The sequence below is a fragment of the Oryzias latipes genome, chromosome 24, assembly GCF_002234675.1.
Source record: "Oryzias latipes chromosome 24, ASM223467v1".
Taxonomy (NCBI): domain Eukaryota; kingdom Metazoa; phylum Chordata; class Actinopteri; order Beloniformes; family Adrianichthyidae; genus Oryzias; species Oryzias latipes.
Window position 1 is genome coordinate 22,046,093 of NC_019882.2, and position 142,553 is coordinate 22,188,645.

Genomic DNA, 142,553 nt, shown 5'->3' on the forward strand with positions numbered 1-142,553 from the left:
GGTGCTTGAAAGGATGAAGAACCCAGAGAAACTTCTAAACTAGTTTCTCTGGGTTCTTCATCATTTCAACCACCCTTCATTGTACGTTTTCACTCATTTTGTCCTGTCTTCCTCCAGGGAGGTCGTCTACAGTGATGGCTGTAGACCTCTTGGTGATGTGGCTCACTGTGGACATGGGAACATAAAGATCTCTGGAGATGGACTTGTAGCCTTGAGATGATTCATATTTTCTTCTCTCTTTAAACTTCTGTCCCTTCTCCATGGTCAGTGAGACCCGACACAAAGGTGTAGTTCTCAGTTTAAATTGGTTGCAGGGGGAAAACTTTATTGTCCATACCTGCTGTCTGCCCCAGGTGGATCTGAATGCAAATGACACTTTTACCGCCAGCAGCAGGGCATTCGTCCTGAATACAGCGAAGAAAAAAGCTTTCAACACTGAACTCTGGCCCGTCTACTGAGATCCCAATGATTTCAGCTTTCCTTCAGAGACACTGAAGGCCTCTGTGGGTCAGAGGAGGAACCTCTACTCCTATCTGACTGACAACTCTTTAAATATGGAGACGGTTTTGCCAAATGTCATTTTCACTCAGCTGGCCGTGTTGGCCGTGTCACCAGAAGACCAACACTAAATTGATTCTACAGGTCATCCCACTTAAAAAAAGGTGAGTTTGGTCTGTAATGTTCAACACTTCAACTGTTTGACAGAATGTAACCAAAGAATCCAGGAAATCACTTTTGTTTTTCATTTTTAAAAATTTATTTGCATAAAGTTGCAGAAAATAAGTATTTGTAACCCTGGCTTCAGTGACAAGGGTCAAAGGTTTCCTGTAGGTCTTCAGCATGTTTGAACATAATGTTTTAGTCCCGTCTTCCATGCAGAAGCTGGGATGTCTTGAAGCTGCTGCTGGAAAACACAGACTTTCAACTCCCTGCACAGATTCTCTATTGAGGTCCAGAGACTGAATGGAACTCTCCAGAACCTTGAAATAATTTTATGTAGCAACTCCTTTGCCCAGGCAATGTGTTTGGGATTTTTGTCATGCTGGAAGATCCAGCCGTCAATGCTCTCACTGATGGAAAGAGGTTTTTGCCTAAAATCTCACCAGACATGGTCCTATCTCTCCTTTCATTGATACAGATCAGTTGTTCTTTCCCCTTTGCAGAACAGTAGCCCCAAGCCATGATGCTTCTATCCAAAGTATCGCAGTAGGTGAGGTGTTCTTGGGATGAAACTCATCATTCTTCCCCTCCAAACACAGCGAGTGGCGTTTATACCAAAGTATTCCATTTTGGTTTCATCTGACCAATTGAGCTTCTCCTAAGCCTCCTCTGGATCATCCAGATGGTTCTGAAAAACTTCAGATGTCAAAGATTCAGACGTCACCTTTGAAGCTCTGCAGGGTTTCAATCCATGACAACGTTGTGTGTTACAACATCAACATTTGTTACTATTATACCATTGCTGAAAACCAAAAAACGAAAATGCTAGTGAGAATCAAATGCTTTTATAGGCATTTCAGGGCTCGATTGTTCTTCAAAAACTCTAGGATTACTTCAATCTATATGAAAATCATTAGTGCACTGATAGCTCAAAGTCAGGACATTTCTCTGTGAACTCACCTGCAAATGAGCTAAAGAAGCTTCAACTGTAATAAATAAACACTTCAATGTGAAACTTTATGACTAAATTCTAAAAGCATCTGCAGTGTCTAGTAAGTATTCAAGTGTCTCTATGGAAACCTGTGCTTCACTCAGTGAGAGCGTGTGCAAAGACTTAGCTTTACTAAATCCTAAAACCCTGGTTTGTCCTGCTAAAGACCCTTCTGTCACCCTCAGCCACAGTGAAACGAGTGCAGCACACACACTTCAAGCTGAAAGGCTGTCCTGGAACAGCTCTGTGCTTCCCGCCTTCAGTAACAGTGGAGCAGAAGAGTAAATGTGAAGGAGCTACATGAATCCAGGATGTGCCAACGCCACGAGCAGCAGCAGGAGGAGAACGGAGGCCAGCGATGGCGGGGGGCGGTGCAGCGCAGGCTGCCTGGACCGGACCGTGAGCGGCCGGGTGTAGATGTACGGGTGTTCCTGCAGGGGCACAGCGAGACGTGGTTCATCCTGAAAATCTGTTTGTTCTGATGCACAACCCTGTCAAACACTCATGAACACAACAAATACATGAGCTCAAACAGCCCACACTGAGCATGCTCACAATAAACCTGCAACCTACAATAAACCTGAAGCCTTTCAGAGTAAACTATATCCGTGTAAATAAGAATACATTACCTTTGGCACACTAAAAGGTTACTTTCAAAGTTCATTTTGCTACTTGGAAGTAAGACAACTCGATCTCTGAAGCTCCGCCTTTCTCTCCTTGTGGGTTCCGCCCATTTCATGATGTCAACCAAGAGCCAGCCTCAGCAGTGTGTCTGCGTTTCTCCCAAGAAAACAAATGACATCCAAAGATGGATGTGCATATAGTGCTTTTAGGAAGAAAACATTTTGTGCATCCCTGTTTTCCTTGTGGAGAAAGTGGGTGTGTGTTTCAGCAAGGGGGCGGGGCTGACAGTACAGACTCTTCCTGGAAGAGGCTGTTCCTGGCTTTGTGACATCACAATGCGAGAACCCACTGGTCGTGGGTTGAGAGGGGCTGGTAATCAGAGAGCACAGGTTTTTAGAGAAAATCCTCAGAAATGTGTAAATGGAGGAAAATACCACTTTGAGGAATAAACATTATAAAACACAAGCTCAAAAAAGTTAATTCCTTTAGATCTACACACTCAGCTGCTGCAGTTTTGTGTCTTTTTACACTGGATGAACCTCTGAAAGAGTTCAGGTATTGGACAGCACAGGTTTGATAGGGGCAGTGAAACTACACGAAGAAAAACGGATTAACCTTCAAAGTCTCACAGGGGTAAAGCATGACAAAAGAAACCGAGTGGTTGAACATCTTTCTGGCATTTTGTGGTGAAACACAGAAAAAGTTACACCTACCACAGGAGGGCAGACAAGGGTGATGGGATCAGAAAAACTGCCCACCATCAGCTTTCCTCCCTCAGGCTGAAACTGTGAGCAGGAACCACATCAACATCATTTCTCCAACATTGTACAGGGCTGAGTGGACGTGCTGCGAAGCACTGCTCACCATGTTGTTCCACAGCCCTTTGGCCAGCTCCTCGTGGCCCTTGATGGTGAAGTGAAAGCAGTCATGAGTGAAGAACGTCATGTCAATCCTCCCGCTCTGCTTAGAGGCACAAAACAAGCAGCCTCAGAGGTCAAGCGTACGCTATCGTGTGCACACCACCCAGCAGCCTCAAGGTCAAAGGAACCAAGCGCTGAGTTTCCGGGTGAATCCTGCCCGACTGATAAGGTGAGTTACCGGGAGGCGGGGAGGATCTGCAAATTTCAGAAATGGTTGTAGAACGACAGCAAAGTCACTCCGGAAGAAATGATGAGAGTGCAGCAGCTCCTCCAGTCTTTTCTGGGAGAAAATCAAACACTCAATACACACAAAATCACTTCAATGGGAATGTTCAATGGGAGTCCGGTCCAAATGTCATTTACTTATTCTAATAAACCATTGTGACCTGCATAGTTACAGGAAGTTTGAAATGATAGTTTTCTATCTCCGGTTCGTAGAAGACAATCACAAAGACCACAAAGTGATCATAAAACGTTAGGCGGTGACCATGCAGATATAAAAGACTAAATTGTGTTTTTTTTTTCTTTTCTAGTTTGCTTTAAGGCCTAAAGTGCTTTACAGCCACAGTCCCATTCATGCATTGACATCATGCACAAACCTGTTCAGCATTTCATCCCCATTAACATAAATGAATACGTGTTTTCCTTAAAGGAAGTTTACAAAGGCTGCAACTAATTAAAACAACGTTTTTTGTTCAAACTGGAACTTTGTTTATTCAGCAAACTTGTGATGCCAAACATGATGTTGGTGTGTTACTAAAATCTTTGATGTTGTTAACGTTAATGACAGAACAGACAGTGAATGTATTCCACCTATCAGATATCATATCCCTGATACCCAGACGGACTGTTCACAGCAGTTAGAACCTGGAAGACTGGGAGGACAGCAGATGGAAACTTTCAAAGATGCAATTCATGTAAAGTGATGTCAAAAGCCTTAAAGGTCACCTGGAACTCCAGGTTGACCTCCATCAACTCCTGCAGTTCAGGAGATCCGGCTGCTGGTTCGGTCAGGCATGAGCAGAAAGACCTGAGGCGAAGGACACACGAGGTGGACTACTCAGAACAAAACGGGAGCACAAAGCAGGAATGGTGCCCAAAAAAAGATCCAAACAGGCACATAGAACCAGAACCAGCCTGAAAAATGATGAAGCACAAACATCCCTCTGTCTGCGAGCTCACCTCTGGAGCAGGCAGCCCGGTGTGGGCCTCTGCACCTCCCTCAAAGGGTGCATGGGCAGGATCTGGACCACGTTGACAATCATACGAGGAACCTGTCACACAGAGATACCCCCCCCCCCTGAGACATCCAGCTTTGACAGACCCACCGGACCGCACCTGTCCTGGAGCCTCACCTCGTTCATCAGCATTTCCAGAGAGGCAGTCATGTAGTGAATGAAGTTATCCACGGAGAACATCGTCTGAAGGAAAGAGTCGGCATGAGTGACAGCTGATGACATTGAGCCCACACATGGGGGAGGAATCAGACCTTGTCCTTGCAGTAATCACAGATGTCATTCATGCCCATCAGAATGGTCAGAAGCTTCCAGTCTTCCTCAAAGTTCAAGCCCTGAATGGAGAAAAGTCTCTCAGACGCCTCCATAACAGCATGACTGGTTCTCAGAGAACAGCCGCTTGTACCTCGTATCCTCTCAGCGTGTCAATCAAATGTCTGGTCTGTCCAGGCAGGTTACTGACAACAAAGGACAAGGTGGTTTAATGGGGAGACGAGACGGCGAGCAGGACTCTGCCAGGAAACGTGGCCTCACAAAGTGTTGTGTCCGGTCACAGCCAGGTTGAAGCCAGTGTCACTGATGTGAGTCTGCATGCCGTGGACCGTCTTTCCAGGAGAGGCACCCAGGAGGTTTGGGTTAAACAATTTGATGATGTCTACAAGTTGAAGACGGACGCATTTAAAACAACCACAGGCTCTGAACTCATTGGTAACACTGACTGCACAGTGGACACCTTACTTGCCAAAGTTATGACCTCTTGAAAAGTTCCATAGCCTCCAATGCTTCAATGAGAACAAAAAAGAGGTTATAACAGAGAGAGCGTCTGTTCATCCTCATGTCAGGGAGGTAGAAATGTCACATGGTGCGTCACCTCCATGAAACATGGCGAAACTCTATAGGAATTCCAAGCACCGTGGTGGCGTTCGCCCCTATAGCCGTCTGAGGAGACAGACTGCTGGTCAGTTCAGCCTCTTAACATGAAAACCCACTGAATTAACAACTGAGGAGGGAAATGAAACTCAGACATGTTGAGCTATGAATATCGTTCCCACAGACGCAGAGGAAAGAACACAAACACCTACAGTTAGAGAGTCCCCCAAAGCAGCGATGACTCGGAGGTCTGCCGCCTTCACGAACTCCACTAAAGCAAACAGAGACACACAGAAGCATCCGGTCACAACCCAGCTCCTGGATTCTGAGATTTTGGCTGACTGGATGCCATCCAGAGACCTGAGGAGGGGACAGACGGGGAGGGCTTCATGTCTGGACACTGGAAGACGGGATGCTTGAAGCTGACGGGACGAGTTTTTTCTGGAAACTCCTGAACAGGGAAGAGGATGAATCCAGCTTCATGTACCAGTTCAACCCCCCTTTGCTGCTTAGACACGAGTCAAACAACATCCACTTAAGCTCCTCCCACCCTTCCTGACACTTTCTTCAGATTATTATACGTTTATCCTGGAGGATGTGTTATAATCTGTAAATTCATACAGTCCACGTTTTCATTTCTAACAGAGTTTTCCTGCTTAAAGCTGTAAATATCACTGCATGTTTGTGTTTAAAAAAAGACAATTGATTCCAATCCAAAAGCATAAATATGCATTTCATGACATCTGGATGATCTTTAGGCGAGTTATTCAGCAGAGACGGTTTCCACTGCAGAACGTCGGCTCCATGATCTGAATCTGACGAGGCTGACGGCGTTCTAGAAGTCTGGCTTCTCAAACAAGAGAACGGGTGAAGATCCAACCTCTGGATCCTCTAGCTGTGAGCTGTACCTTACTGAGGGCCTCCTTACTGTACTGCCGGATGCCCTCCTCATACTCCAACCACCAGTCACTGCCTTTAACAGAAGGGGGGGGGGGGGGTAATCAGTAGTCAGAAAGCCTCTTGGTAAACATATGAAGCATGGCCTGCACACACTTCTCCATCAAAGCAGCAGAAATGCCCCAGGAGGAGTTTAGGGGCAAGAACAAAGGCCCAGCTGCCCTGTGTGTCCTCTGCCCCCCCGTTTGTTCCAGCACTTACCTTTGACAGAGCAGGACCCCATCAGCACACACGTTGTCACGGCGATCCAAAGCCACTCCATAGTGGTGTGTAAGCACCAGTCAATGGCTCACCATACAGACAACACAATGCCAACGGCCCCGTCATACCCCCCCTCCCCATTTAAGGCTGAGTGACAGCTGCAGGTCCAATCAGAGCGTCAAGGTTTGAAGAACATTGAACATCAGACCCCCCCACACACACACATACCACTCTGAAGCTTCACAAACAGCTGAACTGCAGGATCATTTCATTCACTCATTTATTAGAAACCCGTAACGGTGATGGTAAAAATGCAACCAGAGCAGTGTCCCACAGAATCCTGTCCTCATGCACGCATCCAGCACTCCTACAGCAACAAACTAAAAACAAACAAACGCATGGATGGAAGAGATTTAACTATCGGGACAAATTCCACATCCGTGCTGGATCCACTAGAGCATCCCGGCAGTCTGAATCCCTCTGAGCTCCAGAGGAGCAGACGGATGTCCAGCATAGTCCTCCTTCACAAATCCTCCAGTTAAGTTTAGGTGGGATCAGACTGTCCACGGCGGACGGGGGCGGGGCTTCAGCAGATCCCAGCTCTGAAAGCAACTGAACAAGGGGACCAAAAACAGAGAGGAAGCAGCTCACTCAGAAAAACACTAGAACTAAAAGTCTGAAACTGATGGAGGAGACGTGCTGAAGATGTCCAAACTCTGCAGAGCGTCAGGATGAAAGCCGGGGAATCTTCCATCGCTGTTTCCATGGTGACAAGGCCGCCATCCTGAGTCTCCCAGCCCTCCTCTGCACAGCCTGCTGGCAGTCTGGTGTCTGGCAGGGGGGGGCAGAGCGGTATTTGGGTGTGGCGTAGGCCTCCTCTCAGTGCTGCTCCTCCTCCTCCTGAACCGGGCCTTGGGCTGGCGTTTCCTCCTGAGCCCCATCCATAGCCTGCGCTGGCGGCTGGTCCTGCACTACTGCAGGGGCAGCTGGAGGAGCGGGGGCGGGGGGCCGGGGCAGCAGTATGATCTGGTGCTGCCGCTGCCGGTAGGCAATGACCGTACCCAGCAGCAGCGCGATGACAGTCATCAGGTAGAGATCCCACTCTGGGCCCAGAAGCTGGTCCAGGTCAACCTGAGTGATGACCTCCTTCACCTTTAGAGGGGGAGGGGGGGAAACAGACAGAGGGTCACTGACGGCGTGGGTTACGTCGCCGTTTGAACGTGTGCAGAAAGACGGTCTCACGTTGAGATCCTGCAGGTACTGCAGGGTGTACACAAGGCCCAGCTTGCACAGAGCCAGGAAGACCGGGACCTGGGCGTCAGGACTGGCCTCAGCAGCCATGTCATAGAAACGCTTGGCCAAGTGGATGTCCTGCAGAAGCACACAGAGCCCGTTTAAGACCACTAACAAACCGAGTCTGCCTCCATGTTCCTGCAGAGGAGCCTGGACCCACCCGTTTGATCCCCAGGCCCTTCTCATGCATGTATCCCAGGTTGAACATGGCCTGAGCGCCGTTCTGCTGCTCCGAGGCCAGTCTGTAGTGAATGACTGCCGTCTCATAGTCCACATCTGTCCCGAAGCCATAGAAGTGGTAGTCGCCCAGCTTTATCCTCGCCACAGTGTACCCTGGGAAGAGGAAGGAGGGGAGGTTTGGAACAGGAAGCTGCGGTTCTGAACAGGGACCATCAAAAACAGAAGAAGACACGTTTGTGATCTAGCGAGCATCTGCTCCTCCCCCTTTAGTTTTCAGCTCACACTGCAACCGTGTCACTTCTCCGTAAAGATCCACTCCAATGAAAATGGCGTTTTTAATGTGTTCTTGTAGAATTTTTTTGATGATGAAGGACAAATACAAAGAAAATTTAGAGTAAAAATGTGTTTGAGCATTAATGACCAAAGAAATGCTGTTGGAAAAAGCCTGTGGTTGTTATATAGAAGCTACACCCAAAGTCTCCCTGCTCTGCTCCATTCTGATCATCTACTGTCAGACAAATAGATCCATGAACGTCTTTGTTCTCCTGGTCTGAGCTGGAATCTGGATCAGAACTGGACGCCTACGATATTCATCACCATTTTTGTTCTGTTAGATTGGGATTGTGAGGGGCTGTAAGCTAGTGGGAGAGAGTGTAAACAAAGTGATGATGGGGAATGAACACAGGCTTACTTCTGCACCAAAAGTCCCTCCCACAACTCAGAGGTGGATTTCTAATGAGCTGCTCTGCAGAAACTATGTCCAAGAAAAGACCACTGGCAATGCTTTGAAAATAGATCAAAACATGCTTGTGGGACTTTTATCCAGTTTAAATAGTTTTCTACAAGCAAGTATAAATCTGATTTTTTTGTCAGATTTGAACTTGTTCTGATGGGGGGGGCCCCGGGGGCACCAGGCCTACGGTGGTCAGGCTTCTGCAGAGCAGCACAGAGATGGAGCTGAATCCAAAAAGGAGGCAGATCAGTTCTCAGCCAAAACAGGAGCATCTGCTGTTCTCCAAGCCCCTCCCCTCTCTAGAAGTGGACTGGACGACGGTTTATGGTCCAGAAAAACCAACAGCAAACGGCTGAGAAAGAGGGAGGGAGGGAGGCTCACCTTGTGCAGCAGCTCTGGTCCAGTGGAGGAGAGCTCGAGGGTACGTCTCATTCTCACTGAACATCTTTGCTCCTTCTGTTGCGATCGACAGAGAAAATGACTAAAAAGTCCTCAAACGCCGCACATGTCAACGACACAAACGTCTCTCACTTTGCTCCAGAAGGAAGGCCACGTTGCTCTGGGCCACCTCGTAGCCCTGCTCAGCCAGCAGCAGGTACTGGACCAGCGCAGACTCGGCGTCCCCCTCCTTGAAGCTGCTGTAGGCCGTCATCAAGCGCTCTGACCAGCGGCCACGTTCACACACGTTCTTAAAAAGCTGCGAGACACAAAGGCCTGCTTAGAGGGCACGGCTGCTGCCACAGCGCAGGCTTCGTGCCCGTCACTCCACTCACCTCTACTGCAGTGTGGCACGAGCGCATCACCCCAGTCCCAGTGGCGTGCATCTGCGCCAGGTTATAGAAAGCCAGGATGTGACCAGCCTGAGAGGCCAGGTTGAAGAATTTAAGGGCCTGCTTGTAATCCCGCTTGACGCCGATGCCATCTGCAGGACCAGACCGGAAACGGGATTATGTGAAGCAGAAATCCCCCAACGTTTGACACGGCATGATGCAGGAAGCAGAAGAACAGGCATCCCACAAAAACCTCTGAAACTCCAGACAGCAGATGTAGAAACCGGATTCATAAAAGGTAGAACAACGTCTAAAAAAGGGAGAATTCTGGGGTAAATATATTCAGGATAAAGTAAAAAATCCAAGAACCATGTAAAAAGTTTCAAAAACCCTTCAAATGAAGCAGAAAAGGAGAAAAATCAAAGAAATGCAGGCTGTTGGTTGTTGGCATACAAGCTCCTGACCTCTGACCTGTCAAAGAGCACAGGTCAGAGCGAGCTGAGAAACGGCACAGACAGACATCTGGACCAGGACCAAACTGTCCGTCTGCAGCAGGACTTCACTCACTGTAGTACATGGTGCCCAGCTGCAGCTGCCCGTCCACCCAGCCCTGCTCCGCCGCCTTCTGGAAGTATTTCAGAGCCAGCTCGTAGTTCTGGAGACAGAAAATCTCCAATGATCGTTTCATCCAAGAGCTGTGTGCAACTGAGAGAAGCAGTGAAGTGTCTTACCACCGGGACCCCCCTTCCATACAGGTAAGCCATGCCCAGGCCGCTCTGTCCCACCGGGTTACCCTAAAGAGACAACAGCCAATCAGACAACACCGCTTTCCACCAAACAACACAAGATGTCCATCCCACTCCTGAGGAGAGCAGAGACTGAACGCCAGTGTTCAAACAGTCCTTACCAAATCAGACGCCTTCTTGAAGTACTGCAAGGCCGTCTCGTTGTTCTGAGGGAGAAACGCGCTGCCCTCTGAATACATCTACAGCATGCAGAGACAGAAAAAGAAGGTTTTACAGACTCTCCTGTGTTTGCTTCATCCCAATTACGCCTCGCTGGGGAAAAAAAACCCCAAAAAGATCAAGAATTTCATCACCTTTAAACCCTATTAGAACCAGATGGAAGCAGCTCTCTGTGACAGAATCTGTTTACGTGTTCATAAGATCAGCAGAAACACAAATGTTCTCATCAAAAAGCCACTTTTATCTGTTCAAACGTCTTCATGTGAGCTTTTGACTTCACGGTCTGGTAAAGTGCACATCCACGTGCGCAGGAGGTCAGTATAGGAAAACAGCAGGTTTGAATTCCCTAAGAAATCTGTGGAACATGCAGGCCAAGCATCATTTGGCCCGCATTTCAATTAAAGGCATCCACCAACAGTTCCTCCTCTCCCTCTGACCCACCTTGCCCAGGAACGCCATGGCATGTGTGTTTCCTGCGTTAGCAGCCTGGGTGAAGTAGTCAAACGCCCTCTGGTGGGCAGAAACATAAAAAACACTCAGTAGAAAAGCACAGCCTAAACAAAGACAGCAGAAACCTGACAGAAAGTCTACCTGGTGATTCTGCTCCACTCCACGGCCTCCATGCAGGTGAAGCTGACCCAGACCCACCTGGACACAGAGACGGAGGAGCTCATGGAAGAATCTAAACTCATGGGGTTTTGGGAGAGTCCATTCCAAACCATTTTCCTTTTCTACTGCCTCATTTACATGTTCTTTGTTTTCCCTTCATCATACTGTTGAAGATAAAGACAACGACTCCTCTGGGCTTCCAGAAGACACCCGCCATGACAAAAGCGGGTTCTGGGCTGAACACCGCCCACCATTGTTTTACCTGGGCCTGCACGTCTCCTTTCTCAGCCAGAAACTGATAGTACTGGATGAGATCCTCCTCCAGCATCCCGCTGGTTGAGCCCGGATTCTCCACCTCATCCAGCAATCGAATCCTCTGCACTGCTGACCCCCCCGTCAGCGACACGTCGTTGGCCACTGCAGGGCACAGAGGGACAGAGTCCTGTAGGTCGTTGGATCTTCATGACAAGAACCTGAGACTGGCATCACACTGAACGCCCACCTTGGTTTGCCACCAGCCTGTAATGCGTTAGTGCCGACTCGCAGCTTTGGGGAACGCCCACGCCGGCCCAGTACCTGTATCCCTGACGAGAAATACAGACAAACCGGTGTCAAACCAAAACTTCAGAGAGGCAGAGTCACTCACCGAAAAACCAGATCCTCACCAGAATCATATGGGCCAACAGGTTTCCCCCCAGCGCACCAAACGTGTAGTAAACCAAAGCCTGAAAAACAAGCAGGACTTTACCACCTCTACCCGTCTGTGCAGCGCCAAACTTTTTCAAAACTGAGGGAGCACCTTAGCTTGACTGGAGTTCACCCCGAGTCCTGCTGCGTACAGAAAACCCAGAGCCTGAAAAACAAACAGCAACATGGGGGCTGAAGGCGTCCTCACCGTGAACAACGTTCAAGAGCAAAAGATGGGATCCAAACCATCTGAGCTTTGGGAGATCCATCAATGGCAAGTTTCTCAAACAGTTCTTTGGCTTTGGTGACATTTTGGTTGATGTAGTCTCCGAACAGCATGGCATAAGCAACCTTCTCCGTGGCTTTCTGGTGGCCTTTCTCTGTGATCTTCAGCAGCTTCTCATAAAGTCTAAGAGAGGAGAGAGAGGAGAGCCCAGCATGACGGTCTGCAGCAGATGACATGAAGGTGGAGTGTCTGTTCAAACAAGACTCCTTCATTTGTGAAGATGCTAAAGCAGGTTGACCATAAATAAAGTGAAAACAGCACAATAACAACAACAAAAAAGATATTTGTGTGAAAAAGAGCCGGGTATCGAACCAGCGAGCTTTTGCACCAAGGATTCCCCATGGATTTTAATGGAGGGTTCCCATCTTGAAAAGTTCAAGGATTTGAATGGTTAAAATAGTTGAAAAATTGTAGAAGGAGTTAAGCAGCAAAAAATGGTAGAAGATACTAAAATAAAGAAAGAAACAGGAAAAGAATGGGTTGAACTAGGTAACATGCTGCATGAAGCAGCAGCAGTAGGAACTCACTCCCTCTTCTGAGCCTTCCTGCTGGTTCCATTCAACATGCGCAGCACGCTCTGGTACTCCTCCTCCGCCTCCTCCGCCTGCAGCCTCTGCTGGACCTGCTCTTCCGCTGAGGACGGAGAGCAGAAAAAGACAAACGTTTCAGGGCGCCGACAGCTGGGAGGGAGGGAGGGAGGGGTCATAATTAACTTTAGGGAAGTGGAAACATACTCTCACAGAAACCCCACTTCTTATCGGCGTCGTAGTCGTAGGTTGTGGCGCACCACAGGCGTCCGTCCCTCCGTCCGTCAGTGGTGCAGTCAGAGTACTCCCTCCCCTGGAAGGAGAAGGGGAAGAGGCAGGGCTCCCCGTGGGCTGTCCCCCCGTTTACCACAGGAACTGAACGACAAGGAGGAGAAGCAAAAGATTAGCATGTAAGAATGAACAGAAAGAATGGAAACCAAAGGAAAAGAGTCCAGAAGCAGAGCTCTGCTGCTTTTGACCACACAGAATTAGAACCATTATGAAAGAAAGAAAGCCGACATACCAGAATGAAGCCGTAAAATTATGGGAAGGAAAAGAAAATCTATTTTTTATTAATAAAGTCGTAAAATTGTGAGACAAAAATCATACAACTGTGAACAAAACAATCAATTTACTAGAATTAAGGTGTAATTGATGCTTCCTAAGGTCGTAATTTTACAAGCTAGTCTGTTTTTTTATTTTCAATAAAATGTCACATTTAACTTTTAAGACAAAGACAATCAAACATTTCCTGTTGAATTGACGTAGCAGAACATTCACAGACATGGGATGGACGTCACCCTGCTAAATAAATGTTCACTTTATTTTCCTTAAATACCTATTTTGGAAAAAGCATGTTTGTCATCATTTTACATCTTTATTCTCACAAAACTACAACTTTTTTGGTTGGAGCTCTCTTTTCTTCTAAATTAAGGACCCACTCCACTGAAAACTGTCATCTTGTGGCATCTTTTGGACCTATCTCCAGGCTGGGGACGGGCACAGGGACCCAGACTTGCGCCCCCTTGTGGCTGCACGGTTAGGCAGTAGCATGAAGGGTCTTGCCCAAGGACCCACCCTGGATGACAGTCATCGCGCCCCCTGGGCATTGAACCCACGTGCCAGTCCTACACACAGCTAGCTTTAAATTGAGCTTCTTCTCGTAAATGTTTGACTTTTTTCTCATCATTTTCCATCTTTATTTACTTTCTTTATTTACTTTTCTTTTATGGTGGCCCTAATGCTCCTCTGTGCATTTTAACACAGAAGCAGCAAAATGCAAATGTCCCCCAAAGGAAAATGATGCAACCGACTGCAAGAGAGGACCCAGGTGCAAAGAGCTGCTGGTTTCTCAGAGGGGTGGGGGTCTGAAACCACACAAGTCTCAGGAAAAAACAAACACATTCAAGAACTCTTTTCAACCCTTAAACTGACGGCGTGTCCCGCGTCACTCCCACAGGTCACATCAGATGTTAAACGAGTAATTTAAGAAAAAGTATCATCAATTTGATCCTTTTTACAGAACATTTGACACTAAAGACACACTTTGTTGAAAGAGGTGTTTTTAAAAAGTTCTTTTTCTTACGATGGACTACATTTATGCAGAACACTAAGATTGAACACATGGTGGTGAACCAGGAGCCGACAGAACAATAATGTTTGAAAAGGCTTGAAGTTGTTACAAACTACAATCAGCAGGTCACCAGCTTCCTGCTCTGCTCCATTCTGATCATCCACTGTCAGACAAACAGATCCATGAACGTCTTTGTTTTCCTGGTCTGAGCTGGAATCTGGATCAGAACTGGATAGATACGACATTGATGTCCATTTTTGATGTACTGCTAATGTTAGCTTGGGGCTCACAGCTAGCGGGAGAACATGTAAACAGGTGGATGACGGGACGTGGGGGTGGGCTTACTCCACGCCCCAACTGTGGAGGAACTGTGAACTGCAGCTGCTCTGCAGAAACTATGTCCTAGAAAACGACCGCCTTTTTTTGGTTTTGTCTAAAAATGTGGTCATAATTCAAAGACCCCTGGGAACGCTTTGACAACAGAGAGGACCGTCTCACCCTCTTTGACTTTGTCTTTAACAGGAGCTGGGGGGTCAGGGAGGCTCTCCTCCTCCACTCCCTCCACAGACGACAGCTTGTTTTCCTCAGGGTGAGAAGGGGAGGAGCCTGTCATGGCATGGACGTCCTCCTCAGAGTCTGGATCATGGTAAGACTGTAATCAAACACAGGAGCAACAGGGCTCGACGTAAAAACACCTCAACATGACCCAAACTGAACACAAAGAAAGGATCCAGATGTCTGCTCTGCTTCTGTTGGTTCTGGCAGCAAACATCCAATAAACCATTTAATGGATGGAGAGACTGCAGAATTACAGGGAAGACAATTATATTGATCGTTCTTATTCATGTGTTGCTTTCCCTGTAATTCTCTCCAGTCTCCCCATAGATGGTACAATAAAAATTGATATTTTTTTATTTAGGCAGGGAACTTTTTTCTGCATTCATGTGTTTCTAGTCACTTTCCAACCATCCCAACACCAAATGAACACAGCGTTTCTCCAGGTTTGTGTGTTTCTCCCTGAGGAACATTGACCCATCACTTCCACTAAACCAAGAACAAACGCTGGAGTTTTTATAGCAAAACACTCCAAATGCTTCTGTTTGAATCACATATACATGTTCTAAAACCAAAGTAAACATGTTTGGTCCAGATTCCATGTCCTTCCTTTCTCCTCTGAGGTGGATTACCAAAACACTCCACACATCCGCCTCTCCTGATTCTACACGCTGCTTTCATTCATCCCTGCAAGAGGCAGGACCCGAAACTACTGCAACAAACAACGCAGGCCCTTAAACACTCAGGGGTCAAAGGTCAGCAAAGTGAACCAACTTCACAGCAGTCACTTTAAAAAGAACTGAAAAAGAGAAGAGCTCACGAGGACCTTCAGCTCCTCCTTTCCATGATCCTCCCGGTACCGATCTTCCTCTGCAAACAGACACACATGTTTGAGTTTCGCTTTGATTGACAGCAGAGGAGGCCGGCGCGTGCTGCTACCTGCTGGTCTCTACCTACCTGCAGACACCAGCTTGATGGAGATTACGAGCAGAAGGGTCAGAGCACGAAGCCTCCGGGCGGGCAGAGCCCTCCAGAGCCCCATCGCTCGCTGTTGACAGGTGAGCCGACCGTCAGCTAGCTGCCGCTGTCCCCGCCGCACATGCGGTCCCTTCCGGAGAAGAAGCAGAGGAAAGCAGCCCGCTCCTCCCGCAGCTCTGTGCGCTGACTTTGACCATCCAAGCTGCAAACAGAAATCCCTGAGCTAAGCTAGCATGCTGCTGGCTCCTCAGAAGCGACGCAAAGCTCAGAGAAGAATGCTAGTTTCACGCAGTCCTTCAGGGACCAGAGTCCTGGAAACCACGTCCCGATCCGCCGACACTGCGCCCAAACCCGCCAACTCTGCGACCGACGGCGGAAAGTCCAGCTTGTTGTTATTCTGACTCAACCTAGCTGTCCATGTTAACCCTCACTAGGAAACGGCGCTTCCTTTTCTGGCCATTGCACCAATCAGAGTGCGCGTGCTCTGACGACGAGCCAATGAGCATGGAGCAAACATCTCCCAGCCAATCAGGCACAAACACAATGTCCTTTCCAGTGAATGTGTTTGTCCACGACAGAGCGTGACGAAAGACGGAAGTGGTTTCTTGTCAAATGCGAACTTTTTCAATTTTAAGGAATAATGCAGAGAAAATCGATGTCACCAACTTAAATCTAAAAAGACATAAACAGCCGTTTTGATCAGCTATGATAAAAGCCCAGGAGAAAATTCGAGACTGTTTCCATAGACGCACCGTTTGGCCAATCACGTGCGAGGACAGACTAGGGTCCTACCATTATGTCTGATATGAACAGGGGGGCAGACGCCCCTAAGACAGTGAGTATAGTGGTAGAGTCCAGTTACACAAACGGGGAACGGCGGTGGTTTGTGGTTCTCCGACTTGATATGGAAGCATTTATGTCTCATAATTAATAAATAAATAAAAGTCAAAACCAGAAATGCTTTTTCACTTTCACAATGAAGCTGTGTTCGTTGACTCAAAATTAAAATGAAAAAGCAATCCGTCAAACGGCTTTTTTATTTTCTTTTTCTTCTTCAACACAGCTCATTCTGTCACTTAATTAAAATGATAATGAAAATGGTATTTGACATTTCATTTTCAAAAAGTTATCTGGTAAATGTGTAGCAAAATTCAATTAGAAATCTCTAATTTGACATTTGAAATGGATTAACAGAAATTATTTTTCCTTTTCACAAGGACTGCATCAATAGAATCAAAAATAAAATTAAACGTCTACCTTCCAAAGTGCTTCTTCATTTTTTATTTCAATACCGCTCATTCTGTGACATAATTCAAACGAAAATGCAAAGAGGGGATTGCATTCTCGTTTTCACATTCACAGCGCAAAAACCGTCTCATTATTCAAATTTCAGTCAGCAGTTCCTGGAGGGGAATTCCAGTATAAAATAAAAAGCAGTTGGACGCCTGGTTCAAAGCAGCTGGCTTCTTCAGTCCACTGAAATCAACTAAAGCTGTCAAGAGCATTAAGTTGGAGCTTAAAGGAAACAAAACTGACCCAGCAGAGGAATAGCCTGGATCTCCACATTGACTCAGTGGTACCCTGTACCCTGTGTAGTGTTTTCTAAGGCAGGTAACTGAGAAATCCCCTTGGAGGAAACATGCCACCAAAACGTTTGCTTCTCAGGCAAACTCACTGTGGTGTTGTTGTTGAGGAGTCACTCAGCTGTGACTGGATGAGCATACCTGCTGACTAATAGTATTTGGAGAGTAAGTTGTGTGTCAGGGGAGCGCTGCTTGATCGGAATATTGCAGGTTTTATTCCCACCCTTTATGCCCACCCATGTGTTGAAGCGTCCTTGGGCAAGACCCCACGCTGCCTCTGGTGGAAGGTTGGCACCAGTGTTCGGCAGTGGAGCCACCATCGGTGTGTGGATGGGGGAATGGGGGAATGGGTTTGGGACTATAAGGCAAGGTAGAAGGTAGAATGTGCAATACAAGTATACACATTTTACCATTTTTAATAAAAAGATGTGTTATTACAAATTATTGAACACGAAAATTAGAAAAGTGACACACAGGTTACAATTTTTCTATAGAAAAATATTACAGATACAAACTCATTTGAGCATTTACACCATCTCTTTTCTTATAAACAAATAAACAAACAAATTGAGCAAAATAAATGACAATGATTAGATGATATTTTATGTAATCAGAAAAAAACAGCATGTAAACTTGTTTCGTTCACCTGCAATGCTCTCAGAATGACTGCAGGGGTCACTGTTGAGTAAGCAGCACTGTATCAATCCTTCAAGTATCGTCGTTCCAACACTAACCAACAGGTGGTGCTAGAGCAACAGTGGACAACTCACTGACTAGTATCGACTGGAGCAGCTGACCTCCCCTCCTGACACAGGAACAAGCCCCCCTCCAGAGGAAACAGTGGCTGACCGCTCTGGCACAGCACCCTCCTGACATACGACTTCCTCTCCAAATACTCTTAGTCAGCCAGTACGCTCATCCAGTCACAGCTGAGTGACTCCTCATCACAATAGGAACAAAAACCTGTGGTTCCTCCAGGGCCATGAGCCAGGCCCCGACCGCCCCAGGCATGGGCCCCGACTTGGCCCGAGGCCCCCTGAACCTCAGTGTGGTCTAGAGGAGACTGCCATCTGTCCTTCCTGTTGTGTAGTTCTTTACCCCGTGTTGTTTAAGAAGGAACTGGGACTTGCTGCTTCTGGGTGGAAGTCTTGCATGTGGTCTTCTTTGGTTTGCTGTGTGTGTTTTGGTCAGGAGCCCTCCTCTTGTCTCAGTGTGTGTGCGTTGGTGTCTGGTCTTGAACAGACTTGTGTCTGTGATTCAATTTAATCCAGAGGAGTTTCATTACAAACCGGAGCGCCAGAGAAAACCCACACATGGGGAGAACATGCAAACTCCACACGGAAAAAATCTCAGCAAGGATTCAAACCATGGCCTTAGTCCGTAACCCTTGTGCTATCCTAGGCACTTTAACGTTGGGAGTTGGGTCATCTAGACCCACTAGACAGTGCTCTGAACCTTTTTTCTTCAATGATTTGTGATCTTCACTGGTGTCCATGGATTACATGAAATCTTTCCACCTTTATCCACCTTTGTCATGGTAGGGAGAACACGTCAATGTAAGGGGGGGGGGGTGTCATAGGATAGCAGAAGAGTTTAACCATAGTCACTGCGTCATCATGCAACCATTGTAGAAAGTATTTAATTCATGTAATAAACAAGTGACCCATTATCAAAACCAAGCAAAGATGCATTTTCCTTTCATAACAAAAAGTAATTGATAATTTTTGTAACTAGTATTTGTTAGCGCATGTTAACGACTGAAGACAGTATACATTTTTAATTAGGCTATTTTGGATTACAACAGTGCTATTCCTTGTAGTAGTCTTAACCTTTTTTTAAAATACTTTGAGGTGTTTCAACTCTCTGGAGCTTCCTGCTTTGTTTAAAGCGTTGGAAGCATTTGGTTGTGAACCCAAATTGTAGGATTTTAAGATGTGTTACAGCAGTATTTGTCTCTACCAAAGTTTTTCAAATAGGTTTTCTGTAAATTGTATTTGTTGAGTCGCTCAGTCACTCCTTTGTTGTTTTTTATGGCAGCTGAATTATGAGTCGTCTTCAATGCAACCACAAGGGGGCACATTCCTGTGGTTTCATGTCTCAAGTCCTGTGAATGCAGAGGTTTGTATTGAATCCAAAGAATCACAAACAGAACTATGGGAACTATGGTCAGGACCCAATGAGTTATATCACTAGAGGAGACACGACCGCTTTAGAAGCCTGGCCGACGGTGGCGGAGCGTGACGCCATCTTGGTGAGGTCGACGACGCCCACATGACAATGATTTCTATTGCTTTTAGTGGTGTCTAAGTAGCTTTTATATACTATATATGTTTTTACAATTTATATATATTTATACATATATGTAAATATATTATATTTATATATATAATATATATATAGATACATAATTTGTTGTTGTTAAAGAAGAGAAACAGTCCGCCTTAAAAGCTCAAACTTTAATGAAAAGGCATTTTTGCAGGACTTCTTACAAATAAAAAAATTACAAAGAATTTTAAAAAAATAATTTGTAAACATTTAGGAGTTTTAGACCTCTTTGACATGTAATTTAAATTATTTAGAAAAACCCAACAATAAGTCAATAATAATAATAATAATAATAATAATAAATCAATAGTAAGTCAATACAAACAATAAATAATAGCAATACATACATAATAAGTCAATAAATAATAAAATATAAGTCTATTAATATTATTATTATTAATAATAATAATAATAATAATAATAATAATAATAATAATAATAATTATAAAATAAATATTCAAAAGAAGTCCAAAAGTGAACAATAGATTTACCCTAAAATAACCACAACAAAGAAAAATAATAGATTTATACTGATTCATGTGAGTGATCAATTTTTGTAACACAGATGTTATGGTGTCGGGTTTCAAGCAAACAGTCTGGCCTCTCATCAAAATGTGTTTCCACAAAATGTTTTGAACAGTCAGACTGTATTACTAGTTGGTACCACAGTGATCCATCTGTGTTAGCTCTTTTTATTGCTAAGATCCACTTTTTCCTTAAGTCTGAATAGTGAAAAGTTCAGTCACTGAGTCAGAAATGTATAAATCTAGATTACTATAATAGCCTAGTATGCTGTATACAGGTTTAGCAAAATAAAATGTACATTTATGTTGACAGCAAATTCTCCGTACATCATGCAGCATGTTGATAATAACCCTGCAGCATCATGCATGTCAACATGTGTTCTATTAATAAAGCCCCTGCAGCATTAAAAGAAAAAAATTATAATACTTATCTGTGAAATGATATACTTCCTCCTTCATGGACTCAGTTCTCTGATTTTGGCAGTTGAAACACAAACAATGAACTGGTATTATGCAAAAAATGTGTTCAAATGCATTCACTGCAGCAGTAACTTGACCTCACCAAGATGGCGGTGCTCTCCTCCCATGAGGAACCACGTGATGTCTCCTCTAGTGATATAACTCATTGTCAGGACCCACCCCATTGACCTACAGGATGGAAATTGGAGGAGTGTCCTGTGCCAGCAAAAACCTCGGTCCGCCCGATTTTTGAGTCAATATTAATATCATTAATGACAAAGATAAAAAAAAAGATAATTACTAGCCTCTTCAAGCATTATTAATAGCACTTCAGTAAAAAATAAACCCGCTGTTTTAATATTATAACATCTGTTTGAAACACTCTGCTGTTCTCATTTGCTACCCTACCAAAGTCTTCTGCCCCCCTCCCCTATATAAAATGTTCCAGCTGGCCCGTCTCCTGGTAGCGCCTCCACGCTCTGGACACTACACTGACACACAGCAAACCTTCTTGCCACAGCTCACATTGATGTACCATCCTGGATGAGTTGCACTACCTTAGCCACTTGTGTGGTATGTAGACGCCGTCTCATGGTACCGCTGAAGTGTCTGCATTCAAAAGCCCCAAAAACGTTTAGAAGAACATAAACACTCACCTGAGCACAGGTGTTAGCTCACCTTTGCACTAACAGTTTGTGTGATTGAATGAAATATTTCACACTAGTTGGTTGTAATGCATAGGTATGCCTGTGTGAACATTATTTGTATTGTGTACATGTTGACATGTGGACATTTTTGGAGCCAACAGGTGTGTTTATAACAATTGAGTGTGTGTGTGGACAGGCCCCGCCCTTATAGACTTGTATCACATCTGAACCTGACTGTAATGATTATAACCATCCAGAAACTTGTTGCTTTATGCTGCTTCATGGTTTTACCCCCCCCCCCTCCTATAATCACCCTCCCACCCCCACCCCCTCTCTCTTCTTCCCTCCTTTCCTTTTCCGTCCGGTCCAACACAAAAGATTTTCAAATATGATTAAAATGAATAAAGTTTGGCCTAGATTACAAAAGGGGTTTACTCAGACATACCTCTGGTTTGTTAGAAAATTCAGAACCCCTGTTGTAAAAGTTAAATATAAAATAAAATAAAACATCAGGCAGAAAACATAAGGATGGAGTTGTCTGTGGTGACCACTTGTAGAACCACTCCTTTATTGGAGATGTCTTGCCGATCGCCTTTTGTTTCCACCTGTTGTTTACTCCTCTTGCATATAAAAGTAAAATTGAATGTCAGTCAGTGTTTTTCTTCCTAATTGGACGGTTTGATTACACAGAACTGTGATTGACTTGGAGTAAAATTGAATTATTTAGGTGTTACTTTATGTTTTTTGAGCAGTGTGTATAGATTCACATAAACAATGAAACCTCACAGTGACTGACTACTGCAAAGTAAACAATAAAAAGTGATTTCTTTTTTAAAGAAATAAATTTATTAAAAGAACATCAGTGAAATACAGTGCACATTTCTACTCATTTGCATTGTAAAATGCAAAATCTGAGTTAATTGAAATAATTGAAGTTTGAAAAATGTCATTTTAAAGCCGTGACTTTTGTTCTTGTTTTAGTGGCACAAAGATGACGTCATACTCTTGTACCCACAGATACAGCTGGTCTCTGACTGTGGTTATTCACAGGCAGTGTCAGTGGTCATTTAAGAGGCAGAATGAGAAAGAACATGTCATTTAAAGACAAACATGAGAACACACATGAGTGAAGAGCGACATTGCAGTGCAGAGGACATATGACAGGTGACTGCAAACTTAGATTTAGGTATGCAGATGTTTGAGGTCAGAAGATGTTCAACACCTGTCAAGAAGAATAACTGAAATAGGCAATTTACCATTTAAGATTGAGCACTTTACAATCAACAGCATACATTTAGTCCAAAACAGGTTATACTACAATGAGCATACTTGTTTTTTCTTTTAAACACACTCAAACAATGTTCTCATCTTGTGTTCGGAACATGAATGCACCTTTAAAAACAGTACAATGTTGTCACTGTGTGTTGAAGATGACGGCATGTTTGTGATTCATAATATAATGCTAAAATGGTTAAAAAATGAGAGACAGATTAAAAATTGTAAATGGTTTTTTCACCAGTTCACAGATGTATCAAAAAGTCTTTGGACAGGAAGTTTTCTCTTACCTGGGCACCCGTCCTTGAATTTTGACTAGTGGTTTTGACCTCTGAAATTCCACCAAGTAGCATTAGGCAGCTTGTGTCAGGTTAAAGGAAAGGAATTTGCATTTCAAGATTGTTTTAGCAGCTTTGATATCCCTGAAGCATCTGGTGGTGCTATACACCTGACCGTCAAGCTGTGCTACTCAATCTATATCTAGATTAGACGCAGTTCAATACATGCTAGAATTAGACAACTGTTTCTGTGACTATTTGTCATCTCAGAATGGGATTTCCATGTGGAATATGGGGCAGCATTGTTTAGAGTTGATCCTCTGTAATGGGTTGCTTATCTCTGTACAAGCTTGATGACCCACTCGGCTGTAGGGTTTAGATGGTGGAGGTCCTTCATGTATGTTTCTCCATCAAGGCATCTCTCCTCTGAAACGTAGAACAAAGAGTGTGTGACTAGCACAGATTCTTCCTCTTACCAGCAGGGATAAAAACTTCCCAATATAATTGATTGATTTTTTTCAGGGGTTACTCACTGATGTTTCCACCAATCTCAAAGAGACACAAATCCTCTTTTTTCGCTGTCACCAACCTGAGACGAGGACAGAACGGCTCATTTGGAAAGACAATAAAAAAACATAAACTGACCACAAAACTCTGAGCAAAGTAGCTCTGCAGTAGAGTTGAAGCCTCACCTGTCCTGGCTGAGAAAGCGTGTTAAGACGTCGACAGCCTGCAGATCCTCAGTGAGCTGCACTGCCATGGAGACTTTACTAAACTGGGGCGCTTGAACTCGAATGAATCCCTGTGAGCTCTCCTGCACATAAAGACAGAAGAGTTTGGTCAATGGCATCCCCCCCCAAAAACCCAGCCTGGCTGCAGAAGAAGAATGAAATGCTGCTACAATATTTCTTTAGAGAGGCAGGCCAGATTACTCAGACCAGAAAGAAATGGCTGAATCACTGAAAACATCAGACTGAGAGAATAGACTGGAGAGAATACTTCAACCATTGATACAGCATTATGGTATCCATGGTAACTATGGACTTGTAGCAGCATTACAGTTCAAATGGACTTGCATGTATTAAGTGAATAAAAAGGGTCACATTTCTCACATTTGCTATGTTTAATGTCCTGTCTGGAATAAAATAAAAATCAATATAATATAAACCGTTCCTGCCCATATGTCAAAGTGTCCTTGAGCAAGGCACTGAACCCCACATTTGTGTGTTTGTGTGTGTTCAAATAAATGGGCTCTGAAACTGGACAGGAGGGGAAAGCTACAGTGATGTACGTGCTGAGTCATTACAATATATTAATATTCCAGCAATTATCAGCTTTTCTTGCAAAAAGTCAACAATTGAATTCAATTTTTTTTTCTAAAAGCGACAAACTCTGTTAACTCTTACTGAGCTGCATTTGATTTGTGTATTGAGGGTCGACACTTTCCTTGAAATAAACACAAGTACAATACTTGCTGTTGTGTTGTAGGGAGAGGAGTGTGTTATGGAAAACAATGCGGCTTTAATTGCGTGTCTGTGTGTGTACGTCTTGGTAGGTCAGTGTGTGGTGTGGCTCTTTGACTCTCACAGTGAAAAACTTTGGCTCTTGGTGTCAAACTTGTTCGCCCCCCCTGCTCTAGACCTACAGTACAGACCAAAAGTTTGGACACACCTTCCCATTCAAATGAATGGGAAGGTGTGTCCAAACCTTTAGTCTGTATTGTATATATTTTGTCTATGTTTCCTTTTCTTAATTCTTCGAGATTAAAAATACCCATTGGTGGTGTAAAAGTAAAGGTTGGAAGTCTGTTCATAAAGCTACATCTTTAGTTATATTTTGATATTTGACTGCAATGAAAATACCTTAAAAAGGGGCTTATAGATTATTTAGTTTAATTAATTACTGGTCATGATTAATTAATCACACCCAGAAAATTAACCTCATGACAGCACTACACATAATTTCTCTTAGTTTCTACTTTTTCTAAAGGTTTTTTATGAGTTTAGGCTATCATTCAAAAAGCTGGATGGATTAGCAACAGCTGGAGACTGCAGCTAAATCCGAAACGCCACCTGTCCTACCTCAGGAATGGGTTTTTCGGAGGGTTTGTCTGTGGTTATCTTCTTCAGCAGCTTCCTGACAGCCCTCTGATTGTTGGGCTTCCTTTGACTTTCCATGTTGTGCTGTCTCACCTGGTCTAAAATAAACTTGGGGATCTAAATGAAGCAAAAGATACAAATCAGGACAAAACACTAATCCAGCCATCCAAACCAGATTTCCAGGCAGGACTCATTTGAGGATGGAGGAATCGTCTTGGTCTTACTGTCCACAGAAGATTCTGATATCTGATCAGCAGCCTGACAATGTTGGCGGTACTGGTTGCCATGGAGATCTCCTTATGTTCTGAGACTTTAGACCTGAATCCTTTAAACATGAAGATGTTGGGCGCCATAACAACAGAAACATTGTTCAGAGTCATTTTATTCTGCGCCTGATGGTCGATCACTTGTTGAAAAAACTCCACCAATGCCTGCAAACAAAAACCGCAAGAGTTCAAGTACACAGCACCAAGTCCTTTTCAGTACCAGCTGACATGAGGATGTGATGCCTCTAAAGAAAGCTACCTTCAGTGCGTTGTGATTGGCTTCAGGTAACAGCAGGACCAGCAGGTTCAGAGCCTGTAACTGCTGCTTCTTCGTGGGGAGCTCTGTCACAGAACACACCAACTCATCATGACACAGCATTACAGCCCCCACTTCCACGCAGAGAATACGTACTGTTGACTGCTATGAAAGCATTGAGGTACTCCACAGTCAGTAGAGGATGCGGCAGCTCCCTGATGAAGAGCTTCAAAATGCTCGCGGCATCGTGTTGTTTCACCTGTTGCCATGGAAATGTCCCCTCACAGAAAGAAGAGTCAAGCTCCTGGCACAGAGCCTGGATGCAGATGGATGAACAAAGACAGGTGTGTACTGTGAGTTTACTGAGGGTGAAGATGTCTGCATTCTGCTCCCCGGAGGAGAACTACCTTGACTCTGGTGGCTGCTCCAGGAATCCGTAACAGCCCCTCAGTGTCCAAGCCCTCCTCCTTAATGTGACTGATGAGCTAATAAGAAGAGAAAATCTCTGCGGTTGGATGAGGGTACAGAAACGGAGACCCTGATGATATGATCCAGTGTACTCTGGATCCTTTAGGATGCTTTAATAAAACATGGCTCTCCTGTTTAGGCCAACATTAGAAGCACTTCTATTATCAGTGTTGGAAGTCTTCTGTTCACAGTGACACCAGGCCATTTACCTTCTGCAGAATTAAAGGCACTTTGGTTCCGGGGACCCGTCTCTGGTCCTGATCCAATAGAGTGTTGAGAGGGACGCCAAACAAACCGCTATCTACGAACATAGATGAGTTCAAAAGTGTTAAAACTAGTTAAAACATTTGACTCAATAGTAAGGCATATGTAAGGTAAATGCACCAAATGACTTATTGCCCAAAAATCCACATCTTTGTGTTTTTCCTCCAAACAAAAGCGCTTCACTACCTCTGGTCTTGAGTTTGACGGGTTTGTGTGTCTTCAGGTCAATCCCGGCCGTGTCAAACAGAGCCGTCATTTCCACTAGCAACAGCCTGCGCACCTGAAACACCATCCAACCGTGTCAGAATGCACAAGAAACCACCTGCTCAACCACGTCAGAATAGGGTATCAGGTGGTGGTGGTGGGGTAAGCCACTTAGCTGCTGTTTACCTGCCTTACCTCACATCTGATATGTCTGGACATTATTACAATGAAAGCAGTAAGACGTTTGTAGAAAGCTGGTGATAAACTTCTGTTTTTTTAAAATCAGGTTCTCAGGTTCAACACTGGGACATTTTCCATGTGAGTCAGTTTAGAGGGAATCAGAACAGGACAGTGTTGTACTTAGTTGACATGTGTGTTGGTCAGAGTGTATCATTTTCCTCTCAATTCTTTTGTGTGTTTTCCTTTTTTGAAGAATTTGAGTTCATTATCTTTGTAGTGCAGTTTCTTTCTTTTGCATGCTGGTAGCTGAGATTTTGCTTTTGTGGTTTTGTTGATGTGCTGAGACGGGATAGAAAGGTGGACGGATCTCCAGCTGAGGACGGAGAAGTGAGGTGTGGAAAAAGGGCGACATGCAGTCAGCAAACAAGGGCTGCGGGGAAGACTTTCAGTGACTTATGCACACATTGTTACAGTGGAGAAATACGTATTTGATCTCTTGCAGATTTTGTCCGTCTGTCCACTTAAAACGATATTGTCAGCCTGTCATCCTGATGGTAGATTCATTTGAACAGTGAGAGAAAATCATGAAGAAGATCAAGAAATCCACTTCCAAATAAACGTTTTAGCTTTTTATGAGACTCTAAAGTATTTGATCCCCCAGTAACCATTATTGTACATGTTTTCTAGTTAACCTGCAATGGAAACTCCTTATTGGCTGAACACACCTGAGGCCAGGTGATCAGCTGCAGATGAGGCGGGAAAAACAGCAGGAGGCCTGTAGATACGCATTTCCCTCAATGAAATGCAAATAAATCTATACACACTCTTTAAAGTTCATTTCTTAATTTTCTATAGCTTAAAGTTCAAATAAATCTACCATTAGAATGACAGACTGTCAATTTCTTTTTAAGACCAGTAGGGGATCAAATACGCATTTCCAGCATTGAATAGTAAAATGTCTGTGTGCTCCACTTCTTGGTATAAGAACCCTGTCATGTATGTATGAGTTCTGTTACCTTAATCATATCCAAAGGAGATAGATCTTCAGCTCTGGTCTGACCTGTTTTAACTCGAAGCACCTTGAAGTTCTAAAAAAAAGTTTTAAAATGGATTAAAGTAATAGCTAAAGTAAGTTTTATTTTTTACCAACGACATTTCAAGAGGATCCTGATGCATTTCAGTTGTCTTGATTACATGTTTTTTTTTATTCTAAAATCAATGGATTGATGAGAACATCAGTTTCCATGTAACTACAGGTAGTTAAATGAGTAGCTGGGGACTGATTCCCAAAGTTTTAGCAAAGATATTTTTTTTTAAAGGTTTCACAAATTAATGTTCCATTTTGTAAGAGTAGATCAGTTTGAATCAGACAAATTACTTTTCAAAATGTATCATACAGTCGATTATCTTCATTGTTTGCCTAAATGATTTCCAACATCTGAGAACAGTAGGTGATAAACTGATGCTATAAATATCCGACCTTCACTTCTGCTGAAACGGCATTTCTTCTCAATAACAAAAGCTACAGAGAAGCTCCAATTCATCATTCGTCTCACAGGAAACAACAAAATAAAGTTCAACTAAAGTTAACAGAAAAACTGTCACAAGCTGCACCAGAAACTCTAAAACTCAAAAGCAAACTTTCTAATTTACCAAATTTCTTAACTTAAATCAGGCGAACCCGTAGTATTTCTTGTAATGATTATAAAACTCAAAAACTGAAAATATTTTAGCAAGAGTGATGACCTTCACACAACTGTTACTCTCAGCACCTGTGCACAGGTACAAGCGAGGGACTCACCGGGAGTTTGTCGTCAGGGGGGTTCAGGTTGTTGGTAACCTTTGCTTTCTGCTGATTGTCCCAGTAAGAGAGGGCCTGCTCAGAAAAGGCCACTTCAACGTCAAGCTCCGTCTCTGTTTCTATGGAGACGCACACACCCACACCAGTTATCACAGGCAGCTGATCTACAGCAGGAGAAAAAACCTCATCCCCAAACATTCAGAACAATCAACTGCTCTAAGAAAATCGCTGGATTATACGTTTTTACAAACACTTCCTCCTTGTGGGGCTGAGTCATGTTGTGTCATACAAACCAGCTGCTGAAGCATCTTTTGGTCCATTCTCACTTCTCCTTTGCAATTGGTGACACTCCTCATCCTGGAACAGGGAAACATCAGCCTTCAGGTTAGTGGATTTCTGTTGCATGGTATAATATATGATGTGACACATCCATCTGTCAGGCAGTTGGTTGAAGGCATCAGTGTCTGAGTGAGATGCTGACAAGACGGCACTAAAGTTTTCTTTCAGAAAAATCACTGGTGGTGATTTAGTAGTGTTGTTGTGGAGTTTGAGAGGAACAAACTGGATCCTGATAAAAGACACTTTCAAAGGAAATGAAAAGACCACATGGAGACATTTTTAAATACAAGCCTAAAGAACAGTTCACATGGTTGTCAGCAGTGGTCTCCAACCTTTTACAGGCCACAGACGGTCCGGCATGTCCAAGCCTGAAGTGGGTTTAAAATGTCTTATTTTTATGATTAGTCTCAAGTTCCCCTTAACTTTTGAGGGTAAAATTTATCTTAATCTTCAGCCTCGTCTGACTTTTAAGCTGCAACATACTCCTGTTTTTGTCTGTTGAATTCAGATTGATTACAGTTGTACCCGTCCTTGGCCCTGGAGTTAGGGAGCACTGGTTGTCGATACACCATTTTCATAAATAAACCTTTATGGTCATTTAACACTGCATGTTCTGACTGATTTTATAAAGCCTAATGAACTCATTTGATGCCATCCACCTGGACTGTGTGGTCATAAATGGCCCGTCAACAATCTTTCATTAAAGGCTGCTGTGGCTGAGCAAAGAGATGCAAATCCAACATAAAAAGTCAGCCTGCTGAGTTTAGTCTGATAACGCATCAGCATCATGGAGGGGTCTGTGCCCCAGCGGGACCTCAGTCCATCCTAGGAGGTTCTGGTGATGGTTTTTGAGGGTCCAGTGTGAGGGAGCAGTGTTTACATGAGTGTTCATGTCGTGCTCATTTGTGCATCCTAATCTCAGCACCTTCTCTGGAGGCTTGAATATGTCGCGAACATCCGGGAGGTGCTGCCGGTTGCGTCGGCGTAACAGCGTCTGCTGCACACGGCGCTCCACAGCTGCAGCCTGTGTTCTGGTCAGTGTGGACAGGAAGACTGCACTGTCTTCTTCCTGTCAAGTATTCAGAATCTCACATGAGTCTGCACCTTTGCTTCCAGCATGTTTTCCCATGCAGCTATCACTTTACAGCAGACAGAACACGCCATCGTAGAGAAGGAAGTGGTTGAAATGATCACCCAAGACACAAAAGATTGATACCTGATCCTGGTCATCAGCTGCCAGCGAATCATCAAACAGTCGTGCTAGCCCCGCCTCTGTAAGCCACGCCTCCTCCTGCTCTCCTTCTGGAACAAGATGACACAGCTGACATGACAGACTCATGGGAGGAGGGGTGGGGGTTTGGGCTAGAACCAGCAGATTGCAGAAAGGGGGAGGCACAGTTGGTCACAAATATGCATGAAGGGAAAGCTCCGTCCATGGAACCACAATCCTCTCAAACACGCAAAAATCTGCTGGATCAAACAAAACTCCTGATGTGTGAAAGGATGAAGGAAGTCTCCACAGAACTGAACAGGCATGGATGTTTTTCAGGTTTTTTTTCATGTCCGATTTCTTCTGCTCCAAAGCACACAACGCTACATTTATTTTTAACATCAAGAAAAGCAAAGCTGTAAATTGTGAATCTCCTTTGTTTCTGCGTCTAAACTAAAACCAACAAAAAACGTTCTTTGAATCTATTCTGTCAACCCAAACTTCAAATGTCGTCCTATGCAGCTGCAACCACATCACCACCATTCATGGTTCCATTCACTTCCATTTACCTCTCAGGTTTTTATATGCAGGTTTTTCGTACCTTCAGGATTTTTCTGATGTTCCTCTTCTTGAGGTTCTCCTTCTCCTTTGCCACCTCCTCCTCCGGAGCAAGAGATGTTCTCCACTTCCTTCCAGTAATCATCCATCTGCAGCTCATCTAAAGAGTCCTGCAGCACAATCCCAAAGTGTTTGTGGCATTAACGCACCTCTTTCTCATGCCATCACTCTCATCTGACCTGCAGTCTCTGCAAGCAGGTTTTCATCAGAGGAATGCATGCAGTAACTAAAAGAAATGTCTTCCCAGCCTGTAGGAACACGTCTAAACCTCAACAACATACATTTTTCTGCCACTGCTTTTTACACAACATGTTCCTCCATTTCAATTAATCTTCTAAAACCTCAAAAGTGTCCAGCCTACCTGAGAGCTGCTGCGCTGACACGTGGGCCGCGGTCGAGTGTTGGGACTGTGTCGAGGGCTGATGGTTGACTTGGGGCTGGACGAGAGCTGAGACTTGGTGCTGGGGGCAGAGTTTGGCTTTGGGAGCAGTGATGAGTCAGCGCTGATGGCGGTCTCGTGTTTGTCTCTGTGCTGTGGATCGTGGTTCTGCTGCAGAGTGTAGTGTCCCATTTTGCGGCTGCAGAAGAAAACACAGACATGAGTCTAAACCTGCAGCGTTTGTGCAGATGACTCGCGTTACAGTAAGTGTAAAAGTTAGAAAATTTGCTTTTTGTCTGGGAAGCTTGCGTCATGGACAGCACAGTGGTGGATAGCACTATTGTTTCACAGCAAGAAAAGGTTCCTGGTTCCAACCCCAGTGGATCCATTCTCTGTGGGGTGGGCATGTTGTGTCTGTGTGGGTTTTGGGGTTTCTTCCACAGTCCAAATATATGTTTCATGGGTCAAATGGTGAGTGGAGCAATGAGTTTCTGTTTCTGTGATACTGTGCCCTGCCTTCACTGAAAAGACAGCTGAGGTCCCAAAATGGTACTCATGTTGGCACAGCTGTGGAATGGATGGACATTTGGTTCATGGCAGCTGAAACTGGACTGACTTAGCTCAGATCAGAACTGTGTCAGACCAATGACCTTTGGGAAAGGTTCAGCCCACCCTTACCAGTGTCATAGCTGAGAACAAAAGAAACCATTTGAACAAAAACAGGAAATGTACTGTGGACCACCAGGGGTCATTTTCTGAAAAATGTATTGTGCTTTACCTGTTATGATCTCACCATCAAAGTTTAGGAATATCATTATAAAACATGAAATATTTGTATTCTAGCAGCGCCCCCTGTCTGCCTTTAAGTCCATGAGTCAAATAGACATGATAATAATGATGAATTGGATTTTTCTGCGCTTTTCAAGAAGCTCAAAGTTCTTCCAATGTGTCCATTATTCATTCATTCTTGGTGATGGTTACTACTAATGTACCCACAGCTGCCCTGGGGCAGACTGACAGAGGCGTGGCTGCCAGTTTGCGGCTATAGTCCCTCTGACCATCACCGGGACATTCATACACATTCACACACCAGTGGAGCCACACTGGAGGCAGGGAGGGTAAGGTGTCTTGACCAAGGACACGACAGTTGACTGGGGGAGCGCCGACCCATCAGTCATCGCCGACCTGCTTGGCCACCTGAACCCCTGCCGCCCTGAGGCAAGACCACATGAATTTCCAGTCAGCTGTCTAATGAGGTCAACATCCAGCTGAACTAAGAATAGCAAATGTGTGAACTTTGAACGCCCCTCTGCAAGATAAAAACAAAAAAAAACAGCTCACAATCAGCTTTTGCCAAAAGTGTCAACCAGAAATGATAACCGAGAGCAGTTTTTAGTGTTACAAAGACTTATTTTCTCTCCATGATGTAAGAAATCCAGGCTTTTTAAACAGGCAAAACAGTGTAAAACCACACATCCAGTTAGGGTTAAGCAATATGTGCTAAACTGTAAAAGTTTGACAAGTTTCCGAATGATTTACCAGAATTTTATAAGCTGCCAGAAACTCCACTAGAGCCAGGGACAAGCACAGTACTGTAGTATCAATAACTGGTTTGTTTCATTTTCTGTGATAGTTAAAAAAGCCCTGATCCATCGTCTGATAAGCTTCTGCAATCAAGCTGTAAAAATGACTAATCAGTTAGAAAAAGATGGACGCTTAGGGGCACTTTGACACCAGGAAACATGCCTGTACCGTAACCGTCTGACCAAAGCTCGACTTCTGTCCCACAGCTACCCCATGTTGACAGCATGTTGTTCCTGTTGTGTGTTTCTTTGAATTAGGATTAGCCTATAAAACAAGTTAACACTTTAACAAAAATCCACTATGTAGTATTGTCAGAAAATATTTCATTAAATCAGTATTGAAAAGGCTATCATTCAGGAGCTGTATGAAATGAAGAGAATCAGTCTTCTTATAGGTATTAAAAATCGTTTTAAAATGATACCTAGCTTTACTCTTCAACAAATATGTATTCAAGTATTTAAAAACTGTTTGCCAAAAATGCTTCTGATCCCGGTGAGCCGGACAGCATTTCTGTGGAGCTCCAGGTAGAAGTTTTTCTCAAGTGAATCAAAAACACAAACTAAGTCTAACAGTATTTCCATTCCTTATATCTCAGGCCTGTCTGAAAAACTTAAAAGGATTTTCAGACAACATAACATCCCAGTTCATCTCAAACCAGTTAATACTCTCAGACAAAAACTGGTTCATCCAAAGGACATAATTCCCAGCTACAAACAGAGTAATGTTGTGTACTCTATCCACAGCAAAGAGAACTGCAATGAACAATACAAGGAGAAACCAAACAACCTCTACACAAGCGGCTTTACCAACATCGCAGAGCCAACTCAAGTGGACCAGAGTCTGCAGTGCATCTCCACCTGAAGGCCACAAACCACTCGTTTGAGGACAGTGAAGTCTGAATTCTAGCCAGAGAGAAAGGATGGTTTGAGCGAGAAGTGAAAGAAGCCAGCTTTGTCAAGAAGGATAAACCCTCTCTTAATAAGAATGGTGGTCTCAAGGCCCGTACACACCGGGACGAATATTCGCCAGGCGTTATTCGCCAGCGTTTTTTGCCACGTTTTTTGTGTTCACACCCAGGCGATTTTCGCTGACGATGAGCCGAGCGAACATGCAATTTCATTCCCTGACATTAGATGGCGCTTAATGTAAAACAGAAATACTCCTGTACACAAGGTGGCGCTGCGCAATTTTACGCTTCTTAAAGTCGCTTTTCACTCAGAAGAAGAGAGCAAGTATTTATGCGCTTGTCAGAATCATACAAAGAAAACATGAATATTTCAAGCACCAGTTGCTCCAACTAGTGCTTGGTAAGGGGATATTTTAGAATGTCCGTCATTATTTCTTTGCGGCAGTGTAGACGCTACTTGGCGTCTATCTTCTTCGCTGGTATGTGTGCTCAGCAAGGCAGTTTTGTGTTTGAGCGCCCCCAAGTTGTGTTTTACTGTAACTTCAGAGGCTCCAGACACGTGTGCAAAAGCGCCATTCTCATTGGTCGTCTAGTTTTCGACGCGACGCGTCAAACCAAAAAAAACGAACCAGAGGCGTTTTTTAAAAAGTGACGCTTTGACGCCTGCCGTTTCTTCGCGTCGGTGTGCACACTCACATTGGTGCCCTTTGTTTAGTCACGAGGCATTAAACGTCGGCGAATATCGCGGGTGAAATTCGTCTCGGTGTGTACGGGCTTTCAGGTTTATTCTTCCATCCATCTACGGCAGTGTTCTGAAACTTAAACAAACCAAACCAGTTCCACCTGTGTCGTTAACAGCTGAAAGAGATGACCAGGCTGGGGATGGAGTCACTGGCTCCCCAACCCCCAGCTGAGGACAAAGGACTCTTAACGACCTGAAACCATGTAGGCTAAGTTGACAATACCATCCAGTTTCAGGTCTGACTACTCCCCCATGAGCACATACAGTGAGGTCAATAAGTATTTGATCACCCTGTGATTTAGCAAGTTCTCCCACTTAGAAAACATGGACGGGTCTAAAATTTTCATCATAGGTGCATTTCCACAGAGAGAGACAGAATCTGAAGAAACATTCAGAAATCACGTTGTATGATTTTTTTAAACAACTTTAATATTTGGTACAGAAGCCTTTGTTAATAATTCCAGAGGTCAAACGGTTCCTGTAGTTCTTCACTAGGTTTCTACACATTGCTGCAGGGATTTTGGCCCACTCCTCCATAAAGATCTTCTCTAGATCTGTCAGGGTTCGGGGCTGTCGCTGAGCAACACGGAGTTTCAGCTCCCTCCAAAGATTCTCTATTGGATTTAGGTCTGGAGACTGGCTAAGCCACTAAAGAACCTTGATATGTTTCTTACGGAGCCACTCCTTGGTTTTCTTGGCTGCGTGCTTCGGGTCATTGTCCTGCTGACAGACCCACCACGACCCATCTTCAACGCTCTGACGAGGTAAGGAGGTTTTTTCCCAATATCTCACAATACAGAGCCTCGTTCATCCTCTCCTTCATACAGTGCAGTCGTCCTGTCCCCTGTGCAGAAAAACCCCCCCAGAGCATGATGCTTCCACCCCTGTGCTTCATTGTAGGTATAGTGTTCTTGGGATGATGCTCCTCCTTCTTCCTCCTCCAAACACGCCGAATGGAGTTAAGACCTAAAAGTTCTATTTTGGTCTCATCTGACCAAAAGAGTTTCTCCCATGACTCCTCTGGATCATCAAGATGGTCATTGGCAAACTTCAGACGGGCCTTGACATGGGCTGACTTCAGCAGGGGAACCTTCGGTACGATGCATGATTTTAAACCATGACGTTTTAATGTTTTACTCATAGTAGCCTTGGAAACGGTGGTCCCAGCTCTCTTCAGGTCATTGACCAGCTCCTCCTGTGTAGTCCTGGGCTGATGCTTCACCTTCCTTAGCATCATCGATGCCCCACCAGGTGAGATCTTGCGAGGGGCCCCAGTCCGAGGGGCATTGACAGTTGTTCCTTTCTCACCAAGCTGCTTGGTAATTGCCCCGTAGCCACTTCCAGCTTTGTGAAGGTCTACAATGTTGTCTCTTTTGTCTTTTGACAGCTCTTTGGTTTTGCCCATGTTGGTAGTTAGACTTCTGACTGATTGTGGGGGGGCACAGGTGCCTTTATGCAAGCTAACCACCTCAAACAGGTGCCACTCATTTAGAATCATGAGCAGAGTGGAGTTGGACTATTTAAAAGCAGAACAGCAAGTCTTTGCTGGTCAGAAATCTATCTCATAATCAAGTGATCAAATACTTATTTGTCACAGTAATATACAAATAAATTGTTTAAAAAAATCATACGTGTTTTCTGAATGTTTCTTCAGATTCTGTCTCTCTCTGTGGAAATGCACCTATGATGAAAATTTTAGACCCGTCCATGTTTTCTAAGTGGGAGAACTCGCTAAATCACAGGGTGATCAAATACTTATTGACCTCACTGTATATACCAGCTCTTTTACCAGCTAATTCAGAATTGACAAAGCCTTTTGGATAAGAGGCGAAATGTCTTCAACTTTAAAAACCAAGTCCAGATGACAACCTTTAAACCTACTACTATGATGGAATCTACCAGGATGAATGAGAGTCTTCATAGAAATAAGTCTAATGAAGCAAAGGAAACATCTGAAAGGATATGCTGTTTGAGTAACCATCTGAACAGAACTGATGCTGAGATTACCAAGAAAACACAGATTTTAAAGAAACAGCAAAAATTTCTAAACACCTGGGATTAGAAACTGATAAATATGCATTAAACCACACGGACCACTGGACCGGTCCAAGGTTCTGTCAACAGCATGGAAGACTTTGATCACGGAAATCTGAGCAAGAAAAAGTAAGGAAGAACTTCAGCTGTGATCCAGGACTCTCTGGAACACTGGTGTGGATGTTTCCAGATGTACAATGAGGAAGCACTTGGAGAAGAATGGGCTGCATGGTCGAGTTGCCAGAAGAAAGCCTTTTTGTGCCACAAAATAGTTCGCTTACAGTACACCAAATAGCACAAAGACACACCTCGAAACTTCTGGACCAAAGTCATTTGGAGTGATGAGACCGAGACTGAACCTTTTGGCCATAACCATAAATGCTACATTTGGAGAGGAGTCAACAAGGCCTGTGATGAAAAGAACAATATTCCTACTGTGAAACACGGAGGCGGATGGCTGATGGTTTGGGATGTGTGAGCTACAAAGGCACAGGAAACTTGGTCAGAATGATGGCCAGATGAATGTAGCTCGTTAGCAATAAATACTGGAGGAAAACTGTCACTCTTCAGCTTGGAGGCTACACGTGGGACGCACTTGGACATTTAGATTTATTTTATTTCTTTTTAACTTGTCCTGTCCAACAGCTAAGCAAACGGATGAGAGCTGAAAGCCTTTTGTGTTGGACATATTTTACTTTTACAACAGGGTTTATAAATCTTCTGATACACCAGATGTATATTTAAATAAACCCCTTTTGTAATTTCAGCTAAACTTTATTCATGTTAATTATATTTGTAAATATTTTTGGTTGGACCGGACGGACAAGAAAAGGAAGAAAAATTGGGGGGGGGGGGGGGTAGAGGGGTGATTATAGTAGCGAGGGTAAGATCATGAAGCGTCAGAAAGCAACAAGTTCTGGAACTTTATGATCACAACTGATAGGTTAAGATGCATGAAAAATCTAAAATGGGCGGGGCCTGTCCACAAACACACACACACAAAAGTTACAAACACACCGGTTGGCTCCAAAAGTGTTCACCCTCAAACAAGTCTACGTGGACATACTACCACTAACATTCACACACGCATACTCAGACATTCAGACTAACGTGAAACATTTCATTCAGTCACGAAAACTGTTTGTGCAAAGGTGAGATAGCACCTGTGCTCCAGTGAGTGTTCATGTTCTTCTGGGGTGGATGATGGAATGTAAAAAAGAAGGAGAGAACCCAGCCCCCCCCCCCCACCCCCGCCACCACCACCACCACCACCACCAAGGCCTCCACCGCAGCAGCAGCGGCAGCCAGGACCCCCCCTCAACACCCGCACAGTACAGCAGATAATCCGCCTGCCGGGCAACCACATCCACTACACCGGGCAGGGCCAGCGGGTCCGCCACAGCGGCCCCCAATGCCAGAGAGCAGGGGGCGCAGGGGGTAGAGAGTGCAAGCCCCAGTCCGACCCGTATAGCAGCCTCCCCACCGCGCCCAACGAGGGGCTCCTGGCCATTTCGGCCAGGGGCCCAGATCTTGGACATTTCAACATTACAACAGTCCCAAACACAAGGCCACGTCCCCCTGTCATTGGTTCCAACAAAATAATATGAAGGTTCTGGAGTGACGGTCCGAGTCTCCTGACCTGCATACAGGGGTGCAAAAAGTGGCTATGCAGCATATGCGTAGCATAGGGGCGCTGGCCTACAGGGGGCGCCAAACCGAAGTTGGGAAAATCATTAATGTTTTGTTTTTTTTAATTTCACAGCTGTTTGTGCACATATAAATGATATGATCAGTAACAAAAGCACATCGTCATTTCAGGCACTTTAAACTTTTTTTCTGTTTTAAGGCCCGTACACACCGGGACGAATATTCGCCAGGCGTTATTCGCCAGCGTTTTTCGCCACGTTTTTTGTGTTCACACCCAGGCGATTTTCGCTGACGATGAGCCGAGCGAACATGCAATTTCATTCCCTGACATTAGATGGCATTAATGTAAAACAGAAATACTCCTGTACACAAGGTGGCGCTGCGCAACTTTACGCTTCTTAAAGTCGCTTTTTACTATGAAGAAGAGAGCAAGTATTTACACGCTTGTCAGAATCAAACAAAGAAAACATGAATATTTCAAGCACCAGTAGCTCCAACTGGTGCTTGGTTCGGGGATATTTTAGAATGTCCGTCATTATTTCTTCGCGGCAGTGTAGACGCTACTTGGCGTCTATCTTCTTCGCTGGTATGTGTGCTCAGCAAGGCAGTTTTGTGTTTGAGCGCCCCCAAGTTGTGTTTTACTGTAACTTCAGGAGCTCCAGACACGTGTGCAAAAGCGCCATTCTCATTGGGCGAATAGAAAAAAAGTTAAAAAAAATAAAAATAAAAATAAAAAAAATAGAACCCGAGGCGTTTGTTTTTTTTGACGCTTTGGCGCGTGGCGTTTTTTCACGTCGGTGTGCACACTCACATTGGTGCCCTTTGTTTAGTCACGAGGCGTTAAACGTCGGCGAAAATCGCCGGCGAAATTCGTCCCGGTGTGAACAGGCCTTTAGACTATAAAAGGGTTTCTGTGGCTAAATAAGGTTAATATTTGTTTAAAGTGGATTTATATTGACTTTTTTCCTTTTTATGTTAAAAGATACAATTTTAGGTATAATTACACAATTTTTATAGATCATGATCTTATTTATAGTCACCATGGCGAGTGGGGGGGCACGAAACCTTTTCTTTGGGGGGGGGGGGGGGGGCCTTTGCAAAAATAATTGAGAAGCACTGATTTCAAGGAATGAAGAAAAGTTTCTCTCATGGTTGAGAGACAGCAGGCATGTTAACAGTAGATTGTAATGAGATAAATAAAGGAATTCGTTGGGCTGATTTTGTTTCAGACAGATATTAATAATTTCTTTAACTGAAAAGGTTTTTATCCTTTGACTGAAACAGCACAAAATGATGATAAAAGTTGCTCCTATTTGAAGAAGTAGGGAGAAGTATGTGTGATGGTGGGTTAGATGGTGTTTTTGTTTCTTTTTATGTTAAAAGTTTGGATAATTATTTTTTGTGAGTGACTATTTAGTTTATCCTGTTGCTTTTAATATCACTTTGGCTGAACGACATTTTGGATTTTAGTTGAACATTTGGAGATTTTTAAAACAATAAAGAAATCTATTCTATTCTGTCACAACACTAAGTGATGTCCAACACAAATATAATTTACAATTAAAAATGTTTCTATTTTTACATATAGTTTATTCTCTGTATTCTTTGAAAATCTTCTCAACACAAAGTTTGTATCAGACAACTGTGAGGATGGAGAGAAGGACAAGAAAAGAGAGAAAGAATCAGGACAGATGGAGGAAAGAAACAGGCTGGTCTGATGGTGGACATTCAGGGCAAAGCCAGTTCAGATCAAGTCAGTCATTTTTAAATAGTATTCTTAGTTTTAAAAAAAACATGCATTAGCAAGATGTTTAATTTATTTTAAACATGAAATAATTGTTGCTTGACCGTATGATTTAGTGGATAAAAACACAGAAAAGGTGAAGGAGACAGACATAAAGTTGGTGATGCATCTGATAGAAAAGAGAGCAGAGATGAGGGAGGAATCATTAAACTATTAAAGTCACAAAAACCGAGATGCTCACTCTGGTTTAAACTTCTGCTGAACACCTGTTCACCTATTCTGGGAAAACAAGTGCAGACATACATGACAATCAGTCCCAACAGAGAAGAATGAGGAGAGAGGTTCAGATGAAGATAATGATGATAGAGAGAAAGAGAGACGACCAGCTGATGATGAAGAGGGAGAAGAACAGAGATGTACAGAGGAGAGGGCATTACTCAGAAGATTCTTCTGAATGGCCTTTAACACACAAATCTGGGGAATCATTGAGGCAAAACATGTTTGAAAATGGCTAAAAAAAAAATTCTGTTTATTTTAGATCTATACATTTAAACCCAAAACACGTGTTGTGTGGATATTTAGTTAGTTTGATGAGGGGTGGGTGGGGCATTTTATAATGTGCGTGTATGTGTGTGGGCGGGGGGGGGGGGGGTTAGGTGGCCGCATACCCCTATGAAACTGGGTAGTTGCACTCCTGCCTGCACATTATTGAGCCCCTCTGGGGAGATCTCAAATGGCCAGTCCAAGCAAGACAGCACAAGAATTTAAAGGAACTTGGGTTTTTTTGCCAAGAAGAATGTGGGGGTGGGGGTGGGGGGGCTTTACATTTGTAAGAGACAAAAAAAAATCTGATCAGTAGTTGGCAAATAGAATTTGTTTGTAAATCTGCCTCACCAGACACAAATATCACTGCAGAATACTGCAACAGAGTCCAGAATGACTTGATTAAACCTCATCAAATTAGTGTGAAAACTCCTCAACAATCATAATGAAGGGCACTTTTTTAGTCTGCATTTAGTTGGTTTGTGCTACACAAACTATATACATGCGAACATTAAAAAACAGATGCTAAACTGTTAAAAATGCAGTTTATTGAACTGCTCAATCATACTTTTAATTAACGTCAAATGAGAAAAAACTTTATTTGTGATCTAACAAGGACACAAAGATTCATTGGACACCTAATGACTTTGGCTGGAGCAAAATGTCAACACTAAGAACACACTGACACACACATCTTGATGTAAAATGTCTTCCACCAATCATGTCGAATTGTTGGACTTGAAGAAGAAAAATGGGCTTGGTGATTGGTTGACAGGTATAGTGTTTGCAGGAACCATGATGAGACTGCAGACTCTACTGACAGGAAGAGAAACTTCTATTGTTATTTGTTGAACTGCATTCCTGTGATGCAACCAATTATCTCTACGACCACGTTAAAAATTAAACTTTGTTTCATGTGTTTTGATGAAAGGTTGAACACACTTGAAGGTGGGTGGAAAAAAACACGGAGCCAAATCTATAAACACAGACAAAATAGGTTCAAACCTTATCCATTAAAATGTACTGCAGTGTTCTGAAGCCTCACATAGAAAGGCACAAAAGCTTCATGAACCAGGGGGAAATGTCCACTCAAAGTAGAACACAAACATCAGTGCAGAGTTCCCACGCTTATTCGTCTGTCAAGAGTCGCAGTTTCACGTGTTTTTCAGTCATGTGACTCCTCCAGTTCATCACAAAAACGCTTGTAGGAGACTCTTGAGTCCGAGGAAAGCGCTGCGGGAATTTCTGAGGAAGGGGAGCGGAGATGAAGAGCAGGCCGGCTCCCCCTCTAGCGGCTACAGGATATTTAACAGCGAGCAACAGCTGGTCCCAGCAGTTCCTGAACCGCTATAACCGATGTTTGCGCCCCTGCATGGAGAAACGGCATCAGCCGGCTCAGAAACGGCGGGAAAATATCCTGATACGCTGAGAAAGATAATCGGGGAGGAAATTAATGATCCAGATGAATGAAAGATGGATGAAAACGTTTTCTTCAGGAAGAAGATGACTTCTCACTTAGTTGATGAAGGAGGAAACACGGCTCCTAGTTTTAAGGCACACAGAGACCCTCCTAATGCGTTATACAGTCCTCTACAGTACAGTCTATTGCTCTGAATGAAACAAACTCTTTATGTTGAGCAATATTCCATTGTTCTCTAATAAATGTTTGACTAAGCATGTTTCAGAAGGGTTTTTGACGAGTAAGGATCACTGACGGACATTCCTCTGCTGTGTGTGTGTGTGGGGGGGGGGGGGGGTCTCTGTATTCGCGGGTGTCTCTGGTCCCTGACCCCCCTGAATACGGGGGAATACTGTATTTATTCAAGAAAAATAAAATGAAGCAACACATACATGTATTTAAACAGATAGATATGACACTTATGTGATGGAACGGGATTTACTAAAGACAATATTTGAAATTACTCTGAGCTCATGTTGCATCAGGAATTGAAGCGGCAGAAGGAGTGGAAGACACAGCACAGAGCCGCTGTGAAGTATGAGTTTGTATGGGAGTTTACAGCAAATGTAATGCTTGAACCTCTTCAAAGTTTCTGCAACTTTGACTTTGCAGTCTCTGATCTCTTTCAGATTGCAATGTTTGCACAAGATGTAATCAACTGGTGTGCCCCTCCCACAACTCTTGTATGTCTCCCTGTGCTCCTCTCTTTCTGTGGAAAACAGTCTTCACCATTTTCATTCTTTCAGCACTATTCTTCTGTATTCCTGTCCTCATCACTTCCTCATCATCATGTCAGTCAAAGTCTGCTCCAAACACCTCTCTCTCCCCTGGAGATCCCCCCTCGATCTCCTCCTCCACGTCACATCCTACCTGGGGGGCATAACCACTGACAACATTCAACACCACACCTTCAGCTTCATCCTTCTATCTGACCCTCTCTTCACCTCCAGATGATTCTTTTAAAACTCCTCCTTCAGGATCTCCCCCTCCGTTCCTCCCTCCATCCATACGATGATCAAACAACTTGAAGCAGTCATCAAAATCTATCAGAATGCTCTCTTTCCATCTGGCCTCCTGAACCCACAGAACCCCCTTTCTTAATTCCATCATGGTGACCAAATGTCTAGTTGGTCCATCTCACATTTTTCCATAATGTGTGTCTGTTTCTTTTTTACTCAACTGCTTTCAACTCTTTTATTCTAAAAACGTTTTAAATCTCGCAGCATTAGGAGGTGCAAACAACTCCTTAGGCCAGATCTCCTTTTCTGGTGTGAGGCCGGTTCCTTCTTCTGTCTTGCTTCCTGACAGGGAAACACTCACGACTCTAAGGTCAACCAGACACACATGCTGAAGGAGGCCAGACAAAGGAAGACTGAAATGTGACACTGGGTTGTTTGTTTTCCACAGTAGGACAACCATCTGGACCTGACACATTCATTTACACACACACAATTGTGTGTCTGCACATCCAGGACAGCAGCAGTTGTGGCACAGACTTCACTTCCTGCCCCAGTGTTTTGAGATAGAAGCATGCAGGTACACTTGTTTCCAGCTGATCCCGCTTCCTGTTTCCTCCTCAAACAGACCTTCTCTGTGAACACAGACTGACGGGAGCGCCCAGCCTTAAAAAAAAAAAAATCATCCCAGCACTTGATACAAGAACACTGAATGGAAAAAAGCAACAGAGTTTGAACTCTGACTTTTTGGGGGTATTTTGGGTATGTCTGAAAGAAGAAGAGTGAACGTGCAGACATGAGGAGGAGAACCAGACTAGGAGCTGATAAACATCTCAACGTGTGAGATGCTCCACCAGGTTTCAGTCCAAAGTCTGTACTTCCCTCTAAACAACATCTGTCAAATGAGTGGATTACTGTCAAATGAGTGGATTACTGTCAAATGAGTGGATTACTGTCAAATGAGTGGATTACTGCAGCTTTATTCCTATTTTTGAGTTACTTCATTCTCTTCTGCCATGTACGCCATGATCTACAGGCAGGACACCCGCACCGTTTTGTTGCGATTTCCCAGAAACCTCCCGGGTGTTTTGAATTGCAGACGCTCAGATTTGACGCAGAACTTCTATTACTTATTAACTTATATGAGGCCCGGGGGAACGGGCCCCCGGGGAACGGGGCCCAGACGTCTTGCTTGCGCACAGATCAAGATAACGTGGAAGTGCAAGGATCAGGGCTGTCCACGCCACGGCAGGGGTTGGAGTTACAACCGAACTTCTTCCAGCACAGCATGCGAGCGGCGCGACCCTGACCACCCTCTCAAGAATCCAGCCTCACGCGCCATTGCGCACAACCAGGATGACGCACAGACAGACACCCACCTGGACGCAGCGAGCTGGGGGTCCGGGCCCGGTCCAGTCTGCGGCTCGTCCCGCGCGCTGCTGTGGTAAGCCGTCAGAACCACTCCCTGGTGGTGGCGGCTCATGTTTCACTGCTTCTCCTCTTTCCTGCTGGTCTTCATCCGCTCGGCGGCTCACACACCTGCGACCCGTGCGCCTGGCTACACGCGCTGCATGGGCTGCTGCGGGCAACTAGTCCGCGGTCCTCAAACTGGACTCCAGGGACTGCGTCCGTCTGAGCTGTGAACTGCAGCAGGACGGGGCGGGGGGCAGTTCTAGACCTGCCCAGAGCAAAGTTTACCAGCAAACAGCGCCCCCTGCATGCTGGAAAAAGTACCGGTTCACTTCCAGCTCTGCAGATTGTGTTCAGAACTTTACAAGAACCAGGAAGATCAACAGTTCACCTGTAAGCCCTCATACAGTCAGTGAAACAGAAGGAGGACTTTTCTTTGTTATCTAACTCTATCACCACTTAGTTTCAATCCCCCGTTGTTACATAAAAGTTAACAAAGAGCTGGTTGAGCTGGTTTACTTGGTGAAGTTATTGTAAGTCCAGTTTGTGGTCAGGTTATCCTCAGGACATTGGGTCCACTTTGGTATCTGGAGGCATGCTTGAAGGTCTTCTCCAGTCAAGCTAACACTAAGCTTTCTGTGTTTGGTATAAAACATTTTTACTCAGGTTCTGCATTTGTCAAAATCTTCCTACAGCAATGACACCCCCTATCATGACACTAACACCTCCGTTTTGGTCTAATATGGAGCAAATTGCTTCACTCTGCTCATGGCAGATTTTCAGTAGCATCTTAGACTTTTTTCTGTCTTTACATTTTGTTTCTCACCTAAATTTTATCTGTAGACATAGAATCCATCATCTTCTTTTTTTGCTGAACAATTCTCCAAATGAAAATATCCACAGATATAGAAAAGATAAATATAAAGAAAGAAGAATCTTTATGAATGAAAGTCATGATGGACTAAAAACACACAAAAAAGTTCTAAAATGTTTCTCAAGAGCTTCATGCAAACTTTAGGTTCCAGCTGTTTTAAATCCTATTGGTCCTGCAGGATCCTCACTATGGCAGACAACAACCAGTCCACGGTTTCTGCAAAGGCTGAATTTAAAAGTCAACTCAAATTCACACATGGCAATTCATCCAATATTTAGATTGGATTTTTACTACTAAGCTACTTCCCATGTTTTCATCAGGCAATGAGTCCGTTTTTGTCAGTTTTCATAGTTAAAAATGTGTTATTTTTCTTTAGATTCCATCTTAAATGGTAAAATGTGTCTCTACTTAAGAAGCGCTTTTCTACCTTCCTTGAAAGCCCAAAGTGCTTTACAGTCACAAACCCATTCACACGCTGATGGCGGCTCCACCGGCGCCAACCTTTCCTCCAGATGTCTCGCCCACTTCGACACATGGGCGGGAATCAAACCTGCAGTCTACCGATCAGAGGTTGACCGCTCTACTGCTGCACCACGTAACTAAACCTAAACCTTAGTTTAGTTTAAATCCCTACATATGTGAAGGGTTTTTCATTCTCAAACAAGAATCTTTTTCAAATGTGAAAAATGCATCCATGTTGATTTGAGTTGAAGCTATTGGACGGGTGAGGAGGCAGGAGCCCCCCCTCATGTCTGCGGGTCAACCCTTTGCTGGCAGGAAGACATCAAAATCTGGCAGCAGTTTCTAATCCATTTGACATTGCAGCGCTGAACCTTTCCCCTCCAAAGTGTTAAATGTGAACAAAGTCCTCACAAAAACAGATGCAGCCGCCCGACCTGAGAGAAAGTTCTCTGAACTCCTGGACACCATCATGTCACGTGTCAGCTGCTGGAAAAACACAGCAAGCAGAAGATTCCTCCCAGCCGTCCCTCCGTCCTCCTTTCAGCTTCCACTCCACACCTGGACCTCAGAACAGAGGATGCACTCCATGGATCCAAGCTTTGCGGTTTCCAAAGAACCTGAGAACTCTGCCACACTTTCATGGAGGAAACATTCGTGTTTGTCTATTTTCAAGGGTGTTGATGGGATTAGTGACACGATTTATTTAGATTGTCATGCAACACTTTTTCCCAAGAATCCGTCCAGATGACAAGAGAACAGGTTGTTGGGTTTTGAAGATTAAATCTAAAGAAATCTCTGACTCCCACACGTCTTCTCACATTTTTCCTGGAAAGATTAGCACAAAAGCTACGATGAAGCTGCAGTCAAACAATCTTTAGAGTCTTTCTGACTCTAGCTTCAAATCAACAATTACTGAAGTGAATCACAAAGCGGCTCAAAACTCTTCACACAAATGAAAAAGTCAGACTGTGCTTTGAAAGGAGTTTAATGCTCAGCTTTCCTCCCAAATGAACAGAAAACTGAACTGTGAACAGACTGTTGCTGGAATAACGGTTGTTCCTTTTATAACTTAGAGCAAGCAGCAAAAACACGCTGCTGAATCCAGAAACCTGCAGAAAAGAAAACGCATTTCATTTGTAAAGCAGCTTTAAAGACAGCCAAAAGATTGCTGCAATCAAAAACAAGAAGGCAGTAATGCAAGGCGCTAAAGCAAATACAGTCCAGATGAAAGGATTGAAAAAGAAAAGCTGATGAGATTTAGATTTGAAACAGGACATGAATCTGATGGAAGGATGGATGCTCTGTTCTGACAGGACCAGACCAAAGAGAAGACGGGTCCAGACGAGGATGCAGGAGCTGAAGAGAGGAGCGAAAGACAAAAAGACATGAAGCCTGAAGGTTTCTGAGCAAATTCATCAGGAAACTGCATTTTGTGTCTGTGTAGCTTCTTTTTATGCCACATTCCTGTGACTGATGAGCCAAACATGATGAAACAGTTCAGTTTAGTTCTGTAAATGCCTGTGTCCAACAGGAAGTGACCTCAAACAAGAAAAGTGAGCATCAACCAGAGAAAAGAACTCACTACGTTTCTTTTTTACCTCACTTTGAAAAGTCAGAGTGCAGGACTCCGCCCTTTCTTATCCCGCCTCCATGGATGACATCATCTTTAAACCTTCAACAGTTCTAAGTCGGTAGAACTTCAGCTGCTTTCAACTCATTTTCAGTCCAGTCCAATCATCTCCTCCATTTTTTCTGCTTTCTTCATTTACATCAAAGTGTCAATCAGCAGAACAAACCAAACAGAAAGGACTGACTGCTGAAGGAAAGTGTCTGACTCGCTACTTCAGACCATTTCAACAGATCCTAGCAGAGTCTGAACATTATGGGAGCATTGATCTGCTCTGTGAGAGGCAGCGAACACAGGTGAGTCGACCTTTTTTACCTCTCAGAACAGAAACAGAGCTGAACATTCAGTCAGCAGGTTCCTCACATCTTCTCTGGGCTCCTGAACATCTTTGAGCAGAAGTCTTTCTCTTTGTCCAAGCTGTCTTTATATCGTCTGGAACCCAAAAGTGACACACATCCATGACTTCTGGAAAAACCCTTCCCTTCACTTGCTGCCACAGATGTTCAACTTCAAACAGCAAATCTTACATTGCCACTTTCTTCAGCAGATTGTTGATGTCGGTGTCATAGGGTTTTTTGGCCTGAGCAGCTTTCAGGAACTTCAGAGCATTCTCAAAGTCCCCCAGTTCCAGGTAAGCCTTAAGACAGATCATTTTATCTGAATGAAAGCGGGACACATCCAGAACAGTTCCAAATCCTTTCAAAATAAAGTTCTTTGCCACTGGAAGAACCTCCACTGCTCTAAAACTAAGGGAGAACATTAACTCAGCAGCTGACGAAGCCTCTTCTGACTGACCTGTCCACAGCGGAAGAGAGCCTTTGTGTTCAAAGAGTCCATCTCCAAGGCTTTGGTGGTGTACTTCAGGGCTTTGTGCCAGTTTTCCAGACGGAGCTCTGTGAGGGAAAGGTTCAGGTAGAGAGGCAGCAGTGCAGGCTGGATCTTTTCCTTCACCGGCTCGCTCTGGACCTCCCTGTTCTCCAGCACCATTACAGCCTGGCAGGAAAAGGATCACAAAATAAATACATCTCCATCAAAAACTCTATTTTACAGTAACTTTTGTGTTTGGAGCTGAGAGGAGGAAAGCTCTTCCATCCTCTGTTAGAAATGACACTCATCGACACACAATTAGGAAGTTGGAGGTGGGACTCAGCCAATTCATAAAGGTGGTAGGCCCCGCCCTAAGGAGTCTGACAGTTTGCGTTTCAAAGGCATTACACCAGGGGGCGCTGTTTTACAATTTCATTTGAATGTTGACACAAAAAGCCTTTTACAATGCAATAGTAACTTTAAAATGAATTGAAAGCAAACCATGCATTGAAATGTCATTTTTTAATATTGTATAATGAATAAATAAAAATGCATTTTCAAAATGAATGGTGTATAATTGTACACACTGGTTAGGTCAGAACTTTAGTCTGGAAAGGTTAGAATCTGCTTTCCTTGAAACGCCAGTTGGACTTTTTGTCTGGGATGATGCTGTATGCGCTCCTTCTCCTGATGGTGATTAATCCAAACGATAGTGGGACATGGTCGCCGTTAGGCCTGCAGCTCCAGTACCTACAGAAGCCGCTGGTCCTGGACCGCTGGTCCAGGACCAGCGGCTTCTCCAAACCACCAGGACCACCATGTACTTCATGTAGTAAGCCAGAGACAAAATTGGTTAGGTTTTCCTGTTCAATTTCCTAAAGGAACACCCAAAATGCAGATATTGCACCGCCTTACTCTGTTTTCCAAGTCATCAGTTCTTAAGAGCAATTTCTTATATTGATGACTTAGCTCTGCGTACGCCCGTTTCCATAGCATTTAAGCGAGTGTTCACGTCGTTCAAGCCCTCTTCGTGATCAAGTAGCTTGACAGTGACACTGTGCATTTCAACAGGCAAAATAGTCAGTTTAATTTCATCCATTCTTCTTTAACAATGTCGCAGAAAGCTTGGGGTGTGCTAGCATCAATGGCAGATTTGGTAGTAGCCTCCAGGATGTTACATTAGACTCCTTTACCTGATGGCTTGGGGGGTGTTTTCAGTGAAAGAGAGAAGCTAGCGGGAGAGTGTTTAAACAAAGGGATCATGGGAAATTTGGGCAGACTTACTCCATACCAACAACTCAGAGGTGAAATTCTGATGAGCTTCTGCTGCTCTGCAGAAACTATGTCTTAGAAAATGACAGTTTTTTTATTTGGGCTAAAAACAGCATCATTCTAATCAAAAGACAGCTGGGGACGATTTTACAAAAGATCAAAGTGTATTCACGTTTCAATATTTGCGGTTTCACGCATTCGCTGATTTTTTTTCAGTCTTGTGACTCCTCTGGTTCTTCCCTAAAACTCAGCTCTGGAAGAAAATGACCTCTCACACTTTACTGATGAAGGAGGAAACACGACTCCTGGTTTTAAGACTCAGAGAGACACTCCTAATGCGTTATACAGTACTCTACAGCAGTGTTTTTCAACCTTTTCAGAGCAAAGGCACATTTTATGGAGAGAAATTAGACTCAGTCGGATTTGTGCGTGCGTAATTCTTGATTTGTGCGTAAATTAGGATTTGTGTATGCATATTCTTGCTTTGTGCGTGCGTTAATTAGGATTTGTGCATAAATTTGGATTTGTGCGTGATTTGTTACTCACATAGTTCGTTTAGTGTATAAGTTAAAAAATTATAAAAGGAAAAAAATACAAAATGCAAATTACGTATGCACAAATTAAGATTACAACAGCTTGAAACTACTTACACACACACATCTTTAAAAAACACGCACGAATCCCTTGTTATGCACACACGAAGCCAAAGTTACGCACGGATCTACCGTGAGACTGTTTTCACGTCTCACAAATTCGTCCGTAAGTGCTGCGTTTAAATACCAGTGGAATGCTCGGTCTTTAGAATTTTCCTATCATCCCTTCTAAACGTATCCAGACAATGACTCAATCAATACATGAAGACAGTAGATGTTAGTGTTGAACATAGAGGCTACTTACTTCGGGGCTCTGACCACCGAGATGGGCCGCCATTCTTCCAATTCGGTGTCTCGGAGAATAATATACTTTTAATATATATATTAGCGTTTAAAAGTGAACGTCATATTCTCAGATAATAATTTTTATTTTCCTTTACAGTTTTTTTAAGCCCTGCTACACCCACTGAAGGAAATACGTTTAGAAGGGAAGGCTGATAGGAAAATTGTAATGACCGAGCATTCCACTGGTATTTAAACGCAGCACTTACGGATGAATTTGTGAGACGTGAAAACAGTCTCACGGTAGATCCGTGCGTAACAATGGATTCGTTCGTGTTTTTTAAAGATGTGTGTGTGTAAGTAGTTTCAAGCTGTTGTAATCTTTATTTGTGCATACGTAAATTGCATTTTGTATTTTTTTCATTTTATATTTTTTTAACTTATACACAACACGTATTATGTGAGTAACAAATCACGCACAAATCCAAATTTATGCACAAATCCTAATTTACGCACAAATCAAGAATCACGCACGCACAAATCCGACTGAGTCTAATTTCTCTCCATACCTTTTATCCTTAAAAAAAATCCTGCCACTTACCAGCATCCAAAAATCAAAAAAGGAGAAAGTCACAGTGTGTATTGATGGACAGTCCCTCTGCAATGTTTTTTTCCAAAAGTTGTAATCAAAGTTAAGTTAGTTTTCAGTAATAATTTTCAACTAAATTATTTGAAATTTTACCCTGGTAGTTGTTTTTCCCTTCAGTTTATTAACATGCAATTTTATATAACCTCACAAAAAACAAATATATTCTTTCTAAATTGTGATTTTTTTTTTAAATATTTTTTTCAATTTTAGTGCACAGGCAACTGTAATTTTTTTTAACAATTATATGATCACAATATGTTTGATACATTTTACACAAAAACTAACATTATATTGATGTTTTCTGTAGCTCCACAAAAAGTGAACATGTTGAAGTTTTATTAGTTTTTCTTTTGTCTTAATCAAAGCTGAAGTCTTTGAAAACTTTAACAAAAATCTTTTATTTCTTTTTAGATGATTAAATTGTTTCAATTTAGTTTAATTGTGTCTGTTGGCCACTTCACCTTCATCCTGTTTCTTAGATGCTGTTATTACTTCTTCTTAAGTTATTAGAAAAGTGTTTCAGTTAGAAAGATGACTTGGACTAAACTCTGGGATGTTTGGCTGTTAAGAAACACAAACCTGGAAGGAGAACTAAACTGTTGACCTCTGATTTCATCAAGAAGATTTCAAAACTGATGTGTGTTCGTTGTGGTTTAAGACGTTTGACAGGGAAGACTCATTGTAGCGCAAAGATGCTGTCACTTTAACCCAATGCATCATGGAAGTGTAGAAGAGTAGTGCCAACTCCCGCAAATGGTGCTTCAAGGTTTTGTTCACTTGTTCCACGGTCTGACACCGGATTCTGTGGAAAGCTACTTAGCTGGTATTTTTGTTGGAACTGAGAGACTTTATGAGCAGAATCAGAACAAGGAAGTGAAGACTTTAACCACTTCTGATTGGTCAGACTGATGACGTCTGAATAAGCCTCCAAGAATGATTGGTGGAGACAGTTAAAGGGGCGGGACTTTTCCAAATAAACAGAGCTGAAGCTGTGGCTAAATCACGGTACCATCATTCTTAACAAAGTGTCTTTAATAGAATCAAAAAAACAAAGAAAAAAGTATTTTATCATCTTTCATATTCCTAAATACTCAGTGTTTTATCAGGGCCTGTTTGGATGAACACAGAGCTGATATCCTGGAGATGGAAATGTTTTTAGATCAGTGAAAATGGGAAATCTCCCACGGCACACCTGGGGGGTCTTCCAGAAAGCAGGTTATGCTAGCTACCACAGAAGCTGTCATTTGCCAATTTAAAAAGGGAAATTTTGCAGGGAAGATGCATTAATATGCGAGTTCAGGGGGAAAACTTTCACTTTTGCTCAAATTAAGTTTATATCCTGATAACTTTAACAGTAGTGTTTGAAAAACCGGAATGACTGAGGATATGACTTCCGCCGAGCGGCTATATACATTGACATGTCAGCTCCGTAATATACGAGACGATCTTCTAAACGTGCTTTTAATAATGTTACGATTATTATGAAGCACCTGTTCGCCTGTTTTATTTTTAATCCGTGTGTTCAGCGCTTTTTCTGTTGAAGAGCGGAGCCGGAAAGAAGCCACAATTAGTAGCATGCTAACACGGGCTAACAGCATTAGCTTTGGGTGGCGCTGCTATCTGCATCCTGGCTGCACGTAAACGTGGGAATAACATCAGCCTTTATTTTGTCGGGACGCGACTGGAAACACAAATCTACGTGATTGTTTGAACGGTTTCTAAGGACTGAGCGACATTTCTGCTTTGAAGCTCACACCGCCGCTGTGTGTGTGTGTGTGCTGACGATCCGAGCTGTGCTCAAAGACACACACTTTTAGACCCGGTTCTGAGTTCGGTACCCCGTTCCCCTAGAGCTGCGGGACGGATCGCAGTCCTAAATCTCCCACACACACCGCTCATGTAACATAGCACCCCCCCCCCCCCCCTTCCCATCAAACACAAAGCTGTAAATCTGCGCTCCATCCGTCCACTTGACTAGTTAAGTGCGGGAACGGACTAATTCTTTTCTATTTTGTTTGTTCTTTTTTTTTGTTAAAGTCACTTCCCTCAGTTTATACTGGATCATCGCGGATGAGTCATTATTTGGGAAATAAAATAAATAAAGTAATAAACTAAAATAACGAATAGCAATTATGTAAGACAGAAAAATTAAAAACAGCGCCCCCCCCCCACGACGATATCATCGTCCATCCCGATGGTTGACAGCAAACATCGTCAACAGCCAATTTAAGGGACATCGCCCAACCTTAGTCCACATTTAGCAGGCTTATGGGTTGGTAGGAGGAGCAAGAGAGGGGGCCTTTTTCCTTCTTCAAAATCAGAGAAATAATGACTTGATTAAGTGTCTGAGGTAGCATCCCCTTAGAGTATGCCTCATTATACATGTCTAATAACAGCGGAGCTAACTTATCCATGAACTTCTGAAGGATAGCCATCAGGGCCTGGACATTTACCTGCTTGGAGAGACAGAATTGCCGTGTTAATTTCCGACAATGAAATGGTCCTGCCCAAATTATTGGCATCTTCCTGATCGACGGTAGGAATTCTCAATGTTGAAAAAAAAAATAGCCAAAGTCCACATCTGTTGGTGTAGCCTCAGACATGTATAATGTTTCGTAAAATTCTTTAAAGGTTTGGTTAATCTGAGAAGGCTCTGTAGTAATACCCCAAGGGGTTAGAATTTTTTAGATTTGCTGCAAGGCTGAAACCCGTCTAATTTGGTGTGCCAAAAGTTTGCTTGCTTTATCTTCATGTTCAAAAACTGGGTACTGGACTGAAGCATTAGCTCAGTAGTACGATATGTCATAAGGGTGTCAAATTCAGCTTGAAGAGAGAGAGACCCTCTTTATAAATATTTGGAGAAGGGGAGACTGCATTCATAGCATTCCAGCTGTAATATTTGCTGTCTCGAGTCATTCAGTTTGTCACGCCTCAGTTTTTGTTCATAGTGAATATAAAAGATTATCTCCCCTCTAATAAAAGCCTTGAAGGATTGCTCTGCTCGAACTCTTTGACTATTCCCGCCCGCATATTTTCCATCATTCCCTCCATGCGTGCTAGCATACGATCGCTAGCATCCGAGGCGGGGTCGATGGGCAGCTCAGGTGAGGCTGGAGGTTTGTTGCGGCCTGATTTCCCCATCTCAGATTTCCCTCAAGATGTTGTGATTCAGACGAATTTTCGGAGCGGAAAAAGCAAGACCTGGCGCCGTGCAAGTGACTAAAAAAAGGTGTAAAATATGAACACGTCTCACATGTTCAATGATCCACAGCGCCCCCGTGTTTATTCTTTTCAGTGTAATTTTATTTCTTTGTTGCTATTTTGCAGGCTCTGTTTGCTGCTTTAGCTGGTGGATCTGCTGGCTGTCATTTTACAGCAGCAAAGTCAGGGTTTGCGCCGCGGACTCATTGCCGTGACGTTGTGCTACTGTGGACTTTATAGTTTTGGACTCCAACCGGAGGCCGGACGACAAAAAGGCATTGATGGCTACTAATGTTAAAGGATGTTGCCAATGAACGTCAGGACTTTGCACTGAGCCTGGGAGTCAGCCGTTGAACTTGTGGGTGGGGTTATATCTGGGCCCTGGTGAGACCGAATACATTCTCATGGTGGTATTTTAGGATGTCTGTGTTCATTTGTCTTTCAGCAGTAGAGTTGTTTGTTTTTATTGTTTTCTAGTGGAAACCATTTTACCACATAAGCAAGACTGCACTAACAATTCTTGGGGTCCAATACCCAGGCCCCACACACAGACATGTGGCCCTCAGCAGGTCAGAAGACAAAAAACTGCAACAGCTTGCCTGTTTGTAGCTGCCTTTAGCCCGGTAATGTTGGCTACAGCTGAAGTAGTGGTTGCCAAGGCTGCGCAGAGTGTTGGTCACCTCAAGAAGCTCAGACAGAGGAACTGAGCTCTGCTCCTCCTGAGGACCAAAGACACGAGAAACAAACCTCAATTAAGAGAAATAACACATTGAAACTGATGTGTTATTCATGACTCCTCCCACCCTTCCACACATACTGACCGGACTCATGGCGAAAAACTCCTCCACTTGTCCCGAGTCAAAATAATCCACAATCTGAACCTCGTACAGAACCACAGCAGCTGCAGGGATGAGGGGTGGACAGCCCAGATCTCCATAGGCGTACTGCGGCTGGAGGAGGACACGGGAATGCTCCCCCCTCTTCATGGTCAGCAGGCCCAACTCCAGCCCCCATAATGTTAGGTCTGCACCACGGCACACAACAGACTGGGTTTTAAAGACATGCCCTTCTGTCAGAACAAAAGCAAATCTGAAGAGTAATGGTGTATCAATTAATCAATCGATTAATCAACTTCTATTCCTACAATCGAACAAGATCGATCTGTCTGATGCAAGTTGTCAATCAAATCAACTTAAACCATCAAACAATTGCAAATGGAAATAAATCAATTATATCAACCATCTGGATTGAGGTAGAGTAGGTTTGTTTTTACAATAAAAAAATGACCAAGTGCTTCAGTGGACAACACACACGTGATGTCATCAAACACGGATCAGTCCATCATTCCAGTCCAAAGTGTGGACAGACTTTGAATAAAGTCATGTGACCATCCAGTGTCTAGAATGTTCTAAGAATGTTCCCTTTGGATTCTTTGGATGTGGAAAAACAACAGTGGTGAACTTTAGGAAACTAACATGTGAATGGATTTGACATTCATTCTAGTTTACTTGTTGGTTTGGACACAGATTTCATTTAACTTGATGATCTGGAAGAAATCCAAGAATCTGGAAAACTGTTCAGTAGCAGGAATTTCTGTCTGAGTCTGACTGCTGGAAGTTTGGATGAAGATGATCTGGATCCACTTCAGGTCAGAGAACCGGATCGTTTTAGAATGAACCAGTATTGGCCATGAATCAGCAGCCACAAATTATGATAGGAACCTAACGGAAGAGGCTTCTCTTACCCCTCCCCATCTTCAGAAGGCGGGGGTGCTTAAGGTGGGTGGTGGTTTCGAAAGGCTGGTCAGAATATTCCAGGTAACCGGAATAGTGGACTGCAGGGAGAAGAAAAACACTGGTAGCACCAAAGTAGCATACTAAAAAGGGCTGTAACGAGTACCTGGATACTGAAATATAGGAGAAAATAGGTACTGAAAAATAGGAGAACAAATTTTAGCGATGTCTTGAAATAGCTGGTTTGCAATCTGTATAACAGTGCCGAACGCAGAACAATGTTGTATTTTAAGTTTAAAAAAACTAAACGCATTGATTGTGTAGCGCTACCGTCCCCAGAAGTAAACAAGTCTTTAAAGCAAAGTGACTAAGGAAGTTCTCATTTTCCAAATAGAACTATCAATCATTTTTTATACATCATGGCAAAGACTTTGAAAAAAGTGGTAACTCTGACACCACAACTTGTAAAGCAAGAGAAGAAAAAACCAAACATCAACCCAATCTACATGTCTACCACCACAAGCTGCTGACAAAGTTAAGCAGGAACATCCTCTTCCAGCTAAGCAGGTAAAAGAAGTCAGTGCTTCGCTTTCTACTTGATGAAGATGAGGTGATCATTTGTAAAACTTAACCAACGTGTCACTGGAAGAAGCTCCCAGAGACATTTCCAGGTATAGAGGAGAAACGACCATCCAGCAGTTTTGGAATGCAAATGCTAGAAAGGTTCCCCTCTGGTCAAAGCTGGTAAAAACCTTCCTTTGTGCACAATCAAGTTATGGAGCTGGGAAGTAAGAAATTAGCAAATGATGTAATAAAAAACAAAGCATCTTTTATGAAGATAGAAAGACGGAAACAGTACAGTGCATGCATCAGCTGCAGCTCAGACTCTGTCTGCCCCTCTGCTGCTGTAAATTCACTTATTGATTTACCAAAGAAACAATGAAAAGGTCCCTGGGACAGGCTGGCGACCTGTCCAGAGGGCCCCCTGCCTTCACCCACAAGTGGCCGGGATAGGCTCCAGCAGCCGCGTGACCCCGAAAGGGAATAAACGGAAGAAGATGAATGAATGAATGATGATGAACAATGAAAACCCACACAGATTAAAGTACATTCATCTTATCTTATTCATGTATTTTTAAGCTATATTTTGCTGGTGAGGCTGTCTCTCCTGACTACATGTCACTAAAGTATTAAATACCACTTCTTTCAAAATCCTTGTGTTTTTACTTGTTACTTTACTTGAGTTCTGTTCTAAATAAACGTGTAAAGGATGGTGATTAAACACAATTTCTTTCCATTTCCATACAGTAAACAGACATTCATACAGCAAACAGAATCGTGGTTTGATCTGTGAATCCAATTGACTCGTCTCCTAGGCAACAACAATCCACAGCCCTAAGAATGAACGTACAGGAGAATCTGCTCTAACCTAAAACTGAAGCATTCTGAGGGACAGGAGGGCCCTCCCCAGGATGGAGCACCTCCTTCAGGACCCCCCGGTCTCCCAGGACGTCGTCCATCCGCTGTTGGAGCAGGTCAAAGGGAGTCTGCAACAACACCACCAAACACTGCAGCATCCAGCCATGTAGTGGTCAATGACAGCCCCCCTCCCACATGGGCTGTCCTGAAAGACTTGGCAGGAATAAGGTCCCATTTGGAAAAATAAAAAACAAACAGAAGTCATGCTCTTCTGGAGCTCTGACTAAAATGTAGATCTGAACATAATCTTCATCGTTGTCACCATCATTAATTAACCACCAACTGCTCTGCGCCTCTGCCCTACACAGTCACGTGACTCGCTGGGCCTTCCTCTCGCCCACGTGTCTGCAGAACCCCGAGCACGTACCGGGAAGCTCCCCGTTCGGCGGCGTCCCCGCAGGAAGCCGTTGGTCGCCATGGGGGCGTCTGCGTCGCGAGGGGGGAGGTGGTCTGGTTCTAACGGCCCAGGCATTAAACCAGGCCGGAGGCTGCGTGCGCGTTCCCGGGCGTGAGGTGGAGCGAGCAATCAGCTCGCAGCTTTATTTAAAATAAAAAAAAAACTTTATTTAAAACTCTACGCAAGCACACACATCTGGACAGGATGGTGAAAGGGTTTCTCTGTAAGGCCTTTTTTTCTTAGTGAAGCTAAGGATCGTTTTCATTTAATTTGTTCTGATCAATGGTTTCTGTTGTAGAAAAAATGTAAGAAAATAGGTTTTTGAGTCTTGGCTACTTGTTGTCTATTAATCAATAAAAACATGGCCCTGGATTGGAAAAACTCTTTACAAATGAATTAATTTGAGAGGGCTACAGGAACGTTCAGAACCTCATCATTGCTAACTCTTTCTCAGTGATGGCGACTGGTTTGGACAGATTGGCAGTGATTTAAAGAGTGATCAGTAGATCACACAAGGCAGATCACACAAGGCACACACCAACAGACTCAAGAACAGATTTTCCCCACAGAGGGCAACCTTCTAAACAAAATATGAACCTGGGAAAAACAAAAAATGCTCTAACAACTGTATACCTATCACGTGCAATATAACCAGTACAGAAAGGGCACTAACGGTTTGTGCAATGCATGTATGTATATATCCATAGTTCCACAAATTATTTTATTGTTCTTCTCGTTTTATTTCATACATGTATATTGTTTAATTAATATTGTCCAAAGAGCTGGAGATCACCAGGACTTGTTGTCAGAAGCTTTTTGTGTAACAATGACATTAAAGGGTTTCTGATGCGTGTTAAGTGTTCATCCACGGCATGCCCATGTCAATGTTGTCATCAGGTTCATAATAACCAGCTGTTTGTGTCAGCAGTATTGAGATGATGCTGGTCACTGTGAGTGTGTCTGAGGTTCTGCTCCTGCAGATGTAAACCAAAAAAATCAATCAGGCTTCATTCACCAGACAGGGGATTGGACCGGTGCCATGTACCAACGTTTTCCAGGGGAGAAAGTTACAACTGACTTATTTAAAGGATGATCATTGGATTTAGTTCTGTTGGCTTTGTGTACATACAGTTTATGTGGATTATATTTGTGTATATTTTTGCCGTTGCAGCCAAAACACAGTAGACATTCTCTGCCATCTTTTATTTCACATGTCACCACTCCCTCAGACTGAGACACTTTCTGTGAAAAAACCTCTGATGTAATGTAAGTGAAGGTAACACCACACACATATTCTATACATTGCTGCAACTTTCATGCACCAGTTTCCCTTTCATTCTAATGACCTCCTACGGCTTTGCAGAAACAATGTCGTAGTAAACGTCACAGGTTTTTTGATTTTGGCTAAAAACGACATCATCATGATCATAGTGAGACTATAATAAAGGACAGTATCAATAATAAAAACATGATCACTGATCGAATGAAGATTCATAAGGATACTGTAAGCACCATAGATGAAAGAGGTTTATATTTTTTCTCCTTTCTTTTTAGATTAGCTTGTCAGTTTGACACGTAATCAATCCTAACATTTGTTCTCAGATCAGGAATGAAAACTATTCTCAGTTCTCTTTTCCCTTGTTTTTGCAGATTGACGTGTGGAAAGAAGCAGTTCAAAACAATGAAGTGTCAGCAAAAAGGTCTGAAAAGACCTCCACATAAAAACTCAGGAACCACGTTTGATGAAGAGAACGGTTTCATCCGTCCATCACCTGGCTTCATCCTGTTCAGGATCACTGGAGTCCATTCCAGCTACTGTAGGCCAAAGGCAACGCCACACACTCAGACACTCACAGGCAAACACGGAAAGGACCCCACTGGGATTTGAACCAAGGCCTTCTGGCTGTGAGGCAGCAGTGCTTGCAGCCTGCATTTTAATCTTCATGAAATAAAGTATGTAAAGAAAAATATTTTATAAAGGAAATACATAGACGCTGTCATTTAATTAAGACGATTCTTTAATGAGTCTATTTGTTTCTAGTTCCAACAAGAGTAGAAAACATCCGATTCAGTCGATTTCATTTCCCATTTGAGAAAGTTCAATACAGAGATATTATGAGAAGACTAATTCGATCAAGCTGGGTCTGTAATAACACTCAAAATATTTTTTTGATTTTATTCAACTCTAGTTTGTGGAGCATTTTAAATGACTTTGTTAACGATACAGTGTTTAATTTGGATATGATACTTCTCTATAGTTACAATCTTAAAAATATACAAAGAGAAAAATGTGGTTGCTTCAACATTATTATTGCTTGAGTTCCTGAAAACAAGGAAAAACAATGTTTTGTTGGAGAGTCAGAAAGCAATGTGACTTCACCTGACAATAACCAGGTTAAAGCTAGTTTACATCAGAAGTTTTGAAGTTCGGCTGGATAGACAAAGTTGTTCCTGAAGAGTTTGTAGGCCAGAAGCTGTCCTCCAAATATCATCATCACCAAGCCTGAACCTGCAAAGACAGGAATGAGGTTAGAGTTGAGGTAAGCGGCAGCAGTTTCATAGACTGAATGAGCGTGAACGGACAAAGTCATTAACCCCTAAGAGGCCAAAGAAGACAGAATTCTCACCCAAAGCAATCCACCAATGCTCGGCTGAGGGGAAATCTGACATCACTGCAAAATCAAATGGAGAGACTGTATGTAATCTGAGGGGTGGGGGGAGTATTACTATTACTAAAGATACAAGTTCACAAAAATTCTAGAAAAGTTGAGACACTTTGACAAAATTAGATGAATTTTCAAACAAAAATGTGACACTTATGATGGGATAGCCTTCAGCGGCCATGATTGAATTATCCTGTCAAAGTAGAGCAAAAACAGAAAACTTGAATTTGTTTAGATCTTTGTTTCTCAGAGGACTTTGCATCAGTCAGGAATGAACAGACATCTATGATAATGACAGCATTGAGGATATTTTTGCATGCCATGGTGCTCTCACACAGTGACACAACTCTCAAACAGATAGAAACTTTGTACAAAAAAGGAACTGAAAATATTTGCCAAGAAACCCATTTCATATCACCACTGTTGGAAACGTACATTTTTTTCTCTTGTGAAAATTATAAATACGTTAAATTTGCATGTGCAATATACAAATCCTTTATTGACTTGCAACTGCTCCATTAAGGGAATATGTCAAGTTGATATTTAGACCTGGTGCACCCATTAGGTCTGTAGTCAGGGGTGGGACCCTACAGGCGTGCCAATTGTGGACAATCTGTTCAGGACTGTAACATCTGCAACAGTGTACTCCTCCCCCCAAAGAGAGGGTCCAAGTTTTAATACATTTAAGAAGCAACTTAAAAACGGGCTTAAATCCAAACAACAATGCACACACTTTTGAAGAGGTCATGTCAACCAACTTCAGGAATCTGCTAATGTAAATGTTGTATTCAGTGTTGAATGCAAATCAGATTTTGACTGTTTATCCCTTGTGCTATCCTAGGCACTTTAACGTTGGGAGTTGGGTCATCTAGACCCACTAGACAGTGCTCTGAACCTTTTTTCTTCAATGATTTGTGATCTTCACTGGTGTCCATGGATTACATGAAATCTTTCCACCTTTATCCACCTTTGTCATGGTAGGGAGAACACCTCAAGGTAAGGGGGGGTCATCTAAGATAATACAAGGGGTAAATGGTTTCAAAATTATCATTTATCAATTGACATGACCTTTTTTGATGAACTGTATAGAGTCTACTCTATTTTAACCTTTAAACTCATACTACATTTCGTGCTAATACCATTCTTATTGTTGATTTGAAGTGTTTTTGATGTTTGTTGTTGGCAAACCTACAACTTGTCCAAAAGGATGAAAATTAGCTTTGTAGATAACACTGGCACAAACTACACTCTGATAGTCTTAGTTCCTCATTTCTAACAGTCAGGCTGCAAGAACTGAGCTCGCAGTTATCACATGATCATTAATGAGCCCCTTGCACAGTGTGTAGGGTTTTACAGGGAAAAAAAAGAAAAATCTGTGTGACACACCTGCGTCTAACCTACTTCACTTCACCCTTAACTACCCTTAACTACCACCAGACAGGGAATTGGGCCGGTGCCATGTACCAACGTTTTCCAGGGGAGAAAGTTACAACTGACTTATTTAAATGATGATCATTGGCTTTAGTTGTGTTGGCATTGTGTTCATACAGTATACAGTATGTATGGCTGCTTGAAGGTGCAGTGGTTAGCGCTCGTGCCTAACAGTAAGAAGGCCCCCGGTTCAAGTCCTGGCTGGGGGGACCTGAAACAGAACATCAATGGGGACCTTTATTTGTAGAGAATAATTTGTTATTTTTTATTTCTTTCTGTTGAAAGAACAGGTCATGTGTTTGGTCTGTAGTTTTGATGAACTGTCTGAAGTTTCCCCCATGTTTATAAAGTGGTTTGATCAGCCACTGCATGCAGCATGTTCCTCTGGTGTTTCTTCTTGGTTTTTTTTAGGTTGTCGGCCTATTTAGTTGGTTTGGTTAAAGTTTAGACAATTACTTGAGTTAATTCAGTTTCTGTTGACCTCTTTTGAGGTCTGAACTGACCTGCTACTTTCCAGATCTTTCACTTGTAGGGAAAATCTGGAGCTTCTTTAAAGGAGAAATGTCAAAGACGACCACCAACTCAAGCCGGAATGGGACCAAATCCAAAGCCAAAATCTCAAGAACTCAAAACCTCTCAATGCTCAAACATCTTTGAACTACTAAATGAAGAAGTGCTGCTGCATTATGGTAACCATGGGAACCACACTCCATTTTGAGTCCTGCAGCAGCATCCCATTTGAAATGAACTAAATTAGTGGATGCAAGACTCACATTTCTCTAATTCAATATTTACTGTGAATTTTCTGTTGGCTCATGAGATCTGATAGTTATTATTTTTTTCATACCATGTACATTTTGTTGTTTTGTGTAACATGGTTACACCCGTTATAGTGCAGAGCAACTGCACGTGTGGTTATGAACAACAATAAACGCCAGCATATCCTGTTATTAGATATGAACTGCAATCCCATCAGCTTCTCTGCTCTATTGATCCTTGTGTGTGCACATGTCTTTGTATTACCTACTACTGTCAAGGCAACATGCAGCAATGTGACAGTTATGGCGTAATCCCAGACCCACTCCTCCACGATCCAGGCAAACACCAGGCCTCCCAAAACATATGTCACTTCTGTGGAAACAACTTCTACTGGAGAAAGAAAGAAACAAAGTCAACCCAGCGGCACCCATGTCTTTACAGTTTAGCTTTACACTCAGACTCTTCTTAACAGCAAAGACAGTAATGAGGCCAGTGTAGTGTCCAGATATGTGAGCATCTACACATGGAAGTGAGCTACAACATCTATGATCTGGTTCAAAGCAGGATTTTTCTTTCTACTCTTTGATCAATAAATCAACTCCGTGGTCTGGTGGTGCACCGTCTCCCATGAGATTGTGAGTTCAACTCCACAGTCTGTGCTTGTGAAAATGTAAAAATGGGGCTGATTGCTCTCCTGCTTGAATCTCAGCCAGGTTGGATTGATTTCAAGGTTCCTGGGGGTTTTCCTGGAGCGGCTCTCACTGAAGCTAACTGCTCATCCAAGGGAGGGGAAGAGAGCTAATTGGAATGAGGACAGAAATCAGTAAACTGGCCTGTGTCCATTCAGTAGCTTTTATACAATAACAGCTCAGCTGTTTGTTGTATTGTGCTGATGTTATGGAGAATCCATAGAATAAATGATAAAATATTGGAAAAATTATGGAAGTTGACAAATGAGTATGTACATGTGGAAATGTGGCAGAATGTAGGTGTCGCTGTCGTGAGATAAAATTAAAACTTTATCGATGTCACAGAAGGGAAATTCAGTGGAAGTGACTGGCTCAGCTGTCAGAGAACAGACAACCTGCAGTAACCTTCCTGTTGTGACATTGATGGTCGTCTCCCTGCAATGACTCACCCATGTATTTGGGGCTCTGCCATGATGGCTGGGTTGTGTAGTCAAAGGGAGCCATCAAGCTGTTGATCTCATGAACCCTACAATCACAGCAAAAGATGAGAGGCCTGACTAACAGCTTCTCCTGGCCTGTTGGCCACAGCGTACCTGAACAGTCCGATGCAGAGACTGACTGCAATGTAGTACAGGGAGTAGAAGCACACCATGCACATCAGCAGGTTCTGCAGAACCACCTGAGGAAAGATGAGGAACAAGTTTATGCTGCAGCAATTCATGCTTCGTGTTACAGGATTGAGGAGGAGACAAACAAACAGCATGAATTAATGTGTTATTTGCTGACTTTGTCATACATGATCATTTAAAGAAATTCCATGTTGTGTTATCTGAATGAAAAACTGTAGAGTTTTTCTACACAGAAGGTTTCAATGAGTACATTTACACAGATCAGTTCACTCAGATGCTTTAATTTCCTCTTAGCCTAAGACCATGACATCACTCAGTTCAGAGGTCAAATCTTGGTCACAGTTGCTCTGCAGAAAGACAGGAAACATTTTAATTTCTCTATGATCTTCTCTTGTCTCAAGTACAGCTCATCTTCTGAACCCACTTTCCTCTACAAGCCCACCCCCCAGCTTCACCCAAGGTCAGAGTCACTGCAGCCCACTGTGGTGTCAGAGATGTGCAGCACAAGGACAAAAGAAAAAAGAATTTCAGAGGACATTTGCTGAGTTTACTATGTTCATGTTCTTCTTTTATTCCGGCTGCATCTATGACAGAAGAACCTGGCTGCTCCACTAACAGCAGAGTTTGGGGGCAAACCTGAATTTAAAGTCAGCTGTTGTGATGTCTGTCATTTCACTGACGTTTGGTAGACCTCTATGATAAGAGTCTCTTCAGCCTGAGCTCTGACACAGCTCTGCTCCGGTCTCTGAGTCTCCACTGGGACGTCCCATCTCCAGACAGTCAGTGTGTGCGCCTATTGAAGCCTCCTTTGATCTGTGACTGCCTGCATTCTGAGGACTTAACCCTTTCAGGAAAAGCAAAAATTCCTTAGGAGTAACTGATAATGAGTTCAATTTCTAAGCCAGGCCTGACTGGCTAACACACATGCTTGGATGGGGTGGGGGGTCACACAAGTCCTACTGGTTAGACTTGTAATTTCCTGTCAAACGTTGTGATTGGGAGTTCTTTGAAGCAGGTTAGCAATCAAACCCGGTGACTAAAATGAGAGTTTTTCTGACCAAAGGGTCAGAAAACAGCAAAGGTTCTATGTTTACATGGATTCTGGAAGGATTGGATTCTTTGAGAACTGAAAAGCAGTCTCCGTTTACTGCAAGATGTAAAAATTCTACCTTCTGAGGACAGTTTGGTGGTGGTTAGTGGTCCTGACGTGCTTACTGACATTCACACAGCTCCACCCCTGTCCTTAGATTTTGAAGTCTAGAGGAATTTGCTGACCTGAAAGACCTTGTGGAAACCCCTCAGAGGACCTTCACCACAAAACCAACGTTTTCCTGCCATATCAAATTCCCTCAATTAAATGAAGTTAAATCTGCTCTTCGTCTTGGAGTTCTACCCCCAAAATGAGTCAGAAAATATTCAGTCAACAGAATTTGATGAGGTGCATTCAAATCCCCTCAAGTAGCATGGAAAGCTAAACCAAAACCATTTAAAAACATTTTCAGTGTTGCCTAGAGCACCAGTGTATCTGCAAATACATAATGTATTTTTTAAAGAGCACATCCAGTTCCACAGAGACTGTGATGTAGTAAACCTGCGCTGCAGACACCCCCCCTCCCACCACCACCACCTTTCCATATGTAAGGCATCTCCTTACCCAGGTTTCAGAGGGTGTGGTCTTGAGTGAGAAGGCCCCATGGCGTTTTATGAGTGTGAATCCACAGCAGCGACAACAGTAGTCCAACAACATGAATGGTTGTTGGTCCTAATGGAAGAAAAGAAGCCTACGTGTCTGAGAGTCAGAGCCTGTCAGGGAGGAGGGCAGGGATGGATTAGGAAAGATTGGATTACTGCTAAGACCTGGCAGTAAACCTGAAAAGAGATAAAGGCTAGCACACTGTAGTACTGATATCTACACAGAAACACAAGTCCAAAGACAAACGTGGCTGTCAGCATTTCAGAAACCTTTTCACATATGGACTCTAAGCTTTTTAGCACTGCTGAAGCTCACACTGGGCCTAGGTCCAGCAGAGACAGCAGGCTCATTTTATGGCAGAGAGTTGGCAGAGACACTTCCGGTGACGCCTGCCAAGGATCTGCAGCAGCTCCATCCTCCTCACACTGCTGTGAGCACAAAGACAGTGAGAGGCAGTGAGGGGAACATTTCTGATGCACATTGAAGAAAAAAATCACCAACTACGTAATCGTACTTTTAACCCTTGTGCTATCATAGATGACCCCCCCCCCCCCCCCCCCTTACATTGACGTGTTCTCCCTACCGTGACAAAGGTGGATAAAGGTGGAAAGATTTCATGTAATCCATGGACACCAGTGAAGATCACAAATCATTGAAGAAAAAAGGTTCAGAGCACTGTCTAGTGGGTCTAGATGACCCAACTCCCAATGGCAAAGTGCCTAGGATAGCATAAGGGTTACAGCAAAAGCTGATAAAATCTTCTAAAACTGGCTCATTCTTCACCCTTGTGTTTATATTCATAACTTTGTGAAATGTTTTTAAAAAAAACGTCAAATTTGTTATTCATTGTTTTCTTTGTTGTTGTAAAAGCCACAAACAAGAGACCAGGATAAAGAAGACCACTTACTGTAGTTCTGTTTACATAGTCCAAATTGAACAGAAGCCTCACAGCTCCATCTCAAGCTGGTTAATCGGCTGATTACTTCTTTCTACAAAACAGACCAAGTCTAAATTCAACTTCAACTTCTTCGAATGTGTGAATGGATCTTCTGACTGTAAAGCACTTTGGGCTTGAATCAAGGTTTAAAAACTCCACATAAATGTCATTTGGTTTCCACTGGAGGGAGTGTGATGTGTCAGAGCTGCTTCACCTACAGCATCAGCGCAATGAAGTGATAATGAAGGAAGAGTAAGTGAAGGAAAAAACACAAACTGTATAAATTACTTACACTTTTAGTTATATAATAGTATGAAATGAATCCTCTATGTAAATGATCAACATATTTATACACACGCTATGTTAACTTTGTGAGTTGTCATCCAGCATCTGCATTTAGGACTTCTTTTCCACACCAACCAGCCTCACGTCCTTCTCTACATCCATCAACTCGTGCGCTCCTCTTTCCTTTTTCCCTATACTCTTTTTTTATTTTTGAAAAATGTCTTCAGCACCGATTAACTCTCTAGTTTTTCTGTCAAAGTCTCTACATTCAAACTTCTTACTAAGTTCTTCTTGCCTTTTTCTCTGTCTACAAAGACGTCTCCCTCCTCTCCTTTTCCAAGCTGACATTTAGCATAATAATAAAAAAAACAGGGGAGGCTCCTCCATTTTCTGATTAGCTAAAAGGGTCATGCTTTTGGCAGGAGCGTTAAAGTCTTACTTTGTTTCATCATCAGCCTCCTCACCCTAACACTTTCAGCTGATTGAAGCTCTGAGTCTGAAAAGTCTGAAAAGGTTCAGCTTCCTCAGGAGTTTCTTGCTTGTTCTTTTATGGTTTTTGAAATGACAATTTGTGTCACGGTCAGTGAAAATGAATAGTAAACGCTCCAGAAATGGAATGCTCTGTTACAGTTGGGAACTTCAGCAAAAGTCAGTCAGGATCTGGGCTGAAAGAAGATTTTCTTCTTCTTGTACTTTAGTTATGTAAAACGCGACGGCTGCAGAACACAGACAGACGTTTTTCATCATTATGCATGAATTTAGTTTATTATAAATGACAGGATGATACAAACCTTTGATGAAGAACACATGACAGTTGAAAAGCATTTAAATCAGCACAAATCAATAAATAGGATCCAAAAGAAAACCGTCTGCTTTGTTTATTCAGCTTGTTTGTTCACAGCTCCATGCACTGCAATGCAAATGTGAAATGATCATAGCAGCAGTAGATACATCACATCAGCCATGATCACTCTGGTTGGAGTTGTGCTGATAAATCAGTACATTCTCAAAAAACGCAAGTTAAATAATAAAGTGCACAGTTGGTGATCCAGCCATGGAGTGTCAGCTGCCTGAAGCTAACCACACAGAAACACAAAGACAATCTAACATCTCCTGCCACTGCAGCCAACATCTTTGCAGAAAGTCTCATTCAGTTTTCTTTGTATTCTTCAGAGATAATAAAGTTTAACACGACGTCTGGATGTCTGCTAGATGAAAGCACAGGGTTCAGTTTGACGGCTCCACGTCTGTCACACGCATTTCACTGAAGACCATGGGGCCTCTTCAAAAAGATCAAATACTTCTAAATACAGAAAAACTGGTTTTAATCAAGTAGCATAAAACCTGCCAGTAGAAAAGAAAAGAATTCTGGATTTGTTTAATCACTGCAGGAATATTTTAGGTCTCAAACTCAAACAATTAAAACAATTTCAGCCAATCGCTCTATATGTTTTAATGTGGAATTTGGATTTTACGCTCAAAATAAGGAAAACCGTCGAAGTTGATCATTTAAAACTCAAAGCTCTGAAATTGAAAGATTTTTTTCAGTTTTACCTCAAAATCTTCTGAACATACTAAGATTGTTGTCATCTATTGCAAAGCCTTCTCAATTATTTTTGTGTTTACAAGACAAATAATAAATCTGGAGACAGAAGGTTTGAAGTGTTCCGTGTTTGCAGAGCACATCGCAACCCGCAGAGGGTTCACTGGTCACTGTTGGTCAACAGGACTGGAGCCTCTGATGATCATCCATGTGACCCTTCAGAAAAATGAAAAAACACCCCAAATACAAATTCTGAACTTTGGGTTTTTTACACCTACTGTTTTCACAAACAGAACAGATGCCTACAGTGGCAAATAAGCCACTCATATTTGTCACTTCATTTCTATTAAACAGTACATATCTTTGCAAAAAAAAACAAAGCTCAGGATGGGAGAAAAGCACTGATCTCACACCAGTCTGAAAGCACTTTTTGTTTCCTGTGAGTCACTGGATGACATCATGCCAGTGAAACAATCAAATTGACCTAAAACAGAAAAATACTGTTCTGAAGACACAGAAAAGTGCCACATGTCAGCGGTCATGGTGAGATATCATGTTTAGGAGCTTTTCCTCTGGTAAACAGGACCTGACCACCATTCTCTAAACCAACCTGATGTGAACTTCCTGAGCATGCTCCTCTTCCATTTCATCCGCCCAACACTATTAACGGTCTCATCTGCTCCAACATAAATGACCAACGACACAGACTTCACCACAAACAGGGGAACACATTCTACAAGAGCTTCTGTCACATCACTTCGTGGGGGACTTCCTCAAAAGGGCAAACTTGACTAGTTTTCTTTGAAACTCCACTAAAACTCCAGTGAAACTAAGGTTTTACATCAACTCAGTCTTAAAGTGTGAGTGGATGATTTACTTCTGTTGACATGATTTGGAACTGAAGGCCTTTTTTTCAGGGTTTGCTCTCCTCTGGGGGACAGTAGACACTGCAGGTCACACTGCGCCATTAATGGGAAGAGTTTACACCAAACCATAGTTGGATCCTGTGCTTCTCTGCTGAGAGTTAAGGAAATGTTTTGGGTTTGTCCTGTTTCATGAGCGGATTGTGGATTATTGGTCATCTGGAACATATTCCTGTTGGACAGAAGACATGTCTGTAGTCAGTGTGGGACTGAGTTTCTAAATAAAGTGACTAGAGGACTGTAGATCTTTCCATCTGTAGCTAGCACATCACAACACTGCATCTGAGCAGATCTGAACACTCTATAACCAACAGGACAGTCAGCCTTTACTACATTGATGTCTCTCAGGTATATCAGAGTCCTGATTAGACACACCATCTCTGTTTTTTAACAGTGGGTGAATACAGTTTGTGTACAAACTCAAGAAGTTCAACATTACTGCTGCATTCAGAGAGCTTTGTTCATCACTCTTTAGTGTTTCTGGAGTCATTCAGCATGTTCACAGACCAGCACGATACTGACAAAAGAGACACTTTACAGCAGCAACAATCACATTCCGCTGCTGCAGCTTCACAGTAAATGGAGTTGAAGGCCCAAGCAGCGCTGCTCATTCAGTTGTTGCACGACTCCTTACTGCTGGCAGAAAAGTTGGACTTTCTGTTTATATATACATTTAGTGTTGTGATGGCACAATCAATCATTGGTTTAAATGCATCCAAACATCATTAAAACATAACGTTACTTGTGCACTATCATACTACAGTTCATGTAACACTGTTGCATGAACCTCTGCTGGTCTGTCAGGTGTTCTGTGGAACTTGTGCGACATGTAAGCAGCTCTACATTGTTCTGACCTACTGAATCTTTAGGATGATGCTTTTCACCCGTTTCGGTGCATCTGTAGCGCCAGACCGGAAAGCTGTGCTGAAGCTCAGGTTTGGCCCACAGTCCAGCACACAGAAACCTCAGAAACAAAACCTTAAAGGCAAAAACCCTGCAGAACCTTGATAAAACAGTGAAGTTCAACACCAGGGACAAAAACGCATGTGAAAGCAGTGAGCACTGTACCGTACGGAAAAACAAGGAAACACTGATGACTCTATTTGTGCTGGAGAACTCCCAGGTCCAGAAGAGGATCTCTGACAGAGGCTGTGCACCCCACTGTCCTTCGTGAAACTCGCATCAACAGCCAGCTGCAGACAGATGATGGGGAGCTAGAGGCAAAGAGCCGCTCAGAGGAAGTTTCTTATTTGACCCGATCCAAACTCCTTCTGTAAAGCTCTGCCCTATCTGATCTGTGGCTTCTGGCAGTGAAGATGCACACTTTCTGCCCAGAGGTGCTACAGGAGCCAACTCAGGCCGTCTAACGGTACGCCTCTGGCCCACGGGATGGTCGCTTGGTACTTTCACTGGCGTTGGGCGTTTGGGTTCGATGGGTGGGTTTTATCTGCTTTGAGGACGGACGAGTCTGAGGAACAGGGGATGTTTTGGCTGCCGCAGTCTGAAGACCACCACCCGGCTCCACAATGGTGTTGATGACTGCAACAGGAACAGAAAGACAACACTCTCAAGTGACCACCCTTTTTGGGGAAAAAAAGTAGCTCGGAACATCAAATCAGTAATGTGCCGTCATTCAGACGACACATAGACAGTCAGAAGAAACACCTTTCTAACCCTTTTTTTTCAAATCAACTTCAGCAGGAGGAACATAAGGATCCTGGGATCCCCTGATATCTTTTATACTGATTTTAGAACACTATCTTTGTTTTCCATCTACCACTGTTAATAAGCTAGCGTTCTTCTGTCCGCTGTGAGACTTGTTTACATCACTAACATATAGATATCAACTTCAGTGGTTTATTGGCGACGAATCCAACAGATGCTCATCTTCAGCTTCAGATTAGACCCCTCTGTTGTCACATTCTCTAATTTTGTCACCATCTGAACAGTCCTACTGCTGATGTTTTGCCCATAAAAGACCAATGGCTAACGGGTTCCAATGTATTGTTGTTATAATTGTTAACAATTGTTGACAATTGTTAATAATTATAACATCTCTGTTGGGCGCTCACAGCAGAACTGTAGCCTTGTGAGGCTAGAGAATGGTGTACAGATTCCTGACTAAGCTTTTCATGTCTGAGAAGAGAGCACTGCAAGCAAACAAACCGGACAGTGCAATCAAGCTAATTCTGACATAAAACCAACGGAGTGCTGAGAGTAGAGCGCCGACGTTTTTCACAGTATGCTTCCCCTAAAACAGTAAATCACAGGCCCCTCATGGGAGCCTTTTCCACACGAAACAGCTCGAAACAGTTGAGGAAAGAAGTGACAGACTCAATAGTGACTGATTGAAATGCATTATGAGAAATACTTTCAATATACATTTAACTGGGCTGCACAGAGGTGCAGTGGTTAGCGCTCTTGCCTCACAGCAAGAAGGCCCCGGTTCAAGTCCCATCTGGAGGGCCTAAACCAGAACATCAATGGGGGACCTTTCTGTGTGGAGTTTGCATGTTCTCTGGCTTCCTCCCACCGTCCAAAAACATGCTTCATAGGTTAATTGGTTAATCTAAATTGTCCATAGGTGTGAGTGTGAGTGTGAGAGTGCATGGCTGTGTGATTGTGCCCCTGCGATAGACTGGTGACTTGTCCAGGGTGTCTCCTGTCTTCGCCTGCAAGTGGCCAGGATAGGCTCCAGCAGCCCCGTGACCACGAAAGGGAAAAATAGGGGTTTAGAAAATATATGGATGGTATTTTTAACAAGATTAGATACAACAAAACAGCACAGTCTCTTTTCTCTTTCATCTTGTGTCACCACATGTCACTGACAAAGAGCACCGATGGTAAAAAAAATAATGAATCCATATGTTCATCAATCTATCCATTTTCCAACACCTGCTTCATTCCTTTTGGGGTCACCTGGTTGCTGTATGCTGCGCATGTATGAGGAGAACATGCAAACTCCACACAGCAAGGTAACAGCCTGGACTTTAATCAGGGGCCACCACCGTGCAGTGGTGTCGTGAAAACAACTGATGAAGTGGTTCACTTCTGGTTCATTTCCTTTTTTGCAAATGACTAAAAGATCCCTTAAAAGTCACTAATTTGGTGCTTTGTCATCATTAAAGCTTAAGTACAGAAATACAGAAACAAATGCATCTCTGAAGACAGATTAATAAACGCCAAGTGGAGGTACAACAAACAACAAATCCAAAATTACCTGCAAGCTGTCCCTGCACTCTTCTGAGCTCTGTCAAAATGGAAATGATTTCCTGCAAAAGAAAAGAACAAAAACACTGAGAGCAGCTCACATTTAAGCTTTCATTGGAAGTTGCTGCGCTGTGGGTCAACCTTGTTCGATGTTCTCAATAAAGGAACTTCACTCTCAGCGCTGATCTTGGCCTCGATTTCCTCCCAGACGTCTGCCTTGTTCTGGAACAAAACTCTGAGACAAGCAGATCGCCACATAAAAAAGAAAATATCGCTGAACAAGTCACAAGTCCAGAGACATACAGGTGTTTTAGGTTTGAATTTCTAATCCAAACACATCAGAGATTAGAAATTTGATGTCCTGATCTTTTCTTTTCTTTACTGGATTAAACTGTTGATCCAGTAAGAAACCTGAATCTGAAATATCAATGAATGCTTCCAAATGACTATTTATTAAACAGTTGCCTTAGACTGCATTGAAAAGACCATTGAGCCAGTTTTTCACATGTTTGAGTCATAATTTGAACCACAGGGTTTTCCGTTTTCTTCTGTTTTTAGCCTGAATCAAAGAACCTGTGCTGGATTTAGGACCTAGTTTCTGCAGAGCGACATGAAGTTCATTAGTAATTTACCTCTGAGTTGTGGGCAGGACTATTGGCTTGGAGTAAACCCGCCCCCATTTCCCGTCACCCATTTGTTAACACTCCCTCTCACAGTCCCTCACAAGCCCAAGTCAACATTAGCAGTGCAACAAAATTGGCGAGTAATTTTAGATCTATCCAGTCGTCCAGTTTAGATCCAGATTCCAGCTCCGATGAAGAAAACAAAGACCTTCAGGGATCTATTTGTCTCCAGGTGGATGCATCAGAATTGAAAACACTAAAAACTCAATTTTCATCAGAATGGGTGTTTAACTATTTCATTATACCATGGTCCGGGTGAATACTCCATTCTGATTGTCTGCTGAGTGTGCATTAGAAAGTGATAATCCACAGTGATAACACACCTATAAAAGAAGTTCCGGTCACATAGCATAAATGTTCTTTAGCTTCATCATTTGGACAAAAACAAGCAGTAAAAGGTGAACTTTCTCTCTGAACTGATGCTTTATTTAACCCGTCGTGACAACCAGCATAGATATCGCTTTCCTTTGCCACTGCAGTCGAGGTTGGTGCCGGCTGGGCCGGCTAAGCGGTGCGTTGTTGTGTTACCCAGTAACAATGTAACAAATAGTCTGCTTTTTGTGAAAAAGCTATACACCGAACAGGAATAAAGTACTAAAAACAATGTATTTCTTTTGTTAGTGACCATGGTCTAAGCGGATTAATGGCAGACAAAGTGTGCATTATCAGAAATTAAAGCACTCCACAGAAGTAACCGTCCAATGAGAAGCTTCATTGGCCATTATTCCTTGCAAATTGACTGCAGTTATCTAGACTGTAAGCATGTGTCTTGGAATTTCAATGTGTAGCAATCAGTTTCATTTATGATTCAAAATATCCTTTTCCTCACAGTTGGAAAAGCAGTTTTACGTAATGACTTATTTCACACAGTTTTCTGGCCAAGTTGCAGCAACAGTTCTGATTAAAAAGAAGCATCTATTATTTTTTTTATTTTTTTTCTGTTTTTCATTATTGTACTTTGAAACCAGAATCTTCTGTTTTGCCCTTTTTGGGGGAACCACAGAGAATCATCCGCCTCAACTTTATTCTCTCTTCTGCTCACTCACTCCCACCCACCAACCACCCTCATGTCCTCCTCCTCTACATCCATGAACCTCCTCTTTGGTCTTTTTCCTGCTAGCTCCAACCTCAGCATCCCTTTTCCAACATCATCACTGTTCCTCCTCTGAAAGTGTCCAATCATCTCCATCTGCTTCCCTGCATTTATCTCTAGAACATCTACCATGATCTGTTCCTCTGATGGATTCTTTCCTGATCCATCCTGGTTTCTCCCAAAGAGAACCTCAACATCTTCATCTCTGCCACCTCCAGCTCTGCCTCCTGTCTCTGCATCAGAGAACAACATGGATGCTCTCACCACAGTCTTCTACACCTTTACTTTCAATCTTGATGACATTCTTTGGTCACATCTCAAACCTTCCTCCACCTGTTCTCTCCTGTTTGTGGTTGCATTTTCTTTTTATGAAGTGTGTAGTGCTGGCAAAGTAACCACAGAATTTAACACTAAGAGGACACAATACTCCTGTTTTGATAAAGGCTGCGACTATCCATAGAATGACAAAATCAAGTGACCATTGCTTTCTCTAGCTCTATGGATGAACATTAGATCTGTTTTGGCTCTGTAAGAATACTCAGCTGATAAAACTTGGTCTTACTTCATTTTTTCTGCCAGTTGTTCAGTGTTTTCCCGGATGGCCTGGGAGAGCTGAGACACGGGGTTCAGCATCACGTTGTCCAGCATCACCTGGAAGTTATTCACACACAAAAAAAGGAAGATGAGCTTCTTCATCAGCAACCATTCCGAACGCACTGCAGTCATTGTGAGCTCAGGAGACTTGGCTATCATCGCCAAGCGGTCTTTGTTTACTTCTGTGGATTTTTTTATGTTTAATAATTATTTTAAGAAAAAGTATGTCACATCTGATTGTGTCATTTAGCAAATGTGATAAATTCATTTGATTAGAAAAATGCAAAGGTACAATCGGGAGAGGCTGGAATACCATCATGTGGAAGACAACAGCAGATGACTGCATTACAAGCTCTGTTGTCTAGCTGTAGAACACACGCCCTTACAACTTTACCTTTAGTATCAATGGTACTTTTAATGCCCCATAATGCATTGGGCTCCCCTTTTCCTTCTACAAGTAGGTATTTATTGTTCTGCATCCAAAACTGTTTTGTTGATTTTTTTGTCAGAGAAGCTCCACCTTGGCAGGTATATATGTTAAATACTTTAACATAATTCAGCTGAGCTGAACTAAAACTATTTAGACAGAGGACTGAAATCACACTAATGCGCACATGGAGGATGGACTTTGGGAAAATAAAGCAGATACACCCTGAAATGTTCTGGAGAGAAGATCATGCTGAATCCCTCTGAACTGCAGTGTGAAACGGGCCTCAGTAGAACAAGACAGCAACCTCATTGTGGCTCCACGGCTGCCACTGCTTAGAAGTGGGTTCTGGCTCATTCATATTTGCGTCCAGGTCCAAGACCTCAGCAGGACCTGGGGGAGGCCTCTGGTGGTTTAAAGTGGCCTCAGGGATATGCTGGACCAGCTGGAAAGAGAACAGAGGGAGTCTGGCTCCTGTGATCCAACCCTGGAACGATGACTGCAAACCAGCCAGGTGCTGGTGGGTGAAGGCTGTGCACTGTGAAGGCATGCGGCAGGTGGGCGTGTCACTGCAGAGCTGGGGGGCACCAGTGCATTTCACCTTTTCTGAGATAAATCACCATAGTCACAGGAAGGTGTGGGGGTGTGCAGGGGAACCTCACACTCACAGCCTCATTAATCATACCAATCTGCAAAACATGTTCATTGATGGTGAAAGACCAACAGAGTCATTAGCACCCAAACCACTGAGAGAGCAATCACTGATCTCTGGCTTCCTGGTTTCTGACCACCCCTACCCTTGTAATACCCCCTTCAACCATTAACCTAGTTACATGAGGGCGAGTTACTGAGTCATAACAGGGTTTCCAGGTCAAAGTTGATTCATTCAATCAGTCCTGAAGATACCTGAAGATGGGGGTCATTAAACCCAGACTGTGATCAGGACGCAGGAAAACATGCAGGACTGTAAGCCTTGACAACAAGGGCTGGACACCAGCGAACATTGATAGATTAGTTGTTACTCCAGTTTAATGAACAGCTTTCCTTTATCATGTCGGGTAGTAAAAAATGGAGAAGAGGGCTAGAAATGTCCCAGCAATACAAATTCAGAGGAATTCAATTCAATTTTATTTCTATAGTCCAATTTTACAACATAGTTGTCTCAATGGGCTTCAACTTAGATGATGAACCCCATTGAGAGAGGGATGTCATGTTAGACCCTCCTTCTCGCTATAATCAGTAGTCCTCTTTAAATGAACTGCTCAGTGGATCTCAAATACTGGTGTTGGATTATTTTAGTGCAGACAAACTGTAACGAGAGACTGAAATTTCAACCCAGTCATCATTTACCATGTTGTTAAACCACAACATGAATCAGTTCAGTGGGGTTAGGGTCCATTGACATTTCTGGGGCAGAACTTTGTTTACTGATAACAGCTAAGGTGAGCTTTGACACCTCAGTGGTTTGTGGTAATGATGTCTCACACAAATCAATCAATGAGAAACTGAATAAGAATTGCTTGAACTTCAAAACAATCAAGCACAGTCATGGATCAATGATAGGGTGACCAACCACATGTTACAACTAAGATGGTTGTAACCTGCAGAGGTTTTGGAACAAATGGCATTTGCAGGACAGAGAAATGAGAGCTAAAGCACAGACCATACACAAGAGCATTTACAAAGGTGCAGCTGGTGCATCTAAACTGGGAACACAACTGGCTGCAGCTTAAAGTGTACTGATCATCACAGCTGCTGTATAGTTGGATTTTGTTAGACTTTAATAAGGATTCTCCAATTGTTATCCAATTTTTTTTTAAAGAAAGAATTCTAACTGGTTAAAAGTGCACAAGTTCAATCAAAAATAAGTTAAGCAACAAGAAAAAGATCTTGAGGCAGGATCAATATAGAGTTTTTTGAACATAAGATATATCAAGTCACGAAAACGATAAGCAGAGAGTGACTACTCATTTCCAGACTGGAATCAGTCTTTGACTAAATGAAAATTATGATGAGATTTGGAAATATTTAGATTTTACCCAGTGTAGTTACATGTCCGAAATAATGTAAGAATAGGAGACATTGTACAGGATTATTTCTATCTCCTGTCAAGTTAATCATTTGATAACATTAACTGCAAAAAAACTTTACCAAAGTTGGTTTTCAAACCCTTTCTGTATCACTCACATCACTACAGCAGCCAGCCATTGCTAGTTCATACAAAGAGTAACCTTTTATCTCAGGTTACTGAACAAGATGAACAAAGTTGGCACATACTGTACTTTCCTGTTTTCTGCTTCTAGGTCTTCTTTCACTTCCTTTTATTTTTTAGCAGCCAGTGCCATAGCCTTTAAAATAGCAAGTTCCAATGATTGCATATGGGTTTTTCAACTCTTGTACAACACAGTTCTACAGAGCTGAAAACCCAATGTGCAGTCATTGTCCTCGGATTAAAGCAGAACTATAGACTTAAGCAGGAGAACAGGCCGAAGGGCTAGTTATGAAAACAGTACATCTGTGTTCCCAGTTTTCAAAAAAGTTCATATGATTTATGTAAGTTTCTCCAGTACCCACCTCGTCCCTGGCAGAAATGGTGGAGTCCGGTGTGTTGGTGTGTGGCAACAAACTGGTAGAGGTGGTGGTGCCCCCTTCAGGACTCAGAGGCTCCCCGTCTCCAGCAACATCATGAATTTCCTTTGCCAGAATGGCCAAATCTTTGGCTAGATCCTGACTAAGTCTGAAGCAGAAAGGGTAAAAGTGTGAATGGGCAGGTTTGACTTCCATTACCAGGCAGCAAGCTGCACGGATCTTACTTTGCAATCTCTGCACTATGTGTAGACCAGTTCTGGTATGGATCAGCATCATTTTGGTCATCATCTTCTTCTGTCTCCAAGGACACAGACTTGGATCTGGTGGCAGCAGTCCGCTGGCTGTGAGGAGTCTGGACTGAGGTGGTCAAATTTGAGGAACGTTTGGATTTAAATGTGCCAGGGTTTGCATCGTACTCTTCCTCAGAAGAAGAGAAGTCTGAGCCCTTCTGTCTTCGACGCGTACCTGTAGTCATTAGAAATTATTGTAATGTCAATGCACCCAAAGCATGAGACTGATGTGTTGAGGCAAGTTGGTGACTGGGGGAAAAAACACTGCCCAAAAAGGGCATTTGGCAATCAATAATACTTTTATAGAACTGTTTCAGAGACAGGACCCGGAGAAGACGGCTGGTTCACATTTATTTGTTTATATAAATGTCCATTCAAACATCAATAATCTTCACTTGAGTCTGACCAATGAGCCACTGAGAGTGGCTGTTGGGTAATGTTATCACAGAAAAGTTTCTAAAGCAACATTTAGAAACATGACCAGGTACTCGCTGAGTAATTTCTCGCCTTCGAACTTCAAAAAGTGAAGTCACAAAAGCTGAGGAAGATAAATCCACATCAAGACGAGAGATTTTTCAAGAAGAAAAGCAGACATCTGGTAATTCTATCAAACTTTTGTAGACAAAAAGAAAGTCATTGCTCACCACTGCTAGAGTATTTTGCACCAGTTGAACGGGTTCGGGTCAGTGGCTGCTTTACTGGACCTCTGGACCCTCTACTAGCAGACTGGCGGGAATCAACCACTGAAATCTTCCTGCTCGAGGCAGCAGTTTCCACGTTGCGACTAGAGAATCCAGAACGACTGGTGAAGGAAGACTCTGTGTCACTAGGACCTGTGAAAGAACCAGTTCTCTTCCTAGGCATGGCTAAGATGTCCAACCTGGACAGCTTTTTCCCTTCAGCAGAACCTTTGGCTGGTGCAGGAGTTTGGTCAGAACTCTGGGAGGCCCGGTCAGTTTCAGTACCCTCGTTGTCTGAGGCCTCACCCAGGCGTGCACGTCGCAACATGGAAGCTCGAGTTGGCCTTGGAGCCGAAAGGCTGTTGGATCTTGTTAGAACTTGTTGAGTCGCTGTCTTTGGTGTTTTTCCATTGTCTTCCTTCTGACTAGGAGCAACATTTTTCTTGGTGCGAGTGGATGGGCCCTGCTTTTCCAGATTTGACGAAGATGAATCGTTTGAGTTTGAAAGCACACCATGCTTTGTTAGATCCAAAGAGCCACAGTTACCTGCACTGCGGCGCATCTGCAATCGCATTCCTGCATCGGCTTTACCTTGTGCATCATGTGTTGTCTGGTTACGACGTTTCTCAGAAAGCCGTTCTCGAGCACTGGGCTGCCGGCCCTTGACTTGGATGGAGTTGCTGGAAGAGGACTTTTCTTTCTGGAGAATGCTAATAGCTGCACGTTTTTTAGAAGAGGAGCTGACTGGAGCATTTTGACCACTGACCTGGCTCACTGTGCTTGCCGAGTCCATATCGGATTCCCCTGAAAGAGAATTGTCCACTTGGCTAGAGGAACCCCCCTTTTTTGAGCTCCGACCAGAACCAGATGAGGACATTTTTGTCTCTAGCATGGACAGAGTACATGCAGGCTCCTGAAAAAAGAACTGGCTGTCATGCATATCTTCTTGTTTCTGCTCCATGTCTCTGATAGATGGCTGACTAGAGATGTGGGGAAGTTTTTTTATCTGCACTGTGTCCCTGGTCTGGTCTTTAGTGAAACTCTCTTGCCGAACAAAGCAGGAAATACAACCGTCCCTAGCAGAGGTGGCATCCTTATCTTGTGTTTGGAGGTTTGGAGCAGAGCTGTTGGCCTTGATACCTTCCCTCTTGGTTTCATGTTCACTCAGGTGGCGGACCAGAACTGTTGTAGGGGGAGCTTTTGCTGAGATTTCTCGAACTCTTTCAGTCTGTACTAGCGCCTTATCCGGTTTGCTTGGATAGTCATCAGAACCAATATAAAAACAAGTGGACTTGTTGAAGGGAGGCACTTTCTTATCGAGTTTAAATTGAAGGCCTGTTGTACAGAGGGGTATATTTTCATTCCTGACCTGATTGTTCTTTGCTTTCTCCAGAACTCGTCCATCATCAGAGCGACTTGCATCACTAAGACTGTCAGGGTCAACATCATCCTGAACAGACAGGCACTGATTGGAGTCCTGTGTGTGGGTTGGAGCAGAAGCTCTGTCTGAAGGTGTCTGGATTAGGTGAGCTTCGTGTCGAATCGAGATGGTCGGTGTGATGCAATCCAGCTTCTCTGGAGGCACCTGAGGGAGCAGTCGTCTTGTCCTGCCGCTGTGGCTCAACTCCAGGTCAGAGTTATCGTAGCTGAAGTTTCCCATTGAGTGGCTCATGTAGTGCAAATCTATAAAACAAGACATTGGTCCATTGGTTTAAGTCAGCAATATTTTAACCCAACCTCTTGTAAAGACACAATTTGCAGAGCCCGGTTAAAAATGGATGAATGACGTTTTCTTCAAATCCTATCCCAAGCAATTAATGTTGGTGAATAATCAAGCAGGCATTCATCACAGGTTAATATGAGCAACAGGCCACCTTCTAGACATCCCTCTTGATGCAGAGTGGAACCACTGTCAACACAGCTGTCAGCTAAACTGGCCCAGTGGGAAACCCACTTTGGTTCCTCCAGATCCGTTGAACGAACAGGAACCTGAGGACAGAAATATGGTGAACTTCCCCCAGCAAAAACTAGTAAAGAACAAAAACATCCATTCTCTACAAAACAGGACCGCAACTTGCAGCTTTAATGCCAAATCTTATTCAGTTTACCTCTATGTGGGCTGCTGCGGGGGAAACGGTTGGAACATGAAAAAAGTTATGTAAAGACTCCGCGGATCTATCAACACAGGGCAAGTTATCTGGCTCATCCTTGTGGTCGCTTATAACGGGTCTGTAGACCCCAGGTGAAGAACCACTGTACTCTGGAGAATCAAGGACACCAAACACCTGTTGGTGGGGACAGCAAGAGACAACAAGACTTCAAAGGTTACATTCATGTACTTTAACAGGCTTTTAACATAGCTACAAATATGTAAGGAAAAAACTTTTCTTGACTTTTGCATTTATTTTAGTAAAGAAATGTGATCAGGACAAAAGATCTCAGCAACTGACAGACTGCATATAAATAAAACCACACTGAGACACAAACAAGCAGCTCATCCACGACCCTAATAGAGGCTTGTGGTTTACCTGGTCAATCATGTTGCGAGCCTCCTCTACATCTTTATCCTGGGATTCAGTTTCAATGGTGTATGTCCCAGCGTCACTCAGATTGTCATCTTCCTCATGCTTCACAATCCTCTGGGAATCTTTGGGATCTCCTTTACAGACACCAGAGGACATGGGGTGTTCAGATATGTGGCCTGAAAAGTCAATTCTGCTAACAGGGCAGGATGGGGGCTTTAGCACTTCTAGAGGCTGTGATGGGGATGTGGGGTAGGAAACTGAAGACGGAGCTGGAGGTTCTTGTGGAAATGTCATCCGTGTATAATGTGGAGTAACCATCTCGGCAGGTGCAGACTTTGGAGGGGGTGACATATGGTCTCTGGTAGGAGAAATGTCTTTCTCACCAGAGTCTTTTAGGATTTCTGCAGAAAATTCCTGGGAGAGTTTTGATTTCTTACCAATGCTGCCAAAGGGCCTTATAATGATTCCTGATGTAGACCGAGGAGTGGAAGCTGACGAAGCACCCTCCCCCTCGGTCTTCTCCCTCTTAAGAGAGCTAGACCTCTGGGGACCTCCATGACCTTGGCCCTTTAGAGGAACGGTTACCTGCTGGGTGGGGTAGACTTGACCATGCACTGATGCTGGCCTCTCCCCACCTTTCCTTCGTTCCAGTTTTGTCTTGAGTGTAGAGTAAGAGTCAGTGTTAGCAGGGTTGTGAGTGAAGGACTGTGAACGCTTCTTCCGTGGATTGTCATCAAAAAACTCAATGATGAAGGCCTGCTGAGAGAGATGGTCAGGGAGGGCTTGTTTAGTCATCTCTGTAGGGGATGGAGGCTGAGGAGGACTTTGGGACAGTGGCTTGGAAGCCACCTGTGATGCTGGGGCTGGTGTAGGTGGAGAATACTGCAGGAGCTGGTGGAGCTCCTCTGCTGGAGCAGCAAGTGGACCTGACTGGATAGTTTGTTGTGACCTCTCTGACTGCTCTGGTTGGACAGTAGGAAAAGATTTACTTCTGTCTTTGGAAACTGGATCCTCTGAATCGCTCTGAGTTCCATCTTCATGGTGGTGACCTGCTAACAGCACAAACCATCAGTCCTATGCAACATTGTGCTAGTCTAAAACACTTAGTCAAGCAGGATTGAGCATCTGAGAGTCTAATCATGGTACAGAGTTAATATTGTACAGGGTTTCTTTTTTCTCTGAACTGGAAGTTGTTGGACCAAAGTTTAAAAATGAATAAATCTGATAGTAGACATAAGAAAAGTTTGATTAACTTTTATTTATTAGCACACAGCATAGAAGAGAAAATTGAAATCCACACGAATAATATCATGTATTATTATGTCCAAGAGTTCATTCATCAACTCTTCAAAGTATTCTTTCCATCTTTCCCAGACACTACTAACACCTGTCAATACATCACCATCCCTATCCTTAATCACCCTAACCTGCTGCATGTCCTTCCCATCTTAGTCTCTCTGTCTTGCTAATCTGCATAGGTCAGTCTCTCCCTCTTTAGTACCCAACATTTAACATACAAGTCATCATGAGCCCCTTGTTTGGCCTTTGACCCCTCTACTTTCACCTTACGCTGCATCTCCCTGTACTCCTGGTTACTCTCCTCAGTCCTCTCAGTGTCCCTCTTCTTCTTAGCTAGCCTCTTACTCCATATACACTCCTGCACCTCCTCATTCTACCACCAAGTACACACATACCTGTCTCCCTGATCTCATCATCTGTAGTTATCCAGTCATCTGGGAGTACCTCCTGAATACCCAGAGTCTGTTTCCACTGCTTCTTCTTCTTTTTTCAGCTTCCACCAGAATGTCCTCTTCTTTGTATTTGCCCTTTTTTGTATCCTCTTCATCACCAGAGTCATCCTACACACCATCATCCTATACTGTCTGTTAACACTCTATACCACTACTTTGTAGTCATTGATCTCCTTCAGGTCACACCAGATGTAGTCTATCTGTGTGCTTCTACCTCCACTCTTATAGGTCACCCAGTGTTCCTGCCTCTTCTCAAAGAACATATTCACTACAACCATTTCTATCTGTCTTTCAAAACCAACCATCATCTGTTCTATGTTCCTCTCCTGGATACCAAACCTGCTTATCACCTCCTCATCACCTCCGTTTCCTGTACCAACATGTCTATTGAAATCTGCACCAATGACTACTCTATCACTTCTAGGGATGCTCATCGTCACTTCATCAAGGTCCAACTTTCTCCTTCTCCCCCAGTTACATCCTACCTGTGGGGGCAAACCCACTAACAACATTAAACATCACACCTTCCGTTTCTATCTGACACTCTTTTTACCGTTTCAATACTCCTGACAAACTCCTCCTTTAAGTTAACTCCTCCTCCTTTTCTCTTCCCATCTCCACCATGACAGAACAACTTGAATGTTGCTCCTAAACTTCTGGCCTTGCTACCTTTCCACTTGGTCTCCTGGACACACAGTATGTCTACCTTCTTCCTCTGCATCGTCAACTAACTCTCTACCTTTTTTCTGTCATAGTTCCAACATTCAAAGTCCCTTCTCTCGGTCCAACTCTCATGACTTTCCTCATATGTCTTCCTACCAACGGACCTTCCTCCTCTCCTTCTTTGACCAACTGAGTCGAGTTTCTACCAGCACCCTGTTGGTGAACAGCACCCATGTAAGTGGTAACCTTGACCGATTTGGTATGGATATCAAAGGTCTGATTCACATATTTTATTTGGCAAAGATTTGACGTCGGATGCCTTTCCTGACAAAAACCATCTGTATTTATCCGGTCCCTAGCCCAGATAAATACAGATGGTAGGATGTAGGAATGTGTAGAAAACATTAAAAAAAGTTTTTGAATTCCCCCCACCCCCCTGAAAAAAGAGATGAGGCTCTAAGGTATCTCTTACCTTTGAGCATCTTGATGTTCACAGCAAGATCACTTTTGGTGCTATAAACATCTTCGCTTGGAGCTATCTTTTTGATCATACTGACATCGCTGTGAACTAGCCAATCAGCCACTTTGTTCTCTGCTGACATCATCTCTGCAGGTGCACGGGTGATGCTGTTCTTGGTGAGTGAAGCCTGTTGCCTCCGCTGCCGGGTGGAGAACTTAGTGACATGGTCTTTGATCTTAATCTTTCCAGGGGTGCAGTCATCAAACTCAATAGTGAAGGACGCATGACTCTGGACAACAGGAGGGGTGGGGCTAGGAGTGGAGGGCAGGGTCAGGAGTGTGTCCGTGTCCTTAGTGGGGATTTCGTGGAGCTCCACCCCCATGGATTTAGGATGCTGAAAATCCTTGGTGGGGATCTCAAAGTAGCTGGGCTCACAGTTGTATGAAGGAAACAGGGAGTCTGGCTGTGCATCTGAGAGAGATCCGGACAGGCCTGGATCCACAGATGGGGTGCTTTTCTGCACATCTGACAAAAAACACACACACAATACTGGATGAATGTATATATGAGCGAGAAAATATTAAGTTCCTGAGATAGGTGGCATCCAGAAGCAGAAAAAATAAACCACTTTTAAAAAAATCATCATTGCAACCCCATGCTCATCAAACTATGACACACAATCATCTCCATTTTTGTGCTGTTTTTGAATTGATGAGGACTTCATGTTAAACATTTGTTTAACACTTTCCACAAAGCACCCACACAGAAAACCATGTCCCTGTTCTTCTTGTTCTCTATTTAGATCATAGATATGTTTCCTGTCAATGAACATTAATACTGACAGGAAATTATTAATTTCTTGATGTAAACACAACATTTTTTAGTTCAACCAAGGACATATACACTTTAGGAGTGCTATAGAATGTGTATGTTGAAGCAGGGGAGAGTGGAGAATAGAGTATAAGTAGAGACTGCTTAGAGAGACACTCTGGCACACTTTTAGTTACCGGTACTCTGACATCTTTCTAGAAGATGTTTGTCAATAAAGTTGGTTCAGTTTGAACCTTTCTTTCAGAGGTGCAAAATACAGGCCCAGAAACAGCTGCAATCCTGGTTTACTGTTTGGTAAATCATATTCCATGAAAATATGAATCTATACACGTCTAATCCCACCAGCTAAATGCGTTTTCTGCCAGAAACATTAATTGTACAAATTTTAAGCCTCAGTCACAACTGCCCTTATGGGTAGGTATGGGCTGTCTGCAGGTGAAGAATAAGCAAATCTGTACGGGCCACCTGAGTGCCCTGTAGGACATTTTAGGATTGCTGACCAACCGGTAAGACGAAAATGTTCATGCATATTTTCTTCTGCAGGCAAGAGGTTGAAGTGAACATTTAAACAACACCTAAGGCACCTGTAAACCTGTGCCGACGCTGTTACTGGACCCTGCTGTCACACCTTTCCTGTTCATTTTTTAAAATGTCAAAAATAAAAAGGAAAGTTGAAAGCAGGAGCCTTCCGGACAAGTAGAGAATTTGAACATTTCTTAGTGAAATCTAAAACATTGAGTCTCTGGTTTGTACGTTTGAATAAGATAACCATTTATTTCTTGATCATGATTTGAATTTAGAAGTTTACCATGAGCATTTAATGTACTTAATATGTAACATTTGATGTGAACCCAAATTTCACGCTGTTTATTTTTTCCTACAGACAGACTTCTTCTTAATTTACTTCTGGTTTTTAAATACAAAATTCACAGTCATTTTGGTAAAAATGCATTCAGTTCCATGTGAAGAAACAAAACGTATCCTGTTGCTATAGAATTGTTATAAAATTGATTCATTTGCATTTAACGTTATCATAAGGGTTTTAGAAATGTCAGGCCGAATGGTTGGTCGTCACACATTCTCACTTCACTGAAGCTCTTTGTAAAAAGTTTGGACATCCCTGATGTAAGGATAAGTAAGATACAGATTACAGACACACAGATTCTTCTTTTTTTAACACCACCCCACCCCCACCCAAAAAAAAACCCACACACTGCACAGGAAGCTTGTTCACACAAAATGTGTGCACTTTGACCATCTCTGTGCTCAGCGTTAGGAATTAGGAAATTAGACAATCTGAGATTCTAACATGTACTTACGTACCATGTGCACACCCCATGTGTATTACAATGCCTGTTCACACACCTCATTGGAATGCTGATTGAAGGGCATCCCATGACAGCATCCCCCATGCGTCATAAGTGCATGTAACTTACCTTACAAATGCTTCATGACAAACTCACTGCATGCATGACAACCGTATGTTCCATTTTCATGAGGTGGCTGCACGAGCCTCAAAGCAACAGCAAGACACACCTGAGCTCCTCTATTGGCAAAATACCCCGTACAGGGTAATGTTGGGTTGACCCATAGTGGTGCATGTGCATGCCTTAAGAAAGGCAAATGTGCAAAAATAAACTGTAGTCTTAAAGTTTAGTCTGAATAACCACGACTCAACTTCAAGACAACATGACCTGGATGAATGACAACCATCATCAGCAAATGAACTGGATTATTTTGTCTAGTTAACAAACAAGCTGTTTAGCCAATTATGTGCGACTTGATTTGTGCTGGATGGTAGATATTTTTATGCACACAGACATGTAAGAAATCGAGTCCTGTTTTTCTGTATGATCCCTAAAGGTTACGTTTCTACATTTCTGACTGCTTTATCTGCACTTTGTGCTACTGTTACAGGTACGACTCTTCACTTCCAGGAAACTTATGTAGGATGAAGAACTTGTTTGATGATCTCACAGATAAAACAGTCAAGTTTTTAACATTTGTTTGTGTATCAGAAAAAAAAACTGCTTACCTGGAAGAGGCTCTTCGCTGCTCTGAACTTTACTCCCATAGTCCTCCTCCCCCCACCAGGATGGCTGACCGTACAGAGGAGTGGGCCGACTCACAGGAGCCTCTGCCACAGAGACACACACATAAATACACTATTGAACGGTGTTAAAATATTTTCCAGGAAATATGGAGTTCCAGCCCCCTTATAGACGGCCACCTGGTTTCTGTGTACACTAAGGCTGGAGATTTAGGGTGAATTCAGACTGAAAAAAATCCTTTATTCCGGATCAAGTCATGAACGTTGCATTTGGTCTGGCATCAGGCAGACCACTCTGTTATGGACCAAAGCTGGTAAACAAAACCACGTGACCAAAGATCTCTTTAGTCATTGGCCAGGAACTCTGAAGGCGAGTCCAAATAACAAGAGAAAGACGGACGTGCTGCACTTCACAATTCTTATGGGGACAGTTAACTTCTTAAAACTTTATATTTCCATGGCCAGTTTTGAACGTGGAGAACAACACTTTTACTTGTTACTTTGGAACGGCGGTTCATGCTGCAAGGCTGTAACTGGCTAGGAGACGTGCCGTGTGAGCTTTAACTCAGAGGATGCTGGCTACTGCAGTGATGAGGAGACGTCAGGTATGAAGGTACGCTGATAAGTGTTCATGACATATAGATTATGGGAAACAGGGAGACGTGATGTGTGTCACCTTCAAAGTTGTTTAAATCAGCCTCCATTCATTTGACCACATTCCAGTGAGTGTAAAGAGAATTCTGTTAAGAAACTACAAGGTGGCTTTTAGGGTGACATCACAGCAGCAGCACACTTAACGAGACACAGAAAAGCATGTTTGAAGTGTTTCCAGCTGGGTTAAAATAAACATTTTAATGTTTCTGTTTGATAACTTGACAATCGTTGCTTTACATTTGTTTGTGGCTCATTGCTTCCTTCATTTCTACTCTGTTAACGTCGGCTACGGTGGCCGTTTTGGTTCAGTTGTTCCGCTCCGAGGACGGATTGGATTCAGACTGAGGAACCTCAGAGGGAACTGAAGCTCAGTCCGATTGGAAACGAACCAAGTCCACCTCCAGAGATGGGTCAGAGAGCGGTTCCTGGTCAATACTTTAGATCAAAATGTCAGAATGTCAGTTTCAAAAATTGGTTGAATTTTTATTTTAAAAGTTATCTAATAATCAGCTGAGATTCAAAAGTACAAAATGCATGAGGCAGTAGGAAACAAGGCAAACAGGTGCGTGTGCTCCAAGCCAACTTCATCTTAATGTTGGCACATTTTTTTACCTTGTGTCAGGCTTTTGGAGCTCTGCGTCCGCTCACCACGGATCTGCTCCTGATCCTCCCTCTTTTTCTCCTCCACAGCCGTCAGACTCATGTGCAGCTGACTGCTATACTTTTCATGCTGCAACAACAAACACACCACCGGGTTGGACGTGCACACACAAGCATAAACACACAACCAGATTTTGGAACACACAAAAACAAAGACTCACATTGACACTCGCACATGCACACACACTGACCTTCAGGGCCTCCTCTGGGACTTTGTGTTGGCTCTTCTCCAGTACGTAGACATGAGAATGTGGGGGGGTAGCTCAGGAAATTACTGAATCCTTACAAACACACACTCACACACAGCCTAGGAAACCTAACCTAAAACTAACCTAAAAATTCAGCTTTATGAATATGATACCCCTAACCCTAGATTTCACCATCAGCATCTGATCAAAAACCTCTGGCCTTCTTCCCAACCACCACTCTCAACTATCAGGAGCGCTGGAAAACGGTCTGCTAATTTCCACACACACAGCATGTGTGGAACTGAAGGATATCGTATCCGAAGCGGATGATGTCGGACTGTTTGAGGGTGATGTAGGTCTGGTCAGGGATCCGCAGGTCGTTCACAAACGTCTGGAGAAAATAATGTACATGTGTTTACATGTTAACTCTAGACTTCTTCATGAAAGTCCACTTACGTGTGGCTGATTTTCAAATCAAAGAAGAATTGTAAATATGTATTTGTTTGTTTTTAAGAACAAAAAGGAACAAGACATCCTTTCTTTTCCCACTTACTCCATCAGTCTACCTGCTGGAGAAACCACTAAGTGGGCTGTTACGCAATCAAATTAGTATTCATTCATTTTAAAACAGAGCTAAGACACCTTTCACCACCAATATTCACATTTAATATAGAAGATTACTGAACTAAATTAGAATTGTATTAAACTCTATTCTTTTATACATATTTTTGCTTTGAAAGCAGTCAAAGATGGGCATGGCCTTCTGATGGACAAGTGGTTGTAGAATCATCAGTGATCAATAACATGATATTTAGGGGAGTTGGGACTGGGGAGCTAACACCCAGCTTCATAGGTCTTCAGTGAGTGACCCTAGGATTCATCCATCCATGTTGGATGGGAAGGTGTGTAACCACCAAACGGCAGAACTGTGTACAGTGTTACCTCGCTGCACGCAGGTCACTGTTTTGCAGATTATTTACAGTGCAGTTTTGTACGCCTTTTGTTTGTCTCTGCTTCTACAGCGCCTTGTGTTCTGCATCCTGATTGGCTGTTGATCTTTTCAGTCAATCTCTACCATGCCGCGTCTCTCTTGCATCTTAACAGAGTTAAATAAATCTTTGATGGCCAGCAGATATTTTGGTTTCTTTTTATAATACTGGACTTCTTTTTCTATGAAGTTTGAATTTTGAGAGTTTAAACAAGAGAGAAACATGTGAAAATGTTCACGTTTGTCTGATAAAAGTGGATAAAGTGTGTAGTGAGGAGTTGTACAGCCTTAAAACATCGGTAATCCTTTTTGGCAGGTTTCACCTATCACAGGTTATTGTGGAACGTATCTCCCACGATAAACAAGGGAACACAGCCTTTTGCTGCTCACTGGGTGGAAGTAATTTCACACTCTCATGTGTTTCAGCCTTTCTCTTTCAATGTTTCTGTGTTGATTGTGATGTGCTGATTCAGGCTGCCCCAGAACGTCATGTTCTTGTCTCTGAGTTGGCTCCTCACCCCGTTCAGGCTGCCCAGGTCCTTCACCAGATGTTCGTCAGTCGCTGGGTTGTAGTTGAGGACAGCATGCTGCTTGTCCACGCTGCGTGACTGTGGACACAGACGCAGCCTCCCATCAGCAAACCACAGCAGCACAGGGATCCGGGTGAGAGTGGACTCATTCAGTGCCTTCTAAACACTCACTGGGGTTTTCTAATGTTCTGAGGACAGCCCTGCTGATAAGTTTTCTTTTTTTTCCTGGTTGAGTTTAGGATTACATGGATGCACACACAGTAGAGTGATGTCACAACCAGGTTGGCAGACAAATTGGTGGAAATATTTGTCTCAGCCAATCCAAAAATGGCTGAATCCCACATGGTTCTGTAGGAATGCTCCTGCTGTGAAGCTGAAAATGGAGGCAAACCTGCACCTCTGGAGGTTCAGAGTCAAAAACAAAAAACTACACAAGAATGTAAAATAGATTCTGAAGTCTAATCGTTGCTTCAGTCAGACACCTCCAAGTACTGGCAGACTGGCTAGCAGGTCCCTTCAGAACCACAAGGTTCTGACCGAGGGCCCAGTGCCCACTTGCGATCTCTGAACTACACCAGAAGTATGAAGGAAGGTCATTTTGTTTCTGGTTTGTCACATAAACTGTTAGCCAGTCTTCGTCGTGTTGCTTTCAGAGGAAAAGGCTGCATTTTTACTGAACTTCTGTGGATACTTGTCTTTGGAAATGACATGACTGATGTGCGACATTTTGTCCTTGCTGTTTTCCCGTGGCCTTGTGGCTATAGGCTGGTTGACCTGTTCCAGATGCTCACCTGTGCACTGAACCCCTGTCATGGCAGAAACCTCACCTGTAACATGAGCTCACAGTCCTCTCGGCCCACAAAGATCATTTCTCGAGGGAGGCGGTGCCGAGTACCTGAGCTGCTCACCAGGAACCATGATGTCACACTCATCTTCACAATACAGTGGGGAGCCCCAGAGCATCCTGGGAAATAGATCCAGAGACACAGAGAGAGATCCTTCAAATCTTGGCAGTTGCCTCGAATAAGAAGCCCCAGCGTCTCTGAGAAACAGCACTTGAGTGTAATGACTGAAAACGTCCTCAAACACTCTGCTTCTGTCATGGCTTGTCAGGTTTCTGTCCCTTTGTCTCCATCTTCTGGTTGTCTCTGCCACTGCTGTCCTCTGGCCTTTACCTGCAGGTGTTTTTTCTCCAGAGGTGCACAAGATTGGAGGCGGGGACTGGTGACACACCTGAACCATCTGCACTCATCCTGACTGTAATGACTGGTTTTTACCAGCCCCTCCCCACACGTCTAAAAGATCAGTCTGACCTTGACTGGGTTTATAATCACTTAGAAATCTAGTTCCTCGTTATCCAGTATCAAAAGTGGTGATTCAGAATGTGGACCGGATGTTTTACTAGGAATGGAACAGACATATTTAACATAATCAGCAGGTATTGTATTTGCATTTTTGTGGGTGCTGGAACATGGTGGACTTAAGGGAAATGAAAGAGCAGATGAAAACTCCTGTGTGCAGCTCAGCAAAAAGAAGTAAAAAATATTGTGAAAGGTAAAATAATGGATAGACAGTGGAAGGAGAAAGGAAGGTGGTATTATGGGATACAAAGTGGAAAAAATGGGATTAAAGGGTCAAAATCGGTGTGAATGCAGAGCACTGGTCACAATCAACTGATGAACAATCTTTGTCACTGGAAAACAAATAATACAAGATAGGAAGTTTACAATGAGACTATTAGGTTGTAACGATTAATTGACTTAATCGATGAATCGAAATGTATTCCTACAGTCCAACCACATCAATCTGTCTGAGGCAAGTTTTTCATTGAGTCATTATCACAGCCATCAACACATGTGATGTCATCAAACACGGATCAGTCCATCAAAGTGTGGACAGACTTGAATAAAGTCATGTGAGCATCCAGTGTCTAGAATGTTCTAAGAATGTTCCCTTTGGATTCTTTGGATGTGGAAAAACAACAGTGGTGAACTTTAGGAAACTAACATGTGAATGGATTTGACATTCATTCTAGTTTACTTGTTTGTTTGGACACAGATTTCATTTCCACCTGATGATCTGGAAGAAATCCAAGAATCTGGAAAACTTCACTGTTCAGTAGCAGGAATTTCTGTCTGAGTCTGACTGCTGGAAGTTTGGATGAAGATGATCTGGATCCACTTTAGCTCAGAGAATCTGATCATTCAAAATAAACCAACAATCGACTATAAATCAGAGCATCCACCACAGTTTATGACATGAATCTAATCCTTAAAATGAATTGTTTCACCCCCACACACCTTAAATAAACATGTCAGTGAAGATTCTCATTCATGCGGGGACATTGTCTTGAAGTTGTGTCTTGGCACATGGACTTAAACATTTCAAGGAAGAAGATGTAACGTTCACATGCCATGACTCAACTTAAAGCCATAAACAAAAAACAAAAAATAAAAATAAGGAAAATAAAAAAGGAAAACACACAAAACCTACAAAAGGAAATTTCCAAAACATACAATTGGAGCCCAGATATTTTTAAAGCAATTAAGCAATATTTTTTTTTTCATATTTGGAACTCTAGCAAGTGTTTTGTGCTGTGATCCTTCTTTGCACTCCTAAGCAATATGCTCACCTGGTACAATATTTTCTTACTATTTCTTCTTGTTCCTAGGAACTAAACACAATTTAAAACCTCCCCAACCTGTTTCCCAACTTAATTCTAAAAGTCCTAATGTGGTCAAATCTCCCATCATGCCACAGATCCTCCTGTATAAACGTGAGTAAACAAAGAGTTGGAAAAGGAAGAGGTGCTTTACCACATCACTTTTTCACTTTCAGATACATCTGTGTTTATCTTTGCTTCCTAATCCACTTTTCTGGTTCCTAGTGTCCGTTTTCTCTATTTTCACCTTGTAATGTTAAAATCCCTTTTTTGTTCAACTGTACCTTCATAAAAATCGTAAACTACCGCTCTATTCCTGCTGGTTCTTTGTAAACGTTTCCTTTGTGTGTCTGAGGATGATGCTGGAGAGAATTACAAATTAATTACATTCAGGAATTAAATGATAATATTTGCCTCTTAACACACTTTTGCATGTTCCAAACGATCCAGACATTTGCTAGCTTTTCTCAGAGATGTCTTGATGTTTCTATGAGATAAACTGAGACGCTGAAGTCATTTATGAAGAGATGAAACAGTTGTGAATTTGCTACAAGTCTAGGTTTATGAGCCAATCTTGTTGTCTTACCTGGTTTTTTACTAATCAAGCAGGCAGTTTAAGGGTTTGTTGTCATTTTCTTATACCTTTGTTTCCTAAAGAGGCTGGTTTGGAGAAATGACATTTTCACATCATCTGATACAAAATTAAATATATGACCTTTTTGACCAATTTGTTTTACAAAAGCTATTTGTACCAAACAATTATCACACGAACAGATAAATAAGATCAGTTCTCTAAGTGGTGTAACTTTCTAATAGAATGCATGAACCATGAAACATCTGGATGGTTTGGGGTCTTCCTACGTCACCCTCTCCTCTCCTCTGGTCCATGAGAATGAAGGGACGCTGTTCACTTTACAGCCTCACCCAGAAGACATGGTGGGGTATGTATGAAAGCCACTGAAGCCAGCTATCATGACGTTAGGTCATTCCAGAAAAATTCAGGGTCAGATCTCTGCCTCTAACATGCAGAATGAGGCGGCAGCGTTGCCTCTGTTGCTCTCATCGCATCAGACACAGAAGCTCCAAGTAGATCTACCTCAAAGCAGCTGATGGAAGATGTTTTGCTTTCTAGCTGAGAAACTGGTGAGATGTTTCAAAGACAAAACAAGGATGGGCTCCAGAGGGGCTGCAAAGATGGAGGAGGTGGAGCAGGTGAGGTGAAGCAGCGGGGATCTGTTCCGTTTTTGTGGCCATGATGCTGGGGTCACCTGCATGACTCACGAGGATAGCTAGAGGAAAAAAGCAGCTCATGCTCTGATCACACCATGTTCCTCAAACCCGCGCACAGCAACATGACAGACGGCTGGGGGCCGGACGGACTGGCGGGCTCCTGGTCTCTCCTGCCTCTCTGAAAACGTGCGTGAAAACCGGCGCGTGCTTTCACGCAGTTTTATCGGAAAATCTGCAGCCCTGAAGCTAAATAAATGCATGAGTCCCACATGCAGCATCTGTCCCGCACATCCCCGGCATCATCATGACCACCTCAAGCCGACCGCGCCCGGACACACTCTCATGCACGCGCATGGACGCCAGGATGCAGGGGATCAGCAGCAGCATCCATCAGCGGATACTGGCCCGGGGAGGAGCGGCCTGCAGCCGCAGACAGAGGAGCAGATTGATGCTCAGTGAGTCCCCCACGCCCTGCCTTCATCCTCTCCTCCTCCTCCTCTTACCTCCCCCTCAGATGCTGCAGGTGCTCCTCCACGATTCTCCACCGCTGTGAGGCTGGACGGACACGCTGCTGCGCGGACAGAGCATCAGCGGTTCCCGCAGGACCGGACTCGGGAAGCGGATCGGTTCCGTGATGCTGCCGCTGCTACAATGCTGAGTCTTCCAGGCCACCCGCTGCGTCAACAAGCACGCACCACGCTCAAGGCCACCAATCAGGAAGGAGTCGCAGAGAATTTCAGAATAAAAGCGCAGGGGCAAATTATTGGAAAACCACCTTTCTTGGGTGTGTACCATGGCCTATACTGCCCAAAAAATACAGGGAACACCTAAACAACTTAATGTTACTCCAAGTCAATCACACTTGTGTGCCATCAAACTGTCCAATTATGAAGCATCGGTTACTGATGAGACATTTCACATGAAGCCTCCATGCTACTGCTGTTCATTGAAGAAAATAAGGCAGAAGTCTCCTACAGGAAACACAAAGTGTAGCAGTTTTTTACTTGACAAATTAGAAATTATTGCAAAACATTTGGTCACATTACATATGATGTAAATGAAGAAGAAATATATCCAAATCTAAGCATAACGGAAAGAAACAACCAGAACACAAAAAAACAAGAACAAACAGTTCAGCTGTGAGCAGAACCAAAGTTACATTGGATGCATCAATAAGTAAGAACTAACTTCAAGTATCCAAAGATTAAAGAAGGAAAAATTACATCAGTTCACATATTTTGACAATTTAAATGTTTCATGGCATTCTTATTTTTAATCTTTTTAAGAGATATATAAAAAAAGATTAAACTCATTTTTAAAAAACAAAAAAATTGGGAATTTATTTCAAAAATTGACATATAACCAAGTCGTTAAACAAAAACTGAATTTTCTGTTCTTTGGCAATACAACCTAATTGAATTTTAGAGTATGTAAATAATACAATTTTATATTTTATTGAGAGCCATCTACACAAGTCTCCCTAGAAACTGTTTACCAAATTACAATCATAAAACAGACGCTCGTGAGTTTCAAAGTCATTTCTACATATTTGACACAGATATTAAACTTTAAATACTGAAATTCTTTAGAGCAATAAATATTATTAATTGTTGTGAAATGTACTGTGGCAGGTGAGGAAACTGAACGGCAAAAAGGGTGGAAGGGATTTTGCTTTTTAAGCCATGGTACGAGTAATAGCAGAGGAAGGTTGATTTTGTTTTCGCCAACAGCCAAAGTCACAGTCCTGTCACATGACCAGCCAGTGGCAGGGAGAAAGTAAGTTATAAACTAAGAATTAAGGAGTCAAACTTCACTATCTTTAATGTCAGTGCTCCTATTGTGGGAAGGGAAAGAGAGAGCTTTTTCACACTAGCAAAGCTCCAGGATGAGGACTGGTACCACTGAGTTATTAAGACTCAGGACAGGGATAGAGCCACACATGCAAACGTCAAGACTCTTAAAAGTATTATTCGTCATTATGACGTAGTCGAGTCGATGCTTGGAGAACACAACATCTAACGGTAATGGAAAAACAATGCACCTGGGTCAGGACAGATGAAGATCATCTTCATGAAGCACTGCTAAACAGGTTCTATGTGTCAAACTCACACAGACCATGTTTAGCTAAAAGTGACATAATCCCGCTGGAATGTGTGTTCAGTGATTATCAGCTCACAGCTCCTTCTGGCATTTTAACAATAAACTTTTACAAGACAGTTTTTATGTCCTCGCGAATAGACTGAAGGACAGGTTTGTTCACAGGGACCAGTCTGACAGTGTTCCTGACAGATCCATCATGGACAACCTTTCCTTGTCTGAGATTTGTTTCATTTGGGTGGTGGTGGCGATGTGCGCTTGGTGTGGTCTCGTTAGATCAGGAGAAGACTCTTCATAGAGTAAATCACAACTTCTTGTTTTTTGTTCGGAATACTTTTGGTTTTGGAAACAGTTTAAATTCATGAGTGAAATTATTGTACAGTCTAAGCAGACCAGTGTTGTTGACACGTGGGATAGGACAGGGCTGTCCCACTTTCTGGACTGCCTGGTCATTGAGCCTTTGCTAAATAGATTGCAAACCGGTGTGACTGGCCTATCTGTGCCTGGGCTGATTGATTTAGAGAGTGGTAAGTGCTGGAAGATGAAATTAATAATTCATAAAGAAATTTTAATTGAACAACTCAAAATCTACAATAACTCAGTTAAGATAGATAGATGACTTTATTAATCCCACAATGGGGAAATTTCATATATCTGTGGCAGCAAAAAAACGACATTCAGAAATAATCTGTATAACATCAAAAAAGGACATAAAAAATGACATTCATATTAAATTAATTAAGAATATTAAATTATTAAATATTATAATTACAATTATTATTGAAATCATTATCGAAAATTGTCTTTTTTTTTTAATTGTACAAATTGTAAAAAACAGCAACAACTGCAACAAAAGTAAATGAATTAATGACTAAACAGAAAAACACCCCTGGGACCGTGGAGTGTCACTGTAACACAGTGTTGTACAGTCTGATGGCTGTGGGGAGGAATGACCTGCGGTAGCGCTCCTTCTTACACTGAGGGTGCAACAGTCTTGTGCTGAAGGAGCTGGTCAGCGCCTCTACAGTTTGGTGCAGGGGGTGGGAGGGGTTATCCATGATGGATGTCAGCTTAGCTAACATCCTCCTGTCCGCCACCTCCTCCATGGACTCAAGTTTGCAGCCCAGGACAGAGCCGGCCCTCCTAACCAGTTTGTTAAGCCTCTTCAAGTCTCTGCCTGCACTGCCCCCCGCCCAGCACACAACTCCATAAAGGACCACTGAGGCCACCACAGTGTCGTAAAAGGTCCTCAGCAGCTGTCTGCACACGCCAAAGGACCTCAGTCTCCTCAGCAGGTGAAGGCGACTCTGACCCCTCCTGTACAGAGCATCCGTGTTGTTGGACCAGTCCAGTCTGTTGTTCAGGTGAACACCCAGGTATTTAAATGTGTCCACAACCTCAATGTCTGAACCCTGGATGTTCACCGGTGAGTGTGATGGTGAGGACCTCCTGAAGTCCAGGATCAGCTCCTTTGTCTTGCTGGTGTTAAGCAGCAGGTGGTTAACTTCACACCAGCTAACAAAGTCAGTGATGACCCCCCTGTACTCCTGCTCATCCCCCCCTGATACACAGCCCACAATGGCATTGTCATCTGAGAACTTCTGCAGATGACAGTGGTGGGAGTCGTAGGTGAAGTCTGATGTGTACAGGGTAAACAGGAATGGGGAGAGCACAGTCCCTTGAGGTGCCCCCGTGCTGCAGACCACCACATCAGACACACAGCCTCACAAACTGTGGCCTGTCTGTGAGGTAGTTGATGGTCCAAGCAACCAGATGTTGGTCCACACCTGCAACCTCCAGCTTCCTCCTCAGCAGTGATGGCTGAATTGTGTTGAAAGCACTGGAGAAATCAAAAAACATGACTCTCACAGGGCTCCCAGGGGCCTCCAGGTGAGACAGGGCCCGATGCTGCAGGTAGATGATGGCGTCATCCACCCCGATGCCTGGTCGATATGCAAACTGCAGCGGGTCCAGTGCTGAGCTCACCTGAGTGCGGAGATGGCTGAGGATGATCCTCTCCATAGTCTTCATCAGGTGGGAAGTCCAGGCGACAGGTCTGAAATGGTTCGGTTCCGTAGGACGAGGTACCTTTGGAACCGGAACCAGGCAGGAAGTCCTCCAGAGGACTGGTACCTTCTCCAGTCTGAGGCTCATATTAAATATGAACAGCATCACCACACAGAGCTGGTCTGCACACTCCCTGAGGAGCCTGGAGGTGATGTTGTAAGGGCCTGTTGCCTTCCTGGCCTTTGTTCTCCTCAACTCCATCCTAACCTGATCTGAAGCTCCAATGCGCCTTACTGCCACCTCCAGCACTTCCGTGTCGACCCACTGAAGGCTCAGCTCATGTTCACCTTGGATGTCTGCCGGGTCAATTTCTGTTACTTGGGCCACTGGCTGGCGCTGTGGAACCTCAACTGGATGTGGATTCGGGTTACTGACTCTACATGGCAAACAGTTTCCTCTCAACAAAGTCAGAGTACGCCCCACTTGCCACTCGGTGTCATTATTAGTTAGTTCTTCTACCATCACAACCCTAGTGTCCTTAGGGTCCCCCTCTGCTACTTGGATCCAAAGCACCATCTCCGATTGTGGTGGGATCACAACAGGCAACTGCCGCTTTAATTTTGCAGTAGCATGGAATGGTGGTTGACTCTGAGCTAGATTTTATCCCACACATTAAAAATGTCGTTAAGACAGGATTTTATCATCTCAAAAACATTGCCAGAGTCCACCCGTTCCTCTCTCTTGCCACCACAGAGGTGCTGATGCTTTTATTTTTAGTCGTTTAGATTATTGTAATGCCCTGCTCTCTGGTTTACCCAAAGTCTGTTTCAAATCCACAGCTATTGCAGAACTCAGCGGCACGAGTTCTGACGAGGACCAGAAGGCGGGAACACATTACACCGGTTTAAAGTCGCTGCATTGGCACCCTGTCCGTTTCAGATTTGAAATTTTCAAATTTATGGTGAGGCTTCGTTCTGCCATCACAGTCCTCGTCTGTGGAACAGCCTGCAGTGATGAAAGTCAGGCAAGGAAAAAATCCCTGAACTATTCTTTGAGCGATATGGCGGGCACAGAGCGAAATTTTGGAAAAATACGTGGTCTTAGATGCATTCTGGTGCATTCTGGCAGCTAGTTATTCACTTCTTTATCAAGAAACTAAGACTAATTGGAGCATCATGATTTGTCATTCAAACCCCTAGTTTGACTCTCCATTAAGGACTTGCTGGTCCTAAAAAAGAATTTGGAAAATTGCTCAAAGTAACACAATCCTACAATCTACGCTTTTCCTTAAAGCTGCAAAACATACAATTGCTAAAATATAGTAACATCAAAGCCCCAAATGGCAAAAAGAACACCAGTAACTATGATATTCTATGAAAATACCTCAGTTATTTATACATTATTTCTGCTTTAGAAATGACTGATGTACAACATCCACTTGCACTGTTTTCTCAAACTATAATTACATCAAAATATGGGATCTGCTTTAAACTATAATTCTATAACATAATACATCAATTCTTTAACACCAATACTAAGTAATCTGGGAAATATCAAAACAAACATACAAACTAAGCTAAACATTGTAAACATTATTTTTTAAGGGAGTGCGGGTCCAAACCATCAAATACTTGTAATTAATGTCAACTATACTGAACTAAATCATGGTAATTAGGAAATACAAATAAATTAGATAAAGAAATGTATTCAAAATAAAAACTGAAACTCAAAAATAAAATTGAAATTATTTCAAAATGTGGTTTTGAGATTATTTTACACAAAAAAGTATTTGACCTACACTACCTTAAAAATCTTTTTTTTCCAGCCAAGACCACTTCAATTTGTTTTTTATCGTCTTCTCACAAATGAGGTCGTGACCACGATCAATATTGACGATGCCTGCCATTATTTTAACACAAATTCGATCGCAAACTCTTCAGATGTGTTTGTGAAAGTTTAGCGTGGGTCCGCCAGTTTTGGTCTCTAGGGAAGCGAGTCACGCTGACCACGTGGTGCATCGACGCATCCGAAAGCAACTAAAACGTCCCGTCATTGGTCAATTAGGCCGGGAAGACGAGAGATGGCCACGACCATAGAGGAAGCGATCTGCGGAGAAATATAGAAAATAAAGCTAAAATTAGCTGATTTCAGACCATTTTTTAATCCGGAAAGCGATTTGTCCGTAGAGATCAGGTCTTTATTTCCCGGAAAGTACGTTCGGTTTGCTCAAAAACCCGGATTTCCGGGAATTCCCGGAAGACTTTCATCACTGAGCCTGCCAGAGAACCTCAGGGCCGCAGAGACTGTAGAGGTTTTTAAGAAGAGGCTCAAGACCCACCTTTTTAGTCTGGCTTTTAGTTGATTTTAACTGCTAATTTATTCTATTAGTTTTACTATAGGCTATTTTATGTATTTATTTTTATTTTATGCATCTTATTTTCAGTTTTATAATTTTATATACATCTTATGTCTTTAATTTTAGTGTCTTATCATGATTACTACATGGTACTACAGAGTTCCAGGCCGTAAACTGGATTGAGTTTTTGGATAAGGTTTGTGCCAGGTTGTCTAAATGAAAATGGTTGTTACCCCAGCTGTCTTTCAGAGGATGCCACTGGTTGCCAACAATGTGGTTGCCTCTATGCTCTGGCACAAGCACCTGGTCCTTTGTCCTCCAATATACTTGATCAATGATCTCCAGCACTCTATTCTGGAATTCTTCTGGAATGGAAAGCATTGAATCTGTGCAGCTTTCCTGTACTTTCCTGTCCATGAGGGTGGGCAAGGCCTTGTTGATATTGTGTCCAGAATGATGGCTTTCAGACTACGCACCTGTTTTATGAAATAATTTTTTGCAGGTTCGAGGAAGGTAGGCACTGAGCAGAAACAAATGACTCAAAGACTGCAAGCTAGAATAAAATGTGTCTTTTTATTCCCCGCTTCAAAACAGTCACACAACATAACACAGGAGTTTAAGCCATGCAGTTTCAACAGAAAACATTTCATCTGCCCCTACCGTGACACACGGACTGGAGAGCCAACAGTCCCGATAGAGTGGCTTGAAACAAAACTCCGGCTGGGCGTTCGTACGTAACCCACAGCTGACTCTGAATAAAGTTGGGCTTCCTTATCTTTTATATTCTTTGATGAGCGTGAGGAAAAGGAGGGCCGGTCCCTTCCCGCAGGCTCACCCTGCACGTAGACTCATCCTATACCATCATAAACATGTCAGAATATCTTCTACAGAGCACTCCTTTTACGGGTCAGTAACATAACAGGATAGGATAAAATTCTAAACATTGTCAGGATATGCTCTACAGAGTCCTCCCTTAACAGGATAAAACTTTATATTAAACATTCCTTTTGGGGGTCAGTCATAGAAACATCATAAACATATCAAGACATTCTCCTTTTTTGGCTCCCGACCCCTGCTATAGTGCAACACACAAGACAGGTGGACTACAACACAAAAATAAAGAAGAGGGCCAAGCTGCACAAGGGTTGTTGTAAACATGGCCCGACCAGGCTCGGCCACAGTTGGAAATTTGGCGGGGCCCAGAGCTCAGGGGCAAGGACCAGAACCCACCCCCAGGGACACAGACACCCCCGGCTCAGGTGTAATGTGACACCCCCCCCCCCGAGCGGAGAGAGAACCATCGGGCCCAGGAAACCGGCACCCAGGGGACATGGCAGTCGTTGCCAAGGGCCCCGTACCCCCCACCAGGGAAGGGGTAGGGGACAGATGGTCCTAGGTGTTGCACAATGTGTGTGTGTGCATGTGTGTGTGTTTTATGTTGGAGTGTATATTTTGAGGGGGGAGGGGTGTGTGTACTAAGGGGGTGCAGTTAAAATTGGCGGGTAGGGTGCCAGGAGGACATCTGCTGCTTGCTGGCAGTGATGTCCAAGCACCCCCCCTACCAAGGGCCCTAAATGTCTAAGGTGCAAGTAAAACCGAAAGAGTGGGGGCCCACTACGGCAACCCTAGTGGGCCCCCTTTACCCTAATATGAGGTCATATGAGGAAGGGGGTAGGTTGAGGACAGCTGGTAGACTGTCCCCCCGGTGGTCAAACAGCCGTCCCCCAGCCCCCCCCCCAACATAAGGGCCAGGTCACCCCAGCCCAGGGACCCCATCCCCCGAGGCGCCGACCCCCCAGGCCCAGCACCGCCCACCCCACACAGAGAGAGAGGAGCCAGAAAGCGCCGCCCCCCCGGAGCAAGTCCAGGCCCCCACCCCCAAGTGCCGGCCCTAGAAGACCTCTGGTCAGGCCTGGACAGGACCGAGGCAGCCAACCGGCCGGGGCAACCACCGAATGCCTCAGTGGAGACTCCGACCCGTCAACCCCCCAAGGTCCCGTACCAATAGTGGGCCCCCCTCCCCCCAGAACGCCCCCCCCACAGAACAGGGCCGACAAACCCCCCTACCCCACCCCAAACCCCGCAGTCGAAGCGGATGACCCCCAGAGCGACCGGGGGTCCCAAGAGGGTTGTCCCGTCCCGTCCCAGAGCCAGGGAAGGGCCGATCCCAGCCCCAGGTGTAGATGGGCAGCCCATCCAGCGCCGCTGCCCCCCCCCGCAGGGCCCCCCGCCAACCCCCCCCAGCACAGGCAAAGGGACCACCCCCCCAAGCCAAGCCAGACCACCACCACCACCCCCACTCCCAAGCCCAGAGGACCACGCCGCCCCCAGCGTGGGACCCCAGCCCGCCCCACCCAGGCACCGGACCCGACCCGCCGACCAACGGAGCCCCCACCGCCCCCGCCGGGCACCAGAGGCCCCGACCCCCACACCGAACCATGGCAGAAGGGCAAGGAGCAGCGACGACCAGACCCCCCCACCCCCTAAGTCATGGAGTTAGCTACGGGAGACTAGGGCTGGGAATCACTGGGTACCTCACGATACGATTTGCGATACATTGCTCACGATAACGATACTATCACGATATAGCGATAATCGATATATCTCGTCTCTAACAACTCACGATATATCAAACTTTAAGAAAGAAGAACTTTAAAAACAGCTTTTTGGAAAACATTTCCCCATTTATTTTTTAAACACCATGATAATAAACAACAACTGTCCTATTTGGTGTAATGAATAACAGACTTTTGTGTAACATTGCTGAAATCAATAATACTCTGTCTTTGACAAACAATGACAATTTTCATTTGGAAATATCTGTAAAATTCAGTTTAAACAATAGTGAACATCAACAGCAGTGTCATTATTTAGTACAAAATTGCTGTAAACAGGATAAAAAATAAGTCAAGTAGCTGCCAGACACATTGGTATTAAATTTTGAAAAACAAAGCCATAGCCATTGCTTAATTTAAAATAATAGCTGAAAATCAGATTTTAATTCTGTGAACAAATTATAGTGTCTTTGTTAAAAAATAAATGACACCATTTAGTGCAAATGTGGTGTAGACAAAAATATAATTCTCACAGAAAAATAAAAATCAAGTAGCTAGGAACTTTCCTTTAAGTTTTTAAGACATAAACTGCTTTCAAAATAAATGACCAGGGATAAAATACATACAAAAACTTGAAGTGCATCTAAAAGTTAACGTCTTTGTGAACAAAACCTTTGGGGGAAAGCTGCATGTAGCATCAAGACGCCGCTCGTCTACCTCTGCTTTGGAGAAGGGGGTCTAAGGGGTGGATGCCTCCCTTTCTTCCGTTTCCATCTCAGCCGTAGCTCTGGTCTGGACGTACAGTACAGGGATCCTTTTTTCAGTATTTCCGAGAGGGAATGTCAAAGCGTGGCTCTACTGCATTCAATAAAAACCCAAATCCCTCGTTCTCCACCGCGCTGCAGGGGCCGTTTTCCGTTTGTTATTGCCGCTGCTATGTCTCTCAGAAGACGGCGCTAGCTTCGTCTGGAAAAAAGTATCCGCGTCGGGCTGTGTCGGCTTCAGGCCAGCAGCAGCCACAGCTTTCTCACACAAGGCAAGGCAAGGCAAGGCGTCTTTTAACTTGCTGCCATCGCTTCTCATTGTTTTCCCGCTCCGCGATCTTTGTTTGAATGTGTGTTCTTCTTCGTCCGCCCGCAATAACCAATCTCGCAACGAGCGCCCCCTATCGACCTTCCAAGGAATTGTCTTACCAAAGGATGGTTAATATAACGTTTTACAGGGTTTTAAAACGTAAATAAAAGGTCGATACTTGATTAAGACGTATCGATAGTCGATCGCGGGACTAACTATCGCGATATATCACCATATCGATATTTTGGCACACCCCTACGGGAGACCAGAGAGACCGAATTCTTTCACAGTTACTTGAACTTTGGGCTGACATTTTTTCCAAGATATGATCAAACAGCAGATTTCTGTGTTGACTTATATTTATATTTTTCTTGTTTTCCAATTTATTAAAATAGTTTTTTTAGCAATACAAAGAGTTATGAAAATGATAAATACTAATCCTCTTTCTACATCGATGGCAGTCATGTCACCAAGCACACAAAGTGACGGTGAAGCCGTGATTGAAACCTTAAGCCAGACTGACAGATCGGCACAAACCTGCTGCCAGAGAGCCTGGACAGGAGTGCAGAACCACAGTGCATGCATGTAGCTGTCGGGTAGATTACTGTCACAGTGCTCGCAAATGTCTGAGTTACGCAAATGTCTGACCAGAAGCTTCCATATTTGCTGATGCTCAAATCCGCATCCCATTTTGTTGTTGGAAGGGAAATATTATTATCTAAATTACATAAAAGTTTGTATATTTTGGAGAGAGTTTTATTCATTGAAAAATTAATCAGAGTGGTAACTACATCTGGTAGCTTTAAATCGTTGTCTTTATATTTAAACTTTTTAGTAATACTTTATTTAAGTTGCTGATATTCCAAGAAATTATTTATTCCATGTTTGTCTTGAAGTTCCTGGGGAATTATGAATCTTCTATCAATAATTAAGTGCTCTAGTTGTTTTATGCCCCCTGCTTGCCAAGCTGGGAAGTGAATCATTTTTTTGTTTATGAGGATGTCCGGGTTGTTCCAGATGGGTGTCATTTTGCACGGTTGAATTGACGATTTTGATATTTTGAGAAATTCCCACCATGCTGTTAAAGTGGCGTTTATATTAATACTTTTGAAACAATCCTGTTTTTTAACTGTTTGGCTAATAAATGGTAGCTGTGACAGGTTGATCTTTCCACATAATGCCTGTTCCAAGTCTAACCATGAGTTGGTTTCTGGATTATTTTTTAACCATTTTAAGATGTATTGTAATCTATATGCAAGAAAGTATTTGTGGAAGTTAGGTAATTCTAATCCTCCACAGCTTTTTGCAGATTTTAAATTTTTCAGACTAATTCTTGCAGGTTTATTGTTCCATAAAAAGCTTGATATGGATGAGTCTAATGTTTTGAACCATTTTAATGGTGGTTGTGTGGGAATCATTGAGAAGAGATAATTAACTTTAGGTAAGATTTTCATTTTAACCGTGGCTACCTTGCCCATAAGGGACAGAGGCAGGTTGGTCCAGCGTGTTAGATCGTCCTGTATGCTTTTCAGTAATGGGGTGTGGTTAAGCTGCACCAGTTCTGATAGTTTGGGGGAAAAGTAGACACCCAGATATTTGATATTTCCTGTTTTAACTGGAATTGTGAGTCTTTGTTCCATATTCCTGTTGAGTGGTAATAAAACAGACTTATTCCAATTAATGGAATAGTCTGATATGGAGGAGAATTCATTAATGATTGTTGCTGTTTCATTTACAGAATGTAAATTACTTAAAAAACAGTAATATGTCATCTGCATAGATACTAATTTTATGATGGCTGTGTTTGGTTTTTATTCCTATAATGCTCTCATTCTGTCTTATTGCTGCAGCTAGAGGCTCAATAAATATAGCAAAAAGAGAAAGGGAGAGTGGGCAACCCTGTCTGGTTCCTCTTCTGAGAAAAAACCTGTTGGAAGTCTGTTTATTAGTTCTAACTGATGCATTGGGGTTGTGATATAATATTTTGATCCAATTGATGAATGCTTCTCCAAAACCAAACTTATGGAGGGCAGCAATAAGGAACTTCCAGTTTACTCTGTCAAAAGCTTTTTCAGCATGTGGCGATAGTACCGTCATTTCCTGGTTTTTAATGGTGGCAAAGTCTATTATATTAACTAGTCTTCGGAGATTGTCATCCGAGTGTCTGCCTTTGATGAATCCAGTTTGGTCGAAGTGAATTATGTGAGGAGTGATTTTTTCTATTCTCTGTGCTAGTGCTTTGCAGATAATTTTTACATCTGCATTGATTAGAGAAATAGGGCGATAGCTTGAAGGACTAGTGGGATCTTTGTCTGGTTTTAGAAGAAGAATTATGTTGGCTGAGTTCATGTTAGGTGGCATTGATTGGCTCTCATTAATAGATGTGACAGTTTTATAAAATGTTGGTGCCAGTTGTTCCCAGAATTCTTTATAAAACTCAGCAGGAAAGCCGTCAGGCCCTGGTGCTTTACCATTGGGCATAAGTAACAGAGCTTCATGAAGTTCAGACAACGAGAGCGGAGAGTCTAAGTTTGTGATTTGATCCTCATTTAACCTGGGTAGGTTTACATTATTAAGAAATGAGTCAATACTTCGCTCTGACGGATTGATCTGCGGTGTGTACAGGTTTTTATAAAAGTTTTCAAATGCCTTATTAATTTTGACCGGGTCATGAGTGACATTTCCTGTTTGGTCCGTAATAGAGGTGATTGATGATTTTTCTCTATTACTTTAAAGCTGATTAGCCAGAAATTTGCCAGATTTATTAGAGTTTTCAAATCTTTCAAGTCGTAGCCTTTGTATTTGAAATTGTGTTTGTTTATTAATGATGTCATTTAACTGCAGCTTTAAATTTTTCAGATCTCCCAGAATGTGTTCCTGTGCAGAAGCAGCATAAGCAGTCTCCAGGGTTTTGATTTTATTTTCTAGTTCTAATAAATCTGCTTTCTCTTTGCGTTTTTTATGCGTTGAATAAGAAATGATTTTCCCTCTCATGACTGCCTTTGCTGCTTCCCAAAGAAGACATGGTGAGATGTCTGGAGTATTGTTGAAGTCTAAGAAGGTTGCCCACTCTTTTTTAAAGAATTCAAGAAATTCCTGGTCCTTTAACAGAGACGTATTAAACCTCCAGGTTGTACCTGAGGGTGTCGATATTTCCCTAGAAATATTTACAGAGACTGGTGCATGATCACTGATAATAATTGGATGGATATTGGAGCTTTGAATATTTTTTAAAAGGGAGTTACTGATTAATAAATAATCTAAACGAGAGTGTGAGTGGTGAACTGGAGAGAAAAAGGTGAACCCTTTAGTGCTTGGGTGACATGAGTGCCATGCGTCGCAGAGACCCAAATCATTCATGTACTGCTTTAGAATACTTGCAGACCGCCATGTACGCTGATTTGCTGCTGTGCTGAGTCTGTCAAGTTCAGGGTCCAAAACAAGGTTGACGTCTCCTCCTATAATGATTGTGGAGTCAGAGTGAACTGAGAGTGAGGTGAAGAATCTGTGAAAGAAGGAAGAGTCGTCAACATTAGGGCCGTAAACACTCGCTATACAAAAGTCCTTATTCTGAATGGATATATTAATGATTACAAATCTGCCTTCTGGGTCAGTAACTGTATCCTTATGAGTAAAATTAAGATTTTTATTAATTAAAACAGCAACTCCTCGTTGTTTGGAGTTGTAACTGGCAGAATATATAACTGGAAATTGTAAGCAGCACAGGAGGTTATCCAATGAATCCGATAAATGGGTCTCCTGCAGTAGAGCTATATCTGCTTTTAGACCATCCAGGTGATTTAACACTTTCAGTCTCTTTGGCCCAGAGCCAAGTCCACGCACATTCCAGCTAACGATGTTAAGACTGTTCATAACTGCTCTGACTGGGAAAGTGTATAGCTAGATAACGCGTGTGTGCCAGTTCGTGTACGCGCGCCCGCTGTGCAAACCTACTGCGCAGAGAAGCGCTGTGCATGTGTGCGCGTGAACATTTGATGATCCGGTTTTCCATTCATTGAAGTTAGCTTAGCGGGTTTCTTCTGGGCAGCGCAGATGTTCTCAGCGCGGCCGTACACGTATAGTTTGTCAACGGCCACAATCGCTCTAGAACCAGCAGCAAGATGCTTCCTCCTCAGCGGGAACAGGATCTTCCTTCTACAGAGGATTTCTGCCGGGAACTGGCCATTCACGCTGAAGTGCGTTCCTTTCAGCTCCCGTCCGCGGCCCTTCACCAGCTCCTTCTGTTTAAAATGTTCGAATTTAGCAACAATAGGACGCGGGCGCTGGTGGTCGGACCTTCTTCCTCCGAGCCGGTGAACCCTGTGGAAAGAGATATTCTGCACCTCCTCCTTGGGGAGCTTCAGGTGGACCTCCATGAAGGATTTCACAGCGGCCTCTGGGTCTTTCCTTGCTTCTTCTGGAATCCCAGAGATCACTAGGTTGTCCCTCATGCTCCTCGACTGAAGATCCAGGAGAGCTTCCTTGATGGAACGGTTCTCCACGGAGAGACGGGCGGTGTCATTGCCCAGGATCTTCACGGTCTCTCTGAGGGCCTGGTTCTCCGCTGCTAGCTCCCGCACCTGCTGCTGGCTGAAATCCAGAGACTCCCGCAGACCCTTGAAATTCATTGTGGAGGATCTCCAGCAGATTGAGGCCAAGGTTATAATAGTTTCGGATTTTTTATTAGTTTTAGTTTTTATTTCGTTTTGAAGTTTTGTTTTTAAATTTATTTAGTTTTAATTAGTTTTAGAGGCAGCTTTACTAGTTTTTATTAGTTTTTATTTTTTGAAATTGATTCGTTTTAGTTTAGTTTTTATTAGTTTTAGTGTTAGTTTTAGTTTTTTCTTTTTTTTTTGTAAATTAGGATATTTGTCAGGTGCATGATTCAAAATCACCAGAATAAGTATTGTATAATAAAAACTCAATCAAAGATACATTTTGAAACACTTATTATTCAGAGGACACAAGGACAACCATCCTTAAATTAAAATACAACAGCCGACAACAGCATTACGTTCCCTGCTCTCGCCTCTTTTTCGGGGGAGGGCGGGCGAGAGGCTAGCTTGTAGGTAGTGTTGATTTGCGTTTTTGTGTGCGCTTTTTAAATGTACTTTTCGTAGGGTTTTTCCCTTTGAGGAGCGTTCCACAAATTTTGTCTCCTGCTTCGACTACAAGGCACTTACTTTTGTTTTCGACGCTGTTATATTCAAAAAAGTCCCAAATAGGACTCTCCCGCTTTCTCCCAACTTTTAATGCAGCCATCACGCTCATGTAAATGTCTATGACCACGCTAGCCGGCAGTGTCTGACAGACATCATGTGACGTCACAGACAACGTGATGCCGTAGGGTAGAGCCCTGCGCGGGACTATTTTCTTCATCCCGCTCCCGCCCGCTGAATTTCTGACCAATCCCGCCCGCTCCCGCAACGTATGCGTTACACTCCCGCCCGCACCCGCAAAACTCAGAGAATTTATTCCCGCACAGTAATAGAGATGCATTGATTTTGTATCGTCTCCAGTCCCGCAGGAAAAAAACACATATTTGTATTGATATTATTTATTATTAAAGAGATTCATGTCCCTCCTCCAGCCTCATCTTTTCATGCATTCATCTTTTGTGTAATTTGCAACTTAATTATTAAATATATTTTCACTAATCCTGTTCGGTTAAAAGTGTGCGTGTGTGCGCGCGCAGACAGACAGCCTGAAGCGTGCTGAAGCTGGTAAAGATGCAGGTCAAAGTCATTTGAATTTATGGATGGAAAAAAAACATTGTAATGGTTCAACAGAGCTGAAAATTTATGAATTAATTTTTTCCTGATGGAAAAATACTTTTTTTTAGCTTCAGCCTTTTCCAGTTTTGCTGATTCGCAGATCTGAGAACCATGCGTGACTCAGGATGAACCTCGTTTGAGGTTCTTTTCTACTTCATCCATTGACATCATGTCCCTGCCAGGCAACCTGCGCAGTGTTGCCGGATAGATTGACAGCTCTGTCATCCGTGTGCTGCGCTGTGGCTATCGTGTCAACCTACGGTGACCGTATGTTGCGCTCTCTGTGTAGGACACATTGGAAGGGCGGGGATAAACAACTCTCAGCTACAGAGGATGAACAGGTGAACAGGTAGAGAGGAAAAGCAGGTAGAGGGGGGGGGGGGGGGGGCTTTGGTTTCAAACTCTGTCAGAGAGATGGAAACACGGCGTCAGATTCAGACGCAGTTTTCACTGCTGCAGGAGTTGAAGCAGAGACTTTCTCTGATGATTTTATGAAATCAAACATGGAAACATGATTACCATGTAAAACTCTTCAAAATAATAAACCTGATCTCTCCACATTCTTCGTGTCTACCATGCATTGATGCACACATCGCTCCATGCAGCGATCAGACCATAACTTTAGCTAGTAGCTCCGCCTACACGCGACCGCGGTATCAGGCTTTAAAGAACACACTAAGAGGCGGGGCGGGGAGTTGCACACCCCCAACAACAGGTTAGATGACAGGGGCCGTTGGGCGTCTCTACCTGGTGCCTTCACGGAGCTTCAGTACATAAGAATCCAACAGCTGCACAGCCTAACGCAGTCCGATAATATATATTCATGAAATATTCATGGCTGCACTGGTCCCGTGGGGGTTTTTTTTGCCGCCCGCTCCCGCCCGCAGCACATTTCAAACCGCCCAGTCCCGCGAGATTTGGATTGGGTCCCGCGGGACCCGACGGGACCCAATCCAAATGCAGGCCTCTACCGTAGGGGTCAAATACACAGTAAAACTAGCAGCGTTAAGTAAATAGATTTTATTTCAACCCAAAAGACTTATGTATTAACAAAGACGAAAACGAAGGATTTTTTGGGGTTAATATTATTTAGTTTCAGTTCGTTTTATACACACAACAAACAGTTTTAGTTAGTTTTCGTTTTTTTTAAAACTCTCGTTTTTATTTTTATTTAGTTAACGAAAATGTTTTTACAGTTCTAGTTTTAGTTTTTTCGTTCGTTTTCATTAACTATAATAACCTTGATTGAGGCGGCAATCAAGGCTGGAGAGCTTTTTATCAATCGAATCCAGGATATTGCTCACGCCGCTGCCTGGAGAGGACGCCACCCTGGGAGAGTCTTCGGGGCTGTCGTGTTATTTAAACTGAGGGAAGCGACTTCCGGTTTGTACATCATCGGGATGGCTGTGTAGTGGGAGAGCTCCCGACTGAACCAGAGAAATCGATCAAAAAAAAGCCCCGGGAACGGCAAAATCAACTATGTAAGTTGAATATAACATCGAGGGCAAAGAGAGAACACCAAAGACCAGTGTTTTGCAGCGAATTGGTGGAAGCAAACTGACTTTGAAATGGGCTAACGTTAGCTGCTAAAGCTAGTCACCGCAGGCTTACCACCTAAGTTAATGTTTGCTAACACAAGCGAAATGGCAGAATACAGTATACTGCTGCAAGAACTTAGAGCGTTTCGCCAAGAAAACAACGAAAAATTGGAGAGTATTAAAGAAGACATTGCTAAAGTGAATAACCGAATGGAAGAAGCTGAGGGGAGGATTGAAAAAGCAGAGGAGCGAATCCAAACAATGGAAGACGTTATGGTGGAGCTAATGCAGGTACACGTGAAGCTAACAGACAAGCTAACGGACCTGGAAAGCCGCGAAAGGAGAGAAAACATCCGGATTTATGGTGTGCCAGAAACATCTGAGCGAGATTCCCCCTCAATGAGTGCTTTTGTGGAAACTTTACTTCGTGAAGGTTTGAAGCTAGAGGGCGCGGAGAATATAAACATCGAACGAGCCCATCGCTCACTAGGGCCGCCCCCCCCTAACGGAGCCTCACCACGCTCTATTCTGGTGAAGTTTTTAAGCTTCAAAACCAAAGAGCAAATACTCCGCAAAGCATGGCAACAAAAAGGCTTTACCTGGAAAGGTAAACAGATATCTTTGGACAATGACTACCCTCCACTTATTCTCAAGAAAAGAAGAGAATATGTAGCTATCCAGAGGATTCTGAAGGACAAACAGATCCAGTTTCAAACCCTATTTCCTGCAAGGCTGAAGGTGAAGTATGCTGATGGAGTCAAGATCTACAACACAGCAACAGAAGCAAGTGAGGACATGAGCGAAAGAGGATTTCCTGTGGAGGTCATCAAACCACCGGAATCTGTTTTGGAGCAATACAAGCAGCTGAACACCTGGAACAGGGTGACTAGGGGGACCGGCCGCACTGCACCAGGCCCACCGGGTCCGAGTTATAAAGAAAAACTGAGAGCCTTCAGGAGAACCGGTGCTGACCCAGCGGTGGAGTGAGTTTTATAAATACCCTGGAAAGGTTTCCCAATGGTAACTTTGGTTTTCCGTTTCTGATAAATCAGAATCTACTAGAACTTGTCTGAGGAGATCTGCATTTTATTTTTATTTTCTTATTTTTACCTTTTACCTTTAATTCAAATAAAAATATTGAGACGTAATGGTCATCAGGTGTATAAGTAACTGACATTATACGTGGTTCTGTCGGTGGGACAATCTCCCACACCTAAAGCCCCTGCTCAAAAGGGCCCCCCCAACCAAAGTGAGGAGGACACTGCCTTTAGAGGCTCAACAGGGTCTATTTCTAAGACCCCTACCTTGGAAGTTTAAGTTACCTACATTTGTTTTTAGTTATGTTCAACTGTTAAGTTTTCTTTCTGTTCAGAGTTCATTGTTCAAAATGAGGAGCAGGGAATATATGTGCAAAACACTAAAATGTGAAACATTATGTATGACAGAAACGTAAAACTGCTTACACTTAATATCAACGGTTTACATAATCCAGTTAAGAGGTGGAAAACATTGTCCAAACTAAAACAAGATAAAGCAGAAATAGTCTTTTTACAAGAAACACATCTCCCAGAGGCTGAGCATCTAAAGTTGAATAAAATGGGCTTTAAACACGTTTTCTATTCTTCCCATAGCTCAGGGCGGAGGAGAGGGGTGGCCACCCTGATATCTGGGGCAGTGAATTATCAACACGTATCAGAATACAAAGACAAAGAAGGCAGGTATATAATGATAACAGGAAAAATCAATAGTATTCTAATGACATTACTAAATGTGTACGTTCCCCCTGGTAGCGACTGGTCTTTTTATATACATATTTTTGAAATAATTTCAACAAAAAGTCAAGGAACCTTGATATGCGGCGGAGACTTCAATATTGTATTGAATAACTCACTCGATTCCTCAAATGGCAAAGGTGACTATAGAAAGATTGGGAAAAAGATGAGACATCTCATGGAGGAAATGGGCCTAGTTGATGTGTGGAGGGAAAATAATCCAACAAAAAGAGAATATACTCACTACTCACATCCGCATAACGCATACTCTCGTCTAGATTACATATTTATGTTCAAAAATGACCTACTAAGAGTGAAAAACAGTGATATTGGAACTTGTGCAATTTCTGACCATAATCCAGTTACAGTAAGTCTCTACTTGGCTGGACAGAAAAGAGCCACTGTTTGGAGATTAAACAATAACATCTTAAATTACCCAAATATCAAAGATAAATTAAGCTATGAAATTAAAGAATACTTAATACATAATGTTAATGGTGAGGTATCACCAGGAACTCTCTGGGATGCTCTAAAAGCAGTTCTGAGAGGGAAAATAATTAGCATCTCATCCTACCAGAAAAAAGCTAGTCAACAGAAACTGAAGAGCTTAGAAGAAAAACTGTTAAAACTTCAACAGGAATATTTCCAAAGTGTAAAGACCAAAAATAAGACTGAAATTATAAAATTAAAGAAAGAAATTGACAACATCAATACACTGGCGGTACAGAAAAAACTTGTCTTAATGAAACAAAAATATTATGAAGTAGGCAGCAAATCTTTGAAACTTCTATCTTATAAACTGAGAAAACAACAAGCAGAGAGAGCAATTTATAAAATAAAAAATCCTTCAAGTAAAAAAATTGAAACGGACCAGGAGAAAATTCAACAGTGTTTTCATGAATACTATAAAAATCTCTACTCAGAAACAAACCTAAATAATAGTGACCAAATAGATGCATTTTTAAAACATTTAGATTTGCCAACTCTAACAGTTGAGCAAAATGAAAAATTGCTTACAGCAATTACCAAAGAAGAAATTCAATTTGCAATCAGAAAACTAAAAAGCCGAAAAATGGCAAGAGCAGATGGGTTTAGTCCAGAATGGTATAAAACGATGGAAACTCATCTAATTCCAACCTTATTAAAAACATTTAACTGGGTGATGGAGAAAAAAACGACTCCATTGTCTTGGAACGAAGCAATAATCTCAATAATCCCCAAAGAGGGAAAGGACAGACTGGATTGTGCTAACTACCGGCCAGTTAGTGTTTTAAACATCGACTACAAACTATTCACTTCTATAATATCACGGAGATTGTAAACAATTCTCCCAATGCTGATACATAAGGACCAGACAGGATTCATTAAACAGAGACAGACACAGGACAGCATCAGGAAAGTACTAAACATAATTCATCAAGTTGTTCAACAAAAACAGGAGACTCTAGTGATCAGCCTGGATGCCGAGAAGGCATTTGACTCGGTGAGGTGGACCTTTTTATATAAAGTACTCGGCAAATTTGGCTTTTGCAAATCAATCATTGAGACAATTTCAGGGTTATATAACAAACCAACAGCCAGGATTAAAATCAATGGAGACCACACTGAGACGATAACCTTAGAAAGAGGAACTCGGCAGGGATGTAACATGTCTGCCCTTTTATTTGCATTATACATTTAACCTCTTGGGCAGTGGATCAGGCAAAGAGCAGACATTAAAGGAGTAAAAGTTTCAGGAAAGGAACAAAAGCTTTCCTTATTCGCAGATGATCTACTATTAACTATATCTCAACCTACAAAAACTCTACCAATAATTATGGACTCCCTTAAAGATTTTGGCACTCTGTCAGCATATAAAATTAATGTAAACAAGACACAGGTTTTAACTTTAAACTACAGCCCTCCTCAAAATGTTAAAGACGAGTACAAATGGGAATGGCAGGCAGACTCAATTAAATATTTAGGCATTGCTTTGCACAAAGATTTTACAAAGATGTTTGAAGTGAACTATGGACCACTTAACACTAAACTACAGTCAGATCTACAAAGGTGGAATGCAATACCATTTCTAGACCTTCACTCACGGATTGACTCAATAAGAATGAATATATTACCACGAATGTTATATTTATTTCAATGTTTACCATTTCCCATACCCCAAAAGCAGTTTGTAGAATGGGATAAGATGTTATCAAGATACATATGGAGAGGGAAAAACCAGAATTAAATATAAAACCTTTAATTAAATTAAAATTAAAAACAGATCAGGGTGGCAGAAATCTTCCTTGTCTACAAGACTATTTCTGTGCTGCCCAGCTGAGGCCTCTTATCTGCATGTGCTCTCCAGTTTACTCGGCAGGATGGAAAGATCTAGAGCTGAAAGCTTTTGAAAAAATGCCATTAAAAGCTTTATTAGCAGATCTCAAGTTACAGAGGGAGCTTCCTTTACAAGATGACCCCTTACTGAATATGATGATTAAAACCTGGAATGACACAGTTAAAAAATGCAACTTGATGGAAGACTCAAAAATTCTCAGATGGTGTGCGTATACGACTCAGAGTTCACCCCCAACAAATATGATGGTAGATTTAAGTTATGGATTACCAAAGGGCTAACTGATTACAACTCATTTGTTCATAAGGGAGCGTTTCAAACATTTCATACCATAAAAAAAAAACACGGGTTAATTTCTGACGACTTTTTCAGATATCTACAGGTCCGGCACTATTTCAATCAAAAAATTAAAATATCCACAGATGACCCAAGGTTTCTTAAAACTTTTAAAACGTTAATAAAAGCAATATGCCCTACGAAAATAATTTCAAAGTTATACAATAGTATCTTGTCGCACAAGGGGGAGAACACCCACTATGTAAAGGAAAGATGGGAGCGAGAAGGACGGCTCACTATCACAGAGGAGGATTGGGAACAAATATGTCGGAAACAATGGATCACAACAGGATCAAACATTTGGCGTGAATTCTGTTGGAAAAGCATAATGAGGTTTTTTACTACACCCTCTCAAAAAAAATACCTAGGAAATAGTAAATGTTGGAGGTGTGGTAACAATGGAGCCAATCACTTCCATATATTTTGGGACTGTGTGATTATCAAGAAGTATTGGTCTGACATACATGAACATCTGCAAAATGTGTTTTCTATTGTTTTCCCCTTGTCTTTTGAAAGTCTGTTTTTGAGTAAAATTGATGGCCTAGACAACAAAAATAAGAAACTGCTCTACATTCTGCTGGCAGCCAGTAAGAAAACAATAACCAGAAAATGGCTTAAACCTGAACAGCCAACGACAGAAGACTGGATTGATGTTGTACAAAGAATTTATATAATGGAAAGAATCTCACACTCTTTACAAATACGGCTGGATGTTTTTTACGCTACTTGGTCTATATGGACAGAATATGTTAAGCCTGTAAGATCAGACTTCATCTGAAATCATGTCATATCATTTATGTTTTGAAACTCCCTGCTTCCTCACATGTTCCTTTTTTATTTATTATTATTTTTTATTTTTTATTTTATTTTTTCAATTAAAAAACTGAGAAAGCATGAACATTGTAACACGTCAAAACAATGTACAATTTATCCTGTGCTTTTTCAATAAAAAATAAATTTGAAAAAAAAAAATAAACTGAGGGAAGCAAATAAGGGTCCAACTGTTTGCTTGTTAGGGCGCTTTATTCGAACATTCGTTAGACAGCCTTCAACATTGTGTCTCTCGGTCTGGCCACGCTTCCCGCAGCACCCACACCGCTGTGACGTCATAACGTCATAGCGACCCTGTAGTTCTTTAACAGAATTATGTTTAACCAATGGCATAACACCACATCTCCCCTTTTTGAAATAGAACAAACAATCATTAGACTATCATTGTTTAACAACCCTCACAAAGAAATCTGCATTAAGGTTGAAGAGTGTTTCTATATAAAGTAGTTATTAAAAAGAACATAACAACAAAACTGTAGTAGGTTTAGGGGATGTCATCTGGACTTGGTTTTAAAGTTGGAAGACGTTTCACCTCTTATCCAAGAGGCTTTGTCAATTCTGAAATAGCTGGTCTAAGCGCTGGTATATATGCGCTCATGGGGGAGGAGTCAGACCTGAAACTGGAGGTGTTGTCCACTTAGCCTACGTGGTTTCGGGTCGTTAATAGTCCTTTGTCCTCAGCTTGAGCGAGGAGTGAAAGAAGCCATCTTTGTCAAGAAGGATAAACCTTCTCTTAATAAGAATGGTGGTCTCAGGTTTATTCTTCCATCCATCTACGGCAGTGTTTTGAAACCTAAACAAACCAAACCAGTTCCACCTGAGTCGTTAACCGCTGAAAGAGACGAACATTTGGAGAGGGAGTCACTGACTCCCCAACCCCCAGCTGAGGACAAAGGACTATTAACGACCCGAAACCACGTAGGCTAAGTGGACAACACCTCCAGTTTCAGGTCTGACTCCTCCCCCATGAGCGCATATATACCAGCGCTTAGACCAGCTATTTCAGAATTGACAAAGCCTCTTGGATAAGAGGTGAAACGTCTTCCAACTTTAAAACCAAGTCCAGATGACATCCCCTAAAACTACTACAATGGAACCAACCTGGATGAATGAGCGTCTTCATAGACATAACAACAAAACATTTTTCTCCAACATCTCTGAAAATGTTTCATATTCAAACAATCTATAAGTCCAGTCTGGTTGGTTTTATAACAGCACTCCCAGACCTGGTTCTGGGGGTAGATGTCAGTTCGGATGAGTTCTGGATCTGCGACTCTGGTGGTTGTTGTTCTGGAGCACAACCTGAAACCCGTTGTTCTGTGTTGCTCTGGCTCTGTTCGGGTAAAGTCTTCATGGCAACAAGGTGACGTCGATTTCTCCTTACTGTTCCATGAGGTCCTTCAACCACGTATGAGTGGTTGATTATTTGCAGGTGTGGTGATGGAATCCATACGATTGTGCAAACTTTGCAAAAACAGCTCCAGAGAATTGAGGTCCATTATCTGTCACCAGCTGCTCTGGAATGCCGTGGCGTGCAAAGATAGATTTTAAATGGTGAATCACGTTCGCAGACTTTGTGGTTGAAAGCAAAGCAATTTTCACAAATCTGGATGCATAATCCACTACTAGCAGGTAAGTTTTAGCTCCCAACATGAACAAATCTGCTCCCAGTTTTTGCCACGGTCTTCCTGGATACTGGGTTGGCAACAACGGCTCTGCAGGATTATACCTCTCTTTACTGCAGATCCGGCAGTAGAGAACTAACTCATTTATCTGCTGGCTTAATCCAGGCCACCACACCGACTGCCGTGCATGTTCCCTGCATTTCACGACTCTTTGGTGACCTTCATGCAGTGTTGTGAGCACCCCATTTCTCAGTGAAGAAGGGATAACAAGCCTGTCCCCCTTAAGCAGCAGTCCATCATGTACTGAGAGTGATGCTCGTTCTGCCCAGTAGGGTCTGATTGCTGGTTCACTGTTGTAGTGAGTCGGCCATCCTTGCTCACAGAGTTGCATCACACATGCACACACACTGTCCAGTTGCAACTCTTGTTTCAGGTGATCCAAATAGAAGGTGCTTGCTGGTAAGTTCTCCATTATCCTGTCCACATATGTATTTGTGTCCTCCAGCAATTCCTTGTCATCCAGTGTTTCATTATTCAACAGGGGAGCACGTGATAGCATGTCTGCCGTCCACAAGCTCTTTCCTGGCACATGCGATATGGAGTAGGAATAACGCATAAGGCGCATTTTAAACCGTTGAATGCGTGGAGGAAGGGCATCCAGTTGCTGGGACCCTAACAAACTCAGGAGAGGTTTGTGGTCAGTCTCCATCTAGAAGTGCTTGCCTATCAGGAAGATTCTGAACCTTTCACAAGCCCAAGTGAGAGCTAAGGCTTCTTTTTCTATTTGTGCGTATCTCTGCTCTGTTGGCGTGAGAGAGCGTGAGATATAAGCAACAGGACGCCAATCGCTGCCCCATTTTTGGAGTAGGACGCTCCCAAGTCCATACAATGATGCATCTGCTGAGACTTTACTGTCCCGATTTGGATCATACATGGCCAACACTGGAGGTGAAGCCAAAGAGTCTTTTAAATCTTGAATTGCTTGAGCCTGGTCAATCCCCCACACCCAGTGGTTCTTTTTAGAAAGAAGATCTCTCAGGGGTTTGTCTCTTTCTGCCAGCTGAGGGATGAACTTTCCAAGCTGATTAACTGTTCCTAGAAAACTCCTCAGTTCAGAAACATTTGTTGGTTGTCTCATTTTTTTCACCGCTTCTGTCTTGCTTGGATCAGGACTAATGCCATTGGTTGAGATGACATGTCCTAAGAAGGTGACTTCCTGCTTTGACAGCTCACATTTTTCCACATTCAGTGAAATGCCTGCCTCCTGCAGCCTTTTAAGCACAACGTGTAGGCGAGTGTCATGTTCTTCCTGTGTTCTGCCCCAAACCAACACATCATCCATGTGGCAAACCACACCTTCCAGACTGTTTATGACTTCTGACATTCTGTTCTGGAAATGTTCAGGAGCAGAAGCAGTGTCAAAATGTAGCCTCCTAAAATAGTAACGGCCAAATGGTGTAATAAAGGTGGTGTATTTGGCTGACTCTTCTGTAAGGCGAATTTGCCAAAATCCCATATTAGCATCCAGTTTGCTGAAAATTCTGGCTCCAGCCAATTTACCTAGTGTCTCTTCCACTGATGGCAGGATGTTTTCTTCTCGACACACAGAAAGGTTGAGGTGTGTGAAATTAACACAAATACGCACCTTGTCTGTTTTCTTTTTGGGTACCACCACCATGCCAGAACACCAGTCTGTTGGCTCCTCTATTTTGGTTATCACACCTAAGTCTTCCATGCGGGACAGTTCCTGCTTCACTTTGTCCATGAGCGGCAATGGAACTCTCCGAGGTGTCTTTAATGAGAAAGGCTGAGCATCTGGTCTTAACTTGATGTTGTATGGCTGCTTCACTTCGCCAAGACCGCTGCACAGCTTTGGGTAGCTGACTTTTAGTGTTTCGATGCTGAGAGTGTCTATTCGAAGTAACTAACTCCAACTTGTGGATAGCAGGTCTTCCCAGCAATGCTGTGTGCAGGTGTTTCAGGATGTACGCATCCTCTCCTGCTTCTTTAGCTCCTTTCCTTAGTCTCATCTCTGTGAACCCGAGGACTTCAAACGGCTTTCTTCCAGGTCCAAACAGAGGCTTGGTTGGTTTTTGAAGAGTGGGTGGGCAACTCTCTCTGAAGATCTCTTTGAACACCTGGAGTGGCAAAACTGTGACATCAGGTCCTGTGTCTATTTTGAATGACACACTTCTGTTGTTTATGATGATGTTTACCATCCACGCCTCTCCATTGCTGGTAACACTGCCAAGGAATAAGGCATTGACATCTTCCTCCACTTCGTTCAAAGTCTTTCTATTTTTACACACTCTCGTGTAATGTCCCTTTTTTCCACAAACATGACATACAGTTTCATTAGCTGGACACTCACGTTTTGGATGGGGTGATGAGCTGCTGCACTGTGCACTGTGACACTGTGCGTTTGGTTTACTGTGTTGAGGCCTCCACAATTTGCTCTGTTTGACGTCTGGATGTGATTTGGTTTTAAACTTTCTGCTGCTTTTGTGCACCCTGTCAACCCATTTAGCATGTCCTGGTTGTGTCCTGGTGTTACCTTGCAGTGAAGACTGCTGCCTTTTCACTTCCTGGCTCTGTCGTGCCATGTTAATAGCTTTATCCAGCGTAAGATCCGGGTCTAGCTGCATGCGTTCAGACAGGCGTTTATCTGACAAACCGACCACCAGTCGATCACGTATGAGCTCCTCATGAAGTGTCCCATAGCCACAGTGTTCTGCTAATGCATACAGTGCAGTAACAAAGGCATCCACAGTCTCATTTTCTTCTTGTTTTCTCATGTTGAACTTTGCACGTTCATAAATAACATTTTTCTTCACTATGAAAAATGCTTGGAAGCCATCTCTCACCCCTTGATACGTCCCTCGTCGGTCTGCAGGTATGTTCAGTCCGCGCATGACGTCATCAGCTTCATCACCCATGCAGTATATCAACGTATTTATTTGATTTTCCTCCATGCTTGCATTCAGGTTACTGGCAATGCGAAATCTTTCAAACCTTCTTTTCCACTTTTCCCATTCTTGCGGCTTTGAAAAGTCGAAAAGCTCAGGAGGTTGTAGATTGAAGGTGGCGCTTGGTCCCGCCGGCACTCGCTGCGCGTTCGTCTGCCATCTTCAAAATCGGCTTTTTCTTTCCTCTAACAACTTAACAGGACTTCTGACACCATGTTGTGTTATTTAAACTGAGGGAAGCAAATAAGGGTCCAACTGTTTGCTTGTTAGGGCGCTTTATTCGAACATTCGCTAGACAGCCTTCAACATGTGTCTCTCGGTCTAGCCACGCTTCCCGCTGCCCCCACACCCCTGTGACGTCATAATGTCATAGCGACCCTGTAGTTCTTTAACAGAATTATGTTTAACCAATGGCATAACACCACTTGGGCGTCCACGCTTGGAGGAGGGGGTGGTGGTGGGGGCGGTGTTAAGTTTCACCATGATGCAGGTATTGTAACACTCGTCAATAAACTTTCCAGGTCCTCCAGGCTGACAAAAGCTTAATATACTTAACAGGTTATATGAGTTTGCTGGGATTATTTTAACATGGAATAATGAAACAAGATCGAAAATGTTTGTTCAAATGCTTACACGCCGCCAAGTCGACTCACCACACTCGTCTCGCTGGGTCTCGCGATACTACAGCATCACGTCCGTTGTGAGTGTCTGCCACGTCCATGTCGGGTCCATGTGGTGCTTTTGAAGGCTGCCTCCATTAGGTCTGGTCCAATTGGAGGCCACACCTTCATGCACCACACCTGCAAATAATCAAACAAACAGACACAAAGATGCACAAGAACACAGAGATCCCACTCTGATACAGAAGTTCACAAAAAACAGAACAAACAGAACTAAACAAAACCAAATACGGCCACAGCCGTAAGATACTTTCACAAGCAGACAGCTGGATCCAAATGCAGCAGGTTTATTAGCTCAGCTAGAAGTCCACAAAGCTAAATCAGGGTCAGGCAGGTTGGGGTTGATGACAGGCAAGAAATCATCCAAGGAGAGACAGGATAGTCAAAATCCAGGAGAAAGTCGGGGCAGGCGGCAGGCAAAACAGAAACAGGGTCAGGAGACAGAAGATCAGGTCCAGATATCGGAAAGAAGGCAGAGTGGCACAAACAATACTTCACACTGAGCTTCACTCAGTCCAGAGCTTAAATATGCTGTGGTTGATTGAATGAATGACAGTCAGGTGTTTGGCATCCAGGAAGTGAGCGCTGGGGTTGCTGGGAGTTGTAGTGTTGCTAGAACTCTGGAGACGGCTCCCGCCGGTGACCAGAGGGGGAGACAGAGTTCTTAAACCTACTCCTCTGATCTATTTATCCGCCACTTCTGTCATTTTAGCTGCTGCTGCTTTCTTTGTTTTTGATTCACTGGCTTACAGCAATATGCCAGTATTTCCTTTCTTTCTGCTTATTTATCATCTTCCACTTCACCATCATTTCCTTCATATTTAACTTTTCAGGTAAAGTAGTCCTTCAACTCTGTTACTCCACACATACACACCCACACCTACACACACCATCTTTCTCCACCAAGAAAACAGCGATAAGCTAAACGCTTTCTTATCAAATGCACAATTTGCACATCTATCGTTGCAAAAGTTTGGAGGTTGTTTGTTTTTGTGCTGAAACACAGACACACCGCCGAAGCCGATTACGTCATAAATGGGCGAATGGAAACATCCACCAAAGACAGTTTCACCATGTTACACAAACAAAAAGGGATCAGAAGAAATTTCAATGAAAGTAAAACGCAAAATACTCCACTGAAAGTGTAAAAAGGAATGAGGAAGCTGCCAACGTGTTTCCAGCGTGTCTGTGAGGCAGAAACTGCAGTTTAAAAAAAGTTCATCTGCTGAAGCAGCTGTTTAAAGCTTCCAAAGGTTTTTCAAGAAGTGGAACATCATGAAAATGTCAGTTTTCTTATTTCATAAATCATATCAAAACAAAAGCAGAAGAATTTTCCTGAATGAGACAAATGTTTTGATACCACAACTTGTGAAATAGTTTCAAGTCTGACGGAGATTAAAGAAGCCTAAAAGGAAACTGACAGTTGAAAGAGAACCTAAGAAGCATTTACACGCTTATGGCACTTTTAGAGAACTTGTGCGACAGACTGGATAACTGAGCAGCACCGGGGGGCAAAAACTGATTTCTAAGAAAACAATGTCTCTCATATAGTCCAAGTTAATTATATTTCAATTTAAATAAATCGAAATCAAAATACAAACATGAAATGTGACTTTACAAAAGGGAAGACAGAGGAGAGAAAAACTATTTCTAAGTAGTGATTATATAACAAAAAGCAGCTGAGTTACTTAGAAATTGAAAGCTGAGCTAGTCTGCAGAACAAACACCTTCATAGTGAGGGTAGCATGACAAAAATGAAGGAAGACATAGATCAAACTTGAACGTCTGGAATGTGTCTGAAGAAACAAAACAGGAAACAAATTCTTGTACTTCATACTTTACATTTCTACTTGTTATTAGGAAACATCTGTGTGGTTCTCATGTGTGGCCTCCAGAATGGATCTGCAGAAAGGCCCGGGGTCCTTTTGTGAAGGAGTGAGAATCATTTGTCGTATCCCAGCGCTCCTGCTCTCTGTAGAAAAGGCTGTGTCCTGCCACCTCGCACCGCAATGATGGAGTAGCTGTTGAGCGGTGCGTAGTCTGAAAGCCATCATTCTGGACACAATATCAACAAGGCCTTGTCCACCCTCATGGACAGGAAAGTACAGGAAAGCTGCACAGATTCAATGCTTTCCATTCCAGAAGAATTCCAGAATAGAGTGCTGGAGATCATTGATCAAGTATATTGGAGGACAAAGGACCAGGAGCTTGTGCCAGAACGCATTGAACGCATCAAGCAGAGATCTGATTGGCTCTCAGTTCTGTCGCTCAACCTGTTAGGTAGTTTGGACCAATGGGGTTCAGCTATGAGCCGAATAAGTAAATAGGAGGGCTGGAGCGGCAGTGAGGGAATATAAAGTTGGGAGAAGCGCTCTCGTCTCGGCGGGAGAGAATAAGGAGTTGATGAATTAATTGTACGGCGTTTGTTACGGTCTGCAGTAACCAGAATAAAGAACCTTAAAAGAGGTGAAGTCTCCTTGCCTCAGTGTGGGAAAGGGACACTTCATTATTGGCTCTTTGGAAATTACATTTCAAAATATGTGACGTTTATGGCTCTCTCAGCTAAAAAGGTTTCCGACCCCTGCACTATAGTGTTGTGGTTAAGTATTTTGCATTAGTGTTTTGTAAGGATGGAAATAGAAGCCCCATGAAGCTTCCCTTGGGATTCATGTAATTGTGCCGGAAAAACCATCCATTCAGTGCTTTGAAACACACAGAGCAGCTGCATCTGGTGGTTGACTGGAGGTATATCGACATGTTTCAACTAAGCTCCTTGTAACACTTCAATGCAGAAATTATGATGAAAAAATGTAAAACAAAACAATTTTGTTAATGATGATTAAAAACAAAGTAAAACAACACGTGACGTTTTCTGTGAGAAGTGCTTGACACAGCAAAATACACATCACATGAAAAAAATAAACGCGAAGCAAATAAATTGCAAAATGCTGGACTTCAACTCAGAACCTCTGGAAGCAAACTCCACTAACTGTTCCACTGTGTTATCTCTACTGATACTACTTCGCTGTGTCATTATAGATTAATTGAAGTAGTTTTTTTATACACAACATTCAGTGCATTGTTTTATTAGGAGAAATGGAGTTGAAATGATCCTGAGCCACAGTACGTTATTAATACGTTATTAACTCACTGTCATAAGCACACCCTGGATCTTGTTCTAACCCATGGTATAGAGATCAACCAGCTGAGTGTCCTTCCTCTTAACCCCATCATTTCTGATCACTTTCTGATTACCTTCCAGTTTACACTGGAACATCCTTCTGCCCCAGTGAACAAGAAACAGCTTAAAAGAACCTTAACTGACCGTTCTGTGTCTGAGTTTAAACACACAGTTCAGCCAGTACTTAGTGATATTCTGAGAAAATACTCTGAGACCAGCTCCCATAGTATCAGTCCTAGTATAAATGACCACTTTGTTAATGATGCCTTACAAGCCCTCAGGAGTACACCTGATGTTGTTGCCCCCCTGAAACCTTAGCTTGTCAGACAAAACCGAGTAGCACCGTGGTTTAAAGCTGAAACTCGTTCTCTTAAACAAGAAACCCGTAAGTTGGAAAGAGAATGGCGCCGCTCCAGTTCAGAGCAGTCTCTGAATATCTGGAAACATAGCCTATTAAATTATAAAAAAGCTCTGCGTAGAGCTAGAAGCCAGTACTATTCAACCTTAATATCAGAGAATGGAAACAATCCAAGATTTCTTTTTAGCACTATAGCTAAATTAACTCGCAGTCAGAGCTCAGTAGAACCACATGTTCCTGTTTCTCTCAGCTCTGATGATTTTCTTACATTTTTCGATAGTAAAATCTCAAATATTAGACATAAGTTAAATCAAGTTATTCCTACTATCAGCCCAGAACAGGCTGAAGCGGTAGAAATGGAGGCATCCATAGAAACCTCTGTAACATTAGACTGCTTCACTGCTGTGGATCAAGCGGAAATAACATCAATTATTACGTCCTCCAAATCCTCAACGTGTCTGTTAGACCCAATTCCCACTAGACTTTTTAAAGAAACTTTTCCCCTAATTAATGATTCCATATTAACAATGATAAATGCCTCTCTGGAAACGGGTTACGTGCCACAGTCTTTTAAATATGCAGTTGTTAAACCTCTTCTGAAAAAGCCCAGTTTGGATCCTAGCATCTTGGCCAACTATAGACCGATATCAAACCTGCCCTTTATTTCTAAAATCCTAGAAAGAGTTGTAGTTAAGCAGCTTTACTGCCACCTACAGGACAACAGCCACTTTGAAGACTTTCAGTCGGGGTTTAGACCTCACCACAGTACGGAAACTGCACTAGTTAGAGTCTCTAATGACTTGTTATTGGCCTCAGAAAAGGGACTACTTTCTATTCTGGTCCTGTTGGACCTCAGTGCTGCCTTTGACACTATCGACCACGGTATTTTACTCCATAGATTAGAGCAGGACATAGGGATCAGAGGATCTGCTCTCCAGTGGTTTAAATCCTATCTGTCTGATAGGTATCAGTTCGTTAATGTAAATGGCCATTCCTCTCAGTGCACTCGAGTCAACTATGGAGTCCCACAGGGCTCAGTCTTGGGACCGATCCTGTTTACGCTTTATATGTTACCCCTAGGAAACATAATCAGGAAACACAGCATTAATTTTCATTGTTATGCCGACGATACGCAGTTGTATTTATCCATGAAGCCTGACCAGAATGACCAGATAGAGAAACTGAACGCCTGCATCAGTGACATCAAGACCTGGATGACAATTAATGACCTCCTCTTGAACCCAGAAAAAACTGAGGTCAACATACTCGGTCCTAAAAACCTCAGAGATACTCTGTCTGCTCAGATAGTCTCCCTGGATGGCATAAGTATAGCCCCCAATTCCACAGTTAGAAACCTTGGGGTTTTACTTGACCAGGATTTATCATTTAAGGCTCACATATCTCAGGCATGTAGAACTGCCTTTTTTCACCTGCGGAATATTGCTAAGATCAGAAATCTACTTTCTAAGAGTGATGCTGAAAAACTCATCCATGCATTTGTTACGTCGAGGCTGGATTACTGTAACTCCTTGTTAGCAGCGTGTCCTAAGAGTTCCTTAAGAAGTCTCCAGCTTGTTCAGAACGCAGCTGCTAGATTGTTAGCTGGAACCAGCAGAAGAGATCACATCACTCCTGTGTTAGTTTCGCTCCATTGGCTCCCAGTTGATTCTAGAATTAAGTTCAAGATCCTCCTGTTAACCTATAAGTCCTTACATGGAATGGCCCCGTCCTATATTAAGGACCTCATAGTCCCTTACCAACCAATCAGAACACTTCGCTCGCAAAATGCAGGACTGCTTGTGGTTCCTAGAATTAGTAAAAGTACGGTTGGAGGTAGAGCGTTTAGTCACCAAGCCCCTGTCTTATGGAATAAACTCCCAGCTCATGTAAGAGAGGCCGACTCAGTTTCTACATTCAAAGCTAGACTGAAAACATTCCTCTTTGGACAGGCTTATTGTCAGACTAGTTAGTATTCAGAGATTATTTAACTTAATGTTAGTTTGTTTAAATTAAACTTAATAATAACTATTTCTTTTAAAAGGCTGCTAGAAGTTGAAGCTGGGGTAACTATGGTGCACTGGGGTTCTGTCCTCTTTCCTTTTTTACTTCTACCCTTCCTCTCCTCTATTCTTGATCATAATTTATCATTTAGTTCTCCATGCCTCTGTTTGGTGCAGTGCGATTCATGTATTGTCCCTCTTTTCCTCTCCCCTCCTGGGGAGTGGGAGTGCTTCCAGACTCCAGTTGGCTCATCCGTGCTCCAGTTCCTGACCGTTTACCTCGCCTTTGCTCCTGCTCCTACACCTGGCTGTGGATCCTGCCTCTGGCTCATCTCTGGCTCGTCTCTGCTCTGTACCTGACCGAGTACCTCATCTCTGCTCCTGCTCCTACACCTGGCTGTGGTTCCTGTCTCCGGCTCGACTCGCGCCTTTGACTGTCCCGATAACCACGGCTGGATGAAGCTCGTCTGCTGGACTTTTATATATGTAGTTGTAGATTTAGATAAGTTAATTCTTCTCTAAGAGTTCTGGTAAATCGCCTGTCCATCCTGGGGGAGGATCCCTCCTTCATGTGGGCACCCCTGAGGTTTCTTCGTTTTTTCCGGAATCCGGTTTTTTTGGGAGTTTTTCCTTACCGCGAAGGGGGGTCTAAGGGCAGGGATGCCAGTATAGCTTAGTCAGTTTGTTAGTTCATTTTAGTATTTTTCTATTGAACTCTTTGTATTCGTGATCCTTTTGATTTCATGTTTTACTTCGAAGCCCATCGAGACGACTGTTGTTGTGATTTTGGGCTATACAAATAAAATTGAATTGAATTGAATTGAATAGGAGTCATGGTAAAGTACAATGAATTGACGCTGATTCCGATACAGGGGAAAGAATAAAACTGGTCGGGAAATGTTCGGGATTCATTTCGTATTTCTAGAGAATAGCGCACCCAACTGTTCGAAACGCAAGTGACATCTGAAGCGTGGTTCAACCATACGAAGCATTTGGCGCGTCATACGTCATCGACCACGTGATCTGCGCTAGTTGACACACGCCCCGAAACATTGTGCTGAAACACTCTGTTCATGAAAGTGAAACGCTCGCCGAAACGTCGTGTCAAAAGGGCCATCCCTAGTATTTTGCATTAGTGTTTTGTAGTTTTTGTGGTTTTGTGCCCACTCTGTTTAGTCTTTTGTTATGTAGTTATGTGAAGCTTTAGGGGTGAACTGCCATTTTTTTGCACTTGTTTTCTCCTGTTTTTGTTTGTCTAGGGAGGTTAGTGTTTGTCTGTTTTCCCTTTTCCTCTGTGCAGGTAAGAAACAGATTTCAGTTAGGTGGGGTTTTGTTTGTCATTTTAGCCTTGGTTCACCCTGAAGCCTTCTAGTTTCACTTTTACTTAATGTAGCAACTAAACCAAACAGTCGCTGAGAGGCTGAAGCTGGGTGGGTCCGGGTTTTGAATGACGCGCTCAAAAACCATAGAGCATAACGAAGTTTGTATTTTGTAGTTTTTAATAATGGAAAATGAAGGTAATTAAATCCACTTGTAATATTGTGATCAAAAAATAGCAAAAAAACAAGGAATCAAGGGAAAAGCGTATAAAGCGCCTAAAGCATATGAAGCGGTCAACAAAAAATATGGCAACCCAGCTCACCCCCCCTTCCATCTTACACAGGGAAAAAACCACAGGTGAGTTATAGTCATATAGAGTTATAGGGCTGCACGGTGGCGCAGTGGTTAGCGCTCTTGCCTCACAGCAAGATGGCCCCCGGTTCAAGTCCTGGCTGGGGGACATGAAAAACACAACATCAATGGGGGACCTTTCTGTGTGGAGTTTGCATGTTCTCCCCGTGTATGCATGGGTTTTCTCCGGGATCTCCAGCTTCCTCCCACTGTCCAAAAACATGCTTCATAGGTTGATTGGCAACTCTAAATTGTCCATAGGTGTGAGTGTGAGAGTGAATGGATGAGTGATTGAGGATATTCCACCCTGCGACAGACTGGCGACCAGTCCAGGGCATCCCTTGCCTACGCCCAAGTGGCCGGGATAGGCTCCAGCAACCCCGTGACCCCGAAAGGGAAAAAACGGTAAAGAAGATGAATGAATGAATGAATGAGTTATAGTCAATTAATGTCACCGCCCACAACCATGTGACCCACCAGCTGATTACCTACACAATAACCTATAATCAAAAAACAAATCTATATTCATTTAACATAAGAAAGACCACACTTAATTCATGGCACCTACACACCAGCCCCTACTTATTAAGTTAATACACATAATAATTACACCCATTTATATTAGTAGGGGACATGAATTGTTGAAAAACCTAGCATATAAAGTCCATAAATGATGTGAAGCAGTTGCTCCACATCCAGCTTCTTCTTCTTGTAGCAGGCAGATCTTTGTTATTGGGTGATCCAGACAGCCACTCTTGGTTTTAATCCGCACTTGACGCACAGATCCTCTTCTGTCTGGAAAAGTCTGTAAAACCCTTCCCATGATCCAGGAATTTCCAGGTGCTGGGCTGTCCATGATGATGACAATGTCACCTGGCATCATATTCCGCTTCACTCCAGACCACTTCTGACGCTCCTGTAGTAGAGGTAGATATTCTTTAATCCATCTTTTCCAAAATAAATCCGACATGTATTGCACCTGCTTCCATCTGCGTCGAGCATATACATCAGCTTCCTGAAAGTTTACCTGGTGGTAAGCATGGTATAATTTTCATCAGTAGTAGTTGGTTTGGTGTTAATGCTTCCAGGTCATTAGGATCTGTGGATGCTTTAGTTATTGGCCGGCTGTTGATTATTGATTCCACTTCACAAAGAACTCTGTGAAGTCCATCTTCATCTAAATTTTGAACCCTCAAGGTGGAGTTCAGGACCTTCCATACAGATCTTATTAATCTCTCCCAGGAACCTCCATGATGTGACCCAGCTGGTGGATTGAAACACCATTTGATTCCCTTTTGCAGAAGCACGTTGTTAATCTGGGAATGGTTCCAATGTTCTATAGCATTTTTCCGCTCACGTTCTGCTCCAACAAAGTTTGTTCCATTGTCAGAGCAGAGTTCCAGTACTTGACCTCGTCTTGCTATGAAACGTCTGAGAGTATTTATAAAGGAGTCTGTGTCTAGTGAAGCTGCCACTTCAATATGTATTGCTCGAATGGCCAAGCAGGTAAATATTACTCCATATCTCTTCACAACCATCCTCCTGCTCTTCATTTCAAATGGCCCAAAACAGTCAATCCCAACTTGACTAAATGGGGGTTCATCTGAAGTAACTCTTCCAATTGGTAAGTCTGCCATCTGTTGAGACGCTGGCTGAGCATTCAGTCTACGACAGATGATACAGTTTGACAGAATTCTTCTTATGGCTGTACTAGCACCAGTAATCCAGTACTTCTCTCTTAGTTTGGCTAGCATTTGGTTACGGCCACCATGCCCCACTTCATGATGAACATGCCTTAGAAGTATATCTGAGATGTGGTAACCCTTTGCCAATATCATGGGACGGTATGGTGTCATCCCAGCCAAGCGCTGTCCTGCACAGATCCCTTAGTAATTTCTTGACTGGCAGTACAACAGGGCTTAAGATTCCCAGAGGATCATAAATGGAGCTAAGAGTTGAGAGTATTCCTCTCCTGGTGAATGGTTTGTCTTTAATTGTGATTTTAAATCGGAAGGTATCTGATTGAATACACCATTCCTCACCGAGCACTCTTTCCACAAGTTGCTGTTCTTGATCCAGATCCAACTCTATGGAATTACATAAATGCCAATAACTGAAAGGGCGTAAAGACAACTAAGCAGGCGTATTTAGGAACTGAGTGAGTGAACCTTAAAACCGCGCAGGCGCAATTCTAACTGAGAAGTGATCTTGCGCGGTCAATTCCTTTTTGCGCGCTCATGTGGATTTACGCTCAGTGTTAAGGGGGCGTTTTTGTCACTTTTGGGGCAGGAACCTTTCTGGTTGATCTGATTGGCTGAAATTTGCATGGCCTATCGGCTAGGCAGAGGGGCTGGACTTTCATTTTTCAGTGTAGGGGGGTTAACAAGCGGCTCTTGAGCTGCATGTGACTCTCTGCCTTTTATCATATTTTCTATATTCAGTACTTTCACAACCATAAGGTGAAAGTCTTACATTTTCTCCTAAATGTACAGAGCGGCCCTAATGTGTTATTGTGTGACTTCGGTGAAGAGGATCTAGGAGAGAACAACATGATGACGGTACGGAGAGGGGAGAGGACGTGAAAGAAGACACACTATATTACAAAGGAGCAGATATGTGAATAATGCAGAACAACTTCGTTTAAGAAACCTTGGAAATGCAAAGAGACACGATTATGAGGCACAGTTTAAAGTGTGGATGCCATGCTTTGAACAACTTTGTCAAATAAAAAAGCCCTTTAAACGCTGATTCTATTGATACCAATAGTTCGCGTCGAAAAAAATCCGAAGCATATGAATAATAGACATCTTTCGAAGGAATCAGAGATTTGGATCTGCCGCTAGAGCGCAGGCTGGAAGTGAACCCGATATGACCTGTGACGTCATGAAAGGCGTTGACTTTCGCAGTTCCGCTTCGGACAGCATGTAAACAAAACAGGTAGTCTTCGTTTCTCTCGTGTTTAAATCTGTTAATCATCAACATGCCAAGTCGTTGTGTGGCAGCTGGATGTAGCAATACATCTAGTGAAAGTGTATCTGTGTATAAAATTCCCAAAACAAGAAACGCTGCTGAAAAGGGGAAAGTTCAAGAAGGTGGACGGCGAAGGATTTTTCCCTCCAGATCTGCAGGAGAGAAGTCTGTGTTTTCGAAGGGACAAAAACCGGGACACAAACGAAGAATTTTTAACGGAGAGTTGGGAGGAGGATCTTGGCTTCTGAGTCGAGGAAAGGCGGGTGAGCTGGAAGCGAGCGAGCCGTTTTCTGGGTCGGAGAGGACGGCGCTGGAGTCGGGAGCGGAGGCTGCTAAGCTAGTGTGCATCACGATGGATCACATTGAGGCGAAGTAGTCGTGTTTTCTGTTGTCCTTGGATCCAACTCCTCATCTTCTGCATCTGGAAACAGCTGGACTACATCTCTATCAAACACGCCAGCTTCCCTTTCCTCATCAGAGTCCGTCTCTTTGCTTTGCGGCTCCAAAGAACAGTTAAAGCAGACTCCTCAGGTCAAGTTTAAGTCCTGAAGTCCCAAAGTGTGGCGTAACTCGCCCGTTGCTGCGTCCCGGTAAGGGGGGAGGATGGACAGCTTTTCATGGTCACCTGCTGGAAGTAGCAGCGCTGAGCCTCGAGTCGATCTTCCAACACAGGTCTTTCCTTCCAGTTCGGTAAAGTTAGAAAGATATTCACAGATTCGGACTTCCGGCCTCAATAACTCTTCCGATAAACGTTCAAATGTGCCAGCAAGTATCTAATTCCTTTTGTATTAACCCAGAAAGTGAACTACAATTTCACTTCAAAAGAAAAAAGATCGTTTTTTCACCTTTTGATCAAAATTGTTCTCTTCGAGGTGTAAATGCAGACACGCAGCGAGCCGGCAGCCAAGGGACCGTCAACAAAGTGCAACCTCTGTGAAACACCATTCTATAAAAATCAATACTCTTTTGAAAAGTGAATACATCTCTACATTTATATGAACTGGTAATGAATATCTGTCAGCATATTCATGCTGAAATAAATATTTTATGTGTCTTTCTTTATTATATTTTATTGCACATATTTTTCACATTTATTAGAGACAAGAATCATAATTAAAGTGATCAATAGCTTTTAAAAATACTGAAGTTTCAGTCACCAAACTTTCTGTACTAAGTATTCATGACCTTATTGTCCGACTACAACAGAGAATTGGTCGAAAAAATGCTTTGTTTATGTTTTTCTATTAGTCATATAGAAATATGGATCATATTCGGTCCAAAATCCTCAATAGCTCTGAAGATACTGAAGCTTCATTTACCAAACTTACTGTACTAAGTATGCATGACCTTATTGTCCGACTACAACAAAGACTTGGTCAGAAATGAACTTTGTGTATGTTTTTCTATTAGTCATATAGAAATATGGATCATATTCGGTCAGAAATCCTCAATAGCTCTGAAAATACTGAAGCTACAGTCACCAAACTTTCTTTACTGATTATTCATGACCTTATTGTCATGATTATTATTGGTGACTGAAGCTTCAGTATCTTCAGAGCTATTGAGGATTTTGGACCGAATATGATCCATATTTCTATATGACTAATAGCAAAACATAAACAAAGCATTTTTCTGACCAATTCTCTGTTGTAGTCGGACAATAAGGTCATGCATACTTAGTACAGAAAGTTTGATGACTGAAGCTTCAGTATCTTCAGAGCTATTGAGGATTTTGGACCGAATATGATCCATATTTATATATGACTAATAGAAAAACATAAACAAAGCATTTTTTTGACCAAGTCTTTGTTGTAGTCGGACAATAAGGTCATGATTAATCAGTACAGTAAATTTGGTAAATGAAGCTTCAGTATCTTCAGAGCTATTGAGGATTTTTGACCGAATATGATCCATATTTCTATATGACTAATAGAAAAACATAAACAAAGCGGTTTTCTGACCAAGTCTTTGTTGTAGTCGGACAATAAGGTCATGATTAATCAGTACAGTAAGTTTGGTAAATGAAGCTTCAGTATCTTCAGAGCTATTGAGGATTTTGGACCGAATATGATCCATATTTCTATATGACTAATAGAAAAACATAAACAAAGCATTTTTTCGACCAATTCTCTGTTGTAGTCGGACAATAAGGTCATGAATACTTAGTACAGAAAGTTTGGTGACTGAAACTTCAGTATTTTTAAAAGCTATTGATCACTTTAATTATGATTCTTGTCTCTAATAAATGTGAAAAATATGTGCAATAAAATATAATAAAGAAAGACACATAAAATATTTATTTCAGCATGAATATGCTGACAGATATTCATTACCAGTTCATATAAATGTAGAGATGTATTCACTTTTCAAAAGAGTATTGATTTTTATAGAATGGTGTTTCACAGAGGTTGCACTTTGTTGACGGTCCCTTGGCTGCCGGCTCGCTGCGTGTCTGCATTTACACCTCGAAGAGAACAATTTTGATCAAAAGGTGAAAAAACGATCTTTTTTCTTTTGAAGTGAAATTGTAGTTCACTTTCTGGGTTAATACAAAAGGAATTAGATACTTGCTGGCACATTTGAACGTTTATCGGAAGAGTTATTGAGGCCGGAAGTCCGAATCTGTGAATATCTTTCTAACTTTACCGAACTGGAAGGAAAGACCTGTGTTGGAAGATCGACTCGAGGCTCAGCGCTGCTACTTCCAGCAGGTGACCATGAAAAGCTGTCCATCCTCCCCCCTTACCGGGACGCAGCAACGGGCGAGTTACGCCACACTTTGGGACTTCAGGACTTAAACTTGACCTGAGGAGTCTGCTTTAACTGTTCTTTGGAGCCGCAAAGCAAAGAGACGGACTCTGATGAGGAAAGGGAAGCTGGCGTGTTTGATAGAGATGTAGTCCAGCTGTTTCCAGATGCAGAAGATGAGGACTTTGATGGATTTTAAATGCTGATTGATGACTGAAAAAATAAATCACAACCAACTCAGTTTTGCGCTCGCTGCCTTTTTTAAACACACACCAGCGTGCACGTTTCACCGGTATGTGTTTACGTTAAATACAGAAAAAACACTAAACTGAAACGGCCCTGTCGTGGTGGGCTGACAGTCTCTCTCCCCCTCCCCCGCTGATTCTGCCTTGGATCAAGACCAGCTGTTTCCACTTACCTCTTCATTACTGCTGCCTTCTTAAGGAGCTCATGGATCTTCAGCCGACGCCAGATCGTTGTTCCTCCAACGGTGCTTAGTCTGGCCAAGTCACGCTCCTGTATGTTGTCATGCTCCATGTCACTAATTATTCCTCTCGCTCTGCCTCAGGAAAATCCTGCTCTGGAACTCACCTGGTCGCAATCCTCTGGTCTCTCGTGCTTCGCTCCTGGACCCGCTCTGCAAGACACCTCCAGCCAGCCGTCGCTCCTCACCCTGGGAAAAACGCCACCACTCACGTTCTGCCAAATTAAACCTCCTAAACTTACCTCTTAGTCTGAGTCTTCTTCCGGGTTTCAGCGTTTGGGTCACTCTGTTTTCATGCCTCATCATGACAGGCCCCGTTTAATCCAGTGCTGTTGTAAGGAGAGGAGGGGGTTATGGGAAATAATATGGCTTTAATTGTGTGTTTGTGTCTGGCAGATCAGTGTGTGGTGTGGCTCTTTGACTATCACAGTTAGAAATGTCGGCTTTGTGTCAAACTTGTTTGTCCCCCCCTGTTAGAGGCAATCATAGAAAAAAACGCAGATATAACATGGATTAAAACATTAACCAACGACCCAAAACTAAGGTAAGAAAGTCCAGCGGGGTTTTTTTGTGCTGTAATTTTTTTCTCATGTGAAACTCACTGCAATTGTTACCGTTTTAATGCTTTTAATCCACGTTACAGCCACCGTTCCTTTTCTATTAAAGTCCCGCCCCGCTGCTTGACATGCTAATTTTAGCCAATCAGATCAACCAGAAAGGTTCCTGCCCCTAAGTGACAAACACACCCCATTAACACTGAGCGTAAATCCAGGTGAGGGCGCAAATGAGAATTGACCGAGGAGGATCACTGCTCAGTTAGGATTTCAGCCGTTCAGTTGTAAAATACGGGGTCGCTTGGTTAGAATTGCACCAGCAGGGTTGTAAGGTTCACTCATTCAGTTTCTAAATATGCCCGCTTAGTTGTCTTTACGCCCTTTCAATTTTTGGCATTTATGTAATTCGATACAACTCTTTCATGTTTTCTGCTCTGTGCTCTTCAGGTATTGCTGCCATAACTCGCTCTCTGTTGCTTATACATTTTGTGAGTCGAAAACCACCTTTTGCACAAATTGAAGCAAGGTTATGACAGAGGGAGATTGCTTCCTCCTCTGAAGCCACAGACACCAGACAATCATCAACGTACAAGCAATGTAGAACCCTGTCCACAACGTCTTGGCTGAAATAGGGCTTATTATCTTCTGCACATTTCTTGAGAGCAAAATTAGCACAGCTGGGGGAAGAAGTTGCCCCAAAGAGAGGCACAGTCATCCTGAAATCAGTGAGTTCTTGATTCAAATCTCCATCTGGCCACCAGACAAATCGCAATAAATCTATATCATCATCTGGGACTTTCACCTGGTGAAACATGGATTCTATATCCGCCATGATTACCACAGATTCCTTCCTGAATCTGGTTACAACTCCAACCAATAAGTTAGTGAGATCCGGTCCTTGTAGCAGCTAAGCATTCAGAGATGTACCTTGGAAACTTGCCCCGCAATCAAAGACAACTCTCATCTTCTTTTTAACTGGATGTTAAACACCATGGTGAGGAATGTACCAGACTTTGCCTTCACTGCGATGCAATTTATCTTCAGGTACCCTTTCAGCATAGCCTTTAGCTACTAAATCTTTCATGAAGATAATGTAGTCGTCATGAAATGCTGAGCTCTTTTGAAACTTCCTTTTGAGGTATAAAGCACGTTGTTCAACAATTTTTCTGTTGTTTGGCATATTAAGTTGTTTATTCCTTAATGGTAAGCCAATCTGGTAATGACCACTCACTTGTTTTGCTGAATTTGCAACCAATTCCATAAACCTTTGATCCTCTCTTGACATCTCAACTTGTTCATCCACTTTACTTTCAGGGAAATCAGTTTAGAATTGCTGCTGCCAAAGTTCCTCCAACTCCACAACTGACACTCTGTTGACTGATATCTCTGAGTGCTCACATTTCGTTGCTCCATCAGTTTCTCTTCTCAGAGGACCATTCACTGTCCATCCCAGCTTTGTCCTGATTGCATAGGGTCCTCCATCTTCACTCTTAATGACTTCCAATGGCTCCAAAGCCTGGGGAACATTGGCTCCAATTAGCAGCTCAATATCTGAGTCTATCTCAGGCAACTTAACAGGTTCCAAATATGTCCATCTTTGAAGATCCATTTCTTTTGGGATGTTCCCTTTGTGGACAGGCATATGCTGCTGTGTATAGGTCTTTGGCAGCTCACAGAAGTTGTCACCTTGTAAACCAGCAACCTCCAATCCTGAAACAACATAACTCCTCACAACTTTCTCTTGGCCCATAGTCCTCAAGAGAATGCGTGATTTCTTTCCTGTGAGACCTAGCTTGTTACTTAGTGCTTCTGTGCAAAAGACTGCTGTACTCCCTGGATCCAAGAAAGCATAAGTGGTAATGATTTTGTCACCCTTCTTGGACTTGACTTATACAGGAACAATAGGGAGTTTAACATTATCATTACCAGCCCCAGTGAGCCCACTTGACACCATGGTGCTGTCCACTGACACCTCTGTCTTTTCAGTTTGACTATGGTTATTTCTTCTTTGAGGAATGTGAAGTATATTGGGATGTTGAAGACCACACTTTTCCCAGGAGATCTGTTTTCTGCAGTCTTTGCTGAAGTGTCCAATACACAAACAGCCAAAACAGACACCTTTTTCCCTTAAGAAGCCTATCTTCTCTTTATGGGTTTTCTTCTCCATATGTGGACATGCATCCAATTTATGTCCTCCTCCACAACAAAGACATGTCCTCAAAGTTTGTTTCTTAAATGTAGTTGCAGATGATGTTTTGCTTTCCAAAGGAGCCACAGCAGTGGCAAAACCTGTTCTTTTAATGCCAAAGTGAGGTTGCAGTTTAGGTTTGTTAATGACTTTGGCTACGTTCACACTGCAGGGCTTAATGCTCAATTCGGATTTTTTGAAAAAATCCGAATTATTTGCTAGACCGTTCACATTTCCAAGTAAATCCGAACTTTTGTGATCTCCAGTGTGACCGTGACACGACCCAAACGAGACCCGCATGCGCAGAAGCCAGAAGAATACTCAACGGTGAACGACGTCACTCGTTGTTTGCGGAGCCAACGTTAACAATGGATGTCAACAACAGTGTTGTCAAAAGCGGAGCTCTTTTTGTAATATTAAATTTATTTTCACGAAGGAGCAGCGCAATTACAATCTTCTCATTTTAAGAAGGCATTGGAGTCGGGATCGTCTGTACCCACTGTTGTGGAAAGGAAATGTACATGTGTTGGGCCCGCGCGCCCGCGTGTGTGTGTGTGTGTGTGTGCAAGCGCGTGCCGCGATAGAGAATAGGGGGGGGCAGTGTGTGCGCGCATTCTTGTTGTGTGTTACGGAGGACGGTAATAAAAGAAAGTTTCCCCCAGAATAAATGCTATGGACTCTTTATTAAACCGTTCTAGAGAATCTAAGGATCAGAACAGGGAGGAGGATCGCCTCGGGTCCCCCGCGCTTCTGAGCACGGTCGGAAGGGGAGAAAGAAAGAAAAGTTATCGCGGTAAAGGTTCAACACCACGCTCGGCCATTTATCTGGAATTTTTTTCAAAAACCGCCCAGTTGCGATCAGAGCCCTGGAGTTTGGCCTGAAAAGAGCGATCAGCCCAAATATTAATCCAATCGGGGATCTTGCTTCCCTTCCACTGACTGATCTCAGCAGCATCGTCCACCATGGTTGATGTTTACGTTCTCGTTCCCGCCTACTTCAACGCAAAATGATGACGTTTGTTGCGTGTCGATGACGTACAGTTCGGAATCAAGTCGCCTGGCCGGTCAGACGGCGGTCGCAATTGAAAAGAACGGCTACAATTCGGAATCAGGACGGCAAACCCACGGGGCCTGGGTCGCAATTGAAAAGATCGGATCTGTGTCATTCAGACTGTCATGAAAAGATCGGAATTGGGCCGCTTAGGGGCAAAAAATTCGGAATTGGGTCGTTTCAGCCTGCAGTGTGAACGTAGCCTTTGTTTGTCATTGAGTTAGAATCTTGTATATTTCCAAATACTGGGTCAGATAAGATTTTCACTTGTTTCTCAATAAAGTCTGTGATGTCACTGAATGTTGCTCTTCGTTTGTACTTTTCTTGCAGTTTACATGCTACAGTTCTCCATTTATCTCTGAACTTGTAAGGCAACTTCTTTACAATGGTTAGCATATTGGCAGGCATATTTAGCTCACGCAAATAGTCCACTCCTTCCATGGCAGTAGAACAGCTTCTAAGGAAAAGACTGTAATCTTGGAGTGACTTGAGGTCTTCTGTCTTAATTGGCAACCATGTAAGAGCTTTTCCATATATGCAGATGCAACTTGATGTTCGTTTCCAAAATGCTCCCTTAGTAGAGCTTTAGCTTTAACATAGCCCCTGTCTGGAGCAATATGTTGACAGCTTTTCACCAGTTCTTTTGCGTGATCCCTGGTGTACTGCTCCAGAAAATACAGTCGATCACTGTAATCGTCCGTATTTCTCTCCACACCATTCTCAAAAGCTTTAATGAATGGATGATAGTTCAATGGGTTTCCATCAAAAATTGGTATTTCTTTCTTTGGTAATGATGAGAGGCATTGCTGTCGAATCAAGAGCGTTATTATTTCATTCTGCTTTCTCATAAGTCCCAGCACATTGTTGTTACGTTCATCTCTTGACTCTGATTCTGCATTCAAAGGGCTTCTGTATTGAGTCTGTTCATTATTGTTGTGATTCTCTGAATATTGTCTGGGTTCATAGTCAATATATAGAGGTAGAGATTCCCTTTTAGGTCTTGTTCCTTGTTCCAAAGGATCTTGTTTAGTATCTCTTTGTTTTATTGATGGTTGTGGAATAAAGGAATTTGCATCAATATTAAGAACCATTCGTTTTGATGTTTCCTTTTCCAAGTAAGAATCCATTCCATCAGAGTATTTAGTTGACTTCCTTGAACTTGTGACACTTTGAGATCGTAACACATTCAATTTAGCCACATGTGCTGCAATGTCTTCATCCATTTTAAGTTTCTCCTTCTTCCTCTTCAGATGTTCCTCTTGTTCCTCCAGTTCATGTTTTTCCTTTAGCAGCTTCTGTCTTGCCATTAACGCTGCCAGGTCAGCCTCTGCTTTCAGACGAGCAGATGAAGTAGAAGAAACAACAGACCTTCTCCAAGAAACGGAAGTTTTATTTAAGGCATTTGACACACTGTCATATGGTTTAATGTCGTCTTGCATGTCCTCTGTACTGAGCAGTGATGCAGGGATGTTTATTTGTGGACCATCCTCTCTTAGATATTGAAGCATTTCTTCATCTTTTACAGCTGGAACTGATTGAAGCAAATGGAGGCTTCCATTTTGCAAGTCTTCAGACCCACTCAGCCATCTTTCAACATCTTCTTTAAATGCATTAGTTTATGTCATGATGCTGTCAAACCACTCATTTTGTCCATTTTGCTCATCCTCCATGAGTAAAGGCATCAAAACATCATGTGAGGCAATAGCAGTTACACAAAATTGATGTAATTTCTTGAAACCTGATTGGACGTGTGAAACATTTTTGTCTTCATAAGTGATTTCATTTCTGGTATAAGTGATTTCATTTTATTCACTGCTATTTTTCGTTCATGTTGAAGCTTTTCGATTTTATTTGCCAACGCCTTGGCCGTTGGTTTAATCAGTCTTTTATCACGCTCCATTTTAATCAGACCTTCAGTCATTCATTTCATTCAGTGTTTGTTCATTTCAAAACACGCAGCATTAGCGTGATTTTGGCACATTTCATTCTTTAGCCACCTTTGGATATTGTCTTCATGGAATCAAAATAAACTTTATCCAAATAATCTCCATATATGGAACAAAAACAGCGGGGCGGCAACTTCACCAGTAGAGCGCATTCACGCGTCACAGCATTGCGTCACTCAGCATAAAGTCACTCAGCACCGGAATGTTTTGCGCAGAAACAACTGCTCCTTCAGAGCCACGAGCCAGACGATTGCTCCCAGTCTTCAAACTTTTGAACCGCCATGCTTCCACAGGCACAGCTTCCATGCGCGTTCACCGGTGGTCTTACCTGGCTGTAGTTCACTTCGATAGCAGCTCCTCCTTAACTGTTTGACAGCCAGCGCCTACCTCCTGTCATGGTTTGAGTTTGTTGTGTCTCGGTTTTAGTTCTTGTCCTGTCTTGTTTGGTTCTGTTTCCTGTTTTATTTTGTAAGGTCCTGTCTTGTCTTGTTTCTTGAGTTTTACTTCCTTTGGTCCCCATCTGCCCTGATCGTGTCCACCTGTGTCTTGTCTGCCCTGTCTGTATTTAAGTCTTGTCTCTGCCTTCCTCCTGTGGTGGTCCATTAGTTTAGTCATGGTGTTTTTTGGCTTCCTTGTCTTCATGCCATGGTCCATGTTTTTGCCACGCTCATGTTTCCATGTCCCTCGCCACGCCATAGTAAGTTTTTGTTTGTTCTGTAATCCTGCTCTGCAGCGCTTTTTGTTCATTAAACCCTCTAGTCCCTGAACCGTGTGCCTCCGCCTCTGCATCTGGGTCCTACCGGCTCTCGAGCCACCCCCGCATCGTGACACCCCCACTTTCTCCGATGTCCGTCCGTGTAACTGAATCCTCCTTTTACTCCAAATCTCAGCTCCGTTGCTCAATCACAAAATATCCATGTTTATATTGGCTAGGGGCCTGTTTCAGAAAGGAGGTTCAACCAACTCTGAGGTTAAACTTGAACTCTGAGTTAGTCATTCGGGAGATTAACAACTCTGAGTTTTCTGTTTCAGAGAAGCTGATCGGAGTTAGGTCAATCAATTCTGAGTGGACTGATTCGGAGTTAAGGGTGCGCACCGCGTCTATAAGAAGCCATTATCAATGGAGCGCAGATATCACGAGTCACCATGGCAACAGTAGAAAAAAAGAGGTCTGCGTATTTTTTGCCAGCTGAACTTGACGTGCTGCTGCAGAGTTACAGTGAATATGAGCACATATTCCAGAAGAAAAGCAACACCGCTGCATCTGCAAAACAGAGACAGTTAGCGTGGGAAAACATAGCTGCTCAAGTTAATGCCTAAGTTTGCATTTAAATCATTGTTATAAAATATTGGCTGTAATAACTTTTTAAATAGTGTAAGGTGTGAAATACTTACTTACTTTTGAAGTGTTATTCCTGGTGTAATTGCATGAAATGCTGCATAATGTACAGAACCAATCTGGGGGAAAATGCATTTAACGTCGGTAATGTTTAGAGGACTTTTTTGTTAACCTTCCCCTCTTGCAAACGTTGGTCAGTTTAATATTAATACATGAAATTGTGTTTTTAAAAGTGAACTTTTGTCTACCCTTGTATTGATCAAGTGGTAAAGGTTTATATGGGATTAAGAAAGTAAGCAGTGCTAGCAAATTGTGTTTCCAAAAAGTAATTGTTACATTAATCTAATTCAATGTCCCTGATTTCATTTTCATGTAGATGCAATCCTGCAGGAATTAAAAGAACATGGCAGCAGCTAAAAATGAAGTATAAAAACATAATTCAATCAGGTCAAATTTGAGCATGTCATGGATGTAGCCTTTGTTGACAATATTTGACATATGAAACATCTACATAGCAATACATATCTAATGTTGTTTTCATTGTATATATGTAATTGACTGCAACGAAAAACGGTAACGCTCAAACAAAAACGTATGGGGAAATGACAAGAAATCG

The 142,553-nt window shown here is 42.9% G+C and overlaps 6 protein-coding genes across 13 annotated transcripts; all 6 read right to left on the reverse strand.

The window, feature by feature from the left end:
* Window positions 1–740: 740 nt before the first annotated feature.
* On the reverse strand, window positions 741–6,602 carry LOC105357244 (phospholipase B1, membrane-associated-like). Its single transcript, XM_011492077.2, has 16 exons — window positions 6,459–6,602; window positions 6,209–6,273; window positions 5,661–5,751; window positions 5,513–5,571; window positions 5,302–5,369; window positions 5,169–5,212; window positions 4,965–5,085; window positions 4,837–4,888; window positions 4,685–4,765; window positions 4,551–4,616; window positions 4,378–4,469; window positions 4,144–4,225; window positions 3,374–3,475; window positions 3,140–3,235; window positions 2,989–3,060; window positions 741–2,082 (listed from the first exon to the last, which is right to left on the reverse strand). Exons 1-16 carry the CDS (start codon window positions 6,517–6,519, stop codon window positions 1,948–1,950), a joined length of 1,287 nt encoding a protein of 428 aa, XP_011490379.1. The 5' UTR covers window positions 6,520–6,602; the 3' UTR covers window positions 741–1,947.
* A 119-nt stretch (window positions 6,603–6,721) lies between these two features.
* On the reverse strand, window positions 6,722–16,093 carry sel1l (SEL1L ERAD E3 ligase adaptor subunit). The gene is made up of 21 exons (XM_004083934.4): window positions 15,594–16,093; window positions 15,463–15,506; window positions 14,580–14,733; window positions 12,716–12,883; window positions 12,509–12,614; window positions 11,942–12,104; window positions 11,808–11,861; window positions 11,674–11,733; window positions 11,511–11,592; window positions 11,271–11,425; window positions 10,991–11,047; window positions 10,841–10,909; window positions 10,342–10,419; window positions 10,166–10,228; window positions 10,002–10,089; window positions 9,438–9,586; window positions 9,196–9,361; window positions 9,046–9,120; window positions 7,912–8,084; window positions 7,701–7,829; window positions 6,722–7,610 (listed from the first exon to the last, which is right to left on the reverse strand). The coding sequence occupies exons 1-21, from the start codon at window positions 15,676–15,678 to the stop codon at window positions 7,338–7,340; spliced, it is 2,391 nt and encodes a 796-aa protein (XP_004083982.1). The 5' UTR covers window positions 15,679–16,093; the 3' UTR covers window positions 6,722–7,337.
* A 5,882-nt stretch (window positions 16,094–21,975) lies between these two features.
* arhgap18 (Rho GTPase activating protein 18) lies at window positions 21,976–44,245 on the reverse strand. 2 transcript variants are annotated; one of them, XM_011492079.3, is made up of 18 exons: window positions 43,785–44,245; window positions 30,772–30,988; window positions 30,394–30,520; window positions 29,799–29,881; window positions 29,508–29,651; window positions 28,537–28,600; window positions 28,244–28,362; window positions 27,459–27,530; window positions 26,245–26,338; window positions 26,004–26,095; window positions 25,734–25,811; window positions 25,483–25,642; window positions 25,330–25,412; window positions 25,029–25,235; window positions 24,787–24,921; window positions 23,398–23,519; window positions 23,239–23,294; window positions 21,976–23,131 (listed from the first exon to the last, which is right to left on the reverse strand). In XM_011492079.3, exons 1-18 carry the CDS (start codon window positions 43,886–43,888, stop codon window positions 23,040–23,042), a joined length of 2,049 nt encoding a protein of 682 aa, XP_011490381.1. In that variant the 5' UTR covers window positions 43,889–44,245; the 3' UTR covers window positions 21,976–23,039. The 2 variants fall into 2 exon arrangements, with proteins under 2 accessions (XP_011490381.1, XP_011490380.1); XM_011492078.3 differs by having other exon boundaries at window positions 29,799–29,884; window positions 43,785–44,244.
* A 1,873-nt stretch (window positions 44,246–46,118) lies between these two features.
* fkbp6 (FK506 binding protein 6) lies at window positions 46,119–57,325 on the reverse strand. Of its 4 annotated transcripts, none has more exons than XM_020714728.2 (9): window positions 57,162–57,325; window positions 56,745–56,862; window positions 55,327–55,416; window positions 54,404–54,606; window positions 54,182–54,301; window positions 47,574–47,771; window positions 47,306–47,415; window positions 47,142–47,210; window positions 46,119–46,260 (listed from the first exon to the last, which is right to left on the reverse strand). In XM_020714728.2, exons 1-9 carry the CDS (start codon window positions 57,264–57,266, stop codon window positions 46,221–46,223), a joined length of 1,053 nt encoding a protein of 350 aa, XP_020570387.1. In that variant the 5' UTR covers window positions 57,267–57,325; the 3' UTR covers window positions 46,119–46,220. The 4 variants fall into 4 exon arrangements, with proteins under 4 accessions (XP_020570387.1, XP_020570386.1, XP_011490382.1 ...); XM_020714727.2 differs by having other exon boundaries at window positions 46,119–46,507; XM_011492080.3 differs by having other exon boundaries at window positions 47,094–47,210.
* A 1,863-nt stretch (window positions 57,326–59,188) lies between these two features.
* Window positions 59,189–65,328, reverse strand: tmem244 (transmembrane protein 244). Of its 2 annotated transcripts, none has more exons than XM_011492082.3 (6): window positions 65,017–65,328; window positions 63,327–63,412; window positions 63,183–63,259; window positions 62,309–62,431; window positions 59,819–59,863; window positions 59,189–59,700 (listed from the first exon to the last, which is right to left on the reverse strand). In XM_011492082.3, exons 1-6 carry the CDS (start codon window positions 65,107–65,109, stop codon window positions 59,603–59,605), a joined length of 522 nt encoding a protein of 173 aa, XP_011490384.1. In that variant the 5' UTR covers window positions 65,110–65,328; the 3' UTR covers window positions 59,189–59,602. The 2 variants fall into 2 exon arrangements, with proteins under 2 accessions (XP_011490384.1, XP_004083984.1); XM_004083936.4 differs by having other exon boundaries at window positions 62,309–62,434; window positions 65,017–65,313.
* A 1,685-nt stretch (window positions 65,329–67,013) lies between these two features.
* LOC101164272 (centrosomal protein of 170 kDa protein B) lies at window positions 67,014–94,199 on the reverse strand. Of its 3 annotated transcripts, none has more exons than XM_011492084.2 (19): window positions 94,005–94,199; window positions 90,437–90,573; window positions 89,598–89,687; window positions 88,404–88,482; window positions 88,095–88,153; window positions 87,856–87,973; window positions 86,575–86,676; window positions 83,721–84,233; window positions 80,838–81,883; window positions 80,418–80,594; window positions 80,184–80,298; window positions 78,274–79,992; window positions 77,564–77,804; window positions 77,325–77,487; window positions 75,058–75,195; window positions 74,292–74,380; window positions 72,095–72,188; window positions 71,964–72,015; window positions 67,014–70,282 (listed from the first exon to the last, which is right to left on the reverse strand). In XM_011492084.2, exons 2-19 carry the CDS (start codon window positions 90,539–90,541, stop codon window positions 70,107–70,109), a joined length of 5,076 nt encoding a protein of 1,691 aa, XP_011490386.1. In that variant the 5' UTR covers window positions 90,542–90,573; window positions 94,005–94,199; the 3' UTR covers window positions 67,014–70,106. The 3 variants fall into 3 exon arrangements, with proteins under 3 accessions (XP_011490386.1, XP_011490385.1, XP_011490387.1); XM_011492083.2 differs by having other exon boundaries at window positions 80,838–81,886; XM_011492085.2 differs by lacking the exon at window positions 75,058–75,195 and having other exon boundaries at window positions 80,838–81,886.
* Between the last annotated feature and the right edge of the window lie 48,354 nt (window positions 94,200–142,553).

Excerpts from the sequence above, each read along its gene's own strand:
- LOC101164272 (XM_011492083.2), bottom strand. The coding sequence starts at position 90,541 with ATGAGTGTGACATCATGGTTCCTGGTGAGCAGCTCAGGTACTCGGCAC. Across the intron at positions 84,234-86,574 it reads CAGCGAAGAGCCTCTTCCAG|ATGTGCAGAAAAGCACCCCA; the intron begins GTAAGCAGTTTT and ends GTTTTTTGTCAG. Across the intron at positions 80,595-80,837 it reads CTCGCAACATGATTGACCAG|GTGTTTGGTGTCCTTGATTC; the intron begins GTAAACCACAAG and ends CCCCACCAACAG.
- sel1l (XM_004083934.4), bottom strand. The coding sequence starts at position 15,678 with ATGGGGCTCTGGAGGGCTCTGCCCGCCCGGAGGCTTCGTGCTCTGACC. Across the intron at positions 11,048-11,270 it reads AAGGAGACGTGCAGGCCCAG|GTGGGTCTGGGTCAGCTTCA; the intron begins GTAAAACAATGG and ends CTCTGTGTCCAG. Across the intron at positions 8,085-9,045 it reads GACCAGAGCTGCTGCACAAG|GGTACACTGTGGCGAGGATA; the intron begins GTGAGCCTCCCT and ends TCCTCTTCCCAG.
- LOC105357244 (XM_011492077.2), bottom strand. The coding sequence starts at position 6,519 with ATGGAGTGGCTTTGGATCGCCGTGACAACGTGTGTGCTGATGGGGTCC. Across the intron at positions 4,617-4,684 it reads GTGATTACTGCAAGGACAAG|ACGATGTTCTCCGTGGATAA; the intron begins GTCTGATTCCTC and ends TCTTTCCTTCAG. Across the intron at positions 2,083-2,988 it reads CCCTTGTCTGCCCTCCTGTG|GAACACCCGTACATCTACAC; the intron begins GTAGGTGTAACT and ends GTGCCCCTGCAG.
- arhgap18 (XM_011492078.3), bottom strand. The coding sequence starts at position 43,888 with ATGAGCCGCCACCACCAGGGAGTGGTTCTGACGGCTTACCACAGCAGC. Across the intron at positions 29,652-29,798 it reads CAGCTGATGACCAGGATCAG|GAAGAAGACAGTGCAGTCTT; the intron begins GTATCAATCTTT and ends AATACTTGACAG. Across the intron at positions 23,520-24,786 it reads CCGAAAAACCCATTCCTGAG|GAGAGCTCACAGGGATTCAT; the intron begins GTAGGACAGGTG and ends CTTTATGTGCAG.
- fkbp6 (XM_020714727.2), bottom strand. The coding sequence starts at position 57,266 with ATGCCTGGGCCGTTAGAACCAGACCACCTCCCCCCTCGCGACGCAGAC. Across the intron at positions 54,302-54,403 it reads AGTTTTTCGCCATGAGTCCG|GAGGAGCAGAGCTCAGTTCC; the intron begins GTCAGTATGTGT and ends TTTGGTCCTCAG. Across the intron at positions 47,211-47,305 it reads CTGCTGAAGAAAGTGGCAAT|ACGATATAAAGACAGCTTGG; the intron begins GTAAGATTTGCT and ends TTTGGGTTCCAG.
- tmem244 (XM_004083936.4), bottom strand. The coding sequence starts at position 65,109 with ATGTTGTTGGACTACTGTTGTCGCTGCTGTGGATTCACACTCATAAAA. Across the intron at positions 62,435-63,182 it reads GCAGAGCCCCAAATACATGG|TAGAAGTTGTTTCCACAGAA; the intron begins GTGAGTCATTGC and ends TTCTTTCTCCAG. Across the intron at positions 59,701-59,818 it reads GCATTGGTGGATTGCTTTGG|GTTCAGGCTTGGTGATGATG; the intron begins GTGAGAATTCTG and ends CTGTCTTTGCAG.